Genomic DNA, 144179 nt, shown 5'->3' with positions numbered 1-144179 from the left:
AACACCTTACGGCTTGTCTCCATTCACGCAGGCTTTGGATCGTGAGTCAACAAACGTGGCCCACAACGGACACAAACATTGGTCATCTGAAATGTTAGTGCATAATCGTACAGATATTGCCATATGAAATTCTCAACACTTCAATAAGGTTACATAATGTTATCCGCCGATCCTCACGAACAATCACAGCAGCTGTGTTGACGTTGACTTCATTCAGAGCAGAAGCGGAAATTGACTTAGCAAAGCTGAAATACTAGGCCCACCTTGCTACATACAGGCAAGTTGACGTTCTTTGAAGTTATAGAACAATTATTTTTTCTTTTCTTTGTTTTTGTGGGAGATGGATCAGGTAGTGGGGTGGCGGAGGCAAGGTGGGCAGGGGTCGCGACCAGAGGCCTGGCCACGATGTCTCCTCCCTCCCATCCTGCGGATGTGGTACGAAGGATGCAGTTGGTGTATTATTGTGAATTTTTATTATATATTCATTTATTTACTTTTAATGTTTTTTATTGTTTTTAACAGTAAGGAACTGAAAACTAGTAGGTGCACTCGTTGCGTCGAGTTGGGGACGAACATAACTAAAAACGTGCTAATAGTTGTAGAAAAAGACATAAAGAAAGAGAGCAAAGTGCGGGGCTAAGGAAACCATGAAATAAAACCGAAGGGTGGAATCCATACCACCATTAACCAGTGCTACATCTTGCACCGGATGGGAAACAAAAACTGTGAAGACCTTTTCGCACCGGGGACAAAAAGAGGAAATGGGGCAAATACTGCTACAGAGTGTGAGGGTTCACGACGAAGCTCTCCATCTGCTGTATCATCCAGGTATGACTTCTCGTAATGACCAAGGTAGATCCCACGTTGTACCGTGTAGTGTTCTATCATCGTCTTTTAATTTTAACTTCTCTTAGCTGTGATGTACCAGCTACGTGGAGGGTCGTGGAACGCACTCCACAATTAGTTGGAAAAATATTGTCGATACTTTGGGTTACGGAGGATCTTGCAATGTCGTTCCTCCAAATAGTTCCAAAAGTCTAAAGTGTCCTTAGTGCCGTCTTGAAACAAATAATGCACTGCATGTCCACGAAGCCACGTCATTGCATTAGTTTTAGTGCGTGGGTAATACGTCTCATCCGGCAATAAGATAGTCTAAACACTGACGCAAGAGGAAGTGTAACATAACCATACGCTTGCCGCAGCTTTTCTCAGGCTGCAGTGGCTCTATAGTTTAAACGAACACGTAGTTTTATTGCACCGTACTACTCCTGTGCTGTCACCTCCACTGACTGTTCTGCGAAAGGCAAAGAGCGTCTATAAAACAGAGCATTATTACCAACCTACCGACACGAAAGTGCTGCCGCCCACGGACATTATACATAAGAACCCGCTCTTTTCAAATATTCATGCTACAGATAGGAAACAATCACGAAAGAACCGGAAAGAAATCATTCTCAGTCTTTGTTGATCAACCCTCGTATACCGCGATATGTTTTACTACAGAAAGTGCTACTCGGTGTGTGGATTGCTGGTGTGAGGTGTAAGAAGGTGCAGTTGTTGGATCGGAGGACTTCTGCCTGGATGCGCCTGTGGAGACGCCAAGTCATCTGGCGCCTGTGGGGGATTTACCCGCCGCGCATCGGCTGAGCGCTGATAGCCGCATCTATTGATGGGGACCACTCAGCCTATGTAATGTAACCACAGTCTACCGCTTCTGGTCTCACGGCTCTTAGGACCCAATGAAATCTACTCGCCATTATCTTGTAAATTACGAAGCTGTTCACTTTTGGCTCATGATTACATCCGAATTTCTGAAATAAATAATAATTTGTTTATTTGAATCTTCAGCTTCCGCAGCAGCTGTTATTTATACTCAGTTACTATCGGTTTATCGATCTGAAGCTCACTCCCGTTGAAGAGTAATTTTCACCACCCGTGTTTTGGAAACAGATCTTCTAGTGTAATATTAAATGTAGAGATACGACAACACCAATAAATATCTTTTCGCAGTGGCTTTCCAGATAATCGCTGTTCCCTCCATACGCCAATCACCATTCTCGCTTCCCCCCCCCCTTTCCCGTCCTTCTTTCCCGCTTCCTGTCAAATCTCTGCTGAACGTCTATCACATGTTCATTAATTTATTAATTTACACTCACTCACATATATCCACACACGCACACACACGATTGTGAAAGAAGGAAAAATTGCAGTCACAGGTTGGCAACACTATCAACCAGCATAGAAAACAAGTGAGTCAACATAAACACTGCGCTGAGTGAGGAGCGTTTCACAAATGTGGGGTGAAGTGGAAAAAACAGCAGTGAAGCGTGAGAAAAATTCGGCTATTGCCAAGTTTATTTTGACGTCAGCCTCAACTGACAACGAAGAAAAGCAGTAGCTTTCAGATCATGTAAACAAGAGAAAAAGTACTGCAAGTTCTGTAAGTATACTGCATGCCAATTTTATGATGAAATGCTGTTTTGAACCTGTAAATACTGAAATGTAAAGATATGCTATGTATCTTATTTCCAGAATGAACGCAGAAGATGCTGTATAAATAAAAGTGCAAAATGTGTCGTGAAAAATTCCTTTCAATTTCAGTGAACTTCAGACCGAAAAAGCAGTGATAACTGAAAATAACATATCTTTTGCTGTCGTCATTTTCCACAGCAGCTATGGCTCAAATGGTTCAAATGGCTCTGAGCACTATGGGACTCAACATCTTAGGTCATAAGTCCCCTAGAACTTAGAACTACTTAAACCTAACTAACCTAAGGACATCACACACACCCATGCCCGAGTCAGGATTCGAACCTGCGACCGTAGCAGTCCCGCGGTTCCGGACTGCAGCGCCAGAACCGCTAGACCACCGCGGCCGACAGCAGCTATGCACAAATTGTAGTTGTTAGCAAGAAAATAACTTTCCCCATGCTGCATATGATACTTTACTTAAACACTCATTTTGTCTTTTTAACAAGACGTAATCCAGGAGTACCCTTTTACATGATTCTTCGCTTTCACTTATTTGTTATTAAATTTAAAGCAGTTCATGTAAAATGCAAATTTGCTTACATTAAAATATCTAGTTCATTATATGAATGTTAGGTAGTCTTGCCAAGTGTAAAACCAGAAAGAGAGAAACTATAAGAAAAAATAATCACTAACATCATTATTTGCAAAGCAGAGAAACAACAATATAGCGACCAACTAAAAGAGCTAATTTTTGAAAATGATATTAAAATATTCATACAGTCCGAACAGATAATTTATAGACTAAAGTAAAAAATGTTTTCAAAATTCAGACAATGCGACAGAAGACAGGGAAAATGGAAAATTAATACAGAATAGTCCCAATGCACCATCACTCTGATGCCAAACAAAAACCCGTAAATTTCAACAAAATTCATACTCAAAACTGTCTTTAGATACGTTAAAATTAGTATGTGAAAATTATAAAAATAGGACGACAGAACTATAAGAAACTAAATGCAGTTTATACAACACACAAAAGGTACAAAAATCCCAAGCACAGCTACGTTCCCTCTTTTAATTCCGAAAATATAAACTTAAACATCCCAGTGACATAGACAATAAGTGTCATAGAATAACACGTAAAAGCTAACAACCAATTTTCAAATGAATACATTAAGGGTATATTCAACTTCATGAGTCAAGAACAGGACAAAACTAGTTTCACTTTATTAGTGTAAACTGTTTACAACAGGACGGGTTACCAATGGCCTCCCCAGTGTCAGAAGCCTAATAAATATTTTCATAAACGATGCAGAAACTTTGTTTTTTTTATTCTATCACAGATAGATGTAACATTCTGTACTGAGTGAGATACAAGGATTATATACGTTGTTTAATTGACGAGCAACCAACAAAAATTCACCACTTACATATAGAGATAAACGCAACACTTAAATATGTAGTATCATAATATAAAAACAATGTGAAAATTGAATAAACTTCATAGGTATAAAAATTTAATAACAAGACCACCAATATAACTGAAAATTACTGTATGCATACAACAGAAACAATCAAACATCATACCTCAAACTAACCATACTGACAAAAAAAAAAAAAAAAACCTCGGACACATGCGCCGTAGACCCGACACAGTACATTTAACACCGAAACCTGCCAATAAACTCTAGATATCTTCACTCAAATTGCGATAGACAATGGTACAATAGTAATCTAGTCAGAAAATCAAAGGAAAAAGGAAATAAAAGTAGTAAACACAATGCACGAACACCTCCAAACTACAATATAACTCCACACAAATAAACATACACCATATGAAAAAAGTAACACAATACATACATGACATGAAGGAGTATTATAGATGGAACAACATGGCATAGGAGCACACACTCGTACTTCAAATAACAAAATCTTCGAAATACATAGCATAAAAATAGCTTTCAAGGCGGACAGCTGAGAGCGATATTACATCCCAAAAATAACAAACGGCACAGACATCTACCAGAAGGCAAGAATAAATGAACTACTATGCCCACAGGTGATGAAAGGTAGGTAGGATAAATAGGCAGAACAATCGACACCCGATACAAAGATCGTATCAGAGTATGTCTGTTCAGGCATTTCGTGCTGGTAATAGTGAGCGCGAGACCCAGCTACGTAATAAGGAGGGGAGTGGACAAAGTGTATAATGTTACTGCTAGAAAGAAGAAATTATTTTTTTTTCAAGCTGTTAATATGTAACTCGTTGTTATTGAACTAGTGTGTGTAGTATCTCTGTTTGTATCTCTGTGAAGGACAACATCCCAATCGGTGTCGACTTCTCCCAGAGGGTACGTAATTGCGTACAAGCAGACAAGTTACTCTCGTGGTGGAGAAGCAGCTGTCGACTCCGACGGTTGCCTATAAAATACATGAAATGTAAGAGAAGGAAAACATCTATAGGATCTTCTCGAGCTGGAACACTGCCATCCGCATTTGGTAATTCGATGATTTTCTGCGAGTGAAATGAATTCTCTGTAACAGAGAAAACTTTCTCTATGCTATTGACCGTGTTATTGAAGTAGGTTCTACAGCAAACATCGATCCCCAAATGTTTGAAGTCCTATACAAGTTTGTAGTACATAATGGTTCATCACAGAACCCTTTGATAAATTTTAAATACGCGCAATTACCTTTGAAATGAAACACTATATTATGACTGTTACTAAACTCCACATTAACATTATATATCGCTTGTAAATCTAAAAAAAATTATACTATGACTGTTTCATTTCATACGCTTCCTACAAGCCCTTTCGGTATCCTGTCTCGTAAGAAAGTCCAGTCACATTCCCATTTTCTTCGCTCGCCATGGAGCAACGTAAGTCAAAGAAAAAAATGTTTCGCTCGCGCAGGCAAAACGCGCCACACCGCGATATATATCCACTTTAAACGAGAAAGTAATGCATGTGTAACTGATAACATGCATGAAACATCTTTCCCGGCTAATACTAGTGGAGGTATACCGTTACTGTCAGAGAATCATCAACGCATGAATATAGTACACAAATTACAAAGCAATAGGCTGCAGCCGTCACATAGAGAACATGAGTCTTCCATAGGATTGTCTAGCGTGGAGAGCTGTCTCTACTCCTTTTTCAGACAAAAGCAACGCGCTTATGTGCCGAAATACTCATTACCTGTGTAGAGATAAGGGCACAATGAGCTGGGACATATGGTACTAAATAAAAATGCAATGAAAAAAGCAACTGACACTCTGATGTGGGGACATGTTAGGACACCAAACAGGGCAATATCTTCACCTGTACACCTAACACCATTATATTCTGTGCATCGCTTTCTTCGAAATCCCATGACAGCCTCACAATGCGTTCACGAGCCTGATGTTTGACTCAGTGGTGCCTGCCACCTTCCTCAGTAATAGTGTAACTGCATGGTACCCTCTGGCGTTATGCTAGGACCTGGTGACACTTGAAACAGCAACACGTCGACTCACGCGGAAAAAAGGCCAGAAGTAACACTCAGACCTGTACCAAACATGGTATGTCGACAGACCATTTGTAGTTTCACAGAATATACAATCGGAACAGAGAAATAAAGAAACAATTGCCTCACAAGTGCGGAAGTAATAATAATAAAACTAATAGTAGTAATGGTAAACAAAGTAATAAGATTAATAACAAATACATAAAGTCGACTGTAGTCCATTCGCTAAGTCACAAACGAAGGATACCGCTCCATCTGGTGTGAGCTCGTCGGTCGATATCTACTGTTTCCTCTTCTGAGACGTTCGACGCATTCCACTGATCAAATATGTCCTATAGGAATCCCGCACACTTTCTCTCATCTTCAGTAATTTCCATTGTTGTACGTACACAATTGTCGCTATGCAACATCACGAGTGATGTATGCCCTGTCGCACATTTCCGACAGAAAACGACACCTTTCCATGCAAATGTACTCTACAGATTTGCTAATTTCAACTAACGGGGCGTGAGCAGACTGTCAAAGAACATTTCTACAAACTCCGAAACTTCTTTTTACATGTTAGGAAAATGTTCTTCCATATAAAAGCCTCGTATGTAAACAGTTTAAAAAATTATCTGGAGTGGGGTTTCAACCCTGGACCGTTTGGGCGTCGACCTAACGCTCTCCCAACTCACCCAAGGTACCCACACCAACCAGTACGAGGTGCATTCAAGTTCTAAGGCCTCCGATTTTTTTTTCTAATTAACTACTGACCCGAAATCGATGAAACTGGCGTTACTTCTCGACGTAATCGCCCTGCAGACGTACTCATTTTTCACAACGCTGGCGCCGTGATTCCATGGCAGCGGCGAAGGCTTCTTTAGGAGTCTGTTTTGACCACTGGAAAATCGCTGAGGCAATAGCAGCGCGGCTGGTGAATGTGCGGCCATGGAGAGTGTCTTTCATTGTTGGAAAAAGCCAAAAGTCACTAGGAGCCAGGTCAGGTGAGTAGGGAGCATGAGAAATCACTTCAAGGTTGTTATCACGAAGAAACTGTTGCGTAACGTTAGCTCGAAGTGCGGGTGCGTTGTCTTGGTGAAACAGCACACGCGCAGCCCTTCCCGGGCGTTTTTGTTGCAGTGCAGGAAGGAATTTGTTCTTCAAAACATTTTCGTAGGATGCACCTGTTACCGTAGTGCCCTTTGGAACGCAATGGGTAAGGATTACGCCTTCGCTGTCCCAGAACATGGACACCATCATTTCTTCAGCACTAGCGGTTACCCAAATTTTTTTTGGTGGTGGTGAATCTGTGTGCTTCCATTGAGCTGACTGGCGCTTTGTTTCTGGATTGAAAAATGGCATCCACGTCTCATCCATTGTCACAACCGACGAAAAGAAAGTCCAGTGCATGCTGTCGTTGCGCGTCATCATTGCTTGGCAATATGCCACAAGTTCAGCCGTGTGGTCATCCGTCAGCATTCGTGGCACCCACCTGGATGACACTTTTCGCATTTTCAGGTCGTCATGCAGGATTGTGTGCACAGAACCCACAGAAATGCCAACTCTGGAGGCGATCTGTTCAACAGTCATTCGGCAATCCCCCAAAACAATTCTCTCCACTTTCTCGATCATGCCGTCAGACCGGCTTGTGTGAGCCCGAGGTTGTTTCAGTTTGTTGTCACACGATGTTCTGCCTTCATTAAACTGTTGCACCCACGAACGCACTTTCGACACATCCACAACGCCATCACCACATGTCTCCTTCAACTGTCGATGAATTTCAATTGGTTTCACACCACGCAAATTCAGAAAACGAATGATTGCACGCTGTTCAAGTAAGGAAAACGTCGAAATTTTAAGTATTTAAAACAGTTCTCATTCTCGCCGCTGGCGGTAAAATTCCATCTGCCGTATGGTGCAGGCATCTCTAGGACGTATTGACAATGAACATGGCCTCATTTTAAAACAATGGGCATGTTTCTATCTCTTTCCAGTCCGGAGAAAAAAAGTCGGAGGCCTTAGTACTTGAATGCACCTCGTAGTTCACAGATACGCTTTTCGTGTCAGCTGGTAGTTCTGGTGCTCTTTTTAATGAACTTTTACACCCGTTCTGCCTTACAGCACATTGTACGATCTAAATCGGGATTTTGTTTAGTACTCTACTGACAAATAACTTTTGGTACCGATATGGGTGCCTGACATCTGAAAGTTTGGGGCTAAGGAACCCATTTGACGTGCCAAACTGGCATCCATTTTCACCACAATTCCGTTCAACAGCACCGGGGCTTTTTATGCTATGCAAAGGCCGTCGCACAACCCTCCTACCCATATTTCACCCGTTCTTTTCACGCTTCTGAGAAGGTCAGAACCGCGGTCTTTCTGACACATCGCCTCTCAGAATCGACAACAAAACGCCTGAATAGGAGGAACAAAGAGCGACAATGAAACCACCCATTTCCTTGACATGTTGATTCCCACACATTTCAGGGTCGAAAACGACGGTTCGCATTTCGAAGTTCTTGAAAATGTCTGATACTGGTGACACCCCTGGACGTTTCAATTCCTCTCTAAGAACGTGTGGTGTCGCATTCCCACTGAACGCGATCACACGCCATTGGAGTGTTATTCGACCACAAATTTTGCTGTCATATATTGGTTCGAAACGCCACCGACCGTTCAAAATCATTCGCCGAAATTTGTACGTGATCGAAAGCCACAGAATGGTCCTTATACATTTTCAGCCATCCTGTTTCGCGCTCTCCTGTGGCGTGATCATAGAGTGGTGTCCCATTATGAATAAAATGGCGAAGGGTCCTTCCATGGCCCGTCAGTTCAACAACACTTTCAGTGGCACCCGACACATTTATTGACAATTTAAGAAATGTGCCTTTACAGAAACAACTTGCGAAGCAGTCCTGGGCGCCTGCAGACATGCATCTACATCTACATCTACATCTACAGGGATACTCTGCAAATCACATTTAAGTGCCTGGCAGAGGGTTCATCTAACCACCTTCACAATTCTCTATTATCCCAGTATAGCGCGCGGAAAGAATGAACGCCTATACACTATATGATCAAAAGTATCGGAAAACCTAGCGAAAAATGACTTACAAGTTCGTGGCGCAGCCCCATCGGTAATACTGGAACTTAATGCGGTTTTGGACCACCCTTAGCATTGACGATAGCTTCCACTCTCGCAGGCATACGTTCAATCAGGTGCTGGAAAGTTTTTGGGGAATGGCAGCCCATTCTTCTTGGAGCCGTGCACTGAGGAGAGGTATCCATGTCGGTCGCTGAGGCCTGGCACGAAGTCGGCGTTCCAAAACATCCCAAAAGTGTTCTATAGGATTCAGGTCAGGACTCTGTGGAGGCCAGTCCATTACAGAGACGTTATTGGTATGTAAACACTCCGCCATAGACCGTGCATTATGAACAGGTGCTAGATCGTGTTGAAAGATGCAATAGCTATCCCCGACTTGCTCTTCATCAGTGTGATGCAAGTAGGTGCTTAAAACATCAATGTTGGCTTGTGCTGTGTTAGTGCCACGCAAAACAACAAAGGGTGCAAGCCCCCTCCAGGAAATACACTACCACACCATCAAACCACCAACTCCGAATTTTAATGTTGACACTATACACGCTGGCAGATGACGTTCACCGGGCATACCTACACCCTGCCATCGGATGGCCACAAAGTGTACCGTTATTTGCCACTCCACAAAACGTTTTTCCACTTTTCAGTTGTGCAATTTTCACGCTCCTTACACCAAGCGAGGCGTCGTTTGGCATTTACCGTCGTGAAGTGTGGCTTATGAGCAGCCGCTCGACATTGAAATCCAAGTTTTCTCACTTTCCACCTAACTGTCAGAGTACTTGCAGTGGATCCCGATGCAGTTTACAATTCCTGTCTGTTGGTCTGGAGAGATGTCTGCCTATTATACATTACGACCATTTTCAGCTATTGGCAGTCTCTGTCAGTCAACGGACGAGGTCGGCCTGTACGCTTTTGTGCTGTAATTGTCGCTTAAGATTAACACTTCACTATGACATCGGAAACAGTGGACCTAGGGATGTTTAGGAGTGTGGAAATATCGCGTACAGGCGTGTGACACGCAATCACCTGACCACGTTCAAAGTCCGTGAGTTCTGCGGAGTGCCCCATTCTGATCTCTCACGATGTCTAATGACTACTGAGGTAGGTGGTGACAGCACAATGCACCTAATATGAAAAACGTATATTTGTGGGGGTGTCCGGATACTTTTGAACACATATTGTATCTTTCCGTACGAGCTCTGATTTCTCTTATTTTATCATGGTGATCGATTTTCCCTATGTAGGTCGGTGTCAACAAAATATTTTCCCATTCCGGGGAGAGACTTGGTAACTGGAGTTTCGTGAGAAGATTCCATCGCAACGAAACACGCCTTTGTTTTCATGATGTTCATCCCAGATCCTCTCTCATTTCAGTGACACTCTCTCCCCTATTTTGTGATAATACAAAAAGTGCTGCGCTTCTTTGAACTTTTTCGATGTACTCCGTCACTCCTATCTGGTATGAATCCCACACAGCGCAGCAGTATTCTGTTGCATTTTCTAAGTGTCCTACCAATAAAATCCTACCAATAAAACGCAGTCTTTGGTTAGTCTTCTCACAACATTTTCTGTGTTCCTTCCAATTTAAATGGTTCGTAACTGTAATTCCTAGGCATTTGGTTGAATTTACAGCCTTTAGATTTGACTAATAAATCGTTTAACCGAAGTTTAACTGACTCCTTTTAGCACTCATTTGGATGGCCTCACATTTTTCGCTATTTAGGGTCAATTGCCAATTTCCGCACCATACATATATCTTATCAAAATTGTTTTGAAATTTGTTTTGAACTTCTGATGAATTTACTAGTCGATAAACGACAGAATCATCTGCAGACAATCTAAGACGGCTGCTCAGATTGTCTCCCAAGTCGTTTATATAGATAAGGAACAGTAAAGGGCCTATAACACTACCTTGGGGAACGCCAGAAATCACTTCTGTTTTACTCGACGACTTTCCGTCAATTACTACGAACTGTTACCTCTCTGACAGGGAGTCACAAATCTGGTCACATAAGTGAGACGTTATTCAATATGCACATAGTTTCACTACAAGCCGCTTGTGTGGTACAGTGTCTAACGCATTCCGGAAATCTAGAAATACAGGTTGAATTTGAAATCCCTGGTCGACAGCCCTCAACACTTCGCGCGAGTAAAGAGCTAATTGTGTTTCACAAGAACAATAATTTCTAAATCCGTCTTGACCGTGTGTCAATAGACCGTTTTCTTCGGGGTATCTGGAAGTGAAGGTGTGTCAAGGGGTTGCCTGGCTGCAGGCACCTGGGACTACAACACAGGTCGTCTCAGTAAACATGGGCTGGTGCCGAAGGTGGTGTTGCTTAACTGGGAGGGCCTTAGAGGAACCTTGTGCCGATTTACTCACAGATGTGTCAATATCGAACACCACAGTGATCATGCCAAAGAAGGGCGCGAAAGAGGAAGGCTGAAAATGCATGTGCTTTGTATGTTGCTTCAGGTCATGTTCCAATTTCCTCAAGTGGTGTTGAACGCTGCCTCGTTTTTTCAACCTGTACACGAGAGAGAAAACTGCTGTTGCGCACCACTGCAGAGGGGTGCGGTCACATTCAGTATGGATGCAATACCAAAAGTCCTTAGAGAAAGACTGAAACATCTGGGATGTCACTAATGTCAAACACTGCCAATAACGTCATTCTGATACTGATCGGACAAGGAACTGTCGTTTCTGTTCTTGAAATATGTGGAAAACAGGGAAATGAGTGGCTTCATTGGAGCTCTTTATGCCATCACCTCAGCGGCGGTGTGTCTGAAATGTTTTCTTCAGCTACCCATAACAAAACCGCACGATTTCAGCACTGGTCGTCGACGTTCTGACCTCCTTCCCACAGCTGTGAAAGGAAGGTGTGAGATGTGGATGAAATGGGATGTGACGACCTTCCGATCGTGTGACGCGTCTTCTTTGGCGCTGGGCAGAATTCTGGCGAAATTTAGTGCCAATGAGACATCGTTAGTACATCTTACAAATCACGTGAACTTCCAAGGTGTGGCCTTTTTTTCGCACGTGTCGACACCTTTTTGTCTGGAGCATCATCGAGCCCGAGGTCATATTGTAAGGCGCCACGCTTTTACACCGTTCTGACCTCCTTCCCACAGCTGTCAAAGGAAGGTGTGAGATGTGGATGAAATGGGATGTGATGACCTTCCGATCGTGTGACGCGTCTTCTTTGGCGCTGGGCAGAATTCTGGCGAAATTTAGTGCCAATGAGACATCGTTAGTACATCTTACAAGTCACGTGAACTTCCAAGGTGTGGCCTTTTTTTCGCACGTGTCGACACCTTTTTGTCTGGAGCATCATCGAGCCCGAGGTCATATTGTAAGGCGCCACGCTTTTACACCGTTCTGACCTCCTTCCCACAGCTGTGAAAGGAAGGTGTGAGATGTGGATGAAATGGGATGTGACGACCTTCCGATCGTGTGACGCGTCTTCTTTGGCGCTGGGCAGAATTCTGGCGAAATTTAGTGCCAATGAGACATCGTTAGTACATCTTACAAGACGCGTGAACTTCCAAGGTGTGGCCTTTTTTTCGCACGTGTCGACACCTTTTTGTCTGGAGCATCATCGAGCCCGAGGTCATATTGTAAGGCGCCACACTTTTACACCGTTCTGACCTCCTTCCCACAGCTGTCAAAGGAAGGTGTGAGATGTGGATGAAATGGGATGTGACGACCTTCCGATCGTGTGACGAGTCTTCTTTGGCGCCGGGCAGAATCCTGGCGAAATTTAGTGCCAATGAGACATCGTTAGTACATCTTACAAGTCACGTGAACTTCCAAGGTGTGGCCTTTTTTTCGCACGTGTCGACACCTTTTTGTCTGGAGCATCATCGAGCCTGAGGTCATATTGTAAGGCGCCACGCTTTTACACCGTTACACAGGAAGTTTGTAGGCACTTTTGAGCCAGATCTCAAAATTCAACTTCGCCATGGAAAACAACTGCGGTGTTCTGCAAAACTGGTGTTTCATTCGTGCTGTTCAATGTATGTTGATGAACGTATTATGTACCAGTACCAATACTGGCTGAGAGACTACATGCATTTTTATTGGTTAAGCGAGTGAAACGTAAGTTTTTAATCAGAAGACAGAATACTGCGCAGACGACATTCACTAACAAGTGTTATATGAAACTAGATTATAATAGAGAGGACGATAGGCTGAGAGAGACAGAATCAACTTGATAGATGTCATGTGTAATTTTGGTATCTGGATGGATTACGAGCGAGCAGCGATGTTGTAAAACTTTGTCGCAGAAGTTAAGTCATTACCTTTGGTGCGCGCGGGAGCGCAATGGGCAGACAATGTTGAGCTGTGCTAGAGTGAGAAAGCAACGGCAATGTTATCTTTCAAATGTGTTTAATGAACATGATTATATCAAGATTATAATGGAAACTGGTCTGTGAAGGAGGAAGGCTAATGGAACTAACTGTATGCCAGACGTTTAATGCCAAAGGTAAATATTACAATGATGTTAAATTTTTTTCATTATTGCTACGCCATTATACTAACTTGGTCATTGTACTGGGAGTTACTAGATTTGAAGGATCGGAAAGATTTTTGTTTGGATGTTAAGACAGTCATTACATTTAAAATCAGCCCTGAGCAGTTTTTCACAGCATGCAAAAAAAAAAATTAAGTGTTGTCATTTATGCCAATATTTCATTTTTCACTTACCTTTCTCTTACAATTTTTAACTTATCAATGTTTTTTCAAAAGTAGAAAAGGGACCAAGTGTGTTGGGAAAATGATTCGATTTGCAACTAATAGAGAACTCATTGTACCTCTCGAGTGTCTCTGTGTAGATACAGTACTTTGCAGGTTTAGCATAGCAGGGTGCAAGACAGAGCAGTACTGCAACGCGTTATCCAGATTTGCACAGAATAAAGGTAAAGATTAAATATTTTGATTTTTTTTATTCAATCAGGGCGAACTTACGTCATTCAGCAACTGTTAGGTTTTTTGTGTTCTATATCAGTTCTAGTTCTGCGATCAGTGATCAGTTGTGCAAAACTAATTATCACAAGTTTCATGTCAAAGTTAATTATTCAGGCAGTTTATACTGTTCCAAATTTCTTGCAGTCAGATTACTAACTTTTAGAGTATGATAGACTTCCCTTTACATTACGACAATTAATTATTATTACAGTGCGGCTTTGCCTTCACTTTACAAGAGTACAAGTTTTATTACGACAGTTTATTATTACAGCCCAGATCTTACAATCAGTAACAGTACTATTGTCTTATTTTCATTTATTTAGATAATTTTCAAACTACCTTTTGGTTTTTTTAAGCTACATTCATAAGCAAATGTGATATCCGGTATGGCATCAGAGCACGTTACCTTTCTATCTCCGCTGTAAGGATCACTTTTTAATTTTATTATTATTTTTAGGGTCACGTACCTCAGTCAGCTAACATGGAAGCCTTACAGTCAATCGGGGAAAATTTGTACCAGTTTTTCCCATTTTTTTGAAAATAATGAACACAAAATAAACTAAACATGACAACAGACTTTGTATCATCTACAGTTACTGAGTGTGTTGAAAAGTGAAAATATATACTAAGTATGCCGTATTAGAGTGAGATTTCAATTTAACTGATGGTACAAAGCTACGCTGTGATTTAAGATAACTTTAGACGAGGCTAAGAAACAAAGAATTTCTGCTATATCTACATCTCTTGGTAAATTAAGATCGTGTCAGACGGAAAACAAATGTCAATAAGAAATAAAAACAAACACAGTTCAATCAGTACTGTAGATTTACTTTGAAATGCCAAGATAATTGTGTCGGCTTCGCATTGTCAAAATTGAATCACTGTCGCATGAAGATCTCCTGAAAGCCAACTTTATGAAAAGGTAATCACAAGCGTAACAGATTGTAGGAAGTTGCAAAGACAACTCAGATAGAAACTAGGAAACAAAGAGGTATTAAAATGGTTGCTTTTTATACAAATAATGAAAACAGTAGGATCAGTATCCATTTGAAACAGAAGGGGTAAATGGTACTAAGATACCTTGACTGGTAAAAAGTTTCCCTCACCGACGATATAGGAGCACTTTGTTGCCCCTCTGTTTGTGTGTCTGTCCGACGGTTGGAAATCCTTTTTCGCAGGAGCAGGTAGATGAATAAAGTTGAATGTTATGTCACATACGGCTATGCGGCTTTAGTGGTGGAACAAATGTAAGCTTTGAAGTAAGTTCAGAGAAAAGATATGGTCATTTACGTCATACATTTTCATACTCGCAAACCGATTCATCAAAACGTCTGGGTACTTCCCGTTAACCTGGAATCATGAAATTTGGCTGGATGCAAGGTTTCACAGTACAGGTAAAGGAGATAATCCGAAAATTGTTAATTTGTAACTATATCACATTGAAAAAATCATATTTGTTTTGTCACTTATTATCCGAGCTCGAACTTGAAATTAAAACATTGCGAAATTTCTCACAAAACCCTAGGACCTATATCTTGTCAGTATCAATGTCGGTAACAGGCAGATATGGTCGATACCTTAAATTCACAGAATGGTTAAATTGTGTATATACGTAATTAAGATTGTACGGAGTCGCCAGTGCGCGAGTTGTACTGTTAGCTGGCCAAATTTTGTGTGTGAAAACAGTAGCGGGAATTCAGGGCTGTTTAAGGCACTGTGTTACACGCAATATGTTTTGAAACTGCCTTAAATGCGCATCTCGTTTCCGTCGCCGAGGTGGAACCGGAAGCTGCATTGATGTGATGCTGCTGTGGTACTGCGGGTGCTGCCTCGTGTGTTGCTGTTCAGATGGTTCAAATGACTCTGAGGACTATGGGACTTAACAGCTGTGGTCATCAGTCCCATAGAACTTAGAACTACTTAAACCTAACTAACCTAAGGACATCACACACATCCACGCCCGAGGCAGGATTCGAACCTGCGACCGTAGGGGTCGCGCGGTTCCACACTGTAGCGCCTAGAACCGCTCGGCCACTCCGGCCGTCTGTGTCGCCGCGATCTTGGTGGCATGCACTTACATTCTGTAAGGCAACATTCGCATTCACATCTTCCCCAACACTACATGTCATTGGTAGCACTTCGTTATTCACTTTGACGCTCCTATAGTGATACTGCACAGGATATCCTAGCAAACTGAGTCCTCCCGAACACTACTTTTGGGGGCACCGAGCTTAATCTCTACATCCAACTGACGGATCACCATCAGAAGTCCTACATTCTGCACTTCATGAGACGCGAGAGTGAAGTCTGGAATTTAATCTAGGACACTGGCGGGAAGTCTGCTGATCACGAACTTTACTCCACCACCTCTCCACCCTTGCTGACCAAATACCGAAAATTTTCCGCCACCAGAACTGTACCCGGCTTACCAACGAGTCGATCAACGAGTCGAGCACCTCCGCAATAAGTGCGTTAGCGCCTTCGCCTACGGAACCCCGGGTAGTGTTCATGCACCTCTTAACTCAGGGGTTCTTTCAGAATCAAAGGTAGCGTCTGTGCACGCCAAGGTAGTGTAATAGGACTGCCATTGTTCATCTACATCTACATCTACATCGATACTCTGCAAATCTCATTTAAGTGCCTGGCAGAGGGTTCATCGAACCACCTTCACAATTCTCTGTTATTCCAATCTCGTAAAGCGCGCGGGAAGAATGAACACCTATATCTTTCCGTACAAGCTCTAATTTCCCTTATTTTATCTTGGTGACCGTTCCTCCCTATATAAGTCGGTGGCAACAAAATATTTTCGCATTGGGACGAGAAAGTTGGTGATTGGAATTTTGTGAGAAGATTCCGTCGCAACGAAAAACGCCCTTCTTTTAATGATGTTCATCCCAAATCCTGTATCATTTCTGTGACACTCTCTCCCATATTTCGCGCTAATATAAAACGTGCTGCCATTCTGTGAACTTTTTCGATGTACTCCGTCAGTCCTATCGGGTAAGGATCCCACACCACGCAACAGTATTCTAAAAGAGGACGGACAAGCATAGCGTAGTCAGTCTCCTTAGTAGGTCTGTTACATTTTCTAAGTGACCCGCCAATAAAACGCAGTCTTTGGTTAGCCTTCCCCACAACATTTTCCATGTGTTGCTTCCAATTTATATTGTTCTTAACTGTAATACCTAGGTATTTAGTTGAATTTACGGCTTTTAGATTAGACTGATTTATCGTGTAACCGTGTATATGTGTCAGTCAACTGGCGAACAAATGCTGTAACACTATGACGCTGTTTCCAGGCGCTGTACAGGATGTACAACAGTGGTTATGAATTTAAAATTAAATAAATTGAAAACCAAAGATCGACAGACGAATGCACGTGTTGGTCTCACCGCGGACTTCTAGTACTCGGCCACACACAATTGATATCATCAAAGTGTACGGGCCTGTAGATTACGTTGACGCAACGTCGAAACTAGTAGCCAAATAAATATGAAATCTTTAATGCAGTAGGAGTAGTTGAATTTTCAATAAAAAAAATTATACCAGCTGATGTCCCACCATCATCCTATTTAAATATGGATGTAAGAGGAAAGCAATAAAATATTCATTCTGGAAGCTGTAAGAGATTTACGCTGTATTTTCGAGGTACTAGTTTTAAAATCTGCCAACAGATGCCGCTTTACAGCTGTAGCCTGCAAGACAAAGAGCCTGCGACAGCTGAAACGTAGCCCGCGTGACGTCACGAAGTCGGTTCCGTACCTGGCCCAGCCCTGCGTGAATTCTCGCTGTAATCCTGGAAATCCCATAGGTTACGGCCGAGTGCTAATCCCTTGGGCCACAGTTATGGGCTCCATGCTTTCACTTAACGTTGAACGTTTGTGGAACGACCGTCGCCTGCTTTCGGGCTTTGTTAGAGTTGAATTTCTTTCAGGATGTGTGTGCCTTCGTATCGGAATATTATCTACAAACTAACAACGAATCCTTTGCTTTTTCGGTGTATAACTAGTCCTTGATTAATCGTGAACAACATATTGTTACTTACTCTAGATATCTGAAACGCGACGTACGTGATGTGTTTGTTATTGTTATTGTAAATTGGAGTATGAATAAGGAAAGAAATATTTCAACGTTTCATTTCCAGAAGATAAAAACATTTGCATTAATTGATTGAACCTGAAACGTTTATATCATTACTACATACAACAATCCCAACTATGTAACTTAATACGTTTACAGTACTTTTGTAGGCTGCTAATATTTGTTACTGGAAAGTTTCAAACAGTCTCTACAGACTCTACACAGTAGATATGAAGATGCTATATGTTCTTTCGGAAATGTCTGAAAGGACATAAACCATCGATGACCGTGCAGCTCGTTAGAATGAAATTAAATTAAATCAATACAATTAAATGAATACCCTTTGCGGCATACTGGCCTTGATATACGTGCCCCATAGGGGCATTCATTTTCAACTGTTCCCGTTGGCGTATATTTAGTTGCTGTAGACAAATGTGATGTGTTTGTAACAGTGTCTGTTTCTTAGGTCCTACACTCTAAACAGTAAGTGATAGTAATGAGTATCCGTATAAAACACCTGAAAGTGAGTTCTGTATCAACACCCATGAACACGTGTATATTACTCATCGAGAGTAATTTCATGATCATGCAAAAAGAAGAAAGTAAAATGGGAACTCACACAGTGCCTCAAGTGTTCTGTTCACCATAGGTTACGTATCGCATCATTTATTGAAATTCAGAAATGACTACTATTAATATAAAGTATTTATTGCCACTGGTTGTAGGACCACTGCATGTGGGATAAAAGATACATTAATTCACAATTACTCAATCTCTGAAGAGGTTCCTTACAACAACAATCTGATTTAACGTTTGCTATTGCCGTTCAGAATTTCATCTTTTGTTTCAGATGACTTTAAAACGACGTTCATAAGCACCAAAAACAAAAAAAGAAGTGTTTAATGAGCATCTGAGAATTACTGTGCTCTTCTAAGTCATGTGTTGCGGTAAATAAGTGAAACGAACAATTTCAAAAACGTATCACGTTTTCAGGAACATTTTCGGTAAGACTTATTTTAAAATAATGAACAACTACCTTGTAAACAACAGTAGACGGAAGTTACTTATATTTTTAAGAATTGATGTGGATAACTGTGTATCGGTGCGATTTTCCTCACTAATTTTCCCACCTCAACAGGTGCGTCGGCAGAGATTTACCCAAGATCGGTAAAGATTCTAAAATTACCGTTATTGATACAACTGATTCGGAGAACCTGTGAACGTGTGTTCCTCAAGAATTAAATTTGTTCGGAAGTACCCAAAAGTCACTATATCTTAAACGGTGGATAAGTATACTCTCAGAGTTTCGAAAGCACGATCAGTTTTAAACCTGAATAACTGGAAAAAAGTCGATACGGAGACGTTTAAGGAATGAACTAATGCTCCCTCTGAACCTCTTTACTCCCAGCTACCCCTTGCGGAAGCCTATGCTCCAAATGTTTATATTTTTGCATGACGAGGTATAAAAGCAGTAGTTTTGACATTACATCATGCTTCAGAGCTAGGCGTTTCACAAAAGTGAGAAAAATTAACAGTTACTACCCTCAGAATTAAGTTGTGGTTAAAGTGATGTCGCTGCGTAGTGGATCTTTTTCTATTCACTGCTGCTATGGTTGATTGAGGAAAATTTAGTCAGGGATGTTCATCAACTCAACTTTATTGAAGCGTTTCGACTAAACTTATCTTCAGAAAATCGGTGGAAAGACGAGGGATACGGATTTTTTTTAAATAATTACCATGCAATAAATCTGAGAAAAGTTAACAAGAACAAAAATTAAAATGAACAGACAGAAAACTTCATACACACTGTTTGGCGTCGTGTACAAGTAGCAACATCAGAGTGCAACTAAGTGACAAACTAAGACATTATGTACAAAGTAACAGACAGGGCCACCAGTTACTGTGAATAGTTCCACGAGGCAGTGCTGAACGCTTTGAACAACCTAAATGTAGATGCAAAATTACGTGAAGTCAGAACACATAAAACAGGAAATTATACGTCAAAGACCATAAAATTCATAGTAACAGTGTCTCAGAGACAAGAGAATTATATTAAAAATAAAACCTAAATCCAAAGTAAGAGTTAGGGGTAGGGGAGAAAACAGATGAAAGCTAGGCCGTACAGTAGACAGGTATTGCTACACATGACACGGAAATACACATATAATACGTTTTACAAAAGACGGATTATTATTATGTTACACTGCTAAAGCAAAACTCGTATAGTTAAAATTAAGAATGGGAATAATAAGACACAGCACAGGGAAGATGCAAAGACGAACAGCAAATAAACTGCAGAGGGAAATGTTACACGAAAATGATGCTGCATTGTGGAGAGTTTCATTTACAAGACTCATTTACAAAACTTCAAGAGCATTGCTTAAGCAGTCAATAAACATTATACTTCCTCCGGCAGTTACCTCCTGCAATGCACACGGCTCCAAAAGCATAGAAATTCTGGCTCTTACAAATGGATACTGACAGTCTTTCCTGAGTTTGTGACAGCTGAATGAAGATGGCACAAAAATGGTTCAAATGGCTCTAAGCACTATGGGACTTAACATCTGTGGTCATCAGTCCCCTAGAACTTAGAACTACTTAAACCTGACTAACCTAAGGACATCACACACAACCATGCCCGAGGCAGGATTCGAACCTGCGACCGTAGCAGTCGCGCGGGTCCGGACTCAGCGCCTAGAACCGCTAGACCACCGCGGCCGGCTGAATGAAGATGAAATATTCTGATTTTCCTGCCGAACCCAAGACACTAACGTGTTGCTGCCACTACCATTAGCTTCGCCAACTTACAACCAAACTAGCACCTTCCACAATAACCTAAGCCTTGACCTGAACTTTAGATTATTCTCTCACCACAACCAGGCTGTTTACTTCCATGAAATGCACAGTCCTCAGAATATATTGAGAGGTGGCATGAGCCCCCTCTCATATATCTATCTTACGATTTTCTTCTCTAATTGCATGCGGTGGAAAGTTGCTATTCCTTCACACGCAGACTTCCCACACAGCATCTCTCGTCATCCAGGTCGTCCGGTGAGAGGCGGGCTCAGCTGATCTTGAAAGGGTAAGCCGACGGGTGTGAGGGAGTCGAGTGAATGCTTTCCAGACGCCGACATTGTAGAATAGCGGCTGAGAGACGCCCTGAAGTAGCGGCTGGGCTAGAGGTTCCATTACTTCGCAGAAACACTTTCTGGCGGGCTACCAGCGAGGCTTGGGAATGACTTCTGTACCCAGGCAGTTGTTGCGGGCAAATTCCAGCGCTTTCTGCAAAATAGTAACTGTGATTGGCTTGCTTAGGGCATAGCTCCGTGACGTAGCAAAATCGGCGCAGAAATTGGCGCCAAGAATCTCCATTGGTGGAATGGTAGTGCTCCGGCAACAGAGTGGAATTTTCCGCCAGTTTTCGAGTTGCTGATGGGAACGGTTAACCACGGCCACTCTGGTGGGGGCGGGAATGTTCTGTGTTCGGTTTGTACGGGTGCTCTTGTGGGTAGTCGGCTCTCGCCTTTCGGTCGGAGTAGGTTACAACACTGAGCTCTCGCTGCTCTGGTCAGCCTGCCTTCTGTTGACTGTCTAATATACTTTTATTTAATTGTAACTGCTTGACGAAGTTGCTGAAGTTTCGACTTCAACGTAACTTTCCGAGTACAGTTGGCAATTGAGCGTTCTGCGTACAAGAGGCCTATGTTGTCTGTCTTGAGCAGTTTTGGCTAAAGTTGACTGTATCGGAGTTACTGTGTGACTTCGCTTGTTAAAATCAATCACTGTACGGTCAGTGATTGTGTGGCGAGCCTTCTTCGTCTCCCTCAGAGGCGAATTTGTATTGCTAGGAAGTCTTTAGTCTGGAACAACCAGACCAGGACAATTTGTTTCGGGCTATACTCGCGGCATTATCATCACCATGACGGGACGTCGAAGCAACCAGCCATCGCTTCCACTACGCCAGTACGCCAGATCGTGTCCTTGCAGCTAAGATGACAGCTTGGTGATGTACGTACGCAGCACCGGCAAAGCTGGCATTTTTGCTAGGCGATAATCAGAGCTCAGCAGAGCGCGCCTGTTCGTCTTTTCTAACTTTATTCTATCTTGGGTGTTCATTGTCTGAGTTCTCACTAATGTAGCAGCAATTAATGTTGGGTTAGCTGTGTGTCTCTCTTAAGATATGAGTTGCAAGGAATTGGCTCCACATACCACTTCGTCATAAACGTCACAGTCTAGTTTAGGGATAACTTCACCTTCACAGCGTTTATTTGAGTATCCAGTTTGAGCCAATTTGATGTATTGTAAATGTTTCATGTGTTTTTGTTTATTATTTTGTGTTTAGTCTTAATAAATCATATTGCTATTTTGGACAGAACTTTCATTCTGTTAATCGGTAGAGCAACCCTATCATTTCTCACTACGTTAATGAAACCTTCTTTTATTTAACTTATTTATCAAATTAAATTATTGCAGGTGCCAAACTCTTTTCTACTCCACTTGCAGGGTTGATTACAGTCAGTTCGCGTATCCTTTTAATCCATGTGCAACAGCAAAAGTCGGAGTTAGAATAGGGGGGGGGGGCTTAGAGCATCATTTACATATGTAGAGTCTAGAAGAATTTAGTGTTAAATACACTGCTAGCTCCGGCACCTCGCAATATCTTCGAAGTAATGTCGCTTTACACTTTGCAGCTACTATAGGGGGTTTCTCTTTACCCACAGGGTATGTTAACGAATGGATTTGAATATCAGTTTTCTTCTCCCCATCCCCTCTCCAAACCATCACACCCCCCCTCCCATCCCACAATCCACGAGGAAAGGAGATTTTGAACGAAGCAACTGTGGGAACAGATTGTATTTCCAAATAGTCCTAAATTGCAAATAAATAGTACATCGATTGATTTGAACTAATAACAAATTTAAAAAAGAAACTTCTATTAAAAGTAGAAGTAAAGTGTTTAACTATTATGGTAAATATGAGAAGAAAGGGACGTAACCTTACTTGGGTATGCGGGGTGTAGCAAAAGCCTTCTTGCTCAACTCAAAATCGTGCAGTTGGGCACAATGCGAACAAGAGCCCAAAAAATCGCTCTATCCAAGACATTAACCTTGGCTGCGATTTGATCAAGGAACGACATGTTCTAGATGTTCAACGAAATTGTCTGAGTACACCTCAGAATCAATAGAAATTTCAATCAAATGTAGTAGTACCCATGTAGAAGTACCTAGGCTTAGGTATGTATGCTACTGTCATTTATTTATCTGTTTAGTAATTCTGGGACATGTCTGTAAGTTTCTATAGTAAGTGATAAGAGCAACATGTAGGTGAATGAAAAAGTAGCATGTAACGCCGGAAATGCATATCCTCCTATTTCCATCTATTGTACTATAAATTTGTTTTCCTTATTTTCGTTACCTGAATATATGACATTTCTGTGTCTATATATATATATATATATATATATATATATATATATATATATATATATATATATATATATATATATATATATATATATGCATTTATGTCGATGTATAATTGGTTTGTTTCGTAAATATTATTTCTATTTTTACGCTGGGTCTTGCCTAGGGAAAACTGCTATCGAACGATTACATCGATAGATCGTGTGAAGAATCAAAGTGTGTAGGACCTTTGGTAGTGTTAACTCTGTCCCGTGGAGCGCGGGCAGAGGGAGAGTCTGCCTGGAGTAGCGAGTGGAGCAGGTGTGTTGTGTGAAGCTACCGCGAGTTGCCGCGCTTTCGGGGATTGGCAGCATGTAATTGCGCTCCACTTGCGATGATAGTTTCTGACATGGTGTCGCGGACGGGAAGCATTAGCTGGCGCACATCAAGAGCCCGTTTCGTCTGGTGACCGTGTTGAGAAGAAGGCGCGCCAACATCCAGCTTCTGCAACAGCGACGGCCGACAATGAGTGACTGTCGCCACCTCCTCGATCGACGGCTTCAAACCTTCAATTAATCAACAAGGAAGACTGGAAGCACGTAAAGTTTTAGAACTGTATGGCACACCTCAGCTTTTCTAACTTTTACAATTGTTGCATCACAAAATTACAGCAACTTAGCATGAACCTTTGTTGCTCATTGTCCCAATTTCATTACCAAGCAGGGTCCCTTCCTTTTCCGAAATGAACCCGAGTGTCGTTGAAATTCAGATGCCAGCATTAAAGTACAATCATTCCATTTCACTACTTTAATTCCAAAGTTCAGTTAAAGTATTCATAGCTGGCTACAATACTTAGATTACACAAGCACAAATTAAGAATGCGAGTTTTGTTACCATATTTTAGCTTACCTGTGACTGCAGCTCAGCTTGGTATGTACTAAGTTTTACTATTGTTAATTGTTCAGAATCATTTAACTCAAGTTCAAAGTTAAATCTCTTATTTCTAAATTGCGTAGATTCAAGTAGCTTTTGAAATGATTGTTGAGGTAGCCCAAGACTAACCGTATTTTACTGAATCTCGATGTGCTTCAAAAACAAAGCTCACTATTAATTTCAGTCACTAAATTAACTTTCGCTTTTCCTGTTTTAGTAATTCTTTTGCTAAATTAAGTCAGAGTGTAGCGAAATTTATTACTTCTGACAGACTTTCAGTTTTCACACTGCACGTGTCAACCTTCAGTTGCCACGTTTCTAGTGCTAATTATATGTGTAATAACCTTTCTTTTTCAGTTACTATAGTAATTATCCTTAGGACTGGCGACCGTAATTTCCCCCAAATCTCAAATATCTTATTACCGCTAGTTAATTGTTAACGTAATGGCCGGACATTTACTTTCTTTATTAACTTTACCCCTTTTCAAAATTAATTTCCACCAGTTTCATTAGCATTTTTCCTTTAGATGTAGCCCTTTCCTCCATCTTTACCGACAGATTAACTTCGTTGACGATTGCTTTTCCCAAATTTCCATTAGGTACAGGCGGTTTAATTTTTCACTGTCATTAAGATCGATAAGTTAGGGGGAGGTTACACGTGGCGACCTGGTGACAGGACAATCTTCAAATTTGAGGTTGTTCTGGACACGGATTTTGCATTGTGCAAATCTCGTAACAAAGTATTGGTTACGAAATGGTCGATACGTCAGCGAGAATATTAGTGTGAGAAATCCTAATTAGATTTGAGATTTGGCATTTATATTGAAAATTATTAAAATGAGTGAAGGCAACAATTACCAAAATTTGGTAGACTTGAATACGGAACAATCGGTCGAACAGTGGGAAATGCGCAGCGCGGTACCCATTGTTCAGGGGCAGGCGGCTAGCATGACAGACGCGACCGCCGAAACGCAACAAAGAGCAGAAATGGAATTCCAAACTTTAGAAAATGTTTCGGAATCGGAAGTGAAAATCAGATCTGAATCCCTTGATGACGAATACGGGGGGACAATTAAAGAGGAAGCCGCTACAGAAGTAAAATCGGTAGTTTCCGGGAATTTAACTGATTTATTGAATGTTTTGATTAACGAAATCAAGAGTCAATCGGCAGAAATTAAAGCTCTGTCTGCCAAGCAAGAAGATCAGTTTGAAAAAATTGATCGAAAGCTAGACAATCAGAACAAAGCTATTAATGTTGTTAACAACAATTTTGGAGTTGTTAACACAAAAGTTGATAAAGTCAAAGAAGATATTGTTGTTATTAATACCGAAATCGGCAATCTTAAACAGGAAATGATAGGCGTTCAGGCGGAAATTGCGAGCATAAATACTCGTTTTTATTCCGAAATTAGCAGAATCGAGAAAAGTGTAGGAGAAGCATTTGCTTCGATCATCGAGAATAAGGTGACGGAACAAATTCAGTTAGTGTAAAAAGAGGATCAAAAAAAGGTGGAAACTTTAAAGGCTTCAGTATCCGAAGTAGATACCAAAGTGACGAAGCAGGCGAAGAAAAAAAAAAGGAAGTAGAAACGTTTGCGACAACCACTTGCCAAGTAATTACGAGAGTGTCGGAATTAGAAAAGAAACTTGACGAAAAACAGAGCTATTTGCCAATCTGTGCACATAGTTCGGAATTGTTGACGAAAGAGGAGCGGCTCGACCCCTTGAAAAAAGGCGGTATACACGCGACGGATTTCATTAAAAATTGTGAAAGGGTTTTACCCAGATCATGGACTAATGAGAGATAAATTAATGCGGTTATTGACGTGTTGGCTGGTGATGCCAAGCGTTGGGTCTGAAACATCAAAATTACCAACCTGACTTCTGACGAGTTTAAAAATTTGTTTCTGGCTGAATACTGGTCAGAGCAAAAACAACAAAGTGTCTGGCGCGAATTTGTCGTATCGAGGCCTTTCGATGCGCATTCGCGTGGCTCGATGAAGGAGTTTTGTGAGGGATGGATCCGCAAGTTGGAATATTTGCGTGATCGCCGCACGGGATCCGAAATAGTCTGGGAACTCTACAAGAAGCTTCCAGATGATACAAAACGCTACGTAGGAAGCAATTACAGGACAATCAATGATATCCTGGAAAGAGTTGAGGACGAGGACTATTGGCGCAATAATCGCGACAGTGGTAGAGGCCGTGGTAACAACAACGGGTACCACAGCAACCACAACAACGATAACTATGGGAATAATGCATACTGCAATCTTGGCAGCAATAACAATAGTGGTTCGGGCCGTATTGACAATCGGTACAATGCAAATAATAACAGGAATGACGGAAACCAGTATCATAGTAGCGTGATACCGGCTTCGCAGAATAGTAATAACGCCAGAGGGTGTGATCAGCCGCCTCAGCAGCATCCGGGGAGCGTATCTGCTGGGACGAGACAGGGAAACCATTAGCCGCGCCGGTGAGGGGCCGACCGGGCGTGGAGAAATTTTGGCGGCCCAATTACAGGAGAAAACCCAGGGGTCGTCGTTATGAAAATTCAGTGTGGAATAATCAACGGCGGGAGAGTGTGCCAGTGTTAGGAGAAAGGAGTGCGCCCACAAGTAGTAGATCAGCTGTATACACGGCAGTGGGAAGTACATTCACTGTCAGTGAGAACAATTTAAGTAGTGTTCCGGAAATCGATTATAAAGTGGCAGCTGTAATACCAGCAGCGGAACTGAAGATTGAGTTTAAGAATGATTCGCAAGTGTTGAGAGAAGATCAGATGTCGGATAAAACGTCCGTCATCGAGCGAGGGGATGCAGAGAGGGATGAGGTCTGGTTAAGGCAGTTCGGTCGCTTATACGACGAACTAAGAGATTATAGGGGACTGTATGGGAGAAGTGTTTATGGGGAGCGCGTGCAGGATTTTCCGCGTCTCGTCCCGCAGGAAGATAGTGTTTGTGAAATGATAGAAAGTTCTGGCCCTAACCGGCAGACTTTACTAGAAACAGTTGATGTTAATGGGGAAAACGAGCAAGATTCGTCGTGTTTCGTTCCGCAGGAGTTAGATGTTGTAGTAGTAACGGAAAGTTCTGGCCCTAACCGGCAGACTTTACCGAAAGTTATAGTGGTAGAAGTAGCCGACCCATCCGACGCAAACCTTCAGTTTAAACATTGCGAGAGTATTAGGGAGAAAGATTACGAAAATTTTAGTGATAGCCGGACACGATTGGTAGAAAAGCACTTAGATTACAGCGTGTATGAGGTTAGAGCTGACGTTATACGGTCAGACGGTAGCAGTGTGGGTTGCGCAGATCCAGAGGAAGTAATTGCAGTTACTACTGGGCACATTCCTCCAGGTAGATTGACAGATGAGGTCAATCTGGCCAAAGAGGAGTCAACTAAGGTGACAGTTAGTGAAGTGATAGCAAAGCAACACTCACTAGTTGACGAGTTACAGGAAAAGATTTCGGTATTGGAGGCGAAGCTACAGACTAAGCCTCAGGACAAACGTGTTGAAATTAAAACTGTATGTGAACAGAGGCTGAAAAGGCCGCCAGATAAGCCGGTTTTAGGATCAAAGCCGGATGGTTTTTTCTGGAATGACCTGGATATAGACGAGGATTTGCTGTGGGAAAATAAAGAAACAGTCGAGGACAAGTTTAGACAGATAGTAGTGTCTGTTAATATGCACGACCTACAACTAAACGTGTTGATTGACACCGGTGCAAGGTTGAGTGCTGTATCTGGGAAAATATTTGAGTTACTGAAAGACAGACATGGCATCGTAGTTATGCCAGTAACAGGAGTGAAAATTATCGGTGCTACTGGGAAGGCCAGTAAACAGGTCACAAAACATATTTTTGTCAACTTTGAGATATGTAGGGCACGATTTGAACAAGAGTTTGTCGTCATGCCAGGCTTGACTGCGAAAGTAATTATCGGGTTAGATTGGCTATTAAAGTACCATGCAGTGATTAATTGCGAAAGAAAAACTTTGACATGTACGTCACAAGATAAAGCAATAGTAGTTAGTTTTGACGAGGCAAGAGATACTGTGTATAGGCAATACCAGCCTATACACATTGTTAACTGGCCAAATGACATTGACGTAGGTATGAATTTGAACTGCCGTAACGTGAGGAATTTCGGCATTGACAAAAGTGTAGAAAGTGAATTGGAAGAGATGATCAAATTCCCTCCACGGATTGACATTAGTATTGGTGTGAAAAAAGATCGTTTGCGAGAAGTAATGAAGCTAAAAGCCGATGCTCGCATACATCGTCATGACGCTAAAGCGCGTTTTGCTAAGTTTGCAATCGGAGACTTAGTACTTGTAAAAGCTCGTGAGAAATCGAGTGAGATAGACAATGAAATCTCTAAATTTAAGTTTGTTTATAATGGACCATATAAAGTCATTGGTATACCTCACACAAATGCTTATTGCTTAGAGTATCCAAGCTCTCGAAAGCTATTAGCTATACAGAACATTGTAGACCTGAAATTGTACCAACCAAGGAATGATTAGTACCACAGAAAGGGTAATTTGTACAGTATGTAGATATAGAGTGTAAGATTTAAGGATGTGCCATGTTGCGATGCTTTTGCCTGACCTAGGGTCATTAAAGAAGTTGTAATTAATAAGTAATTAATTTTTACTAAATGATTTAAGAGAAACTGATTATTAATCTACTGAAAAATCCAAGCTGCTAGTTTAAGTTTTCAGCTGAGTCACAGTATGTTAAGGAATGGAAATATGATTTTGTAACAAGCTGTAAGATTTCATGAATATGTGTTTTACTAGTCATTGCCGATGTACTTAGACGATGTTTTAAGTTGCAAGCTTGTACATGTGTATGATGGACAGTGTTGAGTTATCCACTGTGATAGTGTTAATGGACTCCTTGAGATTACTTGGGAGTGAGTTTTTCCGAAAGAATTCAGTGAAACGGACGTTCTGGAAATTCCGTTAAAAGGGCGAGTGAGATCAAGCGTGCCGCACAGGCGGGCGCAACAATACTGGCCAGGCGGAGTCACTGTCGGCTCTTGTGATGGTGTCGGCTCTTGTGTCGCTGTCCGCTCTTGTGCCGCTGTCGGCATTCTTTGTACTTCCGATTACCGAAGGCGGAGTTGTTTTTCTTCCCGGACAGCTGATGTGAAAGAATTCTGCTGTCAATATTTATGTTTTTGTCGATCTGCTGTATATTATTTTCTTGTTTAGCGTTAAGTGGACTTTCATGGCGAGAGTATTAATTATGAAAAATTTTATAAAATGTGTATTCTATTAAATTAATTATTAATTTGCATATTTTGATATACCTGTTTTTTATGACCATGTACCCTGATTAATTTTGTAAAGAGTATTCCATTTCTTGATACTGCTAGGAATTTTGATTTTTAGAATAGCTAAACCATTTTCTATGTTTTCTATGAATTTTAATATGGTGTCAACCTGTTTTATTTTGTGCAAGATGACAGAGTGGAATAAGATTAGGAGTGTCTCCACTCAATTATTATCGTCTAAAAATTGGTTTATGGTTAATTAGACGAATGCTAAATTTTGTTGATGTTTTGAGCATATGCATTTCCGCTATTTCTTTTTTGGGACATTTTCTGAGTCTGTTTAGGTTACACGAACATCCTCAGACAATGTGGGGCACGTGTAACGCCAGAAATGCATATCCTCCTATTTCCATTTATTGTACAATAAATTTGTTTTCATTATTTTTGTTACCTGAATATATGACATTTCTGTGTCTTTACATATTGTAATTGTTTTACTATTTGTATATATATATATATATATATATATATATATATATTATGCATTTTTGTCGATGTATAATTGGTTTGTTTCATAATTATTATTTGTATTTTTACGTTGGGTCTTGCCTAGGGAAAACTGCTATCGAACGATTACATCGATAGGTCGTGTGAAGAATCAAAGTGTGTAGGATCTTTGGTAGTGTTAACTCTGTCACGTGGAGCGCGGGCAGAGGGAGAGTATGCCTGGAGTAGCGAGTGGAGCAGGTGTGTTGTGTGGAGCTACCGCGAGTTGCCGCGCTTTCGGGGATTGGCAGCATGTAATTGCGCTCCACTTGCGATGATAGTTTCTGACATGGTGTCGCGGACGGGAAGCATTAGCTGGCGCACATCAAGAGCCCGTTTCGTCTGGTGACCGTGTTGAGAAGAAGGCGCGCCAACATCCAGCTTCTGCAACAGCGACGGCCGACAATGAGTGACTGTCGCCACCTTCTCGATCGACGGCTTCAAACCTTCAATTAATCAACAAGGAAGGCTGGGAGCACGTAAAGTTTTAGAACTGTATGGCACACCTCAGCTTTTCTAACTTTTACAATTGTTGCATCACAAAATTACAGCAACTTAGCATGAACCTTTGTTGCTTATTGTCCCAATTTCATTACCAAGCAGGGTCCCTTCCTTTTCCGAAATGAACCCGAGTGTCATTGAAATTCAGACGCCAGCATTAAAGTACAATCATTCCATTTCACTACTTTAATTTCAAAGTTCAGTTAAACTATTCATAGCTGGCTACAATACTTGGATTACACAAGCACAAATTAAGAATGCGAGTTTTGTTACCATATTTTAGCTTACCTGTGACTGCAGCTCAGCTTGGTATGTACTAAGTTTTACTATTGTTAATTGTTCAGAATCATTTAACTCAAGTTCAAAGTTAAATCTCTTATTTCTAAATTGCGTAGATTCAAGTAGCTTTTGAAATGATTGTTGAGGTAGCCCAAGACTAACCGTATTTTACTGAATCTCGATGTGCTTCAAAAACAAAGCCCACTATTAATTTCAGTCACTAAATTAACTTTCGATTTTCCTGTTTTAGTAATTCTTTTGCTAAATTAAGTCAGAGTGTAGCGAAATTTATTACTTCTGACAAACTTTCAGTTTTCGCACAGCATGTGTCAACCTTCAGTTGCCACGTTTCTAGTGCTAATTATATGTGTAATAACCTTTCTTTTTCAGTTACTATAGTAATTGTCCTTAGGACTGGCGACCGTAATTTCCCCCAAATCTCAAATATCTAATTACCTCTAGTTAATTAAGATCGATAAGTGAGGGGGAGGTTACAAGTAGGATAGCCTTAGCATGAAGTTTTCGATTGTTCCTCCCTGTGTTACCTGCGAAACAACATTAACAACGTATTTAAAGTAATAATTTACATCAATTAAATGTTAATGATAATCTTTCCATAACGCAGGGTTCAACAGTGTCCTCGTATCTTGTCAGTAGGTGTACTGAACTTCCTCCAATTGACAATACACACTCTCAGGAAAGTTGAATCACGGTTCTGACTTAGGCACAGGAAACAGAAATATTTACATTTTTCTGTTCTAGATAGTAAAGCCTAGTGATGGCCTTGTATGAATTATTCGATTTGTTTCTGCTATATACGCGAACTATCAAATGACTTGCAAAAGCGACCAGTTAATAAATTATTTAGAAATCTGTGAGACGTTGTTGGAAGGAAATAGAGGTAGTAGCCTAGTAAAGGAACCGGTATTGGGGAAGCCAAGAAATAACCAAGCCCTCGCCCCCCTCTTCACGTAACCCCAAAAGTAATGGTTAAAGTTGAAAAAAAAAACTTCGTCTTCCAAAAAGTACTAAATTTTTCGCACTCAGTTCTACTGCAAAGGCATGAAATGTGCAGCACAATTGGATCTTTTCACACCCAACTGTGAAGTCTATACGATTTACCTGTGTGTTAGTAGTGGAACAAAATGCATGTGGGACCACTGATTTATGACCCTTAAAAAACAAACGACACGTGATACTCAAGGTCCCTACAAATCCACCCAGTAGCTCAACTGCGGTTTTATCCTTAAGTGAACGAACTACAGTTGAACTGTTAAGTTACTTTTAAGTAAGCTTAACTTATTACATTATTACTACGATTTATAACCACCTCCCGTTCTTCTCCTCCAGTCCTCCACTTCAAATGCCCACTATCAACTACTTTAGAAGATGGTCATCCAAAAACACATATAAATACAAGACTTTTAATCTTTAACAATTATCACAGTGCAGTACTTAAACAAATACCTTGTCGCTACATGAAACTACACTGTCATCCCATGGTTATCTGTTTAACAATTTATTTAAACATTAGATTCTTGAGTCTACTGTACTAAAAAATACTTATCAATTATGAACGATTTATGCCTTTTAGCGATGTAGTTGAACTAGACGACAACATCCGTAGCCTTAAATTGTTGAAGGGAACTTCTCTGACTCAGCCGAGCACTGGGCTTGTGAAAAAAATCCATTCACTCCAAGTTTACAACCGTATAGCTCAAAGCTGCAGACTCAGACTCAAATCGGTGTCCTTCATACCTGGTGTGGAGTGGGAAAGGTATGTGAATTATTTAAAACAAACAAACAATGGGAATCGAGTCATGTGTGTCATAATCTCCAGGGTCACGAATGATCCGGCAGCCATGGCAGGGTTGGCAGCCACCGCTCCACTGCCTGCGCCGCCGGTGCCTATGCCGTGATATGCTCGGGGGTTGCCTGTTGCTGTGTGTCTGAAGGTCATGGATGAGATGCGACTCAGGCACCGGCCCATGGCTGTACTACTGTAGTATGCCGCTATGACTGCACATGGGCGTATGTCGTCATAACCCATTAATACTCACTTGGCACACCTGGAAGAATCAGCCACTGTGTTTGAGTCACCATGCACAGAGGCAGAAAGTCACCAGTCTTAACCACACCCTAATAATTTTCTATACCTCATCTATTAGTCGTTGCGCACATTTCCAGATATGAGGTGTTATTAACATTCCGTCACTCTGACATATTTTTCTGTAACATACGCAGTAAAATTTTCTACAGAGGTTGTACTGTTTGCAAAAACTCGTCATTCCTTGATGGCAGAGCGTTCACGAGCGGAGGCATTTCATGCCGTGTACGCCGTCTTGTTGTAGCGTGCGTGTACGTAAGCAGAATATCTACACAGCGTTTAAAGACGGCAAGGTCTACAGCACTTCACACACATCCAGCGTTCCAACCTCGTTTATAAATTCACAGTAATATACAGATTTTTTTGGCTGCAAAATGATTTCTGTATTTCCTCAAAATGCTTTCCAGTTTTCCGCAGTATTCCTGTCAATGTCACATTGCCCATCTCATGTAAGATTGGTTGGTTGGTTTGGGGAAGGAGACCAGACAGCGTGGTCATCGGTCTCATCGGGTTAGGGAAGGATGGGGAAGGAAGTCGGCCGTGTCCTTTCAGAGGAACCATCCCGGCATTGGCCTGGAGTGATTTAGGGAAATCACGGAAAACCTAAATCAGGATGGCCGGACGCGGGATTGAACCGTCGTCCTCCCGAATGCGAGTCCAGTGTCTAACCACTGCGCCACCTCGCTCGGTCTCTCATGTAAGAGAGTTGATATACTTGCTCTGCTGCATATTTTGAACAGACGAAGTTGAACATAAAAATCAGCTACCCCAGACAACAACTGAATTTGACACTAGGAAATGACGTTCCCACAGTGGCAAATGGCATCCTTGATTTAGGTAGTGTTAAGGGCTACAGAATTCTTTCCTAAAAGTCATCAGGTGCCTGTTGTTTTGACCTTCCATGGATGTTTGCAGTTTTATGAAATTTGTGTTGTCAAAATCTGTAGTTGGAATCGACTCAAGCAAGTACTCCTTATCATGTCCCTCATGCCACGCCCATTGTCAGTTGAAAGCATTGCTTTGTTTCCCATTATGAAGAAAATGATTTTGAAATGAAATTTTATGTGCTCATTCTATTATAGCGGTCCCGTATATGTCAAGGGTGATACTCATTTAGTCGATGGACATTAGAACATGAAGGATACACAGTACTCCCACAGACAAAGCGTAACACTCAAAATTTGATATTAACACCCCATATAACTAACCTGACTCTGGCAATTAGCAAATGAGATTCAATAAGTAATATAGACATCATCCTATCCATTAAGAGTACATCCGCTAGTCATTTGTATAAGAACATAAGTTACAGTAAGGCAGTGTGGTACTGCCTTTTCCTGTATTCTCGCCATTACCAGATTTTCTGCATCTACATCCCCAACTCCTGTCTTCCTGATTTTGAAGTGCAGCTTGCTTACTGTTGTCAGCACTTCTCTTATTGATTATTACATAATACTTCAGCAGTCGTACATCAGTGTACTAATCCATCGTCATTTTTCTATAGTGGTAAACAGCTTCTACAACTACAAAATTGGCGGGTTCCTATGACTTCTGCACGGAAATTACGTTTCATAGGCCATGCCCTTGCCGAAGTTACCACACAGGCTAATCTGTCGTTGTAGCCTCACAGTAGCAATATTGCAATTATCTCTCTCCTACTTGTCAAACATCGTAGACGATTTCCTGCGAACCTCCACCGGCCTCGCAAATTTGGAACGAGGATATTGCTGAAAATGGACCTAGCTGGAGCTGTGAGAGTGGTTTGTATATTAGAAGTGGACAGATGACTCAGTAGGAGCATTGACCATTGATGTCAGTGCATATATCCAAAAACAGGTACCCAACAGCATCATACCACTTCATGGGGTGTAATATGATTTCTCTTTGCAGTCATTTTCCCAGACGTGTGAGGGAGGAAGTAATACACAGCTTACAACATACTTTCTCTGATTTTCATGAATGAAACATCTCCATAAGGGCAACACCTGTCTCACAGTGACTACCGTCGAGTGACACTGAATATACGACTGAATGTAGGCCACTCTGTGTTGGATCTTCTATTAATCCAACCCTGAATGGGTTCCAGACTAACGAGCAATACCCAAAAATCGGTTGAACAAGTGCTTTGCAAGGCACATCTTCTTTCGTGGAGATATACGTGTCCCTATGATTACTCCCAATATAAACGATTTATGTAACATATGTTTCTCCTTTATGTAGTCATTCCACTATTGATCGCTGTGAATGGTTCCTCTAGCTATGATGTGGCTGTTAAAGTATCGATCAATTTCTCTATCGTACAATACATGTATTTCCCCTTGTATCTGCAGTATGCTGTATTTATATACATCCAGCTTCTCTATTAATCTTTGGCTCTCAGCAAAACGCTACAGCCTTCTAGCATTACTACCGTTTAATACATAAGGACATTGTACACGAACATCTCCATTTACATCCAAACACATCCTGTGTAAGCCACTGTACAGTACTTGGTGGAGAGTGTGTCATCACAGTATTACCTAATGTCTGTCCTATTTCACTCTCATATACTGATAAGGAAAAAAAAAGGTTATCAACATGATTCTGTATAAGCCCCAATCTCCGTTTTATTTTATTATTGTGACGATTATGGTTGATATTAGACTGTGTCACTGTCTTCAGCAGTTTCGTAAAATTTACCTAATAGAGTTTAGTGACAAAAACATCTTCAAAATGGCTCTGAGCACTCTGAGAGTTAACATCTATGGTCATCAGTCCCCTAGAACTTAGAGCTACTTAAACCTAACTAACCTAAGGACATCACACAACACCCAGTCATCACGAGGCAGAGAAAATCCCTGACCCCGCCGGGAATCGAACCCGGGAACCCGGGTGTGGGAAGCGAGAACGCTACCGCACGACCACGAGCTGCGGACGAAAACATCTTCATCTTCTGAGCTTTTCTGTTTCGTTTTTCGATTAGATTATACCAAAGTGATAAGATTCCAGCATCCTGTTGGCGCTTCCGACATAAACTCCTGAACCACACATATTCCTGAACCTCCTTCGTCGGTCAACCACAATGAAATCGAAGATGTAACGTGATTTTATTTCCGATCAAAGATCTGTAAACGTATTTGTTTACTACTTTAAGTACTTCACGCATTCTTCGCATAGATGTCGTTACTCTTCACCCCAAAACACCAACCTGTGGAATGTACGTAATAACGTATGGCAGCTATACTGCATCATTGCACATTAAAGTGAAACATACTGCAAACCCCAATCTATATGCATTCCACTCATGAATCACTGACTGGCTGGATAAGTGCCCCTTGACAATGCCCTCGCAGAACGCATGCTGTGTGATGTTCCAGGTCACTGATCCATGTCTGAACTACGTAGCATATATAAAAAGAAATGTACACTGTAGAATTTTTTAATGCGTACAACTTTATTATTTATCGAGTATTGCCACTATATCACTGTTTCCTTGTTAATAAAAATAGTTCATGACCTACGGTGAGTTGTGTTTTTTAGCGTATGACATACTTTACTTCCTGCAACACAACCGCCAAACCATTTCATCCAATTTGTTCACCTTGGACCAACTGGTTTCATTCTACTAGTACTCCTCAGTATTCCACACTGACTTGGGCAGTCATGCTTGGTAGACAGCAATCGGTGTGGAGAGGGGCTCTGTGAGCGTTTATAAGATTACCATTTCCCCCATATAGTTAGCTGTCAGAGAAATATTTCTGTTATTAAGTTCATTTATTTGACTGCTTTTTGATCGAAATGGATCAATATAGGAATAACACCACGCCTCGAGTTTGCCATCGTACTTCACCTACGGAATATACATCAGAGTAGAAATGTCCAATTCGAAAAAACAGATTGATGCCCCTTGTGTGAAAATCTGCCACACATCGAAATTCGACTCACCACAGAATCTAACCCACAGTAAGTGGACATCTTCATGTTCTCCAGCAAAGGCATCAGTACCAGCAGCAGCAGCTGCTGCAGCAGCAGTGATTGTTTTACAGCTCCAGTAGATACTGTTTGGTGGTACAGGGCTGAAACTACTGCACTGGGAGAATACATATTGTGTATGTTTAAAAGGGCAAAATGTTTCACATATGAATTGTACCAAATATTCGTGTGGCCATTGAGTTGGATGACTTCATAGTTGCATGTGAACACTCACACATCCACACTGAATTTAATTTGTGCAAAAGAGAATTATTTGCTTAATTTTGTCATATGCCGCACGGTTGTGATGAAACAATAAGAATAACCATCTATTAATAATGTCATGTACATGAGAGTAATAAAATTAAAATTGTTTTTAACAAGTTATAGCGTATGTTTAATTTCCAGTCATGCATATTACTATATTTACATGTATTACTTTTATAAGTGAGACGTAACATTAAATTATTATTGAAGCATAAGGGATACATAAAAGTGCTCTGACTCAAAGCATGGGGATGGCTGCATTCAGTTGAGTTACATGTGTGGTACACAGATCAAATGAAATTGGTTGACAATTACTGACTAAACTCCAGGTGACACCAGTAGTGGCAATATGTGAGCCAACTACATTTTTCAAATGTAATAGTATAATTAACTCAAAACACGAGTGTTTCATATGTGTTTAAAGTCGATACCTTTAGTGAGAAATGGTTTACTTCTGTTAGATACATTGATTTTCTTGTTAAGACATGTGGAATAATGCAGGTCCCAATCCTAATTCCGTAATATCTGTCGTTGACGGTACTGAGTAGAACAATGCCCTGGATTCAGAGGAACGAATGTTATTCCAGCTTCAGTATAACACTTCTGAATAATACTTACATCATCTTTGTTTCTGTTTATATTAGCAACCTTTGCATAATTTACAAATAGTTAATTAAAACTATAGGCAGGTAGAAAACGGTTTATAAGTTTTTCTCGTTCTTCATTGTCTGTGTGGTTTACTTGCAAATTAGTCAACTTCCATATGATCTTATAGTCCCCAGTAAACAAATTTCAATGCGTTATAAAATACAACACAAACACACACACACTACAGCTGTTTTTCTTAAATTACCCGATAATTAATGTCACAGAAAAACGGCTGACACAGAGAAGAAATTACCATATTAAAAAAGTACTATTTGTTAGGAATTAATACCCTTAAACATTCCTCCAGAAGGCTGAACGCACACAATCCTTTTCATATGTTCTTCAGCTTGGAAAATTCTATAGCAGAAGCGTCTGAGGGCACATTGCAAAGGCGATAATATCATTACTGGTAACCTGTGCACTCCAAGGGCTTGCAGATTGACTTAAGGTATAAGTTCGATATCTTTATTCTAAAACTGGTGCTCGGTCACGTTAAACAGTCTTATAGTTGTTTACAATGATATTCCTGAAAAGTTAGGAGTCGTCTTGCAGACAGAAGTAGTGGTTTAGTTTAGGACGTCGAACACACTCATTTTCTTAAAAATGCCAGCATACTCTTCCTTCTGCCCAGGTCCAAGAGATAACAGCAATCTGCATTCTGTTACTAAAGTCCAGGGAGCTCATCCATTTTTTTACATACCATCGAAATGGTTTCCAGTGCTTCTGCACCCCCACGCAACTAATGCGTAAACAAAGTAGCAGAAGTGACACAGATGTATAAAACAGGATTGCGTCTACAATAAAATGTAGATGGTATGAGCAGCAGTAATTTCTGGATCATGTGCCCAAAGCGTTCAAAAAATGGTTCAAATGGCTCTGAGCACTATGGAACTTAACTTCTAAGGTTATCAGTCCCCTAGAATTTAGAACTACTTAAACCTAACTAACCTAAGGACATCACACATATCCTTACCCGAGGCAGGATTCGATCCTGCGACCGTAGTGGTCGCGCGGTTCCAGACTGTAGTCCTAAAGCGTCACCATACTTTAACTTGATACTATATAAGAAGTTTTGCAAGGAAGTTTCCCTAAAGTAGTTGATGTCTTTGGTGTTGGGGAGGTAAACCCATGAAAGAAGGGGTGTGATAAGTCAAATGTTGTGCCTTAATCTAATTTTGTATGATACTGTCTGTAGAGAGTGGAACTACGTCTGTATTCATATCCTGAATTAACGTGGTTGTGCAGATGGACACATGATGTATGGGAAACTGGGTTAGATGGCCCTAAATATCAACATCATCCTACGATGGCTGATCACTAGCTGTTAAAGAATGTCGAAATAAACTAAAACTTGATTTTTTCATGTCGGAAATAGAAGTCAAACTACGTATTTTCCTTGTGGTGGAAGGTTGAAAATTTCGGAGAAAATGCACCTCCATGATTAAAATACGGTGTCAGGTTTTCCAAGTGTTTGTTTGTGATTCTTGCGAAACAAAAAGATTTTGTTGATAATATTTGTCATAACAAAGATGCAATAATTCCAGCAAAGAATTCAATTAATATTTAACTAATATCAAAACAGTACGTGAATCTGAGAGCATTTGACAATGTTCGCCTCTCCAAAACTTTTCCAAGAAGGAATAGGTGTTCTATTCCTTCCATACAGAAATATTGCTATTTCCGTTCTATGTAAAGCTCCCATTATTCATGTGCAGTGTGGTGGAAAACTGTTGCAGCTACAGTAAGAACGTTTTGTCATTATAAATCCGGTAACGTCTACTGAATGTTTTAAAATGCTGTGTGAGCTTTCTAAACAGGCACAAATAAAGTAATTAGTCTAAATCATTATGTGTGTTTTTATTTCTTGAAAATCCTTAAAAATGTGCAATAATCATAGCATAGCCAGTTCGCAGGCAGGATAGTAATAGAACTACTCTATTTTGTTTAAGCCCTAGAAATTGCCTTACTGCCAGTGACTGCACGTCTATTTAAACTTTTAAATCATAGTAGAATTGAAGAAAGAGAAGATTGATGGGGAAATAAACACTTTTGTAAGAATCATTATTATTTTATTATATATTTATGTATATTGTTAAAATATGTTATGGAAAATGTCTGTAAAATACTGTCTTTCTATGTTTTTCGTGCATCAACCACACTTAGATCAACTCAAGTAGAGTCGTTTAACTAGGACATGTTGGTTAGACGTTAGGTTTGTCTCTGGAAAACATGCCATGAAGTCAAAAATAAAGCCTCTTCTAGATGGGAAGGACAATTTGTCAGAGGTAATATGGCTGAGAGACGCTGGAAAGCAATTTGAGCACTTAAAAAACCATATTACGCACTGGAGACAAGGGCAGCTCTAGGAATAGAGTCTTGGCTACCTACCACCTAACAGTCATCAGGACGGAAGCACATGATACGGGAGACAATGACACGTAGAGTTAATACTCACACTTTTGCTTGTTTTAAATTAAATACTTGCCTCTCCCATTCCAATCCTGCGCCATTGAGCTATACAGCTTTAAGCCTGGGGAGAGTGTGGATTATTTTACAAGACCACTCACTCCTCTGCTGAGTCAGTAACGTTCAAATGGTTCAAATGGCTCTCAGCACTATGGGACTTAACTTCTGTGGTCATCAGTCCCCTAGAACATAGAACTACTTAAACCTAACTAACCTAAGGACATCACACACATCCATGCCCGAGGCAGGATTCGAACCTGCGACCGTAGCAGTCCCGCGGTTCCGGACTGCGCTCCTAGAACCACTAGACCACCGCTCAGTAACATTCACTTGAAGTTATTGAGACTAGAGATACTGTTCAAAGGTGCAAACACCTCGCTAAAAAGTTACCATTCGTCCGTGATTATCAAATATCTGTTAGTAAAGGAGTCTCAAGGATCTAATGTTAGGTAACGCTCAGTGGTAATTGTCAAACATGGAACCATGGGATATCAGTGTAATTTGCATGTGGTGAGAGTGAATGTTTAAGTAATGGAGTGTGGTAATTCTTGAAGATGAAAAGTACTGTATTTATGTGTGTGTGACAATCACGAAGAGTAGGTGGTAGAGGGTATTTAAAATAATGGGAGAAAATCGGCTAGGTTTCAACAAAAATTGTAACAAATGGCCCCAAAATAAAATAAAATTTCCCCAGAAGTGTAAATAGTAGTCGAATGTTTTCATATGCAGGTGCGCAAAAGTCAGAGTGTCTATTTGCCCAAAACTATGAACAGAAATACATCCAGCCATGGCTTCATTTTTTCATTTTTATGGACAAAACTGCATGGCTGCATCAAGCAGCGCCGTTCAGTAGAGACCGGTGGGGGGGGGGTCCTTACAAGTACAGTATTTTGAACACATGTGGGATGCACTGGGCAGGTGTAAGACAGCAAATCCCCAAGCACCGCCGATCAGTTGTCAGTTGTGTTGGTAGAGGAACGGGGTTCTCTATAACAAACTCATGGCCAACATTGGAGGACACTGCATACATTGCTGTCTGTAGAAGTCACACACACTATTAAGAAACATATCTCGCCTTGTGTAGTATGCAGAGTCCACCATGAATGTGCGACCACTGGACTACAGTGTAATTATTGTCTTAGGATAAAACTGTCATTTGTGTTCACCTCACTGCGGATTTTTTTTAGTTACCTTCTGTGCAATAGCCACGCGGGGTAGCCGCGCGGTTTATGGTGTATTGCCACGGTCCGCTCGGATCGCCCCGTTGGAGGTTCGAGTCCTCCCTCTGGCGTGGGTGTGTGTGCTGTCCTTAGAGTAAGTTGGTTTAAGTTAGATTAAGTAATGCGTAAGCTTAGGGACCGATGACCTCAGCAGTCTGGTCCCATAAGACCTTACCACAAATTTTCAATTTCTGATGAATACGGTAGCACTTTCTTCTACTCATGATTCAAGTTTCATCGAACTATGTTACATAGCAGAGACACATCATGCGACAGATACTCTCTACCTTCATTTTTGCACACCAGTGCGTATGCTCCGTTTTCGGAAGCCACGACTCCAGGGGTTGCGACAAACGTATCATGTGAGTATGGCCGCTAGCACTGTACAAGAAATAAATACAGGGTGTTTCAAAAATGACCGGTATATTTGAAACGACAATAAAAACTAAACGAGCAGCGATAGAAATACACTGTTTGTTGCAATATGCATGGGACAACAGTACATTTTCAGGCGGACAAACTTTCGAAATTACAGTAGTTACAATTTTCAACAACAGATGGCGCTGCAAGTGATGTGAAAGATATAGAAGACAACGCAGTCTGTGGGTGCGCCATTCTGTACGTCGTCTTTCTGCTGTAAGCGTGTGCTGTTCACAACGTGCAAGTGTGCTGTAGACAACATGGTTTATTCCTTAGAACAGAGGATTTTTCTGGTGTTGGAATTCCACCGCCTAGAACACAGTGTTGTTGCAACAAGACGAAGTTTTCAACGGAGGTTTAATGTAACCAAAGGACCGAAAAGCGATACAATAAAGGATCTGTTTGAAAAATTTCAACGGACTGGGAACGTGACGGATGAACGTGCTGGAAAGGTAGGGCGACTGCGTACGGCAACCACAGAGGGCAACGCGCAGCTAGTGCAGCAGGTGATCCAACAGCGGCCTCGGGTTTCCGTTCGCCGTGTTGCAGCTGCGGTCCAAATGACGCCAACGTCCACGTATCGTCTCATGCGCCAGAGTTTACATCTCTATCCATACAAAATTCAAACGCGGCAACCCCTCAGCGCCGCTACCATTGCTGCACGAGAGACATTCGCTAACGATATAGTGCACAGGATTGATGACGGCGATATGCATGTGGGCAGCATTTGGTTTACTGACGAAGCTTATTTTTACCTGGACGGCTTCGTCAATAAACAGAACTGGCGCATATGGGGAACCGAAAAGCCCCATGTTGCAGTCCCATCGTCCCTGCATCCTCAAAAAGTACTGGTCTGGGCCGCCATTTCTTCCAAAGGAATCATTGGCCCATTTTTCAGATCCGAAACGATTACTGCATCACGCTATCTGGACATTCTTCGTGAATTTGTGGCGGTACAAACTGCCTTAGACGACACTGCGAACACCTCGTGGTTTATGCAAGATGGTGCCCGGCCACATCGCACGGCCTACGTCTTTAATTTCCTGAATGAATATTTCGATGATCGTGTGATTGCTTTGGGCTATCCGAAACCTACAGGAGGCGGCGTGGATTGGCCTCCCTATTCGCCAGACATGAACACCTGTGACTTCTTTCTGTGGGGACACTTGAAAAACCAGGTGTACCGCCAGAATCCAGAAACAATTGAACAGCTGAAGCAGTACATCTCATCTGCATGTGAACCATTCCGCCAGACACGTTGTCAAAGGTTTCGGGTAATTTCATTCAGAGACTACGCCATATTATTGCTACGCATGGTGGATATGTGGAAAATATCGTACTATAGAGTTTCCCAGACCGCAGCGCCATCTGTTGTTGAAAATTGCAACTACTGTAATTTCGAAAGTTTGTCTGCCTGAAAATGTACTGTTGTCCCAAGCATATTGCAACAAACGGTGTATTTCTGTCGCTGCTCGTTTAGTTTTTATTGCCGTTTCAAATATACCGGTCATTTTTGAAACACCCTGTATGTGGAGCGGTTGGTGCATTGACAGTACGTACCTCTTCACTGGACGCTCCATTATACTGATTCTTGAATACAACGCATTTTTGTGCTATTTCAGGACGTGGACGACGATGGTAACCCCTTTTCATTTTGTGTACTTGTGCTGGACTATTCTGGCTTTGTTTCTGGTACTGACGTCGGCCCATTTTAACTCTCGTTAATTATAATTTATTCGGCTTAGTGCGGAATTTTAGACACACTTGTTACGTGCAGCAGTAATCTACCTAGTAAATGCTAGTACACGACCCAAAAGTGCTGATGCAAGACTCAAAACATTATATTTAACTTATCCATTGTTGATGTATAAAAAAAAGCACTCAGTCTTCAGGCCACGAGTCCTCAATGGAGGACGCGGATAGAAGGGGCGTGGGGTCAGCACACCGCTTTCCCGGTCGTTATGATGGTATTCTTGACCGAGGCCGCTACTATTCGATCGAGTTGCTCTTCAATTGGCATCACGACGCTGAGTGCACCCCGAAAAATGGCAACAGCGCATGACGGCCAGGATGGTCACCCATCCAAGAGCCGACCTCGCCCGACTGCGCTTAACTTCGGTGATCTCATGGGAACCAGTGCAACCACTGCGGCAAGGCCGTTGCCCATTGTTGATGTAAAGTTTATTGAATTTCGACAACAGCAGCTTGCGCTGCAACAACAGTAACAACGACAACCAATTCAGTACGGTTCAAGCAGCAACAGAAACAATAGAGAAACTTGAATAAAATCATTTTGGCTCCCAGGCCGCGTCACTATTAAAAGCTAAAGCAACTGAAATTCCGACGATGCAAACATCCATGCAGCAGTTCTCTTCAGGGCATCCTAAAGAGGACCGCTGCAAAGAGGGTCGAAACATTTGTACATTATTTATTTCGCTGTTTCATAATGATGGCACTGAAGGAAAGGCGAAATAATTAGGCAAAAAAAGTGAATAAATAGAAATAGAAATGCTCTACAAAAGACTTATTCCGCAAATCGAAAACTCAAAATCACCTCCCATTAAACTGAAAAGCAAACGTGTCAACATTAAGAGCGTAGTGGTAATTCCACTATGAAGCATAGAGGACAGAGCGGATAGGTGAAAACAGTAAACTGAAGACCTCTACGAGGGACAGGTCTTATGACGTGACTGAGGAAAACATAGGAGTCGGTATGTAATATGTATGGGACCCGGTATCATAGCCTTCATTAGAACTTTGGAAGACTGGTTAAATAAGGCTGGAGAGACAGGTAACATTTCTTCGGAAATTGATGTGTAGAATCTGAGAGACTGGAGACATACCACCTTACGTTGGAAAATAGCATCCATACAACCCCGAAGATAGCAATGGCATATAAGTTGGAGAACCTCAACGGTGCCTGTGTGCTAGCTGTTATTCTTGAGCACAACATAGTTTCCCTTTCCCAAGCTCTGTAATACTTATTTCACAACTTTCGCTGAGATATCGATTAAGCCAGGTTCAGTATTTATCGATTCTGACACTTTTGCTACCTCATTGCTCAGCCACTGCTTCGAAAAATTATAGGGAACTTCTTGAGTGCGGCGTCTCAAAAGGCCAACGATGTTTACGGCATTCGATGCCTCACATATCTACCATATAACCACAATATTGACTGCTAACGGCAACAAGGGAGTACGAAGCGTAATTGAACTGCTTCATTGAATTGAACGAGTCGCTCACAATAGTGCTACAGCGCTAGTGGTGTTGATACAAAGCAGATCGCCTGCAACGATGACCAAAGCAAACGTTGTATTTTATCTACAACATCACTTAACATTTCCAGGTTGAGATGCCGTGGTCCATACATAAGACTCTCCCCTTACGTTTCGCCTTCGACCGCGGAAGGCATCCTCCGAGGACAATCGGCGAAATGCGACGAGAGCACTAGTGAGCGCCGTGAATATAAGCCATCCAGAGGGCGCCGCTGTCAATCACGTGACGTCGGCTGTGCTATGATCTCTGACATTGCCAACTTTCTCAGTTGAAACCAATCGATTGTCACGCTGTTGCTGCAATGAGCAATTGAGTAAAGTGGTTGTGGAAACATTGCGTCACCGAATTATTATCAGATCTGTCCGCCCCGATACCTGAATGGTCAGCGTGACTGACTGCCGGACTATCGGGTTCGATTCCCGGTTGGGTCGGGGATTTTATCCTCTCAGGGACTGGGTGTTGTGTTGTCTTCATCATCGTTTCATACCCACCCGGCGCGCAGGTCGCTCAATGTGGCGTCGAATGTAATAAGACCTGCACCAAGGCGGCCGGACCCGCCCTGTAAGGAACCTGCCGGCCAATGACGCCAAACGTTCATTTCCATTTTCCATCATCATTTCTTGTTGAGAAATATTGTATCGATACTAAACGACTTTCAAATCATTAGCAACTACATTCACTCTGAATTGACGTATACATATTTTGGCACACAGTTCCACTGTCGCGCTAGGGGAGAAGATGTTACAGAGTCCAGGGCCGCTGAGAGGCAGGATTGAGCCCCGGGCAATATGTGAGATTGGGTCCCGTCTCCCAATATAGCAACCCAGCAATCTAATTTTATTGTTGTTTTGTTCTCGCTTCCCACGCCCGGGTTCCCGGGTTCGATTCCCGGCGGGGTCAGAGATTTTCTATGCCTCGTGATGGCTGGGTGTTGTGTGATGTTCTTAGGTTAGTTAGGTTTAAGTAGTTCTAAGTTCTAGGGGACTGATGACCTAAGATGTTAAGTCCCATAGTGCTCAGAGCCATTTGAACCATTTTATTGTTGTTTTAAAGTAGGTTTAACATGATTTACACATAATGCAATTCTGGGAGTATTGAAGATACCCAAAAATGGTCATGGTGATGAATTACAGAATAAACATACATTTTTATTACACACTAAACATATATTCACAAATGCAATCGGTCCATGCACAACAGTGCACGGAATCAATATGTCCCAAACGGCCGAGCGCAAAAAAAATCATTTTTTCAGGGGGTCGTGTCTCGGATTTAATTGGTCATAGCCATAAGGGGTCAACTGTTTTGGGTAGCTCTCGGCCTGGCTACCGTATGTATAATTGTCGGAAGTATTGGTACATTGTAGCTATCCTACAGTATAGGGCCAAAATTTAAACATCACTCACTTCCTATAGCCCTGGCAAATTTAGCATATCACATGGCTCTTTTGCATTAGGTATACTCTAGGGTGGACCTGAAGTGGCTTATAAACACACCATTTGTTAATGAGTGATTCCCGAAAAACCACGTTGGGGATGGCCACTGCTATGATTTCTGTTCAGGGCAGATCGTCGAAAATTTTGCCCAGTGTTTTTAAGACGATATTCTCGGGGAATCTCTTAACATTTTTAGATGACATTATCTGTTACCAAGATCGAGATGTTCAAGCTTGTTGTAGTTAAGCAGTCAAATATGCACGTAATATCCGGTATGAGGCGTAAACGTAGGTTTAACTGACGTTGTGGACACATGGCAAGAGTTCTAGGGTCATCGCAAGGTTTCTGAGATCACGAAACTATGTTCCTCATCAGTACTTGTCAGCAATAAAACTTTATGACGCACTGTCTCTTTATTATGGGCACTTCACTACCGCACAAAAATGCGCAAAGTGCTACGGCACTAATAAAAATGGGCTAGAAAGAGTCTTAACATGCCTAAGAATATCTGTAATAACTTTTTCACACTTTTATGTTACAAATAATAAACCGGACGTTTTAGGTGAATTGCGTTCGATGAGCAAAGTATTGAGAAAAGCGCAAAGCAAACAATTTTGTATCAGCCTTATATTATGCGCACTTGTTTGTTCTTGAGAAGAATCTGACAGATAAGTGGGGAATGAGCTGCCTCAAACCTCATTCCGCCTTCCTCACCAAAAATATCGGCATACGAACATGTTCGCACTTTTTTGTGCTGAAAGAGAATAGCAGAATGACAGTGACGGTGGGAGAGAGAGGAGATAGTGCAACTGGGAGAGAAAGAGAGCGGAGATAGTGATACTGGTACAGAGAGAAAGTGTCAGTGAAAGAGATGGGTGAAGACAATAGCAGTGGCAACCAGAGAGAGAGGAGACTGTGATAGTCGGTGAGAGATAGAGGAGGAAAAAGATAAAGAGAGATGCGTGTAGACAGAAGGAATGGGAGGAAAATTAAATGGGAACAGTGGAAATGAAAAAGACAGATGAGTGGACACTATACATAGGCCTCGGAGTCTGGAGCCTCCCAGACTGGCGAACTTCAACACACAGGTATGAGAGAGGGTGCATTTTGGGCCGAAATTTTAAGCACGTTGGTATAGGGGAAAAGATGAGTTCGACCCGAGCCTTCCCCAGCCCCCCCCCCCCCCCTCTCCCCATCCCCAGAATTTTTGTGGTGGAGACAGTTTCAGTGACAAAGAAAGATAGCAAGAGGCAATAATAGAAGAGATATTGGCAGAAAGCTGATACGACTTACAGACTTACATTTTCGGCTTCAGGTGTTACTCAGTAACGAACTACTGAGAAATGTATGTACGCTCCATTTAATTTTATTTTTAAATTGATTTAATTTACTTTCACCTCACTTTAAAACAAAAGGCTAAGTGTAATACTGAACTGTACATAGACGATGGGTCTGCTGCCAGTCTCGTTGCGGTATGGGGTGTTCCGTCCCTACTCGTTCCATGGTGTGCCCACATACTTCAGTAGAGATCTGCGCATTCACATATAAACCACCATGAGTCGTGCAACGGGGAGCAAATTATACCCAAATGCCTGTATCACTACCAATGGCGGTTGGCGAGCCTTTTGTTCGAGAAAACCTTGAATCATAACATCAAAATATGGTTGCCTCTCCAAATTACACTCAGTTTGCAAGGTTCCCAAATCTGTACGACGTGGGTAGTACGAAGCTGATCTGAGACAACAACGATGCATAGCGTAGAAAGACCTTTCTGCTTCATCTACAATCACCCGAAGAGTGTAAAAGATTGTAAAAGATGCTCTTGCATACTCTTACATTCGGGAACAATGTTAAAATTTTAATCTCGTCCATTTAATTCAAGAATTCTAATGGTTCCAAAGTAATGCATTAGAAGTCTGAAGTACGACTTGCTTTTAGATATTTAATTTATTCTCATAAAATCCTGACTGTCGGTCATCTGCAAGTATTTCCATCAAACCTAACGTTTCATCCAAAATCTTCACCGTTTCTAATCAGACTTTCAAGTTAGATGCTAGACTGTCAGTACTATCATAAAATACGTTTATGTTGAATGCGTCTTCTGAATTCCAATCCGCCACTTCATTCCTGGTCTCAATATGAAATGATTTCCTCTTCTTAGTGCGCAACTATGGAATTTCAGGATCGATAGTAATTACACTGGCAAAAACATTAGGTGAAGTCGAATGGCGTCCCAATTTACGCCACGATATTATAAGTAATTTAATAAGCTCTGAAAGCTTCTTGCCTTAAGATCAATGATAGTAAAAGAATATGAAGCCATTTTGACTATTTTTCGACCGCGACTGTCTCAAAAATATGTAATGGTTCTTAACTACTGCTACCAGTCACAAAATTGGTTATCTAATGTATTTATTATTTATTGTGCGACATGTTTCGAGGGTATACTTCATCATCAGGCAATATGGCATTACAAAAACAATTTCACAATAGGATCTTGCAGATGTTAAACAGCCTTTTCATAAATGTTGGTTATCCTGTATAAGAAGAGAAAACCTAGTAAGAGGCGAAGTCACTCTGTAAGCTCGACTTAAGTTTGCATGAAAATGTATTGTAACCGTCACTGACTTTGTTATTATGGCGTGGCAGTGTCGTTGTGATGAGCTGAGGTGTTTCCAGCTTCGGGAGAACGGGCTGTTCTCCAGGCTGGAGATAATGGAATCGTCTTTCCTTGTATAGCTAAATGGGTGATGCTCAGGAATGAACTTTCTGTTGCCGAAAGCACATCATTTTCGAAAGATGGCCAATATTTCCTAACCCTTTTAGAAATATTTCTGAATGTGTTAGCAGGAAGGTTCTTTGGTGGTGATCCATTATTCTCCTCTGTGCAGCACCCGTCACTCGTCGCCTCAGGTTGACCTTCATCGTCATTTTGATGGGCCATGTTATGACTCATAGTCCGATAGTAACATCTTGTAGTTCGTCATGAGCATGCTTGGAGTAGGTGTGGCACAAGGTATTCGATGCAGGCAACAGCTCCTCTTGAACCTTAATGTTGCTGCATTGCTGCACGTGCACCCCATGGCATGGTGGCCACTTGGACTGAGGGTACAGGGTAAAGACAGGCAGTGCACGCTACTATGAATAACACCAAGCGTGTCCTACCTGTGGTCTGACTGTGGTCGTGGGTCCATCGCTAGGTGGGCCACTTGAATTGATGACAAGCTGGCCCCTGACACACCACTGTTGTGACAGTTCCCCACCCAATGTGGCAGTGGGTTCGATTCACCCAACACCGGCATGACATCAGTGCACATTCCACTGGGGATTGGAATGGGCAGTGCAGAACAATAAGAGACTGTCCGTCGTTTGAAAGAGAAGGACAGTGGCCAGGTCTCGCTGGTGCTGTGTCGTGCAACAAAGAATGGTGGCCATGCTGCCTCCACAACCTCCACGAGCCTCATTAAGATGAACTATTCTTCCCACACCAATCACTTGCACTATCCTACAAGAAATTACTTATACACCCAACGCATCAAATATTATAACCATTAACCAGTAAACACGAAAAGAGAGAAAAAAGTTATATGTGTGACAAACCTGGTTAGCAGTCGGCAAAATTAATCCTCCTAAGGCACAATTCAATTTTTTTCACTATACTCTACAGATATACTCAGCAGCGTACTTCTCGATGAACACAGAATATAATCATATTGTAATTTACAAGCAGCATAAAAAAGTTGGCATGCATTATGGAAGTAAAAATCCCAAATAATTTACATTAACATGGTAAAAAATTACAATATAGTGATCTTTGGCATGACTGAAGGGAATTTAGCATATATGTGACAATTAATAGTATATCTTCCAATTACGTTTCGACAACGACTGCGAAAGATATGTCAGGCATCAAAACCATCAACAATCATTTCCTCTGAACTACAGTATCATGCCAACTAAATGCGTCTATTCTTTCTGAATACCATACCTTACGATATTGTAGCTCTGTCCACAGGCTTAAATTATAAGCTGCCCATAATTAGTAGAACTACATTGATCTACTCCTTTAGATGCATTATTTTCAGTGGATAAACTGATACTGTTAACTTTGTTTTTGAAGTCCTAAAACCACTTTCTTGAGTGGGTAACTGGTAGCCTTCATATCCTCTCAACACGTCATTTTCTTTCATCCGTCAGGGAAAATCATGTTACACTTTTCTCCTGCGCGCTATTTTAGAGTGGGATGGTAGAAAAACAATGTTAAAGTTGTTCAATGAATCCTCTGCCAGGAATTGAAGCACGAATTGCAGAGTATTCATGCAGATACTGGGAGCCAAAATGATTTTATTCAAGTTCCTCTATTGTTTCTGTTGCTGCTTGAACCGTACTGAATTGGTTGTCGTTGTTACTGTTGTTGCAGCGCAAGCTGCTGTTGTCGAAATTCAATAAACTTTACATCAACAATGGGCCACGGCCTTGCCGCAGTGGTTACACCGGTTGTTGATGCAGACTCTGAACGTCAAAGATTTTCCCTGGTATCTTACAGTTATCTTTGTCTTTTGCAAGGGCAAACTTCCTTCACTTGACATCTAGGAAAGACATTTTCTTCTATCACCTTCGTTTGAAATCCTGTGTCTATAATACATTGTACCGTTACCAAATCAACGACAGTATTTCAATAGGGTATCTGACAGTAGTAGCCTCCACATAATATTCAATAGAATTTCAGTAATGTATGGACATCACCTTTCTCTAGTCTTTACATCTACCTGTATTGCCCACATGATCTATATTGCCCTCGTGACTAGGTCCTCACCGCCATTGTCTACTATTCTCGTTCTGTACGAAATTACATTCCATTTTCCTTGGTTCAGATCATGATTTCCACCAGACTTGGAAGTGCATTCTTATTCATAGATCACAAATTCTCTACAATATGACCTCGACCATTGTAGACATGACGTCGATACCATCTGTACGCCCACAATTTTGTGCCAATCTTCAGTTGTGCTGATTACATGTTGACTATTGCCCTCCTCCATCTCTCTCATATCCAAACATCTGCGGTCGATTCTTCCTCTCATTAGCATATCCGCGGTGTGTGGCGACGGTTTTCTTTTATCCTTCAAGTGTGTGATCCTCCTTACTTCTGTCAAGCTCCTGAAGTAAAGCCTCATCCGGGCTGCTGGCTCATAAAGAAAATGTCTGCTATTTATAGTATAGTCAGTAATTTCTTAAAAGACAACAAATTATTTCATAGTAAGATCAACAGTTCAGTACCAAGAAAAGAAGCGAATAAACTGTTAAGCAGGATATTGCCCCTCCCCCCACCCGCGTCTTTTTATAAAAAAATTTAAAATAAATAACTCTAAAGTGCCTCTAGAAGATGCAACCCTGGAAGCAATACACTGGCAGCTCAAGTTAAAGCTGATTAAGAGAAACAGCTTCAAATAAGCTATGAATCCCTAATGGTTGAGAGAAAGCTGCTACAGTACAGTTACTTAAATCTAAAACTCTAATAAGAAAGATATTGTGAGGGAAAGGTTACAGTTTTGAATACGAACACAGGGCATAAATTACACAAGAGAACTCACCTTAAGTTACTCGTTCCTACAGAGAGCGTAAATTATTGTGCTTAGGTCAATCCCCCACGCCACGAGACAAGTTAACAAACAACAAGGCGGCGCGTAACATCAGTAGGTCCCCGTGCCCCTGAAGCGAAGTGAAGTCTGCCGAAAGCTGAGGCTAGTTAGTGCTATTAACAAAAGGCACTAAATAAGTTAGGCCCAAAGAAGCAGTTTAACAATTACAAGTGAAGCCTTAACAAGAACATACAAAAGATTAGGAACTTACCTTTAACTCTCATAACAATGATCTCAGTTCATGAAAAAAGAACATGAAAAGTAAATGCAACCTCAGGCTTTAATCACTTGGCTATTCGCAATTATAATCAGAGGCTCAGCGACAATACAGCCGATAACTGTCAGGGCATCAAGACGTTTGTTGGCATATATTAGAATAAGTAAGAAGGAAGGAGCCTACCTCAACAGAATTGGAACTAGACAGAATATCATGCCCATTAGCTGCTTACGCAACACTTTAAGCGAGGAAATCTGTAACACAATTAACATATGTGTTATACATACGTGGTTTCAATCCACTCCCCCTCAAATAAAAGAAACTAAAATGGCAATTGCTAAAATAAACAGCAGCACAAAATATAACTAATAACTTTAATTGACTTTAGGCTCAGGAGTTCGCATGACTGATTAAACATTTCAGTTTAATCAGAATTTCACGTGGCCGTCCGTAAGAAAACTCTTATCCAGTTATACCACAAAACTGCTTAAAGATTGCCAAGGACTAAACTTCAATTAACAACACTCTTATTAAAAAGGGTTGGCCACCAACATTTAAATAAAACAGGGCAACCCTCAAAGTAATTACCAATACAATAAAGATATAAGTAACATTAGTTAAATAGCTGCCTTCGGCCACTGTAACCGGACTTAAGGGACCAAATTACACATGCAATAATTAACGCAGAATACCACCCTTAGAGTGGCACTGAAAGGCACAAATACACGCGTTGGTGCTGTTTGTACGTTTTCGCCCTCTGTTGGAGGCCAGACGGTATCGTTAAGTTGGCATGGTTGCGGTTGTTTGTCTTCTTCCCGTGTTGAGTGGTGCCACTCGGTTTCGCTAGCATTGCCTGTCCGGTAGTGGCAGCGGCGGCGGTTATCGATATGTAGCAACTGTTGCCCTATATTTGGGACGGCATCGTTGTTTTTCTGCGTCGTGTGAGTGGGCCAGTTCGATTGGGGACCGAATACGCCGCGAGACCGCTGGCGATACGCATGGACTGGCGGATGGAAGGGCTGTGGTCACGAGGGTGCACGACCTCGTCGTAAACCGGATCTAGCAAGCTTTAAGATGAGTGCTTTTCAATCCAAGTAGAGAAACCTCGACCATTTTGATATCTTGTGATTCTCCAAGGACTTGGGTTCGTGTTGCTACTCGTAGTGTCGCTGAGAGAAAGAGCAGAAAGTGGAGTGCTTGGGGAAGGCGGATCTGATTATATTTCCTTGACTTTCTGTTACTATTTACTGCGTTCAACTTGTTACAATTTGTTAAGTTCAACCAGCGGTAACTTCTCTTGCCTGGTGGGAGCTAAAGCCCCAGTTACCTGCCATGGGTATTAGGGTATGCAACGGCAGTGTACGTCTCCTCACCTTTCCGCTGCTGTCTGGTAAGGCGTGTAGTTTCGACAGCTTTCTCGATTGCAGGCAGTTGGTGATTCTTCTACTCTGGTGGTAGTGGCTCCTTCCTTGTTCGGGGAGCTCTAAACACAGTATTCCGGGGAGGTAGTGCAGACCGCCGGTTCCGGCTTTGGCGTAGCATTTGGTTTATCGGACGTCAGGTAGCTTCAGCAAGATTATTATTAGTCATTCGTTAGACTGCCACTAGTCTGATTTACCATCTTGTGAAGTGAATGCAACTCTTGCCTGCCTATCTCATCGCTCGCGAAAGTGTCGATTCCTGGAGCACCGTTTGTGGCCCCTTGGTTCTTGTAAGACATGTGTGCTCTAAAAGGAGGTCTGATGGCCAGTAGTTCAGTGTAACGCTCCTTCAGTCGATGCCTTCTGCTGTGTTTGTGGCGGCTTACCTTCAATATTTCAATACCTGTAAGTTGTAAATTGCAGCGAGTTCTTAATTCTTAATTTATTGCCATTCTCGGCGTGTAAGGCCTTCAGCTGTGAGTGTGGGCATTTGTCTTAAAAGTCTAATTTGGTATTTGTAGTTTAGCAGCAAGCCTTAAAACCTTATTTACTGCCATTCCTGGCGTCTGATGCCTTCTGCTGTCCAGAATGAGATTTTCACTCTGCAGCGGAGTGTGCGCTGATATGAAACTTCCTGGCAGATTAAAACTGTGTGCCCGACCGAGACTCGAACTCGGGACCTTTGCCTTTCGCGGGCAAGTGCTCTACCAACTGAGCTACCGAAGCACGACTCACGCCCGGTACTCACAGCTTTACTTCTGCCAGTGCCTCGTCTCCTAAACTTTACAGAAGCTCTCCTGCGAACCTTGCAGAACTAGCACTCCTGAAAGAAAGGATATTGCGGAGACATGGCTTAGCCACAGCCTGGGGGATGTTTCCAGAATGAGATTTTCACTCTGCAGCGGAGTGTGCGCTGATATGCTGTGTTTGTGGAGACTTGACTTTAATATTTCAGTACCTGTAATTTATAAGTTGCAGTGAGTTTTAAACATTTCTTAATTTATTGCAGATCCTGATGTGTAAGGCCATCTGCCCAGATCACAGTTGCTTGCTTTTAAAACATTATCTGCTGTATCTGCATTTAATGGTGATTTTCTAAACTGTAACTCACTGAAAACACTTTTATTTACACTGTTTTTATTCCTTCATAAATAACGTGTGGTATTTTTATTTACTGTTGAGTCTGTAATTACTGGTTTAAAATAAACTGTGTGTAATTTTAAAAATCAGCCAATAGTAACTGATTACGGCCCCGAACACATTCGTAACCGAATCCTGTCTTCCCTTGACTATCAGGTTTCAACACAATAATAAAAAGTATCAATAAATTAAAAAAAGGGGCTCAATCAGTAATCACATTATTCAGCCCTTCAGGAATCCATCAAGACCAGGCAAAGCCTGAGGCTCTCGTAGTACGATCACTGTGCATGAAGGATGCGAAACGCGAGGGCAAGTTGAATATTATCAGGGCTGCATTAAATATACAGTCGCACACAGACTTTATCGCCTGTATCACAAGCCAACGGACGGGTCCGCCGTACCCAACTGCTTACTTGCCCTCATCGTACGGGCTCTCTCCGCGTTCCACTGCCTCCTCGATGGACCGGCAGAGAAGTTGCTTCTCAATGATAATCGATACCCAGAGAGAAATGTGGTACCATAGACACATACGACTGCGGCTCACTAAGGACCATGAAACTGTCAGTAACTTCATGAACTGCTAGTTCACACACAGACTCCAATACTTTCTTTTCCTTGGTTCATACTTTCCCAAAAATCTCAGAGATTACAAATCCGTCAGCAGGCGCTCCATCTGAGTGCTGAGCAACCTCGCCTTCTACAGCTGGGACTCAGGCCTATAATTGTTCTCTTCGCTTTAGTGCACTTCCTCAATTGAGTTCGCACCTTCGGTCGTTCACTCATTAACTCCTTGACCTTCGGTACTAACTTCTCCAAGTACAGAAGCCGCTCTGGTATAGGCCAACTTTCAGGAACTGTTGCATCCATACGCTTTCCACTAGGGTCTTTAACGCCGCTCACTTGTGCTTTCCCATTCTCTAAATAACTCCTGGGTGCCTGCCTCTGTTCTTTGACGTGCTCCCAGATTTCCCTACTTTGTTTTTGAAGCTCCTCCGTCTGATTTCTGAACGGGTGCTAGAACAGTTCTTGAAGAATACTAATACGGTATCAATGGACACGAGAACCTGTCTCGCCACAATATTTGTTGCTATGGCCAGGACTGTCTCCTGCTCTACAGGATGGTCCAGTTCCATTGCTACGTTCTCGTATTTGGGTTTCACGGAGTAAATCGATACTCATATCTCCGCATTAATTTCGTCACTCCTTACATTGTTCGCATGATCATTTGCCATGCCTCGTAGCAAGCAACTTTAATGCATGTTCAACATAGTGGTCTGATCATATTCTATCATAAGATCAGCTCTCATCCCTTCTTTCACTCATCACCAATACCATTCTTTGCTTTGTCCCGAGTGGTCACGCTTATTCCTACTAATCATGCTCTGTAGATAAGCAAACATATCCCTCTAACACCACAAGACAACATCCTGTGTTTCCACTGTATTTACCAAATACCAAAATCCTAAATCTCTTAAAGTGCAGATGAATCATTGTGGGCCTCACTTGCACATATGGCAAATTGAAATAAAAATCAATAAAACACCCAAAAGAAAAATATCAAGCAATATGGTACACTTTGTCACGCACACATCAACATACTGTAGCGACGTCAATTGAGATAGATGTAGAAATGTATTACTTAGAATTAGAAACACTGATTATTTTATAATATCCCACTATCTCACAGATTTGTGGGATCTCGCGAACTATTGATAATCCTGAGCAGGGTGGACCACATGAAAGATGGCTTGTGTTAGTGTTGAGTAGGATCAACCACACTAAATTGTAGTTTTTGAATTCATTTTGACCTTCAACGTCTATCTATCGCAGTCAGATCTCGCTCACGAGCGCCACGTTCGTCTCCATCCACGCTAATCAGATGAATACGCAATATACAATGCAAACAGGAAAAGAGGATGGGCAGTAATGGATCAGTATCTGGTGCGCAGTGGATACTGACAGTAGGAATTTACCGATTAATCTGTAATACTGGAGATGGAGAAAATAATATAGCAGGCAGCGCAGTATATTTTATAAACTCATTTCTTTAACTCGCACAAGGCCAAGATTCCTTTTATTGTTTGGTATGTTCAGAATTCTTATTCAGTTTATGATTCGTGGTGGTTCAAAGTGACTGGATGCGAAGTGGTTATTTATTATGGGGCCATGATTAGTTTCTCGTTTCGTTGGCTGATGGCCGGGATACAGTCTAACATTTGCAAAGGGACTCGCACTGAACATTTCAAATGTACAGCTGATAAAATGCGTTATGTGAATATTAAGAACATGGAAACTCATTGAAAGTAACGTGCCGCATTATATAGTATCAAAAACAGCACGGAGATGCAAGTTTAACGGCCAGTCTCTCAAGACCTATGAAGATAAAGCAATACCCACAAAACTGCATAAAATCTGTTAATTTACCCGAAGAAAAATTTGGAATAAACAAGATTTGCAAAGCCTGTACATTACCTTCTAGTGAGCTGTACTAAATTAACTGAAAACTTAAACCGAACTACTCTAACCCAGTGTTTCGTAAGTGCTGCTAGAGCAGTGCTTGCTGAAGTGCATCTTTCACATACCACGGCCTAGCGCAAAGTGCCAGCCGTCCATGTGTGGCAGAGCGTTCACATCGATTCGGTAGTGGGGGAAAAACTACCCGTTACCAACTAAGCACACGTATCTCGTGGAATTGGACTATTCTCTCCTGTGACTGAGCAGAGTACCTGGTTTCGGCACAAACTATGCAAGGTACACATAACCAATAGACGGGGAAAAGCTGAGAAGAAAAACCGACTGTGATAGAAAATAGTAAATAAACATGGAGGAGGGTTTCATTTCACCAGTGGCTAAGTACTGATGTGGCCGCGAAAAATGTAAGCAACATATTCAGTCATTGTGGGCATGATGGTGCACATATTGCGCCAATTATTCACGAAACAGATCTTACTGACCACTTTTAGTATCATCAGACTTTTGGAAAAAGTCATCCACACAATCCTCTGCATCTACATACAAACTCCGCACTCGATCGCATGGTGCGTGGTGGAGGATACCTTGTACCAAAACTGGTCATTTCCATTCCTGTTTCTCTCGCAAACAAAAAAGAGGGAAAAATGACTGTCTGTATGCCTTTCTGGAGTGAACTTCAAATGACAGTTGTCAAAATTTTCTGAACAGTGGTCCTCGAAAAAGAACTCCCATTTGAGTTCCCAAAGCATCTCTGTAATTAGTAATTAACACATAAAGTAGCCCTCCTCTGAATTACTTCAATGTCTTCCTTTAATCCGACCTGGTGAAGATCCCCGACATTCGAACTGTACTCAAGAATAGGTCGCACCAGTTGTATATACGCGTATTCCTTACAGATGACCCAAACTTTCCTAAAACTCTCCCCACAAAGCTAAGTCAACCGTCCCCCTTCCGTGCTATAGTCCTTAGATGCTCGTTCAGTTTCATATCGGAGGTTGGCACATAAGTCTGAGAACTGCACATTCAGCTTAACGTCTCAAGCATCCAAGATGCTGATACAAAGTAATACACAGAGGAATGGAAAACAGAATGTAGGCGCTACTAGCCGATGATTAGTGTGGTTTTAGGATAGCTAAAGCCAGGAATGAGACGGTGCTGACTGTGGCTTGATAGTGGATGTATGTCGTAAGGAAAACCAACATATTTCCTAAGATCTATCGAGCTGAAAGAACTGTTTTTCGATCTTAAAGACAAATAAAATTATAGATATTTTTAATTGCAGACCACTGATGCCTTGAGATCTATGAGCACATGTTCATCTTTACTGCTGGGAAACATGTTTCTTCTGCAGAATAGCCGGCCGGAGTGGCCGAGCGGTTAAAGGCGCTACAGTCTGGAACCGCACGACCACTACGGTCGCAGGTTCGAATCCTGCCTCAAGCATGGATGTGTGTGATGTCCTTAGGTTAGTTAGGTTTAAGTAGTTCTAAGTTCTAGGGGACTTATGACCACAGTAGTTGAGTCCCATAGTGCTCAGAGCCATTTGAACCATTTTCTGCAGAACAAGTGGTCGTAGCTCTTAAGATATGGCTTGTAGAGCAAAGGTTTATATTTTAGTTGAAAGTAGCCTATCCTTCAATCTTAGCAGCAAAATATTGGTACATATATTCCATTGTCATAGTCATCAGAACACTTTTCGTCTATGACTTTAGACTCTGTCATTTCCAGGCCAAGGTCCTTGCCTCAGATTGGTACATTTACCCTTCTATTTTGTTACACTATCATGGAGTCGCCCTGTGTTATCGCTTCGTGCTGGCTCGTTTGAAATCTGCGGAGATAAATCATCAATTACTTACAACTTGTTCGAGATCATCAGACGTATTTTCTGATACGAATTGTAATCAGGTTCTGTTCTTCTAAAGTACTATATTCAGAATGGGAGAAGTTTCAACAGACTTCAGAACTTCCAGCTACCTATTCTCAAGAGTGCAGTAACTTTTCGGTAGGTACAACAGAGAAGAAACGAAATGCGACCGATAGGAGGCAGTAACAGGTGTAGGAGTCTACATGTAATCAGATACGCAATCTCCGCGCGCTATCGACCGGGAGCTACGTCAGGTGATGGGATTGCAGTGGGTTCCGGCCGGATGCTGATACGGCACCAATTTACTTTTCGTCCGCCAGCGGCACCCGGTAAATCCAGAGTGCGAGCCGCGAAAGGTCAGCAATCAGAAAATGAAAGAAAGTAATTTCTGTAAGGTGGCGGCGGCGCGGCGCTGTGCGGAGTGATGGAGATTCCGGAATACGGCGGAAGTCTCTCTGCACATGGCGAGCAGAGCTGCCGGAGAGAGGCTCAGATGGAAAGAGTGCTTAAGTGAGTGGGCTGCAGACGGCGGTTTACAGCTTCATTAGCTAGGTGGGAGGCGGCACGGAAAAGTGTAATTAATACCCGACAGCGCTAATAAAGCCGCCTAGAGCCCAGCAGCCACTTTGCAGTGCGCGGAGATAAAGGCGCGCGCCTCTGACGCCTAGCGTGCACTCGTTAAAAGTTAATTACGCCGGGACCCGCCCACTTCCGCTCCGCGTCGCCAATGATTATTCATAGCGTGCTGAGACACATGGAAAACTTCCACGCGAATTATAACGGCGTATTTCAGTACAGCGATGTTCGTACAAGGTGCAAGGGTAAAGGTGGAACTATTAAAGTGACCCCCGAGTAATAAAGATCGATGCAGCAATGCTGCCCAAAGACGTCAACAGCACTGGTTCTCTTGTGACTCAATATATCAGTTTTTAGACAGCCTCTAACTGAAATGTATCCGCGAATCAACTTATTAAGAAAGGAAGTACGAGGTGCATTCATGTTCTAAGGCCTCCGATTTTTTTTCTAATCAACTACTCACCCGAAATCGATGAAACTGGCGTTACTTCTCGACGTAATCTCCCTGCAGACGTACACATTTTTCACAACGCTGGCGCCACGATTCCATGGCAGCGGCGAAGGCTTCTTTAGGAGTCTGTTTTGACCACTGGAAAATCGCTGAGGCAATAGCAGCACGGCTGGTGAATGTGCGGCCACGGAGAGTGTCTTTCATTGTTGGAAAAAGCCAAAAGTCACTAGGAGCCAGGTCAGGTGAGTAGGAAGCATGAGGAATCACTTCAAAGTTGTTGCGTAACGTCAGCTCGATGTGCGGTGTGTTGTCTTGGTGAAACAGCACACGCGCAGCCCTTCCCGGACGTTTTTGTTGCAGTGCAGGAAGGAATTAGTTCTTCAAAACATTTTCATAGGATGCACCTGTTACCGAAGTGCCCTTTGGAACGCAATGGGTAAGGATTACCCCATCGCTGTCCCAGAACATGGACACCATCATTTTTTCAGCACTGGCGGTTACTCAAATTTTTTTTGGTGGCGTTGAATCTATGTGCTTCCATTGAGCTGACTGGCGCTTTGTTTCTGGATTGAAAAATGGCATCCACGTCTCATCCATTGTCACAACCGACGAAAAGAAAGTCCCATTCATGCTGTCGTTGCGCGTCAACATTGCTTGGCTACATGCCACACGGGCAGCCATGTGGTCGTCCGCCAGCATTCGTGGCACCCATCTGGATGACACTTTTCGCATTTTCAAGTCGTCATGCAGGATTGTGGGCACAGAACCCACAGAAATGCCAACACTGGAGGCGATCTGTTCAACAGTCATTCAGCGATCCCCCAAAGCAGTTCTCTCCACTTTCTCGATCATGTCGTCAGACCGGCTTGTGCGAGCCCGAAGTTGTTTCGGTTTGTTGTCACACAATGTTCTGCCTTCATTAATCTGTCGCACCCACGAACACACTTTCGACACATCCATAATTCCATCACCACATGTATCCTTCAACTGTCGATGAATTTCAGTTGGTTTCACACCACGCAAATTCAGAAAACGCATGATTGCACGCTGTTCAAGTAAGGAAAACGTCGCCATTTTAAGTACTTAAAACAGTTCTCATTCTCGCCGCTGGCGGTAAAATTCCATCTGCCGTACGGTGCTGCCATCTCTGGGACGTATTGACAACGAACGCGGCCTCATTTTAAAACAATGCGCATGTTTCTATCTCTTTCCAGTCCAGAGAAAAAAAAATCGGAGGCCTTAGAACTTGAATGCACCTCGTATTTCTCGCGTTTGGCCTGCACTGGACCACAGGATGTGCAGCAGGCAGAAACTGTTCGAGGAAATTACAAACGAACTGTCATTTGAAGCCCCTCCTCTCTCTTTCTATCGTACACTTTCACCCCTTTTAGTTTTCACTACTGATTGTGACATGCAGTGTATACATATCTTGAACCTCTGTGCTCCTGATGCCCCTCTCAGTTTAGTCACACAAGCGGCCTCTTACTAATTATGCTTCAGATCCACTATCATAAAACTACAGTGTGACCCAGAAGTCTTTCCCTGGTTACAAACAAGCTTAAGACAGAAAATATACTCATGTTCAGAAAAAAACAAAACACCTTGAACGACTAGAGATAGGACTCTCGTACTCACAGGACATGTACATTAATATGTTCTCGGTTCATCGTGTGTCCTATTGCCTAATAGGCACAGGATCTGCCATGGCCCCTGATAACTTATTCCACCCGTGATGGCATCAACAGTATAAGGCACGAATTGCGTCCTCTGGTATAGCCATATATGCTGCACTAACCTGGTTCCAACGTTCATCTGTGATGGTCGGCTTTGGGTTCACCAATTGTTGTTGTTGTGATCTTCAGTCCTGAGACTGGTTTGATGCAACTCTCTATGCTACTCTATCCTGTGCAAGCTTCTTCATCTCCCAGTACCTACTGCAACGTACATCCTTCTGAATCTGCTTAGTGTATTCATCTCTTGGTCTCCCTCTACGATTTTTACCCTCCACGCTGCCCTCCAATACTAAATTGGTGGTCCCTTGATGCCTCAGAACATGTCCTACCAACCGATCCCTTCTTCTAGTCAACTTGTGCCACAAGCTCATCTTCTCCCAGATTCTATTCAATACCTCCTCATTAGTTACGGATTTCACCATATCCCACACATTTTAGATTGGTGACATGCCTGGTGATACGGCGGGTCAGGGTGAAAGGCTGACCCCAGGGAGGCATGTGTCGTGCAGCAACATGTGATTGTGCATTGCCTTGCTGGAAATGGCGTCATGGGTGTTGTGCAGAAAGCGTATGGTGACGGGTCAAAAAATGTCATTCACATGGGTCACACTGGTCACTGTGCGCCGGAAACGCACCAACTGCGATTTGTTCTTGTATCCTATAGTAGCCCACACCACAAGGCCTTGAGTTGGCTCTGTATGTCTTGTGAGAATGCAGTCACTTTGATTCCGCTCCCCCTGTCTGCGGCGAACCAAAATGGGGCCATAATTTTCAACCGGACTGAATCTGAATTCGTCCGGAAACACTATCTGATTCTATTCCTGTCCTCAGAGACGTCGTTTCATACACTATTGTCATTTAGCATGTTTCTACCCAATCATCAAAGGTAGACGTAGAAGTGGACGAGGCGCACGTAACCCACGTCTTATTAAACAGCGACGGACGGTCACCCCTGATAGTGTACCATGTGTCACATTGTTCCACTGTCGCGCCAGAGCCGAGGAGGATGCAGATTTGTCCTCCAATGCCATTCGGATGACGTGTCGATCTACTTGGGGGGAGGCGGGGGTGGGTTGTCTCTATATGGTGCGACCTAATCCATCTCGACGTGTTCTACGACTTTTCGTGAACCATTGCACTGCCGAAACCTTTCGTCCCACACGAGCAGCAATTTTCTTGGATGGATGCCTCACATTCTCTCATGTCAATAATGCGCTCCGTTTGAAACTCACTGATTTGTAGGTACGGTTCACGCATACATCTGCGAGGTATCCTGCACGTCTGCTCAAGTCACACTGGCCCATTACCTTCAGTTTATAGCGGCAACGGGGCCCGCAGGCACATTTTACCGAAATGTGGTGCTACACCGCGACATCGATGTTTACCTTATACTTGTGGGCCGACAGTGTTCAAATGCTAATAATTTCTGCGAAACATAGTAATGTACATGTCCTATGAATAGGAACGTCCTATCTCTAGTCGTTCAAGGTGCTCTGTTTTTTCTGAACATGAGCGTATGAAACATAGACAAATATCCTGCAGTACAGGTAAAGTATTCAAGTGTTTGCGTACACACACTTAGTATATTCCGTGTGTGCCCCGTTCGTTGCGCGAAGAATATCTAGACGATAATCCAGTTCCACCCATGTGTTGGTCAACATTTTGTGAGGGATGAATGTCATGACGTCAGTAACTCTGCTCCTTAATGCTGCCATATCGTTCACTGATGCTTGGTGAACCTGATCGTTGAGATAACAACAAAGGAAGAAATGCAGTGATGTTATGCCCTGTGATCGCCCGCTTTATCCTTCCGGAAACATTTTACCCACTTAGACATGAACATCTGAACCTCAATGAGGTGATGCACCATTTGTTGTTGGAAAATTAAGTCCGGAATGTCATGAGTCTGGGGCACAACAAAGAACTGCAAATATTAAGATAGGTATCGGGTGTGATTGTCGTTTCATTGAACAAAAGAGCTCCTTTGATTTTATCGTGTATAAGACCGCACCACATGGTTACCTTGGGGCTGTCTGTGACAGTCTCAAACACAGAGTGGGCGTTCTCGGACCCCCAGATTCCAGCACTGTATCGGTTGACAACATCGTTCAAATGAAACTTGGCATAATCTGAGAAAAGGACACGTTTCAGAAAGTCATCATCTTCCTCATCTCAGCGAGCTCGGCAAATACGAAGTCATAAGGAGGACTGTAATCCATTGATTGAAGTGACTGCACGATCTGAACTTTATACGCACGGAAAAAAAGAAGTTGTTCAAGTAGGATGCCGTGCTCTGATGTCTTCTTAATCTGCAACTCATGTGAGTCTCTGCGGACTGAGTTCGTGGGACTTCTCACTTGGGACTCTGCCTTTGTCTGAATTGTCTGCACACTATATCCAGGGCCGCCTATGCTAGAAAGATCACAGGTGTTCCTTGTTTCCTTAAATTTCACATACCATACACTGATGCTTTTAACATCTGGTGTCTGTCTACGGTATGCAATCTGGAATTTTCCCTGGACTGTTTTTGATGACTGTGTCTCGTGATACCAGGGTAAACATTGACTTCCTATTGGTTTGAGTACATGTTGCCTGCAAATGGTGTTCGAGTACGCTGTTGTTGCATCGCTGGACTGTGTAACAAACAAACAGTAAGTATGTGTGTACACAAAAGCCCGAATATATCACAAGCAATTCAAGATAAAATGTATATGTCTATGTGTCATGTTTTGCGTCTTATGAATGCTTGTACTCATGAAAGGACTTCCAGGATAAGCGGAATTTTTAACCGTATAACATTTCCATTACATTTAATCACTTGAGCAACAAGATTAAGGAAATATAACTGTTTTCAAAGCTATTGGCTAGATTTTTCAAAACACTATGTGCTGTATATGACACACTGACATTCGAGGCAAGCATTTTACAAAAATGGTGTTGGGTAATATATTGATTTAATATTTTGTAAACATGTAATGAAAAGAGACCGGTACACGGGAATCATTCAATTAATGGTGGTACATGGCAAACTAATTGTACTATCACTCAGTTAATGTTGTGTACAATCTAGGATGGCCAAGGTGTGTCATTTTAATAGATATTCCAAAAAAATACCTTTATTTCTTCAGCTATTGTGTTTAGTGACTTACCAGAATATATCAATGACATCTGATTTGTACTTGCAGTTATATCTACACCTACTACTACATTTACATGTGGAGCTCAGTTCAAAATTCTCTGCTATGATGTATTTTATGAGGTACTGCTGTGGCTAATCGTCTTCTTCTTCTTACACTTCTTCTTCAAATACTGGAGTACGTTCCAAAGGGTCAAACACATCTCTATAGGCGCAAGATGGATTGCTGCGCATTCCACAAGGTAGCACAATAGGTCTTTTGCTGCACCTTGTGCTTATAAACGATTTAAGAGGCAAACTGAGCAGCCGTATTAGGTTGTTTGCAGTTGATGCTGTCGTTTATCGTCTAGTAAAGTCGTCATGAGATCAAAACCAATTGCAAAATGATGTATAACGTGTATCTGTATAGTGCGAAAATTAGCAATTAAAATAATAAAATAATAAAATTTGTTTATTTACCGGTTTAGGCTTATGTAAAAGCCATCTGCAGAATTTTTGACATCCTATGGCTGGTGCTGCATCAAGTCACTGTTCTCCATATTGTTGTCTAAATGTGTCTTTCATTGGGCATATATTTATTCATTGCTGAGTTCCGACTGTCACTTCTACCTAACTGGTGACGTGATAGTTGATGGCTTCGATAAAAGCCAAACGCATTGAGATCGGCCAGAAACCAGGAGAGATAGGCTGCCCTGTTACTGCAGAGAATTTCATGCAACGACGGCTACAAACACCTTTCCCAAACTCCGAAGTGCGGCGGTGAAATTTCTCAGAAATTTTCGTGAAACTAGCACTTGAGCAGGCAAACCGAAAGATGGACCATCGAAAACAGCGACGGATGAACCAATTCAGTAAGAGTTATCGCATATCGCAGGAAACTGCGGTCAGCCATACATCAATGAAGGGCATTGTGGCCACATATTAATCGTATCCTTACGAAAAGGAAATTTTACGTTTCAACAAGTACCATCCAGATTGTTTGGTTCAGTTTGCTGAATGGTTACTTACAATCTGAAAAACCGTTGTATTTTACTGTCTGTGGAGGAAGCTACCTTCGATGTGATCAGAGAGGTAAGTAAACAGGATCACAGATACCCGGTGACTTCCCAAGCCATGCCCCCACTTTTACTCTCCAAATCAATTTAAGAACAGGACCTCTTCCCAGTTCACGGCCATACTCGCCATCGATGGTCATCTGGATAGTGCAGAACTAAACACAATGTGACACCATTCATCAGCACTTCAACCTTCCCTGTCGCGACACCACTACAAACGCAGCCGTTAAGTGTTAACAGTAGCGTATTACACATGGGACAGTAATTCTCCAGCCTGGGTGCTACCAGTCACCGACTCAAGATGAGGAATGACACGGAACGTTGCAGGGAGTCCATTTCTTGTTCTAGGGTACCAAGAGCTGGTGTGAAGGCATTACAATGTGTTCAGTAGAAATATGGCTATCCTATCTGGTATGGTCATACGTTGTCGGCCGGAATCATAACGACAGTACGTACCATACAGTCGAGCATCTGTCACATACGTATCCCTTATAAATCTGGAAATACCGGAATTCGACCAAACAGTCAATTGGAAATCCTCAATGAGGCCCTTTTTAAACTCTCTCAGGTGCTGATAACGTTGTCTTACATGAGTAGGCGGCATCTCTGTCACCTCTACAGTGATCACTCTACAATTAGGCCTGGTAACAACATTAAACACAAACAATAATAATGTATTCTGGAGGACAATCGACCGGTCCTAGTGAATTGCAACCGCTGTACACCGATAGTAAGTGTACATTTTACACAGACATCCGAGCATGTCTTCCGTGTCTTTCACGTTTTATCAGGCAGTGTACATGAGAGCGTGCTGTAACCGCCATCGTTCGTGGATCGGACTAAAGTAACACGGATTTCACGTCGTCGTCTCGTTTACCCATAAACCAGGAACACATTCAGAGTGCAGAGCGCACTTAAACGGAGTAGCAGAAACGCTGAACGGCAAAATGTTTCAGACTTTTCTCTATTGTGCCTGTCCTTTAGCGACAGGCTCGTACAGATTATACCTCGGTGAACGAAATCTGGTTCCATGCATCGCTAAGCAACATAGTGTAAAAGTACCAAATGTCAGGTCCCTTAGGCACCACAAGATTCATTGATTATTAGACACTGCATTATGGCAACCCCAGCATGAAGCAGAGTTTTCAGAGGTGTGGCAGAATCTACTTCTAAACTACAACCAGAGCAAACTTACTTACATGGCTATTAATGGAAATTACATGTGCACTACTGGCCATTAGAATTGCTGCACCACGAAGATGAAGTGCTACAGACGCGAAATTTAACCGACAGGAAGAAGATGCTGTGTTATGCAACTGATTAGCTTTTCAGAGCATTGACACAAGGTTGGCGCCAGTGGCGACACCTACAACGTGCTGACACGAGGAAAGTTTCCAACCGATTTCTCATACACAAACAGCAGTTGACCGGCGTTGCCTGGTGATATGTTGTTGTGATGTCTCGTGTAAGGAGGAGAAATACGTACCATCACGTTTCCGACTTTGATAAAGGTCGGATTGTAGCCTATCGCGATTGCGGTTTATCGTATCGCGACATTGCTGCTCGCGTTGGTCGGGGTCCGATGACTGTTAGCAGAATATGGACTCGGTGGGTTCAGGAGGGTAATACGGAACGTCGTGCTGGATCCCAACGGCCTCGTATCACTAGCAGTCGAGATGATAGGCATCTTATCCACATGACAGTAACGGATCGTGCAGCCACGTCTCGATCCCTGAGTCAGCAGATGGGGACGTTTGCAAGACGACAACCATCTGCACGAACAATTCGACGACGTTTGCAGCAGCTTGGACTATCAGCTCGGATACCATGGTTGTGGTTACCCTTAACGCTGCATCACAGACAGGAGTGCCAGCGATGGTGTACTCAACGACGAACCTGAGTGCACGAATGACAAAACGCCATTTTTTCAGATGAATCCAGGTTCTGTTTACAGCATCATGATGGTCGCATCCGTGTTTGGCGACATCGCGGTCAACGCACATTGGAAGCGTGTATTCGTCATCGCCATACTGGCGTATCACCCGGCGTAATGGTATGGGGTACCATTGGTTACACGTCTCGGTCACCTCTTGTTCGCATTGACGGCTCTACCCTTCATTCGATTCCTGCGAAACCCTACATTTCAGCAGGATAATGCATGACCGCATGTTGCAGGTCCTGTACGGGCCTTTCTGGATACAGAAAATGTTCGACTGCTGCCCTGGCCAGCACATTATCCAGATCTCTCACCAACTGAAAACGTCTGGTCAATGGTGGCCGAGCAACTGGCTCGTCACAATACGCCAGTCACTACTCTTGATGAACTGTGGTATCGTGTTGAAGCTGCATGGACAGCTGTAGCTGTACACGCCATCCAAGCTCTGTTTGACTCAATGCCCAGCCGTATCAAGGCCGTTATTAGGGCCAGAGGTGGTTGTCGTGGGTACTGATTTCTCAGGATCTATGCACCCAAATTGCATGAACATGTAATCACTTGTTAGTTCTAGTATAATAAATTTGTCCAATGAATACCCGTTTACGATCTGCATTTCTTCTTGGTGTAGCAATATTAATGGCCAGTAGGGTACGTCTACATCTATGCTCCGCAAAGAAATATACAGTGCTTAGAGAAAGGTATTTTGCACCACTGCTAGATATTTCATTTCTTTTTTCTATTACAAGTAAAGTGAGAGACAAGCAATCGTCTGTGCTCTAGTACGAATCCTGATGCCTTTTATCTTGATTATTATGTTGACGAAATTACGGTAGTATTGCAGTCTGTCGGTAATGTCGGTTCTCCAAACTTTATTACTAGTGTGTGCTGAAAAGATCATGTTCTTCCGACCACGGATTTCCATTTGAGTTTACAAAGCATTTCTATAATAATGGGGCGTTCAATGACCCTACCGATAAGAACCTTGTTATGCTTTGATATTAATCTGATTTTATAGCGTCCCCAAATAGACGCCTGGTACTCAAGAATACGTCGCACATGCGTTCTGTACGTCCTGTTCCTTACAAACGTGGTGCACTTTCCTAGAATTCTGCCAATAAACCGAAGTCGACAACTGACCATCCCTGCAATCGACCGTTAAGTCCTCGTTCCACTCCATATCGCTATGCTGCGTTGTGCCTAAATATTTGATCGACATGACTGTGTCAATCATAACGCAACTGTTACTGTATTCGAAAATTACAAGATTGGTCTTGCTTCCCATCTGTATTCACGTACTTTTGTCCACGTTCAGAGCACGCTGTCACATCTCACGCCAAGTAGAATTTCTAGACAAGTCACCAAATGGCTCTGAGCACTATGGGACTCAACTGCTGTGGTCATAAGCCCCCTAGAACTTAGAACTACTTAAACCTAACTAACCTAAGGACAGCACACAACACCCAGCCATCACGAGGCAGAGAAAATCCCTGACCCCGCCGGGAATCGAACCCGGGAACCCGGGCGTGGGAAGCGAGAACGCTACCGCACGACCACGAGATGCGGGCAGGACAAGTCACCACGCAGCCTCAAACAGTTGCAGACTGCTGCTCACCCTGTCCATGAGATCCATTATTTTTAAGTGTGGGGAATAACAGCAGACCTATTACCCATACTTGGGGCACTCCTGAATATTTTGACGCTGATGAACGCTGCTTCTAGATCACTAATTCTAGTACACTACAAATACTAACTATTGTTTATGAAAAATAAAGCAACTAATTTGAAAGAAAAGCGGATTATTCACTTCACTTTCCAGCTCGTGCTTTAATTCACAACTTACACCAAGCACTTATATAACATCACGTTTTCTGTTTATTGACAGAGAATGCTAAAACGTTTTTAATATGTATAAATTGTGTTATCCGTAATTTCTATACCGGATCCAAACTATTCCAGTAAATTACACAAACAGTGTTGAATAAGGAGCTGATTGCCCATTGTGCATTATTTACCAATTACGTTAAACCTTCGAATATTAATCAATGTTACTGCCGGTTTGAATAACATTCCGAGCTCTCTATTATGCAGTATTTTTGTTTCCCACAGTGTCTGGTATAAACGATGTACTGAAAACCGAGATATTCATGTCGTATCATATTTCTAAGCGTTCACGTTTGTCGTGTAGCTTTCACTAACGATTAGGATACTTAATTTGCGACACTCTAATGCACCAAGTGCTAGTTGTCGTGAAAACCCTTCATTAAGGTCACAAAAATGTCTCAGGTATTGGCCTTCACGTTGGATACAGTGCTGAGATATAGTGGCACCTGAATAGGCGAAATCGGAAGTTGCAATAGGGGTTGTTTTGGGGGAGGAGGCCACACAGCGAGGTCATCGGTCTCTGGAACCCCTTTGTTCCGCTTTACAGGGGTCGTAATCTCCCATACACAAAACTCTCTGCCTCTGTCCGCAGCTCGTGGTCTTGCTGTACCGTTCTCGCTTTCTGAGCACTGGGTCCCGCGTTCGATTCCCGGATGGGTCAGGAATTTTCACCTGCCTCGAGATGACTGGGTGTTGTTGTATTGTCTTCATCATTATCACTCATCCCCATTACGGTCAGAGGAAGGCAATGGCAAACCACTTCCGCTAGGATCTTGCCTAGCACAGCGGTGCGGGTCTCCCGCATCGTCCCTAAGCTCTATCACGGAGTATGGGACTTCATCATCTGGCGTCTGGTCGGCCTGCTAGCATCATTACATTCAATCCCTGCAGCCTTCCTTCTTTTCCTCATTTTTGGATGTAACTGACTCGTCACAAAGCGAAATTCGGTACATTCGTACCAGAATTCCCCATTAGTCTGCTCTCTGAACACAATGCTTTGATTAAAAAACGCTAAAAGGTGATTCTCAACTTAAGAGAAAAGTCAAGCCCAGATATGCATTAAGAGTTAAAACCGAAAATTTCTTACCAATTATAGTGCTGAGATATTAATGAGAAAATATGAAAATTAGTTATCTGTGTCCCAACTATAAGTTTAAAAGCTGACGTATTAGTTAAGCAAAAAGTAACTTAGGCTGTTAAGGCCATTGTTTGGAACTACACTGGTCGCAATACAGAACTCAACGCGTGATGCAAAGCCTGCTGGCATTAGTGGTCTGATCGTTCGGAATTGTTATGGATTGGTGTTGGTCATGCAGAACATACTAGATGGAGCTGGAAACAACATCCATTGCACGCGCAATAACACATGCACGCGTTGACGGTTTCTCTTCATCGTGAGGCATTACAGCCCCTTCCACTTGGGGGGTGTGGCGTCTCCCTCGCGCACCACAGCCACCCTTGCTGACGGTGTAGGTACCCCTTCCTCGAAGTCGTTGTGTAATGTTGACGAAAAGGGTATGCGATTTTGCTAAATGAGACGAGCAGTCCTTCCGTTGCTGTGGGCTTCGCAATCAGAAGGCTCCTGTTGGTGTATTCTGCAAATGTGGCACTCATCCACGTTGCTGTACCACTCACAGGCACGTGAATGAGGCTCGAACTTAGTCAGAGGGGTAGGACAGACGTCACATGACATCAGCCGATCCTAACTAAGCACACCCTACCATGACTACCCTGTTGTATACTTACATATCAATTTCAAACGGCTGTGGCCTCGCATATGGATTCCATTTCATAATATTGTCTACTAAGTCCTCTCTACAGCTCGAAGTTTGTAAGAGGAATTTTAGAGCTCGCTATATACTGCTAGCAATTCTCAACCAACGCTACGGCGTTAAACCTGTTGATAAGAATGTCCTAGCAGACATTCTTTGAAGGTACAGTGGTCGTCTTGCAAGATGGTGGTGGTTCGTTCCTTTATGTTGTGCAGCAAACAGCAGCAATGTTTAAACTATGTAATCCATGCACTGTACAAACTGAATTAGTTCGTTATCCACGGTGAATCCTCCACGACAGCAGCGTCTGCGTCGTGGAACTTGATGTGACGTCCCTCCTTCGCCTGACCGCGCCGATGCCCCCCACCCCATCCCCCGCTACTGGCAGCGACTGCCGTCCCATAGTTCGCCCACATGGTGCCAAGCATTCGTCCAGCCAACGACAGCCAACGGATTAGGCCGAACATTGATCGTCAACGTATTGGCATTCGGCCTCTGATCCTCACCAAACCAACAATTTAGGACCAAAGGTTTTGGCCAGGTGAAGAGCAACTGGCTCTTATAACTTATCGATGTTGCTTCTATTTCGTTATTTTTATAAAGTAATCTGTTGGTTACAATTTCACTGGGCGATATCACAAGGAAATTTAGCTATCGTCATGCGCCTAACGTTTATTTTACTGCAAGAAGCTCTTTGTTAGAGAAAGGAAAAGAAGAAGAACCGCTGGCGGACGGTCTCTCTTTTTAAATTATTCGTAATTATTTCTGAATGAAATCTACAGACTTCGAAGTGTTATTGAACTTTGTAGGTCCCACCACTTCCAAAGATGACACATCTTAACAGAGCTGTACTTGCTGCCACTCTGAGATATTTAATCCATGGGGATTCATACATCAGCTTAATGACTCTTTAAAGACAATTATTGTATCATCAGGTGACCTGCCATTAGAAACTTGGGTGTACTCAACGATTGTGATATGACTTTCAAAAGATAGAGCACAGAAATCAGTCGTCCTTTTCTTACAGGTTTTATTCGCCAAATCTAGATTTCGGCTAGTGCCCAACTATTATCAATGCACCACTTCATTGTATCAATGCATGTTCTAGTACGTCAGTCCCCTGTTGTTCGGGCTTCTGTTACGAAAAACAATTATTATACACCAATTCACGAGAGAGCATCTCACTACTTTACCAACGATCATTCGACCCAGCTTCCACACTAAGACATGGGCCCTCAAAATAACCCACCGCAAAAACTTTTTGATGTTACCTCCGGCTGTGCGATTCACAGCTAATGGCAACCGGTTCGTCGTCTCCGGTTTGCCGCCCGTACACACTACACAAATCTCGGCCAACGAAGCTTCTGTTGGCAGGCCGTTGGCCTAGTGTGCATACGACTTACGGTATCTCATACTTTAAATTTACATTTTGTCTCCTTATTTTCCATATTTACATTTTCCACCACGGCTGCAGATATCAGTCGCATTCAGTGAGCTCATGCAATTCTGCGGAACGCATAGCAGGAATTAATATTTCAGTTCCCACACTGACTGAAGAAGCCGCTGGACCGTCTGGCGTTTCCGGTAAGTGGTGGGATGAGGTACTATGGGTAGCTGTGAGAACGACAGTTATACCAGCGCAACGATGCGTAGCGATTCTAAAGGCATTCTGGTTCGAAGCAAGTCAATTCGTTTCATAAATATTTCCGTAAAACAACGAACAACCACCCTCAGTCACGATCGTGCTTTTACTTAAATGCACGACGCATTTCGAGTCCTGGGGTATCACCTCCACGTGCTTTGACACTCTACTTCAATATTTTTCAGATTTAGTTTAATTCTGGTGTGTTCCCAGTAGTGGATACATTGTTTTGAAGCATTGTATGAGTAAACATGTGCACTCTTTTCATTCCACAGCAACATTTGCAAACACAAGTTGCTGTAACTTATGTTTACATGTTTGATGTATAATGGGAAGTGTGTATATATGCATAAACACATTTACACATACTGTGCTCCACAACTATGTATCCAGTTCTGGAAACAGACCAGAATTAACCTGAATTTGGAAAAAGAATATGCAGACTAAGAAAGCACCTGATGTTGTGACCAAGGGTTCGAAGTGCTTTGTTCACTGGAATAAAATCACGATTGTGACTAAAGGCGGTTATTCTTTATTTTACGAAAGTAATACAGTCACGGAAGAAACACTGACAACAACGGGTAAAATCAAGTAATGAATACTAACAAAAGCCACTTTTTCCATTACAGGTATAGGAGAAACCTACTTGGCATAAACAGAGTCTTACAACACTATTATGACGCAAGAAAGCAGTCGTCTCAATAAACAAATGAATAATGTTTAAGATATTGAAGTTGTACAAACATCTACGGTGTTTCACTATTTTGAGTACGAGATTGAGACTGCGCGCCATAGTCGCCAGTAGCCAACAGGATGCTTTTCAATCTAGTTCTGTCATAGGGCCAAGCTTTCAAGAAACTTCTAGTTTTGAGTTAATAATCAACATGTTGTTTCATTTCATATAAGATAGCGGTGTTTTCGTAAATGAATACATCTTCAAGTCCTGCATGCACATTATTTCAAGTATTATTGCTTTGCGCACGATCGCTTAGATTTACAGGATACAGAACTGAACTTTCCAGAGAATCCGATGGCGCTTCTATGAGCGACAACAACTACGAGAGTTTTGTAGAAAATCTGGTATCAAGAAATTTTGTGCACTGTCTCACTAACACGACCCATGGATGGGTTGTCCTAAGCTTTGGTAAGTCCCAGATGGAGAAACACGGCCAGTCATACTGTACGCCTCCAGTAGCGTCTTCTACGGCTTCCCATACTGCGTACCGCGAGAGAAGAGCTGTGAAAGCTGGCAGAGCAGTTGCGAGTTTTCGACACTGACGGGCAGCGAGCCAGCGGGGGGGGGGGGGGGGGGGGGATATGGGGTGATCGACCTTCCCGTCCCACCCTTCGGCCCATGGCAACACTCAGCTCCTTCAGAACCCAACAATGCCACGCCATTCATTGCGTCATTCCTGTAGGGGCAGCATTCTGCTTACCGATGTGTTCCTTGATGGAATATTTTTTCACATGCTCTACCAATGCTTGTAACCTTACACATACACACACACAAATATTTTCTTTAATGATGTTGCAGACATTTGACTGTGACAATTTGTATTTTATCGCTGTACGATTCAGATTCCGCTGTATTTGATACCAGTCTGATATCTTTTGACATACAGGGTGTTACAAAAAGGTACGGCCAAACTTTCAGGAAACATTCCTCACACACAAATAAAGAAAAGATGTTATGTGGCATGTGGCCGGAAACGCTTAATTTCAATGTTAGAGCTCATTTTAGTTTAGTCAGTATGTACTGTACTTCCTCGATTCACCGCCAGTTGGCCCAATTGAAGGAAGGTAATGTTGACTGCGGTGCTTGTGTTGACATGCGACTCATTGCTCTACAGTACCAGCATCAAGCACATCAGTACGTAGCATCAACAGGTTAGTGTTCATCACGAACGTGGTTTTGCAGTCAGCGCAATGTTTACAAATGCGGAGTTGGCAGATGCCCATTTGATGTATGGATTAGCACGAGGCAATAGCAGTGGCGCGGTACGTTTGTATCGAGACAGATTTCCAGAACGAAGGTGTCCCGACAGGAAGACGTTCGAAGCAATTGATCGGCGTCTTAGGGAGCACGGAACATTCCAGCCTATGACTCGCGACTGGGGAAGACCTAGAACGACGAGGACACCTGCAATGGATGAGGCAGTTCTTCGTGCAGTTGACGATAGCCCTAATGTCAGCGTCAGAGAAGTTGCTGCTGTACAAGGTAACGCTGACCACGTCACTGTATGGAGAGTGCTACGGCAGAACCAGTTGTTTCCGTACCACGTACAGCGTGTGCAGGCACTATCAGCAGCTGATTGGCCTCCACGGTTACACTTCTGCGAATGGTTCATCCAACAATGTGTCAATCCTCATTTCAGTGCAAATGTTCTCTTTACGGATCAGGCTTCATTCCAACGTGATCAAATTGTAAATTTTCACAATCAGCATGTGTGGGTTGACGAGAATCCGCACGCAATTGTGCAATCAAGTCATCAACACAGATTTTCTGTGAACGTTTGGGCAGGCTTTGTTGGTGATGTCTTGATTGGGTCCCCTGTTCTTCCACCTACGCTCAATGTAGCACGTTATCATGATTTCATACGGGATACTCTACCTGTGCGGCTAGAACATGTGCCTTTACAAGTACGACACAACAGGTGGTTCATGCACGATGGAGCTCCTGCACATTTCAGTCGAAGTGTTCGTACGCTTCTCAACAACAGATTCGGTGACCGATGGATTGGTAGAGGCGGACCAATTCCATGGCCTCCACGCTCTCCTGACCTCAATCCTCTTGACTTTCATTTATGGGGTCATTAAAGCTCTTGTCTACGCAACCCCGGTACCAAATGAAGAGACTCTTCGTGCTCGTATTGTGGACGGCTATGATACAATACGCCATTCTCCAGGGCTGCATCAGCGCATCAGGGATTCCATGCGACGGAGGGTGGATGCATGTATCCTCACTAACGGAGGACGTTTTGAATATTTCCTGTAACAAAGTGTTAGAAGTCACGCTGGTAAGTTCTGTTGCTGTGTGTTTCCACTCCATGACTAATGTGATTTGAAGAGAAGTAATAAAATGAGCTCTAACATGGAAAGTAAGCGTTTCCGGACACACGTCCACATAACATATTTTCTTTCTTTGTGTGTGAGGAACGTTTCCTGAAAGTTTGGCCGTACCTTTTTGTAACACCCTGTATACATAAGTTACTGTACTTGAAAATGGCCTATGGCCGAACTCTGAATCGTATAATAATAAAATAAAAATTATTAAAAAGTTACCATGGCCATGATTCCATCCAAAATAAAAATTACGATCAGATTTTCAACATTAACAAGGTAAAGCAAATTTCACAAATGTTACGTATAAAGTATCGAATCAGGACGCTACATCTACTTTTCGTGTGGGAGAATGGAAACCCGAAGATCATCGTCATCTGATTGGTGATATCTCGTCACGACCACATAGTCTTCGGTATCTTCGCTGCTGCTGTCCTCGTCGCCTAATAACGAAATCACAATATTATGAAAGGATTCTTCTCTTATATCTTCTTCTATGTCTGACCTTGTAATCTCTTTCCACAAGTGGTTCACGAATTTCTTCCAATTTTCTGGCATTATTCGTGTGACAGCCTCATTTACCAGTCTCTCTGTGTCTCGCACCGTTAAGGTTTTGTTGCGCTCCACAACCTCTGCTTTTATTTGAACCCAGATGAGTTCAACTACGCTGTAATGGCAGTGGTACGGTGGAAGACGTATTACTATGTGGCCATGGTTCTCTACTAATGTATCAATCACACAATGTGTCTCCTGTGGCTTGTATAGTTTCACTAATTCCAGAAGTTCCGCTTTCCGCATATTCTGTTGGGAGCCTATTTTACTGTCTTTCAACCAGCTGACTATTTCGTTTCTCCTTGCAGCAGCCGTTGGTGCCTTATTTAATTGTACAGAATGCTATAGCGCATTGTCCATTACAAAAACACTACCCGAACTAACGTTTGGTAGCAAACGAGTAACGAACCAGTCTTTGAATGTATCTGCATTCATCTTCTCGTGGTAGTGGACAGTTTCTTTTGGCTGAAGCATCACTATAGCACCGGGCACAAAACCGTTTATAGAACTATAATTATTCGTCCTCCCATACCAGTTGGCACCCTCATAGTTCCGGGGTGTGTGTCATCTGTCCATGTGGCGGAATGTGCATGACGCACGTTCACCCATGTTTCGTCAATCCACATTACATTTTCCGGATTCACTGCTAGTAGCTCGCGCAGAAAATGACATCTCCATTCTACATTGTCTCCGTATTCCATTAATAGCTTTCGCCCTGAGAAATTTTTCCAGCTTTTCCAACTTTATTCAAAACAATGGAGAGACTTGTCGTTCTGCCCGTGGATAAACCACTGTCCGACAGTGATGTCATAAACTTTTTAAGGGTAGGATACTCCTTCCTGCTGTAGTACACGTGTATGGGTTACCTGATGACGCGATCTCTTCCTATACTCTCCAGGCGTCACAGTAACGAGGCTCGCAGCTGAATTGGCAGCCTCTTTATCATTTGTCACTCTCTTTCCTGTCGCTTTAGAGATGTACAGTGCTTTTCCCAGTCTGTCAACCACTTTACTCATTGATATCAAAGGCCCACCATTGTCCCTTTCCCTTTCAAAGTAAACACCCAATCTGTATATAAATTCGCTTGCTTGGGATTTCAGCGTAGTGTCTTTCCCAAAAGCCTTCTTCTCTGCACTACAGGCAGCCATTTTCCACTTAAGCAAACTTTTCCACTTATACACACGGTAAGAAACTCACAGAAGTAGCGAAATGCACACGTATACACACAAACCTGAACGTAGCATGTGGGGCAACTGACTGAAAGCAGCGGTCTGCCAGCACTACGGCAACACTGGAGCGTGCCACAGTAACGTAAACAAAAGCTCACTATCTGATTGGCTATCGTGGATGCGCGAAGCACATGCACCAACGCTGCGTCAACTGTCATAGCTCCTCTCCCGCCATATGGAGTATAACTAAAGTGAAACATGTCACCTGATTTACTAAAAAAAAGGGGGGATCTTAGATACTTTCTGGCTGTGTCTGTCCCAGTGGACCAAACTTCATGTCTATCTCACCACTTCGCTTTCACCACCCAGAAACGTTCTCACTCTTACTGGCTGTCCGTTATCCATCTTCGTTACTTTCATATCTTAAATCTTTGCAGGGTTCAAAATAGTACAAAACATAGTACTTATTTAGCACTTATTCTCTCTAGTTAAAGTAAATCGTTAAACTGTGGTAAATTTAGTAATCTAGGAACTTACATAACAAGAAAACGGTCTCTGTTTGAATCAGCCTGTTAGGATTTGAACCAATGAAGGGCCATTGGTCTCATCTCACAAGGGGACAATCAGGCCTGTTAATAAAGGATTTTGGGGAGTCTCAGGTATGTTGTAGAGACAACTGTCCTAAGTGCCTGATGGCGTCTACTTTCCAAAAAAACCAATGTTAAAGATTCATGCGTACCTCCTACAGCCGTAGCGTTACTCTTGTTTCGACCAAGGGAGCGTCCAGCAGCGACCAATGTTGGCGATTACGACGCTTTTGGCTTGCGTTCACATACTTCCCGTGAGCTTTTCTTCCTTTTAAATTACGTACTACAGAAGAATGCTGAAGATTAGATGGGTAGATCACATAACTAATGAAGAGGTATTCAATAGGATTGGGGAGAAGAGGAGCTTGTGGGACAACTTGACTAGAAGAAGGGATCGGTTGGTAGGACATGTTCTGCGACATCGAGGGATCACCAATTTTGTATTGGAGGGCAGCGCGGAGGGTAAAAATCGTAGGGGGAGACCAAGAGATGAATACACTAAGCAGATTCAGAAGGATGTAGACTGCAGTAGGTACTGGGAAATGAAGAAGCTTGCACAGGATAGAGTAGCATGGAGAGCTGCATCAAACCAGTCTCAGGACTGAAGACCACAACAACAACAGTACAGAATACCATTAAATCGTATATTTCATACAAAAGCATACAAAAATAGTCATTTTTGCCATACTGACTTCGTTAACTAATCAGTCATTACAGCAAACTGTCTTAAGACGCGTGTTCCATTTGTTACATTATTGATTACAGAATCGCCTTACTGTCGATCGCATGCATCGCTGGCTGTGCTAGAACAGAACTATGGATAATATTTGGCGTGGAAGTAACCGAAACAAATATTTGTGGAGCACAAAGCACATTTAATGAAAGCTACTGCCTTGCGGGCACACTGATTTCTGGGAAACAATACCGAAAACACAGTTCTATTGAAATCGAAAAACTGTTTTTTTCTGCGGTCAGTCTCGTTGCGAATAATGCTTATTTGATCATTCCTTTGAAAGCAAGTGCACTTAATTGACGCAGAATTAAATAGTGAATTTTTATGAAATCTCCCTCGAATCAATTTCTCTATTGGTCTGTAGGACGTACGGCAGTTTTGAACTTTTTGAATGAAAATTTTAACCCGCCTGTAAAAATAAATATCACAGGGTTGGCAAAGTCGAATGCGTTTATGTGGAACAATTTTTACGGTGCATGTGCAGTAATTTCTTCCATCTAGACAGATTTAGTAGTAAAGTTTCTCATCAATCGGCCCCCTCCCGCTAGTCAATAAAGTAAAGAAAAGTAGACGAGCGGAATTTAAAGTTACAGGTCAGGGTTGTAGCCGTGGAGCTTAGCCGCTGCGCTATGCTCAATAAGTCGAAAGACGACTAACGCTACAGTTATAGGCAGTGCGCATTAAACTTCAACATCGACTTTCTCAGAAACTAAGGGCTGTCTCACGAACAGCCACGGTATGTAAGACAGACCACTCTACAACATGCCTAAGTCACATCAGAATCCGTGATTAACATGTCTGTTGCTCCCCCTGTTAGTTGAGCGACCCATATTTCTTTGTGCGCCCCGTAAAAGGCTCCGTGGCGTGCATCTCTGTTACATTCCGAAATTATGTCGAAAACATTTTTTTGTTTTGTTTTTGAGTCATTATTTTCTGAGAGGTTTGATGCGTCCCGCCATGAATTCCTCTCTTATGACAACCCCTTATCCCAGAATAGTCCTTGCTTCCTACGTCCTCAATTATATGCTGGATGTATTCCAATCTCTCTCTTTCTCTACAATTTTTACTCTCTACATCTCCCTCTAGTACCAAGAAATATATTCCCTGATGTCTTAACTAATGTCCTGACATCCAGTCCCTTCCTCTTGTGAGTGTTTTCCATATATTCCTTTCCTCGCCGATTCTGCGGGCAACCTGCTCATTCCTTACTTTATCAGTTCATCTAATTTTCAAAATTCTTCCGGAGCACCACATCTCAAATGCTTCATTCTCTTCTAATCCTGCTTTCCCACAGTCCATGTTTCACTACCATAAAGTGCTGTGCTCTAAACGTTCATTCTCAGAAATATCTTCCTCAAAGTACCGACTATGTTTGATACTAGTAGACATCTCTTGCCCAGCGACGCACTTTTTGCCATTGCAAGTCTGCTCTTTATGTCCTTCTTGCTCCATCCGTCATGGGTTACTTGCTGCCTAGGTAGCAGAATTCCTTAACTTCATCTACTTCGTGGTAACCAGTTACGACGTTTAATTTCTCACTGTTTGCTTTTCTGCTACTTCTCATTATTTTCGCCTTTCTTCTATTTGCTCTCGATCCCTATTTTGCACTCATTAGGCTGTTCATTCCACACATCAAATCCTGCAATTCTTCTTCACTTTCACTGAGGATAACAATTCAATCAGCAAATCTTATTTTTGATATCCTTCTACCTTGAATATTAATTCCACTCTTGAACCTTTCTTTTATTTTCGTCATTGCTTCTTCGATGTACACCAATGAACAGTATGGGCGGAAGACTACAGTCCTGTCTTACACTTATTTTAATTCCAGCACTTCGTAGTTCGTCTTCCACTCTTATTATACCCTCTTGACTCTTGTACATATTGTAAGAGGTCCATGACTAAGCAATTTTTTGTTAGTGCACTCGAGCAGAAGTAATTTCGATGTATTCTTCACGATTGCTGCCTGCGATATGTAAGCTATAAGAGAGTCTCAGACCAGAGAGCAGTGTTGACTGCAGTAGGATCTGTGTGGCAGTAGGAGAAACTAGTAGCTAGGAGTCTGGTGTATCGAGTTGGCTGGGCCGATCGTGGGGAGCGATGGCGGTGCTTGAGCGATGTAGTATAAGGTAAAAGCCGCCACGCGCCTATGTACTATTGTTATATCAAGACCCATGTAAATGTTTTAAAACATCTCTTAATAATTATCTTTCTTATAAAAATTAACTTTTGACAATCATTCATCTCAATTTAAAGAATTTACTAATTTGTCCAATCCATGGTCATCCCGATTATTGTAAAGAAAAACCAGTTGTTTCGTTTTATACATGACAAATCTATCGGCCAGCATTGCACTGGGCTGTGCCAGAGAAATTTCATATAGGAGCAGATATATACGCGTTATCCAGCGACTTCATTGAGGTAAGAATTTATCAATTTATTCAGAATGATCTTTCAGGGCTATGACGCAGCACTGCTGACGTCCAAATTTACCAGTTTAGATTCACAGTCAGTCAATTATTGAAAGGTTGTATATGAGTCAGATCTTTTAGTTAGGAGGTTAGTCACATTTTATTATTGGTAGGTTATGGAATTTATCTGTTGGTAGATTACACTAAATGTGAATGCAATATACATATTTTTACTGTTGGGAGGTTACAATATCGTATATAACCTGTCTCTCTTTACGGCTTACCCATTTTTTAATCAGAATTTCGAACGTTTTGCAGCATTTTACACTGCTGAACATTTTTTCAGGTCCACAAATCCTATGAACTTATCCTAATTTTTCATTAGTCTTGCTTCCATTATCAAGAACTGCTACAAAATGATACTCTAAAAAAACGAGAAATAAATGTATCATCAAATAGTTTCTAAGCTTCCACTATCGTAGCAAACAGGTGTTCTGGGTGCGCACTGGGGCAAGCTTTCCACCCACTTACCTCCCCTCCCCACCATACCTCCCGTCCACTCTTTCCTCTGTAATGCGTTTTGTTTTTCTAGCTTGCTTTATTGAATGATGGAATAAGGTTAGCAGGAGTGCTTGAAATAAATCATGGTTTAAAAGAGGACCTATTAACTACGATACGTTTTATTTAATTATCACAGGTGGAGTTTACAATACGTTTAATATCTGGAACAAAATATCTGCATACAGACAAACGCAAACACTTACGTAAATTTTCACCACTCATGTTTGCTCTTAACCGAGGCTTATTAATTCAGCAAATGGTTTTCCAGCTCTCACTACATTAAGCGCAATTTTATAGCTTGCACGTACCGCTGGGCTATTATTGTTGTCGTCCTGAAAATTGAAAACAGTGCTCCATAAAATGTTAAATCAGTTAGGTGAGAGACATGACGAGAGAAAGTCGCAGATCTCTCGTGACAATAGCAACTAAGACAGATGCATCTAATATCGTCAGGTCGCTCTTCTTAAGCTCAGTCAATTTCCCCATCCGCTCAGAATCCGACAATAAATTGTACTCGTCCTTGTGAAATTTATTATAATGGCCTTCAATTCTAAACTTCCGCTGACCAGCGAGAATACTGCCACATATTAAACATTTCGAATTTTCACGTTTTTGCACAGAGAAAAAAAATGATTCTCCCATTACTTTTTAAAAGATAGCAAATCTCCACGTCTCCGTTTCCTTGATTCACTCTGCATTTTCCGGTTCTTGAAATACAACGTTCACTACGTAGTGGTCGCTTCGCATCAACGTCCGCGGCTTAGCCTTGTACTACACTGCCGCAACCTGCCGGCTGTCGCCACTGCCCCTTTCGACGATTGCACGCGAGCAGCACACGCGCAGCGCTGTGCGCTCACGAGCCGCGTGCAACGTTTGCCCGCCCCTGGACTACGATGTCTCGTAGGCTGCCACTGCCTACACGTCACCGCGGGTCACGCCACAGCAGATACTGTGTGCGCCGTGGCAGTGCCGCACCTCTGAAAAGCGCCGTGTTCCACACAGAGGCACAGACACGGCTCTCGGTCAGGCTGACCCCCTTGTGTGTGCGGCAGACAGAGCAGACGCCAGACGCTGCGGTGGCGGGCAAAGGCCGAGCGAAATGTCAGCTGGCCGCACGTGGCGTGCCTCAGGTCAGTGATCGGCGGCGTGGTTGGCCGGCAGGTTATTCGGTCACCAGACCCAGTGACGTGGGCAGCAGGACGCCCGATTCCGTCAGCCTCTCCGTAGACTCCTGCTGGCGTGGGAGTACACTGCTAGCAGACGCTCTTAGAGTATCTTGTCTTTAACCCTTAGCTTCCTAGATCATATCTTTATCTTTTTTTTTTTTTTTTTTTGTTACGCACTGTCGATCTGAGTGACCACTACATTTAAATGGCCACAAAAATTCCATTCATCAGTTTCAGTGGAACGGTTAAATTTTATGTAAAAGGTTTAATTAATAAAAAGGAAAAATTAGAGGTTCAAATACATTTTAAAGTTTACTTTCACGAAAGGAAAGTACTCAAACAGAAAACTACACAAAATTAACATAATACTGTGTTGTCACCGCCAGACACCACGCTTGCTAGGTGGTAGCCTTTAAATCGGCCGCGATCCGTTAGTATACGTCGGACCCGCGTGTCGCCACTATCAGTGATTGCAGACCGAGCGCCGCCACACGGCAGGTCTAGAGAAACTTCATGCACTCGCCCCAGTTGTACAACCGACTTTGCTAGCGATGGTTCACTGACAAAATACGCTCTCATTTGCCGAGACGATAGTTAGCATAGCCTTCAGCTACGTCATTTGCTACGACCTAGCAAGGCGCCATTACCAGTTACCATTGATACTGAATCATGTACAGTCAAGAGCGACGTTCACCATTTATGGACTAAAGTTAAGCAAGCCACCAGATACGTCCGTTTTTCTAAATTCTAATTTCCTTGACCTGTTCCAGACCTCACGCCAGCCTGCGTGAGCTAAAACGCGTGCCTTTCGGCTTCCTCTAATAACACGGTGTTGGCTCTCCTGTCAACCCACAACAAATACTACATGTTAATGTTAATGCTATGCAAACTCAAATACCCTGCACTCCAAATTTTAATTTTTGCTATATTGTTGTCGTTTATTGCACAAAATCGTAAAAGCTCCCGCAAATCATTTATAAAAATGAAAATTACAGTAATGCTTCTAAGGTGTTTAGTTTCCTTCTCAGAGGTTTTCTTTGGACTCGATGGATATTCTTGTGGGGATTTCACGTCAGATTGGTTTATTGTGACAGTGGCAAATTCAATCAAGAGCCAACGGAACTGGTATACCTGCCTAATATTGTGAAGGGCGCTGTCGAACACTCAGTGCCACAACACGAAGTGGCATGGAGTCGAATAATGTCTGAAGTAGTGTGGGAGGGAACTGACACCATGAACCCTGCAGGGCTGTCCATAAATCCGTAAGAGTACGAGGGATGGAGATCTCTTCTGAACAGTCCATTGCAAGGCATCTCAGATATGCTCAATATTGTTCATGTCTGGGAAGTGTTAAAACTCGAGTGTTCCTGGAGTCACTCTGTACCACTTCTGGACGTGTGGGATGTGGCATTATCCTGTTGGGATTTCCTAAGTTCGTCGAAATACACAATGGACATGATTGGATAAAGGTGATTAGGCAGGATATTTACGTACGTGTCACCCGTCACAGTCTGACCTAGACGTATCAGGGGTCCATAGAACTCCAGCTGCCACACCCCACACTATTACAGAGCCTCCACCAGATTGAAAAAAAAATGTGTGTGAAATCTTATGGGACTTAACTGCTAAGGTCATCAGTCCCTAAGCTTACACACTAATTAACCTACATTATCCTAAGGACAAACACACACACCCGTGCCCGAGGCAGGACTCGAACCTCCGCCGGGATCAGCCGCACAGTCCATGACTGCTGCGCCTTAGACCACTCGGCTAATCTCGCGCCGCCCACCAGATTGAAGAGTCCCTTGATAACATGCAGGGTCCTTGGGTTTATGAGGTTGTCTCCACACCCGTACGTGTCCACCCACTCGATACAATTTGAAACGTGACTCGTCCGACCAGGCAACATGTTTCCAGTTATCAACAGTCCAGTGTCGGCGTTGGGGGGCCCTGGCGAGGCGTAAAGCTTTGTGTAGTGCAGTCATCAAGGAAACATGTGTGGGCCTTCGGCTCCGAAAGCCGGTGTCGATGATTTTTCGTTGAATGGTTCGCATGCTGACACCTGTTGATGGCCCAGCATTGAAATCTGCAGCAATTTGCTGAAGGTTTGCGCTTCTGTCACGATAAATGAGTCTCTTCAGTCGTGATTTGTACCGTTCTTGCAGAATCTTTTTCCGGCCGCAGTAGTGTCGGAGATTTTATGTTTTACCGGATTCCGGATATTCACAGTACATTCATGAAATGGTCATAATGAAAATTCCCCAGTCATCGTTAACTCGGAGATGCTGTGTCCCATCGCTCGTGCGCCGACTACAACATCCCATTCTAACTCACTTAAATTTTGATAACCTGCCATTCTTGCCATTGTAGCAGCAGTAAGCCATCTAATAACTGCGCCAGGCACTACTTGTGTTACGCAGGCGTCGTATTCTACCTGTTAACATATCTCTAAATTTTTAATACGCATGCAAGAATGTCCTGTATGTAACACCATATACATCGTGCAATATCTCTTGCAACAGATGATACTTCGATTGAAACAGTGTTTTTGAGAATACACAAACATGTTCAAATCGGACCCAATCTACATGTGTTAGCAGAGTCATGAGGACGTTAGTCTTCCGGCAATTGGATGGGCCTACAATAATTGCTCGTATCTTATCTGGAAGGAGAATTCCGTTCTTCACGTTCTTCTTCTTCTTCTTCTTCAGGTCTTCATTTGAATCTTCACATGACCAGTTACCGACAACGAAGTACTTGTGGCGATGGTGCTTCACCCTGCCCGTCATGATACTAAATGTGCAAGGTACAGACAAGTTGTTGACCTATAGATATATAGAAAATAAACCTGAAAGGATAATAATAGTGTGTGTGTAGCCAGTATAGTTCCATCACTTAACAAATTGAGCTACATAGATAAACAGAGAAAAGATGTATGTATTTTACTCATGCAGAGAAAGATGATGATCTTCATCATGATCTCAGTAGCTCGTATAACATTGAAAAAATAATTTTAATATTTTTATTATAATGAGAAAGCGGTATGAAATAAAAGAGAAACACTGTTTGAGATTAGGCATAAATTATTTATTTAAAAATCGTACATTGGATGTACTACACTCCTGGAAATGGAAAAAAGAACACATTGACACCGGTGTGTCAGACCCACCATACTTGCTCCGGACTCTGCGAGAGGGCTGTACAAGCAATGATCACACGCACGGCACAGCGGACACACCAGGAACCGCGGTGTTGGCCGTCGAATGGCGCTAGCTGCGCAGCATTTGTGCACCGCCGCCGTCAGTGTCAGCCAGTTTGCCGTGGCATACGGAGCTCCATCGCAGTCTTTAACACTGGTAGCATGCCGCGACAGCGTGGACGTGAACCGTATGTGCAGTTGACGGACTTTGAGCGAGGGCGTATAGTGGGCATGCGGGAGGCCGGGTGGACGTACCGCCGAATTGCTCAACACGTGGGGCGTGCGGTCTCCACAGTACATCGATGTTGTCGCCAGTGGTCGGCGGAAGGTGCACGTGCCCGTCGACCTGGGACCGGACCGCAGCGACGCACGGATGCACGCCAAGACCGTAGGATCCTACGCAGCGCCGTAGGGGACCGCACCGCCACTTCCCAGCAAATTAGGGACACTGTTGCTCCTGGGGTATCGGCGAGGACCATTCGCAACCGTCTCCATGAAGCTGGGCTATGGTCCCGCACACCGTTAGGCCGTCTTCCGCTCACGCCCCAACATCGTGCAGCCCGCCTCCAGTGGTGTCGCGACAGGCGTGAATGGAGCGACGAATGGAGACGTGTCGTCTTCAGCGATGAGAGTCGCTTCTGCCTTGGTGCCAATGATGGTCGTATGCGTGTTTGGCGCCGTGCAGGTGAGCGCCACAATCAGGACTGCATACGACCGAGGCACACAGGGCCAACACCCGGCATCATGGTGTGGGGAGCGATCTCCTACACTGGCCGTACACCACTGGTGATCGTCGAGGGGACACTGAATAGTGCACGGTACATCCAAACCGTCATCGAACCCATCGTTCTACCATTCCTAGACCGGCAAGGGAACTTGCTGTTCCAACAGGACAATGCACGTCCGCATGTATCCCGTGCCACGCAACGTGCTCTAGAAGGTGTAAGTCAACTACCCTGGCCAGCAAGATCTTCGGATCAGTCCCCCATTGAGCATGTTTGGGACTGGATGAAGCGTCGTCTCACGCGGTCTGCACGTCCAGCACGAACGCTGGTCCAACTGAGGCGCCAGGTGGAAATGGCATGGCAAGCCGTTCCACAGGACTACATCCAGGATCTCTACGATCGTCTCCATGGGAGAATAGCAGCCTGCATTGCTGCGAGAGGTGGATATACACTGTACTAGTGCCGACATTGTGGATGCTCTGTTGCCTGTGTCTATGTGCCTGTGGTTCTGTCAGTGTGATCATGTGATGTATCTGACCCCGGCAATGTGTCAATAAAGTTTCTCCTTCCTGGGACAATGAATTCACGGTGTTCTCATTTCAATTTCCAGGAGTCTATTTCAGGACTAACTTTAGAATCTGTATGTATCTTCTTCGCAACTGTACAGTATCTACCAAATAATGTTTTTGGTGGGCGATAAATTCAGCACGTATCTCACTCAAGCCAGTAGGTGACTCACATTACTCTGGTTTTTGACACACGCATTTTATCTGATTGTCTTTAGCTTTAGCGGCCATATGCGAACTAAGATGTTGCTTAAGATCTTCAATATGTATACTATACACACGTAGGGAGTATACATCACTGAATGTGGACTCTATGCCAGGCAACCAACGATTCAGTCTCTCCAGTGCAAGACGTATGGCAGAGTCTAGATCGTATGACTTCATAACGACTCGTGTCTTAAATAAACGCAGTTGTCTTCTGATTCACGCATAAGGCGCAGTCATCATACACAGTAGCAATAGAAAGTGTAGCATCAGTAAGACCAATGTCTGGGGGGAACGAGTTGGATAATAGTCGGTGGTTATCTGCTGATTGACGTAGCGCTCTGCACCACATATTGCATCCCAGTCGAACTCGGAAATTGGCGCTTTAACACATTTGGATACATTTTCAATCTCCATTCTAGCATGCATTCCTCAGACATGATGCACATCTCTAGCAATGCTGACACGTTTGGATGCACTGGGAGTTAAATTGTATGTGGAGGTGAAAAGCGTGGGTGCACTCGTCGTCTTTTTATCTACAGTATCAAAACTCTGTGGGTGCGCTATCATAGGAATGTTCTGGTGTTATGAGCCATATGCCGGCGCCCAATACTGACATTCATCTTGTTGCTGTTTAACACCACCAGCTGCAGCATTCGATGTGTCGTGTGCAGGTCGTGTGTCCTCATCACACAAGTCGATTAGTGGGACGGACAGCAGCAACTTCTTGTCCTACTCCAGAAATTGGGCAATGTGCCCTACAGGATCCCTCGTGGCCGCTACTGGTCCAGATACGGCGGAAGCTGTTGCTGTAGGTCTCGATGAGATGGCGAGCGAGGCTGATGCAGGTCCAGATGTGTCTGCAGAGCTAGGCATGTTGGCACTCGACCCCGTTGAACAAATACAAGGAAGCATTAGATATGAGCCAATATGTGAAAACTTTGAAAAATAATAAGGCTAACCAGAGAGAGAATAGTGAGATGTGCGGAACTTACTTTTCAGTTTAATCCTGTTCCGCATCCGTTGGAGTTCGACATTTGTTCATTGAATATCGAAGTGGTACATTAAAATCGAAATGGAATTAAGTACTTGGGTAATTCATACGTTAGACGCGCGATGTGGGTGTTACTTTAATTAGAATATTTACAGAAGGCCATCTCCGGCGCGAGTTTGGAGGTACAGGATGTAGGCGGGCCGCTGACGCAGAGTGAGAGAGAGAGAGCAGACGATCTTGTGTCATCACCCTAGGTCACGGTAGCGCTCTCTGGTGGTGTCGATATGAACTAAGTCAGTTGGGCTCTGGACCCACAGTGGAAGAGTCTGGGTGCAGCCATCTTGAATAACGGTATTTGCGTCATCACCTGACATCACAGGAATGCTCTCTGGTGGCGACGATATGAACTAAGCCAGTTGGAGCCCAGACCCAGTGGCGAACACATCTGCTTGAAATTGGTTAAATAATAAAGGAAAGTGCTTTTTCCTGCCATTTTCTTTGCTTAGTAGAGACAAGCGTGGTCTGGTGCATTATCCTGTTGGAATCTGAGCTTGGCGCCACTTTTTGGGGGGAGGGGGGCGTGGCACTATCCCTCCAAAATTCAAACTTCCCGCCAAAATCCGCCATTTTGAATGACGACACAGCCGCCATCTTGTATGGCGTCTTCGCCGCCATCTTAGATAATGGTACTTTGGAATGGTTATCCTGTTGTCCCAATACTCCTGGGGACCCGTGTCTGTTAGCATAGAACTTCACTATACTCTTGGACCCCGGTAAGTAAAGATGTTCTTTCAAGTCAACTCTTGTAGTGTCATCGAGGAAATTGGAGTGAGTAAGTCTTTGCGTACTTTGAGGTTCTAATGCATTTAATTCAGGTGTAAGCGTCGAGAGTTATGCCAAATAGTTTATTTCAATTAGGGAGAATAAACACTTTTATTTATATGCCGTCTCCTTAACTTTATATTTGTTTCGCCGTAACTTAGCGAAGGGAGAGTGTTATAGCCACGATATGTTGCATGGGTGCTTAATTAAAATAAAGATATAAGAATGCAATGCAAATACTTTTTAATTTTCTGTCGCTGTATGTCCGATTACGCTGTTTCGTAAACGGCTGGCCCTGACTAGTTTTTGCACGCAATCTGACTGCATGTAACAACCACAAAGAATGAAATCAAAAATTCAGTTAATACAATTAATTAATTAAGTCCCCAGCAACTATAAAACCTACGAAACCAACAAAGCACAAGTGTAGCTGTTCTGTATGTGGTAGTATGACTCAACGCACATCTGGCACGGTTCTTCTTCAACAAGACAAGAATTTTTTCCAATTATACTGACGTGATAAAAGAAAATTACAAATACTATAATTGTGCAAGAAAACCAAAATTACACTCCAATACAAGAACACACGCCAGATGCTTTGTTGACTGAACCTGTAATGACACATTATTCAGGTCACTGAAAGAATAAAAGAATAAAAGAAAATACCTCCATATATATTGACGAAATGCACTCTGACCATTACAATATCTCCATTAGAACATCATCATCTCTCCCATCAAACCACTGCATAAAACATGGAACAACACTCTCCACTACCGCATCTCACTCTGACTTCAGCTACAAGCAGTGTCCACCACAACTTCTCGGCAAGAACTGCCTGCCGCTACGTCTCAATAAGCACTGCCAGTGGAGGCGGCGGAACAATACTCTCTGGCGCGATTTCTGGCGCTGTGGCTCAGTGTAGCCACCTTTCATATGCCCTTCCTCCACGGGCTAGAATTTGATGGTATTTTTGCCAGCATTGGTGGTGAAAATACCACCAAATTCGTAAAAAAAAAATACAGACAAAAATAAAAGATAATATTAATACGTAAGTATCATATAACTAGATAAAATTTTGGCTTTGCACTGACCTTACAATAGCCTAATATATAAAATACAGTAAGGAATACAAATTCTTTCATACATATGACTTTACATAATAGTTTACACAAATATCATCTGATTAAACAATTCAATCGATAGCGTCAGCAATGACGAATATGAGCAGGTAAGAGTCTTATAACTTTTCACAAACAGTAATACACAAAAAATCAGTTTATACAAATATTCACATAAAATGTTTTCATAACAAGTGGTTGACAGTTCCAGCAGTAGCACCCAGCAATGTTGAGTAGGTGCAGACACCATCAGGTGACATCATTTCAGTAGAAGCAGTCCATCAGTGGCACCCAGCAATGTTGAGTAGGTGCAGACTCCAACAGGTGATATCATTTCAGTAGAAGCAGTTCATCAGTGGCACCCAGCAATGTTGAGTAGGTGCAGACAGCAAGAAGTAACATCATTTCAGTAGAAGCAGTTCCATCTGTGGTACCCAGCAATGTTGAAGAGGTACAGACAGCAAGAAGTAACATCATTTCAGTAGAAGCAGTTCCATTTGTGGTACCCAGCAATGTTGAAGAGGTACACACAGCAAAAAGTCACATTTCTCAGTAGAAGCAGTTCATCAATGGCACCCAGCAATGTTGAGTAGGTGCAAACAGCAACAGGTGACATCATCTCAGTAGAATCAGTCCATCAGTGGCACCCAGCAATGTTGAGTAGGTGCAGACAGCAAGAAGTAACATCATTTCAGTAGAAGCAGTTCCATCTGTGGTACCCAGCAATGTTGAAGAGGTACAGACAGCAAGAAGTAACATCATTTCGGTAGAAGCAGTTCCATTTGTGGTACCCAGCAATGTTGAAGAGGTACACACAGCAACAAGTCACATTTCTCAGTAGAAGCAGTTCATCAGTGGCACCCAGCATTGTTGAGTAGGTGCAGACACCGACAAATGACATCATTTCCATAGAAGTAGCTCCATCTGTGCACCTGGTATTGTTGAGTAGGTGCAGAGAGCAACAAGTGACATCATTTCAATAAAAGCAGTTCCATCAGTTGCACCCAGCAATGATGAGCAGGTGCAGAGAGCAGTCCATCATATTCACTATCACTGATCACACTGTTCCTCAGCAGAAATTAAACATGTCCTAGTGGCACCAATCATGTAGAAAAAGTGCAAGTAACAGTCCATAATATTTACTATCACTGATCAGACAGTTCAAGCATGAACAATAGTTTGAATACACATACAAATGCTTTTACACTAAACATACAAATCATAACAAACACACAAATGATTTCAGATACTTGTCATATTAACTATTACAAATACACAAACATCAGTAAACCTATAATATTTATGGGTGTCAGTGCAAGCCACTACAAACAAATAAAATAATATTTAGGAGATAGGTGGGTAGGATTAGGAAAGGAAAACACACAAAACACACTCACTCATCTTTCATCCACATTAAGTACTACTGTGTAATTGAATAGTGTTAACTGTGTGAGTCCACTTCTGTCAAAATTTCATGTTCATCATGTGTATCAAGTAGTAGTGACAGCAATGTATAACAGTCAATAATAGTTAAGTCAACGTCATAGTCATCATGTCAAGACCAATGTTTGCCAAGCCAGATCAAAATGTACGGTTGCTGAACAACTGTCAGTGTGCCAAGATATGCAACTTCCTCTCTCCAAAAAAAAAAAAGTACATACTGCTTAATGATTTAACAAAGTGTGTGTAGACAATCTTCCTTCCATTTTAGTGTTCTAGTCTGCTATCTTCATCCTCCTTTTTCCATATAGACCAACAAAAAAAAAAAAAAAAATATGCACCTCACTTATTTTACCTCTTATACACCATAACTCCAATCAACTTCATATAATCTCAATACCTCCATAATACCTCTTCAATACGTCGATACATATAAACCTTATTGCCAGTATCATTTCACTTCCATAACAACTCTTTCCTCTAGTCAGTCTCCTCGATCGAGTACAGATAAAATCCTAACGCAAACCTCCTCATCCCATACAATCCGAAGACACACTGTCAACACACAACCTCTGAGTAATCCATCTGACCAAAATCTTCTACTCATTATGAATTATAAACAAAGAATGCATACATGACCTCTAACAGACTTAGTTCGAATAACTCTCAGTAATTAAGTACGATTACGGAGTGTGAATGATCATAATATTTCACAGTGTGTACACCACTTCAAGAATTATGGTAAACAGAAGCAAACATGTGGAGTATTTCTTGTGTCAAGTGTCACTTCCTATTTCAATTGCTCACGAAAAATGCAGTGTAATAACTGTGTTAGTATGTCATGTCGTTAGCTTCCTTCCTATTGTCATACATTTATACAGCTTTCATAAAACCTCCAGCTCATGTCACTTCTATGATGTTTCTTGCACTAAAGTCGCTCGTCGAATTACTGCAGTTCATTTTCTTATGTTAAAATATAAAGCACTGAGCGTAAGCAAAACAAGCAACAGCGAGTAAATATACCAGTAGTGAACAGAATGTCAACAAGTGGATGCAGCACAATTCTTACAACGAGGCTCTGCCAAGCGAACAATCTGTAACTAGTACCATAGTGTAACCTAAACTCTATGTTTGTACACTGTACATCAGCATTGCTATATACGAAATTAAAGTATAGTTATGACAACAAGCAGAAATGTGTAAATGTGCAATCCATACGCATAGCAGTAAACATATATCTTACGTACTAAACAGGTCATTAGCATCGTATCTTAATAAGTAAACATGAAGGCGCAAGCAGATAAATCACAAAGTATAACTTACATACCTAACCACATCAGCACAATTAATCAGGTGACAATTATAATTTAAATAAATAGGCACAGCAGGCACATAATTAAAAATATGACATCAGTGAAAAAGCAGTGCTGCCAAGCGATGCATAATATACACAAGTAACAATCCAGTTCATTAATAATCATTGTCAAAATCAGTTAACGTACGCAAGCACGTCGCTTCACAAGTAATTTCATTGAACATGTAATTAGCACAAAGTATGAATCACGTAATCGCGAGCAGCAAATTACGTCTAAAGTACGTACCCAAGTGGAAATATGTTACCTGAAAAATAAACTCAATTAATAATTACCTTTTTAGTTTATTACTTTCTTCTTCGAAATGACATTTTTCCTGAAATTTTCTCGATAGCAAGTCGTCTTAACGTCGGACCCGCACAGAATTTACCTGAAGTTCTTAAATATTTTATAGAACCGTATCCTGAAAAATACTGAATGTTAATAACAGAATTCATCAAGTCACTATAGCTTTATACTGAATTTAGTCGGAGAAATTAGAAATTTACGGCTGTCAGTGCATTCGCACTGAGCGCTCGATCAGCTGTAGGCGCGTGACGTAGGAAGTGATTGTTTGCGGTCAACGACTGCCTTTAGCGGCGCGCAGACTTGACTGTTGCTTTGAGTATGTGCCGCCGCCAAAACACAGCGCGGTATCCTTGTACTCTCCGTGTGTTTACATACAACTGTTAGTTTCTCAAAAGTATGTCATTCTACAAAAATTTTTCAAAAGTATATCATTCCACAAAAATTTTAACGTTAGATATATGATGTATTCCCTTAGAGCGTCGTGATTTAAGAGTTTCTATTTCGACAGTGTTATCATGAATAATTTTGCGAATTCTGTATGGGCCGTTATAAAGCAGAAAAAATTTGCGACACAAGCCTTTTCCTTTGTGAGACAAACGATGAGACTTAATTAACACTTTCTGACCAACTGACAAGATTTTTAAACGACCAGGACGCTTAGCTGATTTCTCTCTTCTAGCAGCCGCAGATGCAATATTTTGTAGAGCCAGGTTGACAACTTCAGAATGCCGCAGTTTCCGTGTAGGCGGAAAAGGAACGATTTCAGAAATGCGATTTGTCGGTGCTTTGTTTTTTAATATCAGTATAGGTGGTAAAGAAGTTGAGTCGTTAGGAAGTTCATTCAGAATGTTTTGAAAAATATGAAGATACTGATCCCAAGTTCTGTGATTCTGATGACAATAAAGACGACACAATTTATTGATTTCCTTCATCCATCTCTCTGAAGCGTTAGATTGAGGGTGAAAAAGTGAAATGAAAATTGGTTTAATTTTACGACGCCGTAGAGTACGAAGCCAAATTTTAGAACGAAACTGTGATCCATTATCTGATATAACCTTATCAACATGACCCACTTCTTTAAGAAAATGGTTAATGAAAGCATTAGATACTGAACGAGCTGTTGCTTTGCGTAACGGTGTAAAACACACATATTTTGATGTCAACTCCACTGCTACGAAAATGTACGCAAAACCATTAGTAGATCGAACCACTGGACCGAACAAATCAACTGCAGCCATGTCCTTTAATTTTGCTGGAATGATAGGAAACAACGGTGCTCTGTGAGAAACTGTCGGCGGCTTAGCCTTTTGACATAATTTGCATTTGGCAAGAACAAATCGAATACGTTTTTCCATATTACTGAAGTAGCAATTTTCTCGTAATTTATGAAAGCATTTTCTGGGACCAAAGTGTGCATAACTGAAATGCGTATACCAAATCAGCTTATTAACCCACTCATCAGGAATACAAACTAACCAAACAGAGTTGTCGACCGATTTTCGTTTAAAAAGAATGTCATTGCGAACTAAATAATGCTGTCTAATCGCTACGCTTTCCTTTCTCTTCCACTTCTCCTTAATGTCCTTCCAGATTGGATCCTTATTTTGCTCCTTAGCGATGTCCTGGAGCGAAGACGAAATAAAGTTCTCAAACGCAACACCTTGAATATACATCAAACAATAATTGTTTTCCTTGCAGTCCTCTTCAGCACTTTGTTTCAAACCCATAGGTGCACGTGATAAAGCATCGGCAACAATATTTGAAGAACCCTGTATGTAAACAATACTAAAGTCAAATTCCTGTAAGTACAACGCCCATCGTGACAATCTGCCATGAGTTAATTTTGTCGACATAAGAAACTCAAGAGCTCGATGATCGGTGTAAACCTTAGTATGTCTGCCAAACAAAAATGTGCGAAATTTTGTAAAAGCCCAAACAACAGCCAAAGCTTCAAGTTCCGTAATCGAATAATTCTTTTCTGATTTAGAGAGAACACGACTTCCAAATGCAATAGTCTTTTGTACTACGACGCCGTCTTCTTCTATCTCTTGAAATAAATGTGCACCTAGTCCTTTGTATGATGAGTCCGCCGCCAAACAAAAATCTTTAGATAAATCCGGGTGTGAAAGAAGTGGAGCAGCAACTAAAGCATCACGGAGTTGTTCAAATTCTGACTGAGCTTCCTCATCCCAACACCAATTAGATTTCTTTCCAGATAGTTCACATAAACGAGGTGTGGCCAAATCGTCCAATCTAACAAAGCGTCTAAGAAAATTACAGACACCAAGAAAACTACGAACATCACGTTTTGTGGTAGGAACAGCATAATTACGAATAGCGTCTAATTTTTCTGGATCAGGAAGAATACCTTCTGTAGAAATAATGTGACCGAGAAATTTCACCCGAGAACGACCATATTCAGATTTTTCTAAGTTCACCGTAATGCCAACTCTTGCAAAAATACGTAATAATGAATCCAAAATTTTGTTGTGCTCACTCCAAGAATGTTTAGCAATAAGAATGTCGTCAACATAAGAAGCAATATTGTCACGAAGATAAACAGGTAAAATTTCATTTAAACTACGAATGAATGCTGCTGAAAATACAGTAAGTCCAAACGGTAATTTCCGAAATCACTTTCAGGTAAAATAGTAATATCCGGTTATTTTTTACACGCTCTCTAGATAGATTGATAGTTGAAGAGTTGTTTCGATAGATGCAAAGAATAGTAAAAGAGTAGGCAGCGGTACAGAAATAGCACCACTACAGCTCGGGGCCCTATGCTCGCTACGGCACATATTCACTTAAGAGTAGTGAATCCCCTGAGGACATTAATAGCTGCACATAATTTTCAGTTTGTGACTTAGTGGCACTTTTAGCGGAAGTGCGTACGTAAATTGATCTAACCATGCACATGGATGTATGTCATTCTTAGAATTGCGGAAGATCTTAAATTTCCGAACAGTCAAAAAGTGTTTATAGTCAAAGTTTTCGCCTCGTGGCGACAAAGACCTACCGCGTCTGTCCCAGTCCCAATGCCGATTATTGTCAAGTTCGCGCGCCTGGCGCTCTCTTGTTGCATCCCGTAAATGAAACAAATTATTGTCTTCAAACCCCTCTGGTATCTGTGATTCTAAATTTCTTTTGCCGTCTTTTCCTACGATTTCGCCTTCAATTTGTTTGACTTGCTTTTTTAATGCCTCAATTTCCCTTTTCACGCGTTCATTAAATTTTCCCTGATTTTCAACATGTTTATTTATGCTCTGGTACTCTTCGGTTTCTGAAAATGGTAATGGAGCTGTGTCATCTGAATCTCTGTCCCCATTTAAACTAAGATTTGTCAATTTATCTGAAATCTCCTCCACTCTTTCCGATAAGTCACCAATTTGTTCTTTCTGTTTATTTACGTCTTCCGTAAGTGTCGCGACTCGCGTTTCAGTATTAACGCATTTAGTAGTTAACTGTTCATACTGTTGTGTTAGGTTATTTAATCTGTCATTTGGTACGGATTCCTCGATTCTCTCAAATATTTCTTCCTTATCTTTTGCACGTTGTAAATTTAACTCTGAAAATTTCTGTACTATCACGCGATCTCTTTCTTCCTGTTCTCTATCCTGTTCCCTTTGGCTAATCTCTACTGCACTTAATCTATTATTGTGAGAATTCAAAATCGGTTGTACTTCTTCTCTGATTTCTTTCTTTAATTCATCTTTCATATTTTTGAAACATGTCCCTATTCGTGAGTCTAACCGTGTTTCCATTGTTCCCATATCATTTTTTAATTCAGATCCCAAAGTTCCCATCTCAGTTTTAATTGTTCCTATCTCTGTTTTTAATTCAGATCGAAACTGCTCCATTGTTCCCCTATCTGTTTTTAATTCAGATCGTAAATTTAATATTGCACTCATCAACTGCTCCAGATTAACTTGTTCGAAATTCTTTTCGCCCCTAACATTTCCCGTAAAACTAACTTCCTTCGTCATAGCAGTAAAGCTATCTGAGTTCGATACTATTCCAGAATCTTCTGTCGTTAATCTCGGATTCTGTGAATTTTCTGATTGAGAAAAATTTTGACATGGTTCCGGACTATTTTCCCGACTTATTACATTGTTTTCCACTTCATTATCCATCATACTGTTTTCCTCTGTTGGCGAGTTCGCCATGTTAACAATTTCGTCATTCTCACTATTCATAATTTTTGCCTTTTTCATCGATCGCGTAATCATTTACAAAACATACAAAACTCGTCACTATATGAAAATTACACACAATGACTCTTTATCTTCAACAATACCATTCACACGAAATATTTCCCTCAAACACGATTAATCGAACAATTGAAATAATTGCACCAAATCGTCAAACGCGTATACAAGGCAATAAAAATTAAATTTTGAAAAATACCATTAGAAGAATGCCAATTACCAAATCTACACATGCAAAATAGACTACAATTACTAAGCTACAAATTACTACAACAATACTACTGTCTACTATTTTTACAATCAGAGGAATTCCAAGGGACGATCCGAAGCTGCGGTCGCCACGTGCATGGGGGCTTAATTAAAATAAAGATATAAGAATGCAATGCAAATACTTTTTAATTTTCTGTCGCTGTATGTCCGATTACGCTGTTTCGTAAACGGCTGGCCCTGACTAGTTTTTGCACGCAATCTGACTGCATGTAACAACCACAAAGAATGAAATCAAAAATTCAGTTAATACAATTAATTAATTAAGTCCCCAGCAACTATAAAACCTACGAAACCAACAAAGCACAAGTGTAGCTGTTCTGTATGTGGTAGTATGACTCAACGCACATCTGGCACGGTTCTTCTTCAACAAGACAAGAATTTTTTCCAATTATACTGACGTGATAAAAGAAAATTACAAATACTATAATTGTGCAAGAAAACCAAAATTACACTCCAATACAAGAACACACGCCAGATGCTTTGTTGACTGAACCTGTAATGACACATTATTCAGGTCACTGAAAGAATAAAAGAATAAAAGAAAATACCTCCATATATATTGACGAAATGCACTCTGACCATTACAATATCTCCATTAGAACATCATCATCTCTCCCATCAAACCACTGCATAAAACATGGAACAACACTCTCCACTACCGCATCTCACTCTGACTTCAGCTACAAGCAGTGTCCACCACAACTTCTCGGCAAGAACTGCCTGCCGCTACGTCTCAATAAGCACTGCCAGTGGAGGCGGCGGAACAATACTCTCTGGCGCGATTTCTGGCGCTGTGGCTCAGTGTAGCCACCTTTCAATGTCTAAGTTCAAAGTTTGTGTTTCTTATGTGTGAATGTGTTGTGTGTTTTAAATGTGTTCATGGTAGAATTCTTTCGTTTACATTTAATTTTCGGGAGTTCCTTGTTCCATGTAACATGCGATTTGTGTGATTGCACTCACGCGTTTCTCGTGTGGTGTAATTGCCTTCAGCTCTCATGAAAAATTTTCCTTTGTTGTGGTCTTTTAGTTTTCCGTGTGAGTGTGTACATTTCATAATAATATTTTTTGCGAGTTCAGTGTTTTGATTTGTACTTGTCGTCTGAGATAGACCACGTGAGTTCTCTAATGACAAGGACTGCACAATAAATGCGCCAAAAATTCTAATACTCTTTTGCAGTGGTTGGGCTGAGGATGATGGTAATGTGTCGCCGAAACTAGTCGTGTGAGACCATAAATTCATTCTCGAGGTACAGCTGTGGTGATACTTTTTCTTATATAATCGTATCTCCTTTTGCCCTGAATACTAAACTCAACTTCTTGGTAAATGTGCTGCAGTCTCGTGGTACTTAAGATGAGATAGCGACTTTGATGCGCGTTTACTAAAGTAGAATCGTGTTGATTGCTGGCTGTATACACAAGTTTCATGATTTAATATAGATTCTATATCATCTGCCAAATTATCTTAAAATAATTTCAACTTGCTTTCAGACGTTAGAGTTTTCCTTTTACGATTGCAGTTTCGGCACTAAGCCGTTTTCAGGCATCTGAAAACGTTATGTAGCATGGTGAGAACAATGTACAGTGGGATTAATAGTAATTACAACTAGATTTCTAGTTTTTTGACATTCATGTACAGTAGTTAAAGGATTTTTACATACAGTTTTATATTAGGCAGAGATAACAACGTAATATGCACACTTGCATATCAAAGAATTGATAATCAGTGATAGTAGTCAGTATCCCATTTGATGTGCTACGATTTTGAATGAATTATATATAGCACACAACTAAATACATTATAGTAAAATGTCTAAAACAGTCGAGAAAATTTTTGTTTCTCAGGTCTGTTTGTTCACTGCGTACCTTTTGTGGTTGTTCCTTGAATGCGCAATAGATTTCAATTTCTTCTAGACTGTCCATTAAACTGCAATTCTCTGCCCTGTGTAGTACCTTCAAAGATTCCTCGATGCTGTTGCTGTTTCGTGCTGTTTCGTGGATGTGCAATAAATGAACATTTTCAGTTCTCACTTACGTTGGTGTATCCTCTGAATCTGATTGGCTCACGCACATACACTCACATTCACCACTTTTGGTTCGACGTGCAGATTGGTGTATTACGTTGTTATCTCTGCCTAACAAAGACCTATATGTCAAAGTCTTGTAAGTACGCTATTGAATGTCAAAAAACTACAAATTTGATTGTACCTACCGTTAATCACACTGTAAATTGTTCTCATTCCGTTGCATTATGTTTTATAGATACCTGAAAATGATGAAATTGCAATCGTAAAAACCATAACATCTGGAAGCAAAATGACATTCTTTAAAAAATATATCTTAATTTTAAATGTTTCTGTATTTACAGTATTTCGGAAGTTTGGAATTTCTGTGTAAGTTGGAGATTTTGTGATTGACCATTACAGACTCTTTGCCCAATGCATGGAAGTCTGCTGTACGTCCTTTTAATTTCTATTCTTCACTCCACGTGGACAGTTAGTACCAATGTACGCGTGGGTGTGCTTTGGTAAATGCTCCCCGTTACCTAGTCCACATATTATCCTCATGTTAAGATAGTTTATGAAGTGTTTGTTGCAATATGTAATATGTATCAGGCATCAGCATTCCCTTGCGATTGTATTTTTGTCTGAAATCTTCTGTGTTTGATGGTAATCTAACCAGATAATAATTGTACAGTTAATCTTAATTGGGATTCTAACATCACTTCATGCAATCCATCTTTAGTCGTTGTTCCTTGAGCAGATTTAACAGGTTGACCACTTTTGTTGTTAAGGATCATTGATGATCTCACAGTGAGAAGCAATTTCATGTTAAAACGGAGAATGGTAATTTTAGTTCACAAAAATAGTCTTGGTAAACACACATCCCATTTTTTTTTATCTGTGTTCACCGCCTGAGATTGTTTGCACAGTCCATTTTCTTACAGCCCCACAATTTATCCATGGTCTGATCTCTAATAACTTGCCCATATCAGTCGTAATTGACGATGTAGTTGGGTCAATATGGGAACGTGTAGGAGAAGTCTGACATCTTATGTCAGTGGATTTCCCCATTTGCGGTCTGTAACGTCACCACAATGATTCAAGATTTCCTCTATTCCTCTCATATACGGTGTTTCAGCTGCTCCCCCCACCTTCAAATACCAGGGGAAAGACTTTCATGTTCTCTTATTCATTATGTGCGAACTGATAGTCCTGAAGGAAACATGAACAGGACGTTTTGGTAGGAAATTTGACGGAGTTAAATATTTTAATGTGATACAATTTCACTAGAGATTATTCAAGAAAAACGTATAAAACTTGTTTTTCTTTAATCACTCACAAACCATGCCTACCACCGGAAATGTATCCTAGTACAAAGCTTACCTCTATTAGAATTCCTATTGAACAATTCAGTTAGTTTTTTCTGTAGGAGTAATAATGTGCACTTAACGATCGAGAGAATATTAAAATCTTGCATGTGGTTTTCGTATGCGTTGCTGGTTGCATAAAACTTTTCGGTAGGGGGAGCTGGACCAATCTGAATACTTTCCTTATCGCTTTACGGTCCCAAAATCCATTAGCTGCCACTCAATCTCGCGGTATGCAAGGGTTCAAATGGTTCAAATGGCTCTGAGCACTGTGGGACTTAACAGCTGTGGTCATCAGTCCCCTAGAACTTAGAACTACTTAAACCTAACTAACCTAAGGACATCACACACATCCTTGCCCGAGACAGGATTCGAACCTGCAACCGTAGTAGTCGCGCGGTTCCGGACTGCGCGCCTAGAACCGCGAGTATGCAAGGGTCATAATGGTTAGACTCATCAGCTTATACGCCATAAAGACATTTTTTTCGTTCCATATGAGGGTAGTATCGTAACGATACAAAACTTTAGAGAAGTCGCTCACTTCCTTCCAGCACACATCACTGCGTGTACGTAGGTGACGGACTGCAGGTTCATTCGTCGCCTGCACCTTGAGAAAAGTTCAAACGGTATTTGACCTCTCCCTGATACTCCACTTTCGTCCCCCACGTACTGCAGTTGCAGATTTCGTGAGGCATCTAAATAAACACCGCTTTCCCCTTTTTGCGCGCTGAGTGATTTATTCGTGGCGCGCCGTGGCTCAGGCGGCTGTTTCCATCCGTCTTCGGGTCGCGGGTGCCGCTGCTGCCATTGTGGAGTTTGCCTGAGTGCGGCGCAGCGCCGCTGGCGATACATCAGCCAGCCAGCCGGCATTAATATCAGCACCGGACTGGAGCGCGGGGACCGGGAGGAGTAAGGAGCGGCGGTTGGTTGACGCGCTGGGTTGAGAGGGACGGGCTTTGCAAGAAATTCTGACGGAGCCTAACGCCGCGTTACGGAGCATGTTTACAGCTGCTTCACGTTACGCACACAGCATCTTTATCAGGTGGAGAGCAAGTGAGGATGCAGTTTAACACACACGAGGATGTAGAGCCACAAGATTCTTCCGCTTAAGAAATCACCAGCAGCTTTGTGTAAGTCTGTGGATACCTCAGCTAGGTGGCGTCTGTGGGCAGATTATGTCTACGATCCAGTGATTGAATCAGATCAGATGTTACTCCATCCGCTATCGAGGCGGAATAACTGGTAATGCAAAGTAGTCCCCCTTGTTTAGCACTCGAATCATCGTACTAAACTGACACCTGGCCGTTACCTTTACCCAGGTGGGACACGTGTTTAGTGTTACCAGAGTATCTTTTCCCCTGTAACGGACAAATGTTCATTTGGGCTAAAAACAAAGAACGGAATTTCATTTTTTCCCCGTGTAACCTCCCCACAATAATATTAAATAAGTATTATGAATAATGATTCTAATTTAGTGTAACCTCCAAACAAAATTCTTTCTCATTTGCAACCTCCCTACAAAATTCATTTACATTTCATCTCCCCACAAAAATTCTTTCTGGTTTAATCTAAGCTCAAAATTCATTCACATTTAGCGTAACCTCAAAACAGAAAAATTCCTAAACCTCTCAACAGTAAAAATTATAATTATGTCGTTCACTATGATTTTTCAATAATTCACTGTGAATTTAACCTGGTAGATTTTGGACGACAGCAGTGCTGCGTCATGGCCCTGAAAGACCATTCTGAACAAAAAAAGGAAAAAATTCTTACCTCAATGATGTCGCCGGATATATTTGTTCTTACAATAAATTTTTCCGGCACAGCTCTGTGCAATGCTGGCCGACCTATCTGTCATTTATGAAAGGAAGCAACTGATTTTTCTATTACAACAATCAGGATGATCATGGATGGGAGAAATTAGTAAATTCTTTAAATTGAAATAAATGGTTGTTAAAAGTTACTTTTTGTGAGCAAGATTATTACTACGAGATTTTTAAAACATTTACATGGGACTTGAGATAACATTACTACATATGCGCGAGGCTGCTTTTTACTTTACACAATAATACTCAGGCTCCGGCATCGCTGCACCGCGACTGGGCCAGCCAGCACGATACACCAGACCAGACCAGAGCAGACCCCAGACTAGCAACAACTTACTGCTACAGCTACACAGTTCCTACTGCAGTCAACACTGCTCTCTGGTCAGGGACCTTGCATATCGCAGGCAGCGCATGAGCAATACATCGAAATTACATCCGCTCGGACCTCTTACACCCGGAAAAATGAGAAAGAAATTTTTTTGCGGTTTATTGTTTTTCTTATGTTTTGATGAAGAATGTGTAACTTTTTATTTTACATATTTAAGAAAATTAATCTTAGTCGAAAATTCGGGGTACATTAATTTCGTTCATCAGTTCATTTTTATGCGATCTGTGAAAAAGCCTTTCGACGAAGACTTTGAACTAGGGATACTAAAGAAGAACGATCAGACCGGAAAAATGTTAGGGATTTCATTCTTAGAAAACCCTTCCATGATTTTCTTCCAGTTCTCAATCGCAACCTTATTTTTGTCATCAAAAGACGGTGCCATGCCCATGTCTTCTTTTAATAATTTGAAATTCTTCGTAGAGGAGTCCATGTTCACTTCATCGACCTTTAAGAGTTCCACAGCTTTTTGTAAATGGTGGTGATTTATTATTTTTATTATTTAAGTTTAAAAACAGCGTCTTGGAAAGGATATTGTTTCCTGAGGAATCATGTCGTGGTAACAAATACCCTACAAGATTGTTGTAGAACTGTAGAAAATTGTTCGGAATAGTTTCTTCTGCGTCAGTGCTTAATTCACCCATTACTTCTCTGGTCTTACTTCCGGTAAAGTTGTCTTTATTTCTTTGCTCAGTCTTTACGCGAATCCCGTGCATTTAAGGATGTATTTCAACAGGTGACAGAGAATCTGATTCACTCTCCTTCATTGTTGTTTCTGCCGAAAACTTTACGTTATGCAGAAAAGACAAATACGCAAAAGTTTTTTTTTCTTTTCTTCTTCACATGCGATTATTTTCTAATAAACGTGAACATTCATTGTGGAATTTCAGAAAATGAGATTTTAGTGCAGGCCATAATTTTAATACTCTTTCGACAGCAGAACGAAGAGATAAAAATCTCGTGGCAACATGTTTTATTATTTCTTCCCATTGTGTCTCATTTGCTTCAAACTTGAGTTGGAAGTCCACTCATCGTTTCGCAGATCTACTGAAGTAACTACATATTTTCAGTCATACATTTCCAGTTGATCACTACTGTCTTTTGCAGCATTGTGGAGAAATGAACTGGAAAATTAACTTCGACAGCTTTATCACCTTTAGCTAAAAAGTGTGTATAAATGGAATTACTTCTGCCGAAGTTTACATTAGTGCTGTTATCGGCGAATGTCGAAACTTTATTTAAACACATTCATTCTTCTCCAGTTTGTGTTTTACGAAACTTCGAAACTTGATATGTACATTCATCTTTACATTCTACAAATTCTAGTAGGAGGTCCACAATCCCACTATCACAATGAAATGAAAGAATTACAAAAAAATTGGGAACATTTTTATATTTTCTTATTACTTGCATCTGTCGCAATAGAAAAGTATCGATTTTGCTCTTAAATGGTCTTTAAAATATTTTAACAGGTTCATTGGCCAATAATTCACTTGCGGTAGCTTCCGCTTTTGTTCTTCGACGGCTAAGACTTTGAGAGTGTTTTGAATCGCTGCAGATAAATGGCATTAATTTGTGTGAACAATCCTTACTACACTCCTGGAAATGGAAAAAAGAACACATTGACACCGGTGTGTCAGACCCACCATACTTGCTCCGGACACCGCGAGAGGGCTGTACAAGCAATGATCACACGCACGGCACAGCGGACACACCAGGAACCGCGGTGTTGGCCGTCGAATGGCGCGAGCTGCGCAGCATTTGTGCACCGCCGCCGTCAGTCAGCCAGTTTGCCGTGGCATACGGAGCTCCATCGCAGTCTTTAACACTGGTAGCATGCCGCGACAGCGTGGACGTGAACCGTATGTGCAGTTGACGGACTTTGAGCGAGGGCGTATAGTGGGCATGCGGGAGGCCGGGTGGACGTACCGCCGAATTGCTCAACACGTGGGGCGTGAGGTCTCCACAGTACATCGATGTTGTCGCCAGTGGTCGGTGGAAGGTGCACGTGTCCGTCGACCTGGGACCGGACCGCAGCGACGCACGGATGCACGCCAAGACCGTAGGATCCTACGCAGTGCCGTAGGGGACCGCACCGCCACTTCCCAGCAAATTAGGGACACTATTGCTCCTGGGGTATCGGCGAGGACCATTCGCAACCGTCTCCATGAAGCTGGGCTACGGTCCCGCACACCGTTAGGCCGTCTTCCGCTCACACCCCAACATCGTGCAGCCCGCCTCCAGTGGTGTCGCGACAGGCGTGAATGGAGGGACGAATGGAGACGTGTCGTCTTCAGCGATGAGAGTCGCTTCTGCCTTGGTGCCAATGATGGTCGTATGCGTGTTTGGCGCCGTGCAGGTGAGCGCCACAATCAGGACTGCATACGACCGAGGCACACAGGGCCAACACCCGGCTTCATGGTGTGGGGAGCTATCTCCTACACTGGCCGCACACCACTGGTGATCGTCGAGGGGACACTGAATAGTGCACGGTACATCCAAACCGTCATCGAACCCATCGTTCTACCATTCCTAGACCGGCAAGGGAACTTGCTGTTCCAATAGGACAATGCACGTCCGCATGTATCCCGTGCCACCCAACGTGCTCTAGGAGGTGTAAGTCAACTACCCTGGCCAGCAAGATCTCCGGATCTGTCCCCCATTGAGCATGTTTGGGACTGGATGAAGCGTCGTCTCACGCGGTCTGCACGTCCAGCACGAACGCTGGTCCAACTGAGGCGCCAGGTGGAAATGGCATGGCAAGCCGTTCCACAGGACTACATCCAGCATCTCTACGGTCGTCTCCGTGGGAGAATAGCAGCCTGCATTGCTGCGAAAGGTGGATATACACTGTACTAGTGCCGACATTGTGCATGCTCTGTTGCCTGTGTCTATGTGCCTGTGGTTCTGTCAGTGTGATAATGTGATGTATCTGACCCCAGGAATGTGTCAATAAAGTTTCCCCTTCCTGGGACAATGAATTCACGGTGTTCTTATTTCAATTTCCAGGAGTGTATTTGCCGGCCGTTGTGGCGGAGTGGTTCTAGGTGCTTAAGTCTGGAACCTCGCGACCGCTACGGTCACAGGTTCGAATACTGCCTTTGCATGGATGTGTGTGATGTCCTTCGGTTAGTTAGATTTAAGAAGTTCTAAGTTCTAGGGAACTGATGACCTCAGATGTTAAGTCTCATAGTGCTCACAGCCATTTGAATTAGAATTCATACTATTGTCACTAAGAGAGTGCTTTACCTTGTGATAAAGAGATGCGAATATTCTAGCAGTAATCTTCTGCGTCTCCGAGACATATGGTTCATGCTTCGAGATATATGTGGATAAGATACGAGATACTCTTTTGCTAACAACAGTCGTGTGAGATTTAGTAGATGCATTTTGTTTCACATCAACAATGCCTCCACCAGGACGCGAGAAACCTTTATCGCACAGGCTACAGTACGCCTTGTACGAGTTTTCTTTTGTCTTAAAAAGGAATAATTGTTTTCCCAATTCTGATTATACTTAGTAAGCCTTTTGACTTTCTTAGAAGATATTCCATCACATCTAGATGAATAATCTGTGCTACTGTCACTTAAATCACTCTTTTTTTTGTGCAGCTTTAGAAATAATTGACAATCGCAACACGTTAAACGCTCAGTAGTTCTCACAAAACAGCGAACTAAGTTTTGAAGTAGAACGACAGCAAGAATGGAACTGGAAACCCATTCCAGTATCGTTAATACCCGTTGACATAGCATTTACATCAGTTAGCACAAGGACGAAAGTGTGAAACAGAAAATTATACAAAGAAAGTGAAATGGATAGTAAAATAATAGAAGAATGGAAAACAAACAGACGCAGGCAAACATAGCCGCGCGGCGCATGGCGAGAGGGTGGGAGTCGGTGAATATCGGTCCTACCCAGTACGATCATAGACTGATAGCCGCGCTAGTCGTATCTTCATGCGGTACGTTCGTAGGTAATAGGTAATTACAAGCTGTAGCGCAGCGGATTTCTCATTAATAATCGAACAAGATTGAAATACGTGACATACCATGCCGCTGGGTGACATTTAAAATTACGCCGGAAATCCGGAATGTCTGGCAACACTACTAGTGTGGCTGGGTGGCAAGGACTTTTCTCTGAGCAGGCCGTGGAACACTACGCTTATCCGAATTATAACATAACGGTTTCGTTCGGAGGAAGAATTTGACGATTAGCTGAGGCAGCGACATCTCGATTATATTTGCCCGTACCACCGGCGGCGCTGCTAGTACCTCTTGCATTAAGGGCAGTAGTCATGGCACTTGGCACATGCGCTCCGTACTCTCTGCTGGCCTTTATAGAGGCTCCGGCTCCAGGGTTGCATCATCATACGACCACCAATACCAGTACAAACGTAGTGAAACGAAAGACAGGGCAACCAGCCACATAACAGGATAACATCACTATTGGATTACAGGAAACGATTCTACATGATGAGTCACAGGTAGCAAGTAATCATTTCCTATGTATAGTAAAAAATAAAGGAACTAAAAGTTCAAGAGAAATATCAGAGCAATATGCTGAAAAATCAATTAACATATAATTTAGTCTTTACCTGAAATTAAGAGAAATTACATATTCTCTTAAAAACGAAAGATCATATAAATTTGATGGTGTTTCCTACAGCATACTAAAGATTTTTCCCATAGAATAAGATTCCATCTAGACCCGGCGACTTATCATTATTGTTATTATTATTATTATTATTATTATTATTATTATTATTATTGCATGCTACCTTGAACTTACATCGTCGGAGGGTGGTATGAAACTTCAGTTCCCACTGCCACACCTTCAGGGTGCACTCCGATGATGTAACTGAGATGACATAATTGTTGTTGATGTGGTCTTCAGTCCAGAGACTGGTTTGATGCAGCTCTCCATGCTACTCTATCCTGTGCAAGATTCTTCATCTCCCAGTACCTACTGCAACCTATATCCTTCTGAATCTGCTTAGTGTATTCATCTCTTGGTCTCCCTCTACGAGTTTTACTCTCCACACTGCCCTCCAATGCTAATTTTGTGATCTCTTGATGCCTCTGAACATGTCCTACCAACCGGTCCCTTCTTCTTGTCAAGTTGTGCCACAAACTCCTCTTCTCCCCAATTATATTCAATACCTCCTCATTAGTTATGTGATCTACCCACCTAATCTTCAGCATTCTTCTGTAGCACCACATTTCGAAAGGTTCTAGTCTCTTCTTGTCCAAACTATTTATCATCCATGTTTCACTTCCATACATAGCTACACTCCATACAAATACTTTCAGGAACGACTTCCTGACACTTAAATCTATAATCGATGTTAACAAATTTCTCTTCTTCAGAAACAATTTCCTTGCCATTGCCTTCTACATTTTATATCCCCTCTACTTCGACCATCATCAGTTATGTTGCTCCCCAAATAGCAAAGTTCCTTTACTACTTTAAGTGTCTCATTTCCTAACCTAATTCCCTCAGCATCACTCGACCTAATTCGACTACATTCCATTATCCTCGTTTTGCTTTTGTTGATGTTCATCTTATACCGACCTTTCAAGACACTGTCCATTCCGTTCAACTGCTCTTCCAAGTCCTTTGCTGTCTCTGACAGAATTACAATGTTATACACGAAATTCAAAGTTGTTATTTCTTCTCCGTGGATCTTAATACCTACTCCGAATTTTTCTTTGGTTTTCTTTACAGCTTCCTCAATATACAGATTGAATAACATCGGAGATAGGCTACAACACTGTCTCACTCCCTTCCCAACCACTACTTCCCTTTCATGCCCCTCGACTCTTATAACTGCCATCTGGGTTCTGTACAACTTATAAATAGCCTTTCGCTCCCTGTATTTTACCCCTGCCACCTTCAGAATTTGAGAGAGAGTATTCCAGTCAACATTATCAAAAGCTCTCTGTAAGTCTACAAATGCTAGAAACGTAGGTTTACCTTTCCTTAATCTTTCTTCTAAGATAAGTCGTTGTGTCAGTATTGCCTCACGTGTTCCAACATTTCTACGGAATCCAAACCGATCTTCTCCGAAGTCGGCTTCTACCAGTTTTTCCATTCGTCTGTAAAGAATTCTCGTCAGAATTTTGCAGCCGTGACTTATTAAACTGATAGTTCGGTAATTTTCACATCTATCATCACCTGCTTTGCTCGAGATTGGAATTATTATATTCTTCTTGATGTCTGAGGATATTTCGCCTGTCTCATACATCTTGCTCACCAGATGGTATAGTTTTGTCAGGGCTGGCTCTCCCAAGGCTGTTGGTAGTTCTAATGGAATGTTAACTACTCCCGGGGCCTTGTTTCAACTTAGCTCTTTCGGTGCTCTGTCAGACTCTTCACGCAGTATCATATTGTTGGGTACAACAATATTACCCGTACACCAAGCCAGTACGACTGAGAACCACCGGAGATGCTGTACCTGAATCTACCACAAAGAGAAGGTTGCATCAGTTCGAAGAGACTCACCAACAGCAGGGTCTTACCTCAAGATAACGGCCAGATGTCTGTTTCATGTAAAGATCTGGCTTCAAAGCAAGGTCCAGGTGGCCCGTCAAGATATTTTATTAATTTGAGAGAAGGAAATCATTCAGTATACCTACGACGAGAAATTAGGAGAAGCAATTTGTTTTACTTAGTTAAAAAATCTGTCAGTAGACAGTGTAGCATAGATTCGTCTTTTTTGCATAGATTTTTGGCAATCGGTTTATACGGAAATAACTATCATCTTCTGATCATCAAAAATTTTTGTCACTAAACTTGATCATTGAGAGTTAGAGTCTCATGCCCTGTTGCTAATATGATGGGTAAAATATAGCAGTTAATTTTTGTCAGAAACAAAATATTTGCAGTTAAAAAGCACCTTATGCACAAGTAGCGGTCACAGCAGACTGTCAGTTCTTAAAAATCGCACTGTACAGTAAAATGCACATTCGCACATGGTCTAATGTGGATCCTCAATATGTGGAACGCATGTGCAAAGAGTATCACACTCTACATCTTCTATCTACATATATACTCCAGCTCTTGGGGTACAGCGAGGGAAAAACGGCTATTAATAATCCTGCACACGAGCCGTAATTTCTCTCGTCCTATCTTCGTGGTCCTTACACGAAATGTAGAACCGACTGCAATTGTCCTAAAATCCGGTTTTCTGAAATTCCGCAATAGTGTCTCGTGAAAGGAGCGTCGTCTTCCCTACAGGGAGTCCCATTTGAGTTCACATTGCTCTTCTGTACTAGCTGCGTGCTGATCGAACCCACTGGTAATAAATATAGCAGCACTCCGTCTTCAGGGGCCGAGTGGCCTACCGGGACCATCCGACCGCCGTGTCATCCTCAGTGGAGGATGCGGGTAGGAGGGGCATGGGGTCAGCACACCGCTCTCCCGGTCGTTATGACGGTATTCTTGACCGAAGCCGCTACTATTCGATCGAATAGCTCCTCAGTTGGTGTCACGAGGCTGAGTGCACCCTGAAAAATGACAACAGCGCGTGGCGGCCTGAATGGTCACCCACCAATTGCCGAACACGCCCGACAGCGCTTAACTTCGGTGATGTCATGGGAACCGGTGTAGCCACTGCGGCAAGGCCGTTGCCAATAAATGTAGCAGCACTCCGAGGATTTACTTCGATGTCTATCTTTAGTCTGACCTGGTGGGAAACCCAAATAGTGTGCAGTACTCGAGAATGGGTCTCTACACGCCATTTCCTTTATACATGAGCTACACTTTCCCAACATTCTCCCAAAACGGAGTCGAGCATTCGCCTTCCCAAATATTAACCTGACATGCGCACTTCATTTCATATCGCTTTGTAGCCTTACTCTTAGATATTTAGTCGATATGGCCTTGTCAAGCAGCACATTACAAATGTTGCCTTGGAAAATTATGTGTTTGTCTTCTCTTCTTATCCGCATTACCTTACATATTTATGGATTTAGAGCAATCTAAGGTATCTTGTATCATCTTAAAGTCGCTGAAGGACGGTACCTTCGGCAACATTACAACGGCAAACAGCCGTTAATTGCCGTTCGGCATGTCCGCCAGATCATTTATGTAAATAGAATATAAAAGCGGTCTCATTACATTTGCCTGGGGCACTCCTGACTATAATGTTGTCTCTGATGAACTCTCGGTGTCGAGGACAACCTACTGGACGCTATTACTTAAAAAGTGTGCAAGTCACTCACATATCTGGGAACCTATTCCGTATGCTAGACTTTCGTCAAAAGCCTACAGTAGGGCGTGGTGTCACTCTTTCCAGAAATGTAGGAACATACGTAGACTTTGCCTATTGTCATCTATCTATGGTTTGTAGGCTAATACGTGAGGAAAGAGGAAGCTGAGTTTCGCACAAACGATGCGTTGTAAATCCGTCCTTATTTGTGGACAGATGCTTTTCTGCACGAAGGAAATCTTTTGTTTTCAGAATGTGTTCAAAAATTCTCCAGCGTACCGATGTTAACTATATGGTTCTGTAATTTTGCGGGTACGTTTTTTTTATCCTTCTTATATACAGGAGTCGTATGCTTTCTTTTCCAGTAACTTGGAACTTAGCGCTGGGCGAGAGATTCACGATAAACCCGAGCTAAGTTAGGCCACAACGCTGTAACGTACTCTCCATAAAACCGAACTGGGATGTCATCTAGTGCTGGCGACTTATTATTGTTATTATTTCTTCTTTCTCTTCTCAGACGTGACGTCTGGTCAAAAATGGGAACCTTGATCAAGCGTACTTCCTTTTAACTGTATGGTATATCTTACATTGCATTTAGGAACTTCTGGGTAATTGAACATGTATCAATAATTACAGATTTCTGTAGTTGTATATATACGTTTGGATGTAGCTGTATTGCGTTGATGTACTCGTGGATATTGTGTGGTATGACTCCTGTAGTTGCTAGTATAATTGGTATAATGTCAACTTTACCCTGAAGCCACATGTCCTTGACTTCCTTTCTGCTTAATGTGAATCTTTCTGTTGCTGAACGTGTGTGATGTATTCTATATTTGTGGCATTGTGTTCGTGTAAGTGTATTGAGTGCTTCTAGTTCTGTGTTACTCCGTTTCACTACTCCAAACGAATAGGTCAATATTGGTATAGCATAAGTATTTATAGCTTTTGTCTTGTTTCTTGCTGTCAATTCTGTTTTCAGTATTTTTGTTAGTCTTTGTCTATATTTTTCTTTTAGTTCTGCTTTAATATTTGTATTATCTATTCCTATTTTTTGTCTGTATCCAAGACATTTATAGGCATCTGTTTTTTCCATCGCTTCTATGCAGTCGCTGTGGTTATCCAATATGTAATCTTCTTGTTTGGTGTGTTTTCCCTTGACTGTGCTATTTTTCTTACATTTGTCTGTTCCAAAAGCCATATTTGTAACTTTGCTGAATACTTCTGTTATGTTTAGTAATTGGTTGAGTTGTTGATTTGTTGCTGCTAGTAGTTTTAGATCATCCATGTATAGCAAATGTGTGATTTTGTGTTGGTATGTGCCAGTAATATTACATCCATAATTTGTATTATTTAGCATGTTGGATAGTGGGTTCAGATCAAAGCAGAACCAGAAAGGACTTAATGAGTCTCCTTGGTACATCCCACACTTAATCTGTATTGGCTGTGATGTGATATTTTTGAATTTGTTTGGATATTAAGTGTGGTTTTCCAATTTTTCATTACTATGTTTAGGAATTGTATCAATTTAGGATCTACTTTGTATATTTCCAATATTTGTAGTAACCATGAGTGGGGTACACTATCAAAACCTTTTTTGTAATCAATGTAGGCGTAGTGTAGCGACCTTTGTTTAGTTTTAGCCTGATATGTCATCTCTGCATCTATTATCAGTTGCTCTTTACATTCTTGTGCTCCTTTTCTGCAGCCTTTTTGTTCTTCATTTATAATTTTGTTCTGTGTTGTATGTGTCATTAATTTCTGTGTAATGACTGAAGTTAATATTTTGTATATTGTTGGTAGGCACGTTATGGGGCGATATTTTGCTGGGTTTGCTGTGTCTGCTTGATCTTTAGGTTTCAGATAGGTTATTCCATGTGCAAGTGTATCAGGGAATGTGTATGGGTCTGCAATGTAACTGTTAAGTTAGATGTGAATGTGTTGAGGTGAACATCTTTAGCCAGAAATTTTCTATTTTATCTTTTCCAGGGGCTTTCCAATTGTGCATAGAATTAATTTCTCGGGTGACCTCGTGTTGCAAAATTATCACTTCAGGCATTTGTGGTATCATCTTGTATGAGTCTGTTTCTGCTTGTATCCACCGTGCATGTCAGTTATGTTGTACCGGGTTTGACCATATGTTGCTCAAGAAGTGTTCCATGTCTGTTATGTTTGGTGGATTGTCTATTTTAATGTGTGTGTTGTCTATTGTCTGATTAAATTTCTTTTGGTTTGTGTTGAATGTTTGGTTTTGTTTCCTTCTATTCTCACTTTTTTGTATCTTCTGAGTTGTTTGACCAACGCTTGTAATTTCTGCTTCTTCTCATCTAATTGCTCCATCGCTTCTTGTTGTGAGATTTTTCCCAACCTTTTTCGCTATTTGTCTAATATTTCATTTCTTATATATTGTGTTAGCTGTCCGATGTCTTTTCTCAGTTTTTTTTTTCTCATCTGTAGCCTGTGTTGCCATGCTGGTTTCGTGGGCTTCTTCTGTGTGTTGGTTGGTTCTGATATCTGCCTAGTGTGTATATTTAATGTAGTGAGTGCTCCTATATAAACCAGTAGTTGTAACTCTTCCATAGTTGTATTTTCATTTATTTTGTTCTGTATGACTGCGTTGCTAGTTGTTGTTGTTTCTACTTGTGGGTTATTTAGTGGTCTATGCAACAATGGTCTAGTGTCTGTATTTATGTCTTTGTATTCTATATATGTCAGCTGAAATTTTTCTTCTATATCTAACATGTGTGTCACTTCGTGTTCTATTTTTGCTTGTTCTGGTGGCTGTCTTAAGATTTCGTTTTCCTCTGAGTGTTTAGTTGATGCGTGTTGTTCTTTGTTTGTTTGCTGTGGGATGTTTGAGTCCATTATTGTATTTTCTTCTTTTTCTTTTTCTTCTTCTTCTGATTGCACATTATTTTGTTCCAGTATTTGTTGTACTTGTTGTTTAATGTTTTCTAATTCTGACTGGGGTATCCTGTTATTTTTGATTATTCCACGTATCTGATCAGCTAGTCGTTGTTCTGTTAAAAATTTTAATTCTGGGTATCTGGTAATAAGTGTTGTGTATACTTGTGATCTGTATCCAGTTTTGTTGGTTCCTAGGTTTGTTGTTCGGTATTATTATTATTATTATTTTTATTATTATTATTTCTTTTACGACTGCTTTCTACGCATGGCTGACTAGCTCTGGGTCCTCCGTGCGGGAGGTTGTGAGAAAGTGACACGATGGCATGTCTGTGAGATCCTGCTGCTAGAATGATTTCTTAAAAGAGAAATTTAATACTTCAACTTTCCTTTTTCTGTTTTCTATTGCCACATCAGACTGATCGAGAGACTGCATAGAAGCCATCGATCGACTTAGTGATTTTACATGCGATCAGAATTTTCTCTCGTTTTCGGCAAGATCTTTCGCTAAGGCATGACTACATAAGTTGTTCGCTTCACGCATTGATTTTCTAACGGATGTACGAATCTCTGTTAGATTTTGCCTGTCGACATTTGCGCGTACGTGTTTGAATCAAGTGTGCAGCTATCTGTGTTTTCTCTACACCGAAAAGCTTAATGTAATTAGAAAGAATTGTAATAGATAAAAGTTCCTAGATAAGTTCTGACAAACTCTCGTGACGTACCAGTCTGTGACGTTAACAAATAGAATAGAAGAGACGTTAGCAGTCGTCTGATGAAAGAACTATCCAGAAGTCAATGAACCGTGGTTTTACTTTCAAAAATTTTTTTCTTAAAGAATTTAATTTATTTACTAGTGATTCATCAAAAACATTGACACATTTAATCACACTAGGTGAGCGTGGAAGTAGTTGCCAGGAAGTAACTGATGGAAAATTACCTTCAACATACGCGAATTTTATTCCTAAAAGCCTTTTCAAACAGATTTAAATTATAAGCAGAAAAGCGCACACGAAATACCAAGTCACAATTTAACAAGTGTGTATTTTATTCCTAAAAGCCTTTTCAAAACAGATTTAAAATTATAAGCAGAAAAGCACCCTCGAAATATGAAGTTACAGTTTTATTTGCAGGCAAGAACATTACTAACAGTAGGAGCCTTCTGTTGAGAAGCTTGCCTGCTCCCTTTCAACACGGCCGTAGACATGGCCGCTCACAACAACCTCTGAAAGAGTACACTGGTGCAAATCTACAACACACCTGATTACTTTAAACAAAAAATTTTAACAACTCATACAAACATGTAAACTATGTACGCCGTATGAAGAATGGAAACAGTACCACCCTGAAATTATTTGCCACCGAAAGTGCAATTCGTTTTCTTATTTTTTTAAGGACTCTTACGGTGGAAGAGTTGCAAGCTTACACCTAAAATGACTATTTAAATAAAACCCATAAAATGCAGACTTACATAAAATGTACAACATGCTCTACATTACACATTTTCCACCTTGCAAGATGATAAGCAAGATAGAAACATATTTCAAGAATTCGGCATTTAAGCAATAAATTCGTAAACACCGAATCCGACAAACATGACAGGGCAGCTATTAACATACAGCAGACCGACAGACAGACAGACACTAACTGCCGAAGAAATGCGGACGAGAGACAAGCAAGCAAGCTGGGAGCGAGAGACTGACCAAGAAAACAAGTAGAATTTAAGAAGTAACTGAAACAACATATCACAAATCACTCAACTTCTAATAACTGCGATTTATGGCGAACACCTGGCGCAGCCCCTCCCCTCCCCCCCCCAAAAAAAGTGTCTCCCGAACCGTCCGCTGCCAGCCGCTTCCACGGACACAGGACGGCTCGCCGATCTCGCGCCTCACAGCGTCGCAGCTCGCACCGGCCAGACCGATGTCGTAGGTTGGCTCCTGTTGCTCTCGTGTCGGCCGCAAAGACACTGCCCCTCGCTATACAGCGCGGCCCACTGGACTGACTTGGCGACCTCACATGCGCCGAAGCTGAAGACGGACAAGTCATGTTGTGTCCCAGTGCGCGACCGACCAACCGATCGATCCACCCGCCAATGCCCGTTGCCTAAACAAACTAGAGCAGATTGGCCGCCTAACACATACTAACACTCCGGACGACAAACAGAGACTGACTGCCGCACTAGAGACAGACCAGTAACCGGTGATGAGTGACTGACCCAGACTCACTCCGCCTGACCAACTGACTAGACTCGCCGAGACTCACAGACTGCCCTGGTTGACCAACTGACTTCATCCGACTAACCGAGTGGCGAGTTTTTTTTCTTTATTGTTATTTTAACACCTAAACAATCAGGTAGGGCGGCAGCGGCATGCTACCCCGCTCTTCAGCCATAGTGGTGACAATAACAGTACAAGAACGGAGAATTAAAATGAACAGAGTGACGGGCGAAAAATAGTGGTCACAGATACACAAAAAAAGACGGAGCCGTTCACACCGACGATAACGACACTGAAAACACGTGGACACGGCGCACATAGCACTTATGAAGCCGACGGCGCAAGTGAACGTAGAAGCCTGACGGCAGACACTAAAAACACAAAACGACGTCACACACACGAGACACTGATGGCGATAATCTCCGGCGCGCGAAAGTCCACGTAGCATGTGCGAGTCCGGAGACCTGCCAAGAGGGGAAGAAGGGTGAGGGCGGGTGGAGAGGGTGGAGAGGGGAGAACATAGATGCCAATGGCTGAGGAGATGGGAGGAGGAGTAGAAGGACAGGGGAGGGGAGGCCCGGGGGAGGAGTGGGGAGAAGGGGAGGAGGGATGGAGGGTGCCCAAAGGAACAGATACAGGAAGAGGGAGGGAGGATCAAAGTTGGTAGGAGGGGTAGATGGAGGGGTGGAGGACATCATCAGGGCGGGGGAGCTGGCGGAAGCCACCTTGGGAGAGGGTAAGGAGGGTGGAGAGATGGAAACCAGGTGGGACGTGGGAATACAGGCGCGGCAGCAGGCGGGGTTGGGAGAGGATCGGGGAGACGAGCGGGTGAGGAGGATCGAGTTTACGGGAGGTGTACAGGAAAAGGAGGGGGTGGGGGAAGGGAAGGTGTGGAGGATGGTGGAGGGGTCAAGACCTCACGTACAGCCGGAGAGGAGCTGGAGGAGACTGAGTCGGGAGCATGCCTTGGCTTGGATTGTCCGGAGGTGGGGAGTCCAGGAGAGGCGACGGTCGAGGGTGACGCCAAGGTACTTAAGGGTGGGAGTGAGGGCGATAGGACGGCCATAGATGGTGAGATAGAACCGACTGCCGAGCTGATAGCGCCACTTAAATGCACGTGAATAGGCAACCTTTCCCCTTTCACACCAGTGGGAAACACCAAAGCTGCGATTGTCACAGCGGCGCCACTTCCAGGAACGGAGGGCGACTGCTTTACCCTACGTACTGCGGCGCGCTTTTCAAAACAGCAATTTTTACTACGGCTCAGTCACATTATATATTGGAATAGCGAACGAAAACGAATCAGGTCCTGGAGACACTACGAGATTACTGTGTGACATCACTTGTGGCCTTGGTACTGCCATAAATTCAGCGGTGAGGGAATCCACGCGTTTGTTTATACACAGCATGGTTAGATCCCTTTGAGCTACGAATTTGTGGATGTCGATTGCTAAGTCTCACGTCATATTACATACAGTTCCAGACGTATTCTAAGGGATTGAGATCGTTTAATTCGAGTTGCGACAGAGTGGCTGAGGGGTCGGCAAACCTGGAAAAAATGCGGGAAACCCAGTGAATGCCTCTTTTGTCACCTCTGAACTGTCCACTGTATACGCAACATGAAAAGTTAGAAAAATCGGCAATACTTGATCACAGAGAATGTCGAAATTAACACACTGGTTTCGTGGTCACCGTTATCGGAAGGTGTAGGCCCATGCCGTAAAGCCAAAAACACTCCCAGAAGACGACAGAACCAACTCCGGCCCAAAAAAGAAATATTGAATTTCACGTCCCGTCGACATCAAGGTCATTAGAAACGGAAAACAAACTCTGATTGTGTCAAGGATGGGGAAGGATATGCCGGCCGCTGGTGGCCGAGCGGTTCTGGGCTCTTCAGTGTGGAACCGCGCGACCGCTACGGTCACAGGTTCGAATCCTGCCTCGGGCATGGATGTGTGTGATGTCCTTACGTTAGTTAGGTTTAAGTAGTTCAATGTTCTAGGGGACTGATGACCTGAGATGTTAAGACCCATAGTGCTCAGAGCCATTTGAACCATTTTTAGGAAGGATATCGGCCTTATCCTTTCAAAGGAATCATCCCTGCATTTGCTTTGAGCGATTTAGGAAATGTTGGAAAACTTCATAGGCCACAGCTAGACTCTCCATACAATGAGCGTTAAACGTCTCACTGGAACGTCGGACCATTCGGCTCCTTGGCTTATTTGAAAAGAGGCACTTTGCGCACCGAACTACACGCATCCAGTCAATTATTGTCCACTTACTGTGTTGGTTGGCCCAGTGAAGACGTGCAGTTTTGTGCAGCTGTGAGCAGTTGCCTTTTCCAAAGTACTCCACCTAATACATTTCCCTTCGCAATGTTTGCTCAGAAGCTGGTTGAGATGTACCTGCGTACATTTGTAGCAGCAATCCTGTCGCTTTTAAAATAGGTTTTCTTGACTGTGGGTGATAGTCACTGTAGATTAGGACGTTTGTACGTCCAGTATTCTTACGTCGTATTATGTTGTTGCCACTGGTACACCATCCCTTGTAAAAACATTGGACAATCCGTATTGACATAGAAACCACCTGGGCAGCTCCATTCATCTTGTTGTAATGAAGTCGTCCCAAAACAATATTTGCCTTCGGTCAGTCTGTCATTTCACGAATCTACCAACATTTGTCTTCGTCACTGTATTTGCATACAATCAGAATTTTCGCGAATGCAACTCTAATGCCTTAATCACTGCGTCACTTGAAAATTTTACTACTGGCGTAAACAATGCAAAATATGAAATTTCCTGGCAGATTAAAACTGTGTGCCGGACAGAGACTCGAACTCGGGGCCTTTGAAGGTAGGAGAAGAGGTACTGGCGGAATTAAAGCTGTGAGAACGGGGCCTGAGTGTGCGTGGGTAGCTCAGTTGGTAGAGTACTTGCCCGCGAAAGACAAAGGTCCCGAGCTCGAGTCTCCGTCCCACACACAGTTTTAATCTGCCAGGATGTTTCATATCAGCGCAAACTCCGCTGTAGAGTGAAAATTTCATTCTAATGCAAAATATGTATTCAGTTAGGAATGAGAAAAAATTGCTGGATATTTCTTTTTAACGTGTAACTGTCTGTCCGCTTTATTTAAATATTTTAGGACTACAGATTTATTCTACAACAACAAAACATGTGGCCCGAGATTACCTTATCAAAATTTTGAATAGCTCGAAATTGTCTCATAAGGCCGTCATCGCATGGGCGGTGGCAATCAAGGTGCAAGACGCTGACTTGATCTCCACCATGCGGGTGAACACTTATAAACGGCACGGATTGTGCATGTGGTACGTGTGCATCAATGTGGCATGCTGAACTCCAGCGCGCTCCACCAGCATTTCGCAGTTACGTGTCATGCGTACCATATGTGCAGTACAGGTGAGTCCTCGAAGTGGACAGGCGCTGCGACGATTTTAAGCCATCCTCACACGGGACGAGACACCTGACGTCGACGTGAATGCAAAGGCGAAAACCGGCCACACGGAACACAGCGCCTGTGTCACATTGGGCTCGCTGCATGGTGTTATTTGCTTATGTATCTTCGTTATCTGCGACTGCAGCGCTCTCCAGCGGCTGTTGTCGACTGTATCTAGCTCGCAAAACGCATTATTCCTTTACCATATGGAAAGGCTTAAAATTCCTACGTTAGCTTAGCCAAAATGCACATTTACTGACTTTTCCATATTCATATTCTGTCTGTAGTGCACACTAAAATAAACGTCATAATATACACTCCTGGAAATAGAAATAAGAACACCGTGAATTCATTGTCCCAGGAAGGGGAAACTTTATTGACACATTCCTGGGGTCAGATACATCACATGATCACACTGACAGAACCACAGGCACATAGACACAGGCAACAGAGCATGCACAATGTCGGCACTAGTACAGTGTATATCCACCTTTCGCAGCAATGCAGGCTGCTATTCTCCCATGGAGACGATCGTAGAGATGCTGGATGTAGTCCTGTGGAACGGCTTGCCATGCCATTTCCACCTGGTGCCTCAGTTGGACCAGCGTTCGTGCTGGACGTGCAGACCGCGTGAGACGACGCTTCATCCAGTACCAAACATGCTCAATGGGGGACAGATCCGGAGATCTTGCTGGCCAGGGTAGTTGACTTACACCTTCTAGAGCACGTTGGGTGGCACGGGATACATGCGGACGTGCATTGTCCTGTTGGAATAGCAAGTTCCCTTGCCGGTCTAGGAATGGTAGAACCATGGGTTCGATGACGGTTTGGATGTACCGTGCACTATTCAGTGTCCCCTCGACGATCACCAGTGGTGTACGGCCAGTGTAGGAGATCGCTCCCCACACCATGATGCCGGGTGTTGGCCCTGTGTGCCTCGGTCGTATGCAGTCCTGATTGTGGCGCTCACCTGCACGGCGCCAAACACGCATACGACCATCATTGGCACCAAGGCAGAAGCGACTCTCATCGCTGAAGACGACACGTCTCCATTCGTCCCTCCATTCACGCCTGTCGCGACACCACTGGAGGCGGGCTGCACGATGTTGAGGCGTGAGCGGAAGACGGCGTAACGGTGTGCGGGACCGTAGCCCAGCTTCATGGAGACGGTTGCGAATGGTCCTCGCCGATACCCCAGGAGCAACAGTGTCCCTAATTTGCTGGGAAGTGGCGGTGCGGTCCCCTACGGCACTGCGTAGGATCCTAGGGTCTTGGCGTGCATCCGTGCGTCGCTGCGGTCCGGTCCCAGGTCGACGGGCACGTGCACCTTCCGCCGACCACTGGCGACAACATCGATGTACTGTGGAGACCTCACGCCCCACGTGTTGAGCAATTCGGCGGTACGTCCACCCGGCCTCCCGCATGCCCACTATACGCCCTCGCTCAAAGTCCGTCAACTGCACATACGGTTCACGTCCACGCTGTCGCGGCATGCTACCAGTGTTAAAGACTGCGATGGAGCTCCGTATGCCACGGCAAACTGGCTGACACTGACGGCGGCGGTGCACAAATGCTGCATAGCTAGCGCCATTCGACGGCCAACACCGCGGTTCCTGGTGTGTCCGCTGTGCTGTGCGTGTGATCATTGCTTGTACAGCCCTCTCGCAGTGTCCGGAGCAAGTATGGTGGGTCTGACACACCGGTGTCAATGTGTTCTTTTTTCCATTTCCAGGAGTGTATGAACAAGTTATAAGACAAAAAGGAAATTTGCATGTCTGAAAAAATGGTTCAAATGGCTCTGAGCACTATGGGACTAAACATGTGAGGTCATCAGTCCCCTAGAACTCAGGATTACTGAAACCTAACTAACCTATGAACATCACTCACATCCATGCCTGAGGCAAGATTCGAACCTGCGACCGTAGCGGCCCCGCGGTTCCGGACTGAAGCGCCTAAAACCGATCGGCCATTACCTTGTAAAATGTGCATTACAAACAGTACGATACAAATTTACAATAGTCTTCCAAATAAGACGAAAATTACTTCATCGTTCTCCGTTTTTAGTATAACGCTAAAAACATTCTTACTTGATCAATTGATCAATGTTTCTGTTTAGTAGGAGAAACTGTAGAACATGGGAAATACAAGACCTGAAACAAAAAGAACAAAATATTTTTAATGTAAGTAGTGCTTTAATATGTTTTTGTTTTTGTTTCAAGTCTTGTACAGGGTGCCCCGCTCGAAAGAGGCCCCACAAAAATGTAGTAATTCCGCTGATACCGCACTATGTATTTTGCGATATTTGATGTGGCAACACTGCACTGTGCAGCATCGTCTGACGCAACAGTGTGTTTGTGCAAGTCGCTGTGGACGAGTATTTGTTGAAGGGTTTGGCGACCAGCATATTCCGTCAAAATCAGGGGTGGCCAACCTTTTGGCAGGCAGGCCAATTTTTGAGAGACGGTTTCCTTGCGGGCCGCATTAAAAGCTTTTGTTTTGGGAACCAAAACAATGAAGAAATATTAATTTATTTTTTAAACAAAATAAAAGAAATATGAGGAAAGACCATTATTATACAATGTAATTCAATACAATATTAATGGAATGTATGGCTTTGTTTAACTGAAGTAAGCGATTCAGTGTTGATGTCAATTGATGTTGTTGCTACACGCAAAGATTTTTCTAGATGAAAATCAGTAGTTCGTGTTCTCATTTGATATATGATGTAATTCACAAACGTAAGTGTTTCCGAATAAAGAAATTATTTTTAAGGGGTGTTTGTAAAACGCGGGTTATTTCCTCTTGTCCAAACATATTTTATAGAACTATTCCAAATCAACCTGATTAAATTTCTCTTTTAACTTTGCATCACATTGCATTTCACAGCATTCCATTTGTAAATGTCCCGGTAGTGAACTCATGTCTACCGAGAATGACGTAGCAAATACAGAAAAAAAGCAGGTGATGTTTTTTTTTAAATCTTGAAATCGGTTTTTGAATTCGTATTTCGAGTCAGATATCATAGAAGACGTCCGACTGCTTTGATAGTATAGGAAAATGTGTGAAGTTTTTTCCTCGTAACTGTTGTTCCCATTTGGAATGTGGAACTAAGATCATGCGTGATATTAATTAGCTGATCTTTTTCTTAGAGTCGAGTATTAACGTCAGTTTGGTGGCTACTTATATCGAACAAGAACGCCAAGTCGGAAAGCCATCCTTTATTTTCTAACTCCGAGAGTCTCTCTGACTTGCCTTCAAAGAATGATTGTATTTGTTCCTTTAAATTAAAGACTCCTATTAACATTTTCACACGGGTTAGCTATTTTACTTCCGTGTAATACGAAATGTTATCACGCTCTGAATCCAAACACATAAGAAATTCTTGGAACTGACGGTGATTCAATCCCATTTACTTAATGAAGTTCACTGTTTTCACAGCTACCTTCATGACATGGTCCATGTTGAGGGACCTGACACACAAATTCTCTCGATGGATAATGCAATGAAAGTTTAGCATCGACGTATTGCCAACTTTTCGTGCCTCGTATTCAATCAACTGATCTAAACCTTCGTTGTTCCTGACCAATGCTGGAGCACCATCCGTTGTTAGCCCAGGTTTTAACGAAAAGCGACTCAGTGTCGATATAACTGCTTCCAACAAATCTCGGGACTTCGTGGTATCCGTAAGTGGATATAAATCCGCTAATTCTTCTGTTTTACTAAACTGGGCATCAACGCTTCTGTCATAAACCGGCGCTTGTGATAGCGATTTAGTTTTTCGAACAGAACTATAGACGAAAATCTAAGGAAAGTTGAATCAATAAAGTGAGGCAGTCCTATTGTAAGTTGGTACAAAAGACGCTTGATGGAATGCTCTTTTGGGGGATTTACGTTAAATAAAACTTAAGTTTTTCTTTCATGGTCTAAATGCTGCGTAAAAAAGTTAGTGAAACAAGATGGAGAGCAGCGGAACGGTGCTGGCTCTTCACGGCGGGGGAGGGCCTCCATTATCGGAAGAAAAAGTAACTGACGTAACACAACAACTGTTGGCCGCCCCTGTAAAGTCTGTTAGGCGTATATCTCACGAATGTGGAATGTCGCGGAGCACATGTCACAGAGCTCCAAAGAAAGCCGGCATGTATACATACAGGTTTACAGTTAGTCAGGAACTGAAAGTCAACAACAAAGACGAAATCAATTAAATTTTGCCGCTAGTTTCAGCAGTTTATTGCTCAGAGCCCAGAAATATTGCAGTACCCGTAGTTCAGTGATGAGGCCTGTTTCCACCTCTCTGACTAAGTAAAATCTCAGAAAACACGTTCGTGGTGTAGTGAAAATCCACACCTTACACCTCACAAGATATTTTGAGCTCTGAGCTATATTACGGATTAGTCGACAGTTTGCTGTATGAAGCGTCGCCAGGCCCAAGGACGCCGTCGCACGGCGGATTGATTCTGCACCATTATTGAGGAAGGCTGTACTCTTCAATGTGGGAAAGTTACCCTTAGTTCATTTGTTTATTGTAGATTTTGTGCCAGTTTTTAATATTCCATCCTGTGGAAGAAACGTCAGAGGCTTGTGCTACTGAATTGTGTTTAAATAATGGAAATAGATCATGAAAAGCATTGCGGGTCACATTTTGTATTTTTGGGGATCCACAGCCGCCAGATTCTTCATAAACGTAAACATAGTCCGTAGTTGACTGTAATGTCATTTTAATTTAATCACGTGAGTAGCTAATTTCGACTGCTTGTCATTGTTAAGCACCTGTGAACCCAACATGGGAAAGCACTACATTTTCCGCATGCATTGCATGTATAACTGTTTACACAACTCATATTGGAGTAAAACACTACTGCATAAATTTCTTACAATATTATACTAAACGACAGATGGTGATAATTTGTTGTCACAGATATTCATCGAAAGAATTTAAGATTCTCGGTAGCAAATATCACAGGCACATAACATATATTACTGGCATGCCAGATTTAGTTGATGTCATCTACAACAACAGTCAGTGAATAAAATATACGTTAAGGCCAAACAAGTGGACATAAAATATTATACAGAGTACAAGGCATATCACCAGCTAACTCATTATTTTAAAAATCTTAATAACAAAAATTTGCATGACTTACGTACAAAAATCCACAAATAATAGAAACAGAATACTACATCAACTTCTGGTGTGCCAGGTATAACGACTGCCTTATGTCAGAAGTCATCAGTGCCTGAAAGCTATTTCTAGACACACAGAAACCAGACTTGACTGTTTTTACGGAAAGTTAACACACAGAACTTTTTAAATAACAACCAATATCCAATGGGTCAAGTATGTTGAACATTAAGTACTTTACGACTTAACATGTGTGACAGTATCATAATATAAAATATATTAAAAATGAAGGGATCAGTACAGTACAAAGAGAAATAATGGGAGAAACAACTGTATGAGGAGAGAAGGAGTCAAAACAGGAAGGGTTCTGTGGCCACATGAAGTCAGCATAACACCAAAATATAAAATGTGTAAAAATCAATATCATGCTCCCAAAGAAAGAACAGTTTGTTACTGAACATTCACTACGTCAAATATCATCAAATATTTTTGGATATGTAGGATTTCCAAAACAATGTTCTCACAATCATATAATTGCTTCTAACGATGAACAAATACGTGGTAATACATCACGCTCTTTGAAGAAAGCTACATGGTAAATATTAGCAGAATTAAGACGAGAACATGTATAAATTATTGGATGATGCGTATCAAGTAAACAGATGACATGACCCAATACATACTACTTATTGAGAATAAAAAAGAAGTTGTTGTTGTTGTTGTTGTTGTGGTCTTCAGTCCTGAGACTGGTTTCATGCAGCTCTCCATGCTACTCTATCCTGTGCAAGCTTCTTCATCTCCCAGTACTTACTGCAACCTACATCCTTCTGAATCTGCTTAGTGTATTCATCTCTTGGTCTCCCTCTACGATTTTTACCAAAAATGGTTCAAATGGCTCTGAGCACTATGGGACAGTCCCCTAGAACTTAGAACTACTTAAACCTAACTAACCAAAGGACATCACACACATCCATGCCCGAGGCAGGATTCGAACCTGCGACCGTAGCAGTCGCGCGGTTTCGGACTGAGCGCCTAGAACCGCTAGACCATGGCGGCCGGCAAATTTAGGCACTGGCGGGGATCGAACCCGGGACCGAAGACGTTTTGATTATGAATCAAAGACGCTACCCCTAGACCACGGGTACGGTAGCCGATTTTTACCCTCCACGCTGCCCTCCAATACTAAATTGGTGATCCCTTGATGCCTCAACACATGTCCTACAAATCGATTCCTTCTTCTAGTCAAGTTGTGCCACAAACTTCTCCCCAATCCTATTCAAAACTTCCTCATTAGTTATGTGATCTACCCATCTAATCTTCAGCATTCTTCTGTAGCACCACATTTCAAAAGCGTCTATTCTCATGTTGTACAAACTATTTATCGTCCAAGTTTCGCTTCCATACATGGCTACACTCCATACAAATTCTTTCAGAAATGACTTCCTGACACTTAAATCTATACTCGATGTTAACAAATTTCTCTTCTTCAGAAACGCTTTCCTTGCCATTGCCAGTCTACATTTTATATCCTCTCTATTTCGATCATAATCAGTTATTTTGCTCCCCAAATAGCAAAATTCCTTTACTACTTCAAGTGTCTCATTTCCCAATCTAATTCCCTCAGCATCACCCGACTTAATTCGACTACATTCCATTATCCTCGTTTTGCTTTTGTTGATGTTCATCTTATACCCTCCTTTCAAGACACAATCCATTCCATTCAACTGCTCTTCCAAGTCCTTTACTGTCTATGACAGAATTACAATGTCATCGGCGAACCTCAAAGTTATTATTTCTTCTCCATGGATTTTAATACCTACCCCGGATTTTTCTTTTGTTTCCTTCACTGCTTGCTCAATATACAGATTGAATAACATCGGGGAGAGACTACAACCCTGTCTCACTCCCTTCCCAACCACTGCCTCCCTTTCATGTCCCTCGACTCTTATAACTGCCATCTGGTTTCTGTACAAATTGTAAATAGCCTTTCGCTCCCTGTATTTTACCCCTGCCACCTTCAGAATTTGAAAGAGCGTATTCCAGTCAACATTGTCAAAAGCTTTCTCTAAGTCTACAAATGCTAGAAACGTAGGTTTGCCTTTCCTTAATCTAGCTTCTACTATAAGTCGTAGGGTCAGTGTTGCCTCACGTGTTCCAACATTTCCACGGAATCCAAACTGATCTTCCCCGAGGTCTGCTTCTATTAGTTTTTCCATTCGTCTGTAATGAATTCGCGTTAGTATTTTGCATCCGTGACTTATTAAACTGATAGTTCGGTAATTTTCACATTTGTCAATACCTTCTTTCTTTGGGATTGGAATTATTATATTCTTCTTGAAGTCTGAGGGTATTTCGCCTGTTTCATACATCTTGCTCACCACATGGTAGAGTTTTGTCAGGACTGGCTCTCCCAAGGGTGTCAGTAGTTCTAATGGAATGTTGTCTACTTCCGGAGCCTTGTTTCGACACAGGTCTTACAGTGCTGTGTCAAGAACTAGGTTTCCATCTGAGCTTTTGATATTCATACAAGTGCTTCTCTTTTCTCTGAGGGTCTCCTTAATTTTCCTGTTGGCCAGGGGTTCCCAACCTTTTCAGCTGGCGGACCCCTTCTTTAGTCGAAAATACATGGCGGACCCCTAGCCAGTCAAGAGCACAGTAACTTTAAACTTCAGAGCGAAACCAATGGGAACTGAAAGCTTCTTATTGCAAGCACCATGTTCCAAATGACCCCCACCCCCTTCCCCCGCCCCCCACACACAAACACACTGAAGTATCATTAGTCTTTGGTTTAGAGATGAATGAAAACAATTTGAAATTAACGATCCAATTTGAATTCCCACTGTATACATATAGTTGCTAGTGGATTTACTCTCTTTGTTCAACACACTGTAGCCTGATTAAAATTACTTGGTAACTGACATTTCACACGTTGGAGCTGCCTTCCTCCAAGAGCAATCAACGTCATGTCCAAACTGTTCGCTGTTTGACTAGCTGCCGCTTGTGGTCTGTTCACTTCCACTGTTTGGGTACTGTTGTCCTAGGAGCATGCATATTTCGTAACAGTCGTGTGTGTGTGTGTGTGGTTTTTCTTGAAATCCGAAGAGAAAAGTTCAAATGTATGTAAAGTCTATGGGACTTAAACTGCTGAGGTCATCAGTCCCTAGTCTTACACACTATTAACCTAAGTTTAACATCCGATAGGGTCAACACACACACACACCCACACACCCACACCCACACACACACACACACACACACACATGCCCGAGGGAGGACTCGAACCTCCGGCGGGAGCGGCCGCGCAATCCACGATGACATGGCGCCCTAGACTGCGCGGCCATTCCACACGGCTGTGAAGAAAAGAGGCAGACCCATGATTCGGGATGCAAACACATCACGAAAGAAAAGATGCCAAGGAATTGCCTTTAAAGGACTATTGTGACATCTGTTGTGCAATTTGTGGGAATACATTCACCCAGATTACATTCGTTTCCAAAACGGAATTTCGTAAGCCGATGTCCTAGTTCCGCTTTTGGTTGGTCAGGTAAACACTTCAAAATCGATCCTGGAAATCTGCTTTTATAAAGCGGTTTTCCAGTTCCACAATCGATTTTCGTGTCCATCTAAACAGTTAGGAAAGTCTAGTTATTTTTACTTCTTTGTGTATCTACTGAACGGCAGCTGTCAGTCCACAGCCGGCAGCTAGCAGGCGGCGTTGCAACAGTGTACTGTCAGTTGGTAGCTGGCAACTGGCAGGCGGCGTGGCTACAGTTCAGCCACAGCTGACAACTTCAACTACTACTTGGACAGTATATCGTGGCAGTCAGCCTCGACTGTAAACAAATTAGGAAAACGAACAGACACTCTTGTTTCTATATAAGAAGACAAAGCATTTCACAGAACGTAAGACTTTTTTTCTCAAAGGAAACAATTCTGGCAGAGGAGGTTTACCTTTTACAAGGTGGCACGTGAAAAGTCCTCAGTTGTTTACGCTCGAAGTCAGTTGCCACAATTTAGTGTCAGAGTAATAGAAAGTAATTGTAATCGAAGTATAGACAGGCCATATTTTTGACTGAGAGGACGGAATATATTATAAAGAAAAGAAATTAGCTTTTGAGATCATTTTAATTTTCGTAACAAAAATATCATTGACAACAGAATTCAATCAATAATTATTGTGTAAATTTTAGAAGACAGAATCAAAATTCCTACATAGTTATAGTTAAAGTGCGTTCATTGAGCATCTAAGAAGAAAAATGCTTTCTTCTTTACTATAGATGAGTCTGCAGGAATAATAATGGAATCCTAATGTGATGGGTGAGGGTGCTTCTGCTGACACAATTTTGAAAAGTTGGGTTCAGTTCTTGACAACTGGAGACAGATATCTGGTTCCGTATCCAGACAGCTTCGGTACTTAGTTTTATGGGCAGCATAAATCGAGAATTCAGATTCACATACGTATGTTGCGGGAAACGGAAGAAGTACACGTTTTGCCTTTTCAACGAGGGGGAAGTATTTCTTGTTATCGAAAGGAATCCAAAAGTTTGAGTAATCGTCAATGTCGAAACTGGATTTCAGGGTAGCGTCAGTGGCAATTTCTATCAACAAATCATATTCATTTGATAATAGAATATTCGGCTTTTTAGATACAGTGAAAGGGTTGACCACCCATTCGTATTTCTGCAGCTTCTCATCTTTAGCTGATGGGAAATAATGCTCCAATAATGAGTTCAAGCTACGGAGATATTCCAGGATTCGATGAAACAAATTCTTCCCAAGCGCCAATGTTATGTTTTTCAAAAACTCTTTGAGAAGAGGAAAAAACTCGACCTCCCCCTCCTCGACACTCTCTGCCCAAAAATTGATGCTCGAACTTTGTCGATAGCAGTGACCTTTGTTTCACTTTGCCCTTGGAGTGAAATATTCATTTCGTTTATTTTGGAGACAATATCTGACAAATAGGCAAGTACACACTGCCAATTTTCTTCATTAATAAGGTCTGCTAATTTGGTGTTATACTCCAAAAGGAAAGCTAAGACTTCCAGTCTTAATTCGTACAACTGAGAGAGTGCATTCCCACGTGAGCGCCACCTCACTTCTGTGTGGAGAAGCAGGGCACGATGAAGGCTTCCCATATCTTCATACAGTATTGTGAAAAGTCTTGACTTCAACGGGGTTGATTTTATGTAGTTAATGATTAGAATGGATTCGTCTAAAACTTTCTTGAACGAAACAGGCATTTGTTTCGTAGCTAAAGCGTATCTGTGGAGAGCACAATGACTACTGCTGCAGTTCTTGGCGTTTTCTTTTATTTTCGTTATTGCTACGACTGCAGGACCCGTCATAGCTTTTGCACCATCTGTGCACACATCTATGCAATTAGACCATGAAACTTCGTTAGTCCTTAAAAAATCATCCAGTAGACGGAATACTTCAGCACCTGTTGTGTTGGCAAGTAGTGGTCTGGACAATAAGTGGTGCTCCTCAAAATATCCAGAATATTCATAATGGACAAAAGCCAATGAAATCGCTAATTATGCAACATCAGGGGATTCATCTATCTGCATATAACATGAATTCTGTGTGATGCGAGAAACAAGAGTGTCTTTTACATCATTTGACATGTCAACAATGCGTCTCTTGACAGTATTGTTTGATAATGGCACCGAAGATACAAGCGTTAATGCCTTTTCGTATAGCATGCAAGAAACAATATCATTAACGCGCAGCTTTATGAGATTTTCTGCAATGGTATGAGCTTTGCCTGTTTTTGCCACTCGATAACTAACCAAGAAAGAAGCTTTTAATGAATTATCATTAATTGTTTTTGCATGAGTTTTCATGTAATGCTGAGAAGTAGCTAGTTCAGCACTCTTCCTTTTGAAAAAATCGAGTTTTTAGCCTGGAAATCCGGGTGAGTACCTCCAAAACGACTGCGCAATTTGACTGGAACCACTGAACTGTTCGCAAGGACTCGAGCACAAATTTCACACTGAGCTTTACCTTCCTCTGCCTCCATAAACCCTATTTCTAAATAGCTTTCATTGTACTTACGCTTCTTGGTTATTCCACTTTCACAGGAAATTGCAACCAATGGAGTACTTGCACCGCTTTCACATAATAAAACCGGCTGAGGAGCTTCTTGTGATTGCTCTTCCTTTGGTCGTCCACCCACCCCTCATTCATTTCAACAGGAAACTTCCCTTGTTGTGAAGGCGGGGGAGAAACTGCACCCTTCTTCAATGATCCTGACTTCAGCCACCGATCCATGTTAGAAGTAATAAACTGGTCAAAAATCGACTTGTGAAATAGGTAGTGCACTGACAAAGCAAGTTCATCATTTAATGATGCCTGGGGCCGCATACGTGCCAGTGAGCGCGAGTATTGGAACAAGGCCGATGCCATTCCATTGCCGGTACCATTCCAAAGTACCGTTATCCATGATGGCGGCCATGACGTCAGAGACATACCCCCCCGCCTACATATACGCGCTAGGCATGAAATGTTTTCATAACACCGCCACCATTCCAAAGCACCGTTATTCGACAACAACAAGGTCGCACCCAGTGTATCCACCACGTGGTGCATGTGTAGTCCCTATTCCCATGGCGCGGTGCGAGAGAGAGAGAGATAGAGTCATCTATCTATGTCACAACCCCGCGCCTACATACACGCGCTAGGAAGGACCTACATAAATCAGTGCACGGTCCACCTCACTCTCACACTGCTCTTATACTTCGTTCGTCCAGTACTTGTCACGTCTTCGAAATTAAACGTGCAAAAATTAAGCGTTCACGATCCGCCAGTGGCAGCAGCAGCGAACGTGCTCATGTGGACGAAGTTCCCTCGTGGTTCTCGTCTGCTGTCCCGCTCGTCATCAGCTGGCCAGTCACCGCCACAAAGTGTAACTGCACTCACTAAGGATACGATATTTTATACGTGATTACTTATTGCCTAAGCCACTTCCTCTTACGTCATCACGTACAATACATTACAATTATTTTACAGAAATACATTTCTTAAATAAAATTTTCAAAACAAAATTATAAAAACAATCATGATGGTCTGTTCCTGTGAATAAAATAAACGTTTATTAATTTAGTCATCCCATCACCACATGGTCTCTAACTACTAATTTCTCTATTTCTACTTTCTACAGTTGACGTCAACATGCTACTACTACATGCCGTGACCTTTTATAGTAAACTCCTTTCCCTGGCGTCGCTCAGTTGCTGCTATTATCTGTGAACAATTAAAAACATTTGTTGCACATTATTGTTGGTTACTGTAACTCCGAATTTCTCCGATATCCCTTTGATGTTGTGCTTGTTTGACTGGTTATGACATTGGTCTTCCGCTCCTAGTCTGCTTCTGTCTGTAACGGTAGGCTCAATTCAACGTCCTGCTTATCTGTTGAACAAAACAAGGTTAGTTTTGCACGTTACAGCAAGTAAAAATCAGTGGTAGTGGTCAAGGTTCATGGCTGGACTTGAGAGCATCTATCTTTTGTGGTGACCTTCATTATCATCCTTTAAACTGACTGGCGTGTTGTTTTAGCGTCTCTGCTTAACTCAAATAGTTAAGCCCACACTCGGCTAGCGTCGCTAATACGTCTCCACAACACTCCTACGGCCCAAAGCATCAATAAGCTCTGTCGATCAGGCTATTGCGTGCGACCAGCCTGATTTACGTCTTTCTATGACGGCTCAAAACTCGCCTTTTCACACAACATCCTCATCGCAACCATTACGAATTATCCATGTTTGGTGCGTCCCTATCGCCTAATTTCGATTGACTGGCCACCGGATAATCGTTTTGATCACTGTACTCACACTATCACCACAATTGAGATAACAGGTGCGTCTCGAACACTACTGCGTCGGACAGACCACCTCATAATTATCACCCGAAACAACCACAATCGCCATAAGCCGATAACGCAACGGGTGGGTCCTGAACACTACCGCGTCGGACATCATACCCTGCACTCGCCTCAAGAAACGCAACACATTCGGTGGGACGCAATATCCACCTACCACATAACAACACGCTCAACACACCCAAAATCCATCCACCATAGATCCAGATTTTGTCCTGAAAGTTCTCCTGTCCAATAGCCTTGCCATAAAATTTTGTATAGGAAGTTATCTACATAAGATAACCCCTTCTATAGTTAATCTAATACTTCTAAATATTGTTTGTGTCATAGCTGAAGCAAATTTTCTATACTAAGCGACCCAGTGGTCCCCATACAACAAAATTTAACATCAAACACATAATATACACACAATCCATACCAAAATAAGACAAGCACATGAAAAATAGGAAAATAAATACACACAACATAAAACAAATAATCACAAAACACAAATAAAACACTGCCTATACTAATACAAATAAACATCGCCAACAAATCACAAAAATCTAATCTAATTATACACTACTTTGTTCCCGGCCGCGTTCTTCCGTTGCCGAGTGTGCCGCCCTAGTCATTCTTGTCTGTTTTGCGCAGTTTGCGTACGGCCAGGGTTCGCCGGACGTATTTCGATTATTTGTGCAGGTTCTGGATTGCGGTCTTCACTCGCTCTCCAGTTCTGCACTGGTTGATCCCTTTCATTTTGATTGGCTGGGTTCCAGTTATTATTACCCTGAGTCCACCTACGTTCCTGCGGCGGAAAATTTTTGTCCTCTATTACCGCGCCACTGTGGGTTGTTTCCCTATTGTTACCGTTACCGGCATAGTTATTCCTCATCTGGTTTCTGTTTCTCTCTATATTCGCGTCTTGGCCTTCCTCATGCGGTTCCATTTGCTTCCTCTTCTCACGCACCTGCTGCTCGTTATAGGCAAACTCCAGTTCCTTAAGAATGCCCTTAAATGCTTCTACTTCATTTCCGCATCTGCCAGCTAGCGTCTGCTGATATGTAAGTGGCAACTTCATATAGCATACGCGTATAATCTCCCCAGGGCTGCTCGGTTCGTCCAGATTCTGATTCTTTTTCAGCATGTTCTCAAAAAATTTCACAACACTTCGGAAACCTGAGGTCTCGAAGTCACGTGTCATATGGATCTATTGTTTAATTCTGTTTTGGGTCTCCTTTGACCAATATCTGCTCATAAATGCGTCGCGGAACTCTTGATATGTTCTGCAATCTGTAGCAACACTCCGCATACTTTCTGCTGATGCACCTTCCAAGTGCGCACACACAAAGTCAAGTTTGTACATTAACAGCCACTGTGGTGGTAACGTTAGATCAAACTGTCCAATGAACGTTTTTGGATGTGACGTATTATTATCATCCTTGTAGTGCTGGAACTTGTGCACCGACAGAAAGTGTTTATAATCAAACTGCCTAGTTTCATCTTTCTGCGGTGGCGTTTCGATGTTTTCATAAACTACCTCCGTGTGCGCCTCCTGGATACCCTGTGGCTCTTGCAAGTGCGAGGTGGATCGCCTAAGCGGGTAGCAATTGCTTGCGCCAGTCGTTCTGCTACTGAACTCCGCCTCCGGCAAATCACTTACTACACGCGGTACCTCCGTACGTGTGACTCGCGGTTCATAGCTGCCCTGACGTTCTAATGGCCTGGTTTCCAGCATGCGTGCTTCATTATCACGTCGGTTCACAACTCCTGTGACAGATACTGTGTCCCGTAGCCGTACTTCCGAGGTTACCTCTTCCGTGGATACCGCCTGAATATCGGCTCCAGTTTGTCCTGTATTTGTAGAAGTTCTGTCGACTGACAGTGCCTCTACCCTGATCTCGATTTGTCGTTTAAATTCGGCAAATTCCGCCATCAGTGGTGCCTCTCTTGCTTCCTCCTTCCTGCTCGACACGGTTTCTTCAATCTTTTTCACTCGTGTCTGCAGCTTATTTATAACAGTTTTGCGACCTTGGTCATGTTCTCTGTGACCTCCTTCGTTTCTCTCGCTATTCTCTTGGCTCTCCGCGCAATTACTTTCGTCTCATTGGCGGTTCTTTTCGCTTCGGCTATCTCTCGCTCTAACTTCTCGCGCAACGCTTTTACTTCATCCGTCACACCGCATGTTTCACGCTTTATGATGGCAAGCTGCGCCCGGGTTTCCTTTCTATACTCCTGTAGGCTGGTAGGCTGCTGTGTGTTTTTTCGCTGATTCTTTCCAGACTAGCTTGCCTCTCATTTCTACACGTTTCAATTCATTCCTGCATCACTTTCGTACTAGCGTCTATCTTCTGCATCATACACTCCAAGAATCCAACGATACCTGAACCGTCTACCGCCAAGTCTCCCCTTTCCGCATGATAACTACTGTCATGACTTGCAGGTGATCCCCTGCTCATTCTTCCGTCTCCTGTCGAGTAAGGTCCAAACCCTGCTCGGTACGACAGTGTCGGACTATTCCGTTCCGATCCTCCTGTACATAACCCATTCACGCTTCTCGTGGGCGACGTTTGCCCCCGCGGTGACACACTGCCGAACTCGCGCGTGAGTATCACCAGTTCAATGGGTCTGATTGCACCTCTTGGACTCGCCAATGGCCCACCAATCCCTGCATCATGCTCCATGTTGTCCGGTGACGCCATGCGCTCTATTCGTTCCCGAAAATAGCTGTTTTCTCTTTCGAATTCCGCTGCCGCTAATTCGCGTAAGCTGTCGCTGCTTCCTCTCATGACTGCCATTCTGTCAACCCCTGTTGCGCCCTGAACTGTCTCTATTAAGCGCGCCTTAGCCCTCGTAATCATCTATGTTTCCTTACCCACTAACGTTATACACCAACAAAACTTAACACACAAAATACACACTATAATCATTAACTCCCAATACCTCTACAATATTCACAAACATGTTACCCAACAAATCCCACAAATCTTCCCGATCTCTGCGGATCCTATTCCTGACCAATTACTCTCATTATTTCCCTAATCCAAAATATTTATTCAATCTGTGACAAAACAGAGAACACGAAACAACACATTTGTAACGTCCCCTTAGAAAAATCAATGAATTACTGTGCTGGTAAACCTCTCACATTATTTGCTTTTCAAACAACTGAGCAAAATTGAATGTACTTAGACATTCACTAAAGTGACACACAATATTTTTAGCGCAACGCAATCTGATTTTCACTAATCCCTACAAAAGAATGGCCCTGACTAATATTAACCTATACCTTTCACACATCACTTAACTCACAAAAATCTTCGTTACTCGAACTACTGCAATACAACAAGCGCCACTACTGCTAGCTAAATAATTCAAACTACTGAAGGCACTAACTACTGATAGGCATAGTTAGCAAATGAAAGATTTTGATAGAGAACAAACAATGTATTAACCTTATCAGTGTTCAAAAATCATAATATGTATAGCAGTTCATGACATCAAGTCTTACAAATTTACTGTCTATGATGGACGCAAGTCAAGATCATCCGCTCTCAAAACTCCACCATTTCTCTCCCCACATCCACCACTGCTGCCGGCACACCTCCTACTGCGCAACGCTACGCGCTGTTAACAACTTGCTGCCCAACACGTAGCAAACAACAATGCAAACCAGCCACAGACTGCACACAGCACAGCCAGTGATTTTCATACAGAGCGCTACGTGGCGTTACCAATAAAAAAACCTAAACAGCCTACTTACACAGTAATCCCAACAACAACAAATTAACGACGCGCCAGCAATACATACGAACAATGAAACAAATACACAGCATAAATACACAAACAAAAATATAAAGGATTTACCGCGCACAAATAACTGCCGCCGTGATTACTGATCAGAAGATTACAGCTGTCTATATATCCTAGGCAGGGTCAGCCACGTAGAAGGGGTTTCTTCCAATAAAATGCTGATTAGGGACCCTAGGCAGGTCAGCCAAATCTCGGGGGTTTTAACAAGAATGCTTTTACTTGTTCACTTTGCCTACTGGATCGGGTCGTTGGATCTGGCTGAAGGCCTGTTATGAGACCCAACCTGTTGATTAAAACTGCCCCTTTACTAATTTTGATTAATATTTAATAATTAAATAGTGTTCAGGGAACTGATCACTACTAAACAAACAAGAATAGCGTTGAACACATTTATTTAACAATAATCTTCCTAACATCAAAGTGAACAAAGACATACCTTTACAATTGATAAAATGAAGCTAGTAATGGCAATGGCCCTTAAATTCCAGAACTAACTCTTAAGGTTGGATAAAGCATCTGTACTTGTTATTTTCTACTCTCTCACCTTGTCAGATGGCATGAAATACGTCAGACAAACCTACTTCAATTCCCAAATTTTCAGTAAGAGCGTGGCTGGAAAACTGAGCTCTGGTAATCACAGGCGTGCGTAATATCGGATTAAATGCTGAAGCTGAGCATCACGTTCCCAAATGCAGCGTCGTGGACAGGCCAGCAAGCTGCCGATGGCGTCTGCGTCGTCGAGGAGCCTCAACTGCAACAAAATGAATTTATTTTCGCGAACCGGCCTCCTGTTCGTAAACTCCTATTCAAAAGCTAATTCTGCTTTCTTTCCAATCGTCTCGCACTCGTTAAGAGGGGACTCACCAGTCCAAAGGCGGAATCCAGTAACGTCTTTAATAAAGTGTGGCTCAAGGAAATTGCTCTGCTACTGTCTGCTTCCTGTGAGACAGTATTCCCAACCTTAATTAGCGGAATCAGCCTGTCACTAACAGTAAAACATGGCAGTACCCCTCACTGAATACTAGTTTCACTTGCAGCTGGCAGACTTATTCAAAGTTCTACACAGCACATTGAAAATAATTTACTCTCCTACAGCAGAGCCGATAGCACGACGCCCGTTCGCTACAGGAGCTAAGACGCTTCTCTCGATAACAGCTCCAAAAGCTTCCTTCTGCAAAAATCAGCACCCCCACGCTATTTTTCGAGCTGGCCAATCCCGTGGCTCTAGACCAGCACAGTTTGCTCCCACTATTATTTCCTGGCTTCTTCCAGCCAATTAAAACATTCTGCTCCATACTGCGCCTAGAATGTTCTGGAACAAACTGAAACTCCGTTCAAAATTGAACCCACCAATCGTGCCTCTCTGTTCGCCCTCGCGCGGGAATGGGTCATTGCACCAGTTTAACCACGTTTCTTAGAAAGCCCCAGAAAACGTTAAGATTCGTGGGGAGACTCCCTTAGGCGCCAGCTCATCTGGACGTAGTGGCGTCGGCGTGACGTCCAGCGCCAGCGAGGCGCCGTCCCTCGAAGCCCTGCCTGCGTTGTCCGCGCAATGGATGCCTACCTGCTCTCGTGGACGAATAGCGCGAGCTGGGTTTCACATGACCGTCTTTTTCGAAACCCATGCTGATTCCTACAGAGTAGATTTCTAGTCTCCAGAAAAGTCATTATACTCGAACACAATACGTGTTCCAAAATTCTACAACTGATCGACGTTAGAGATATAGGTCTATAGTTCTGCACATCTGTTCGACGTCCCTTCTTGAAAACGGGGATGACCTGTGCCCTTTTCCAATCCTTTGGAACGCTACGCTCTTCTAGAGACCTACGGTACACCGCTGCAAGAAGGGGGGCAAGTTCCTTCGCGTACTCTGTGTAAAATTGAACTGGTATCCCATCAGGTCCAGAGGCCTTTCCTCTTTTGAGCTATTTTAATTGTTTCTCTATCCCTCTGTCGTCTATTTCGATATCTACCATTTTGTCATCTGTGCGACAATCTAGAGAAGGAACTACAGTGCAATCTTCCTCTGTGAAACAACTTTGGAAAAAGACATTTAGTATTTCGGCCTTTAGTCTGTCATCCTCTGTTTCAGTACCATTTTCGTCACAGAGTGTCTGGACATTTTGTTTTGATCCACCTACCGCTTTGACATAAGACCAAAATTTCTTAGGATTTTCTGCCAAGTCAGTACATAGAACTTTACTTTCGAATTCATTGAACGCCTCTCGCATAGCTCTCTTCACACTACATTTCGCTTCGCGTAATTTTTGTTTGTCTGCAAGGCTTTGACTATGTTTATGTTTGCTGTGAAGTTCCCTTTGCTTCCGCAGCAGTTTTCTAACTCGGTTGTTGAACCACGGTGGCTCTTGGTCAGCAACTGGAAGCAGTTAATACCATAAATTATCTGGGAGTACGCATTAGGAGTGATTTAAAATGGAATGATCATATAATGTTGATTGTCGGTAAAGCAGATGCCAGACTGAGATTCATTGGAAGAATCCTAAGGAAATGCAATCCGAAAACAAAGGAAGTAGGTTACAGTACGCTTGTTCGCCCACTGCTTGAATACTGCTCAGCAGTGTGGGATCCGTACCAGATAGGTTTGATACAAGACATAGAGAATATCCAACGGAGAGCAGCGCGCTTCGTTACAGGATCATTTAGTAATCGCGAAAGCGTTACGGAGATGATAGATAAACTCCAGTGGAAGACTCTGCAGGAGAGACGCTCAGTAGCTCGGTACGGGCTTTTGTCAAAGTTTCGAGAACATACCTTCACCGAAGAGTCAAGCAGTATATTGCTCCCCCCTACGTATATCTCGCGAAGAGACCATGAGGATAAAATCAGAGAGATTAGAGCCCACACAGAGGCATACCGACAATCCTTCTTTCCACGAACAATACGAGACTGGAATAGAAGGGAGAACCGATAGAGGTACTGAAGGTACCCTCCGCCACACACCGTCAGGTGGCTTGCGGAGTATGGATGTAGATGTAGATGTAGATGTACCAGCTCCGGCGGCGCGTCTCCCCCAGTGGGACGCTTGCGCATGCCGACTCGTAATGGTCGGTTGTAAACTTCCGCACTCCTCTGCTCTGCCTATGAGCAGTGCTGCTCGTCCGCTCCAGACAAACTCCGTGAAAATATTACCTGAACCCCAACTTCATGCAACATGCGAATTTCTTGAAGTTAATACGCGTCTTATGCCGCCTGATACTCCCTATATTAGTTTCAATAGGCTGCCTGCCTGATAAATAACATTATAAGCGGTATTTAACTCGTCTTTGCAACAATTATTATATTACAGTAAGGTGCAAAATACTGCTACCTTACAATACCACAGTGCCCTGTGTGGTTAGCCGCTACGATTTCCCACCCATCCTTTTCCTTTCCTCTCTCTTCCTACATTTCACTTTTGCAAATTTGGTAATCACTTCAGCGTAGTGCCGATAGCGTTCAATTGTACCTCTCTTTTCTTACAGGTGCCCTTGTCAAGGTAATAACGTATAATTTAATTTGTTGGGTAGTAACGCGTGCCAATAAGAATCCCCAATAGACAAAAGTCAGCACAGTCCATTAAATTTCGGGCACATAACCATGCAAATGAAATTACTTTCACTCATATTTCGGCTGCGTATCGTCCGGCCATCGTCAGAGTGAGTCGCGACTGGAAGTATTGCTACAGTAGGTCCTGCGTTCTCTCTCCAGGTGCCTCTCGTACAAGACGGGTACATGAAATGTCGAAAAAGAGGTATCAGTAACAGGATAATTGTTATATTTATCCTGCGGAAGACGTTTTAGTCTCAAATTACTTTCATTCGCACGGATTCATACGGTTTATTTTTGGACGATGTCCTACATCTTGACACCGTTCATTTGAATGTAGTGATTCGTAGTCAACTTTAATTAACTATGTACATTTACGACACTGCACCGTTTTCCATTCTGGTGTGCATCGTGTGTTCTGTTTATCTCCTGCGATAAGCAAACATTTCCACAAGGCACTGCGTAGCCAGCTGCATGGGGGCTTAGTCTAATATTAATGAAAAAATGCAAATATTTTTAGTAGCTGTCTGTCCGATTACGCAGTCTCTCGTAAACGGCTGGCCCTGACTAGTATTAGTACGCAATCTGACTGCATAGAACAACGACAAGGAATGAAATGAAAATTTCAGTTAATACAATTAATTAATTAAGTCCCCAGCAACTATAAATTCTACGAAGCCAACAAGGCACAAGTGTAGCTGTTCTGTGTGTGGTAGTGTGACTCAACGCACATCTGGCACGGTTCTTCTTCAACAAGACAAGAAATTTTAAATACCATTTATACTGACGTGATAAAAGAAAATTAGAAATACTATAATTGTGCAAGAAAACCAAAATTACACTCTAATACAAGAACACACGCCAGATGCTTTGTTGACTGAACCTGTAATGACACATTATTCAGGTCACTCAAAGAATAAAAGAATAAAAGAAAATACCTCCATATATATTGACGAAACGCACTCTGACCATTACAATATCTCCATTAGAACAACATCTGCTATCTCTCCCATCAAACCACTGCATAAAACATGGAACAACACTCTCCACTACCACATCTCACTCTGACTTCACGACCAGCAGTCTCCACCACAACTTCTCGGTAAGAACTGCTTGCCGCTACGTCTCAATAATCACTGCCAGTGGAGGCGGCGGAACAATACTCTCTGGCGCGATTTCTGGCGCTGTGGCTCAGTGTAGCCACCTTTCATATGCCCTTCCTCCACGGGCTAGAATTTGATGGTATTTTTGCCAGCATTGGTGGTGAAAATACCACCAAATTCTTCAAAAAAAATACAGACAAAAATAAAAGATAATATTAATACGTAAGTATCATATAACTAGATAAAATTTTGGCTTTGCACTGACCTTACAATAGCCTAATATATAAAATACAGTAAGGAATACAAATTCTTTCATACATATGACTTTACATAATAGTTTACACAAATATCATGTGGTTAAACAATTCAATCGATAGCGTCAGCAATGACGAATATGAGCAGGTAAGGGTCTTATAACTTTTCACAAACAGTAATACACAAAAAATCAGTTTATACAAATATTCACATAAAATGTTTTCATAACAAGTGGTTGACAATTCCAGCAGTAGCACCCAGCAATGTTGAGTAGGTGCAGACTCCAACAGGTGACATCATTTCAGTAGAAGCAGTCCATCAGTGGCACCCAGCATTGTGGAACAGGTGCAGACTCCAACAGGTGACATCATTTCAGTAGAAGCAGTCCATCAGTGGCACCGAGCAATGTTGAAGAGGTACAGACAGCAAGAAGTAACATCATTTCAGTAGAAGCAGTTCCATTTGTGGTACCCAGCAATGTTGAAGAGGTACAGACAGCAAGAAGTAACATCATTTCAATAGAAGCAGTTCCATTTGTGGTACCCAGCAATGTTGAAGAGGTACACACAGCAACAAGTCACATTTCTCAGTAGAAGCAGTTCATCAATGGCACCCAGCATTGTTGAGTAGGTGCAGACACCGACAAATGACATCATTTCCATAGAAGTAGCTCCATCTGTGGCACCCAGCATTGTGGAGTAGGTGCAGACGCCAACAGGTGACATCATTTCAGTAGAAGCAGTCCATCAGTGGCACCCAGCATTGTGGAACAGGTGCAGACTCCAACAGGTCACATCATTTCAGTAGAAGCAGTCCATCAGTGGCACCCAGCAATGTTGAGTAGGTGCAGACAGCAGTCCATAATATTCACTATCACTGATCACACAGTTCATCAGCA

The sequence above is a fragment of the Schistocerca cancellata genome, chromosome 5, assembly GCF_023864275.1.
Source record: "Schistocerca cancellata isolate TAMUIC-IGC-003103 chromosome 5, iqSchCanc2.1, whole genome shotgun sequence".
In the NCBI taxonomy this organism is placed as follows: domain Eukaryota; kingdom Metazoa; phylum Arthropoda; class Insecta; order Orthoptera; family Acrididae; genus Schistocerca; species Schistocerca cancellata.
Note: the sequence above shows the minus strand (reverse complement) of the source record.